At 44.5% G+C, this 110,051-nt stretch overlaps 1 protein-coding gene and 1 non-coding gene across 5 annotated transcripts; one reads left to right on the top strand and one right to left on the bottom strand.

Moving 5' to 3' along the window:
• Positions 1 to 8,636: 8,636 nt before the first annotated feature.
• Positions 8,637 to 90,849, bottom strand: APLP2 (amyloid beta precursor like protein 2). 4 transcript variants are annotated; one of them, XM_072822715.1, is made up of 18 exons: positions 90,643 to 90,849; positions 46,803 to 46,976; positions 45,658 to 45,781; positions 32,413 to 32,525; positions 31,478 to 31,674; positions 30,961 to 31,169; positions 29,769 to 29,936; positions 26,750 to 26,880; positions 25,686 to 25,760; positions 24,106 to 24,264; positions 23,096 to 23,224; positions 18,882 to 18,981; positions 17,255 to 17,407; positions 15,693 to 15,728; positions 12,707 to 12,792; positions 11,929 to 12,003; positions 11,407 to 11,562; positions 8,637 to 10,125 (listed from the first exon to the last, which is right to left on the bottom strand). In XM_072822715.1, exons 1-18 carry the CDS (start codon positions 90,745 to 90,747, stop codon positions 10,024 to 10,026), a joined length of 2,292 nt encoding a protein of 763 aa, XP_072678816.1. In that variant the 5' UTR covers positions 90,748 to 90,849; the 3' UTR covers positions 8,637 to 10,023. The 4 variants fall into 4 exon arrangements, with proteins under 4 accessions (XP_072678816.1, XP_072678819.1, XP_072678820.1 ...); XM_072822718.1 differs by lacking the exon at positions 15,693 to 15,728; XM_072822719.1 differs by lacking the exon at positions 29,769 to 29,936.
• On the top strand, positions 75,482 to 75,583 carry LOC140631365 (U6 spliceosomal RNA). The gene has a single exon (XR_012028990.1). It is a non-coding gene; the product is annotated as a U6 spliceosomal RNA (small nuclear RNA).
• Positions 90,850 to 110,051: the final 19,202 nt, after the last annotated feature.

The following is a 110,051-nucleotide window of genomic DNA, read 5'->3' as shown; positions in this document are numbered from 1 at the left end:
ATTAATCTTATGAAGTTCCTAGAGCCTCTGGGAGGGCTAGAGAGGCAAGAGGGGAGGAGACGCAATAGGGAACCAGACCAGCCCAGGCCCAGGGCCACCCAGGCCGCCCCTGCCACCTGGTCCAGGGCGACACCACTACAGTTCATCCCAGCGAGACTCACCCTGTGCGCAGGTAATGCTACCCCTGCTGCGCCCAAGCCGCCTGCCTCTACTGTTACTCTAACCAGAGAGTGACCTGTGTCCTTTCTTTGTTCACTCTTGAATAAGTCCCTGTGAGTGCATCTCACTGGCGATCCTAAGTTCGCTCTGTGCCCTACCTACCAGCCAGCGGAGAAGTCGAGCTCTGCGTCCCGGCCTGGGGAGCCAGGACTGTTTACATGGAAACCCTCCACATATAGGAGGGCTGCTCAAAAGAGCCCCTGGTGTCTATACGCAATTGCAGGTGCTCTGAGCTGCTAGTCTGGAATGTGCCCTCCGAGACTTTCTGAAAGGCGTTTTATTTACCTCTGGCTACTACTGATTTGATGCTCTGTCTAGATAGCATCCTTGAGCACTTCCCTCTGTGCTTCCCCGGCCCTATGCCCATCACCCACACATCCAAGGTCACCCCTTCTTCCATCTGATATGTGTAGCTGTGCCCCAGCCATCTACTCCCTGACCCACGGTGCTGCGTGGGGCCGATATGGGCTTTTTGAAAATATCAAAGTGCCCTGACTCATTTGCTTATGCTCTGAGTTCTGTGCTCATGGGCCTAACTATAAAGGAACTTAAGTTTTTTTTGTTGTTGCTTGTTTTTTTTTTAATTTTTATTTATTTATGATAGTCACAGAGAGAGAGGGAGAGAGAGAGGCAGAGACATACGCAGAGGAAGAAGCAGGCTCCATGCACCAGGAGCCCGACGTGGGATTCGATCCCGGGTCTCCAGGATCGCGCCCTGGGCTAAGGGCAGGTGCTAAACCGCTGCGCCACCCAGGGATCCCGGAACTTAAGTTTTAATCAAATAATGTAAACACCTGTGTGTGTGGCATGAAAAGATTCTTGCATCTTCATTGCAATTAAATGATATCAGTACTTCAAGCAGAGAACAAGAACAGGTCCACATGGACATTTCTACTCTTAGTACAGACTCTTCGGTGGCCACAACCATGGCCTGATGGTTACAGCAATTATCATCTGATTAAGAAGTTGGTTAAAATGTTCTAAATCATCGAGACCGTGGGTTTACATTTACTATTAATAATGATGTTCCTTAGGGCACCCGGGTGGCTCAGTTGGTTAAGTGTCTGCCTTTGGCTCGGGTCATGATCCCCGGGTCCTGGGACTGAGCCCCTTGAGCAGGGAGCCTGCTTCTCCCTCCCACACTCCCCCTACACGTGCTCTCTCTCTGTCAAATGAATAAATAAAATCTTAAATTTTTTTTAAATTTTTATTTATTTATGATAGTCACACACACAGAGAGAGAGAGAGAGAGAGAGAGGCAGAGACATAGGCAGAGGGAGAAGCAGGCTCCATGCACTGGGAGCCCGACATGGGATTCGATCCCGGGTCTCCAGGATCGTGCCCTGGGCCAAAGGCAGGCGCTAAACCACGGCGCCACCCAGGGATCCCCCCTCAAAAAATTTAAGATATATTTTTTGCAAGAGAGAGAGCAAACAAGGGGCAGAGGGAGAGGGAAAAGCAGACTCCCCACTGCGCAGGGAGCTGACATGGGACTCGATCTCAGGACCCTGAGATCATGACCTGAGTAGAAAGCAGATGCTTAACCAACTGAACCACCCAGGCACCCTGAATAAAATCTAAAAAAAAAAAAAAAAAAAAAAAGAAATTAAATATCCAGGGGCACTTAGGTGGCTCAGTTGGTTGCACAATGTAACTCTTGACCTCAGCTCAGATCTTGATCTCAGAGATGGTCATGGGTTCAGGTCCCATGTTGGGCTCCACACTGGGCGTGGAGCCGACTTTACAGAAACAAACAAACAAACAGACAAACACACAAATATCTAGTACATAAGACAAGCCACTGCATTTTTTTTAGTGCTTAAAGTCATGCAATACTCAAATAAGTAATTTACAAAATTTTATTGAGGAATGATAAATGTAGCTTGAGGTACTTTTTTTTTTTTTTAAAGATTTTGTTTATTTATTCATGAGAGACACACAGAGAGGTAGAGACACAGGCAGAGGGAGAAGCAGGCTCCCTGCGGGGACCTTGATCCTGGGACTCCAGGACCACGCCCTGGGCCAAAGGCAGACGCTCAACCACTGAGCCACCCAGGCGTCCCGCTTGAGGTTCTTGAGGTTCTTAATTACAAACCAAAGACACTGTAGAATCACTTTTCCTGCCATGGTAAGAATGGCTGAAACAATACAAAAACCAAAAACAAAACCAAAAAAAAACCAAAAAAAACAAAACACAAACAAAAACACAAACCAAAAAACCACAGGCAGCACCATCATCCATTCTTATGTCAGTAAACGCTGTTGGAAGAGTCACAGGCTTGAAGGAACAAGCAAAAAAACAATGTTAGTGTGTGGAAGGTGTGATGGAGGCACAGATGTTTCTGTCACAGCCCAGCACGTGGTCTGGTATTTGCCAATTTCTTTACTCGTGACGTACACAAGTACTGTCTCTTCAGCGAGCCCTAGGTCCCAGAGATGATGTTTTCAACCATTTCAAACAATATGTCAGGCTCCTGGCACGTTTCTCTTCATCTCAGGGTCATGAGTTCAAGTCCCACATTGGGTATAGAAATTACTTTAAAAATAACTTTAAAAGATAGCTCTGGGGGCGCCTCGGTAGCTCTGTCGCTTAGGCGTCCAACTCTTGATTTTGGCTCAGGTCATGATGTCTGGGTCGTGAGACTGAGCCCTGCATTGGGCTCTGAGCTGAGCGCAGAGCCTGCTTAAGATTCACTCTCTCCCTCTCCCCCTCCATCCTGCTCTCTAATAATGATAATAATAAAGCTAGGTCTTACACTTTTAAAAAAAGATTTTATTTATTTATTCTGAGAGACACACGGAGAGAGGCAGAGATACAGGCAGAGGGAGAAGCAGGCTCCATGCGGGGAGCCCGATGTGGGACTCGATCCTGGGACCCCAGGGTCACACCCTGAGCCAAAAGCAGATGCTCAACCGCTGAGCCACTAATAACCGCCGAGCAAATAATACTTGCTCTACACTGAGTACCCATCCATGTGGCAGTCACTCACTCCTAACCCAGTGGGGTCAGTGTTGTCACCACCCCCCATTTTTTAAGGCACAGAGCAGTGATAACTTTCTCAAGGTCCATTAGCTAGCAAGTGGCCAAATTAGGGAAAAAAAAGCCAGGCAGTTTGGTTTCAAAATTCCTACACGTAGCATTATAGCTCCCTCTTAGATTGTGTCTGTATTTTATGGAAAAGGATGGATTATGAAAAAAAAATCTCAGAAAATGTGATGGTATTGGATTGGCTGCTTTGGGTAGAATAAAGAAATATCTCCAGATAAAGTTCTGGTGCTAGCCCACATGGAAACCTGAAATGCACAATATGTTACAAAATGTCTTCAGTGTAGTTATTTTGATGAAAATCAGGAACATGTAAAATATGGTGGAATTATCTTTGCAATATTTTAAAATAAGATTGAAAGTGACCAAGAAAACATTTGGTCCCACGCGGAGATCCATCTTGTGACAAAGTCTTTAAAAAACTGAACCTAAAGATGTTGCACTGTTGGTTGGTAAAGTTTCTAAGCTAAAAAACGCCTGTTCCAATGGTCTTGTGTCTTTTTTTTTTTTCTCTTAAGTAAGCTCTTGGCCCAACGTGGGGCTCGAACTCACGCCCCTGACACCAAGCTCCACCGACGGTGCCGGCTGGGCACTGCCCTGCCCACCCTGGACTTTCTTTTTCTTTTTCTTTCTTTCTTTCTTTCTTTCTTTCTTTCTTTCTTTCTTTCTTTCTTTCTTTCTTTCTTTCTTTCTTTCTTTTCTTTCTTTCTTTCTTTTCTTTCTTTCTTTCTTTTTTGGAAATATCTTATTTATTCATGAGAGAGAGGGAGAGAGCGAGCGAGAGAGAAGCAGAGACACAGAGGGAGAAGCAGGCTCCGTGCAGGGAGTCCGACGTGGGACTCGATCCCGGGTCTCCAGGATCACGCCCTGGGCCAAAGGCGGTGCTGAACCGCCGAGCCACCCGGGCTGCCCATGACTTGCTTTTTCTTTCTTTCTTTCTTTTTTTTTTTTAATTTTATTTATTTATTCATGAGAGACAGAGAGAGAGGCAGAGACACAGGCAGAGGGAGAAGCAGGCTCCATGCAGGGAGCCCGACGTGGGACTCGATCCGGGGACCATGGGATCATGCCCTGAGCCGAAGGCAGATGCTCAACCGCCGAGCCACCCCGGTGTCCCTGACTTGCTTTTTCTAAAGAAGCTCGTGGTATAAATTTGAAAGCAAACGTCCAGAGAGGTTTCAGTCGGTTGGAGGTTTCCATCGGTCCGTCGTCTGGTTGTGGGCAGGCTCCCCGGCGAGGCCCATCTGGGCACCCGAACCCCGAGGCAGAAGCGGCAGGTAGGAGGCGCTGTACCAGCCCGCGGCCCGCTTCTTCCAGCTGTTAGGACCGGGGTCTCGGGGCCCTTCTTGAACAGCTTTACTGAGGTCGGCTGACACGGCTGACGGCCGCCTGCACCTCTTCCAGTGCCCACGCCTGCACCCCGCGCGCCTGCCACCCGCACGGCCACCGCTACGCTCAAGAACCCTTGCAGCTTGGATACCGTGAAATGCAACAAATAGGCCTCGAGCCAGACTTTTAATTGCTCTAAGTGTTAAAACACGACTTAAAAATAAATATGGAGAAGGCTCCCCTCCTTCCAAGGGGGGGCACGTGGTGGGGGTACAGGGGAGAGCCTGCCTCCGCCGGGTGACGGGGCCCCAACAGTGAGGGGTCACGGGGACAGGGTTACCCCATGTGCTGAGCGGGGCCCTCGGCCTCCTCCCCCCTACCCAGCACCCCGGGGCCTCGCCAAACCCCGACAGAGGGCGGCCGGGCCCGCAGAACTGTCCGCGTCACCGAAAACAAGGCCAGTCTGCGAAGCGACGCGGTCAAGAGGGGCTTAAAAAGACACAACTCGATAGAACGCAGTATCCCGAGGGAGGGAGGACACTGATAAAAACTAAGTAAAGAAAAAACAAAAACTAGGGAAACCGGAGTCAACCCTGGGCCACGGCTGTGAGAGCGCCAGCGACCGCTTTGCCTGCACGGAGGCCGCTCGTATTTTACTGGCCCCGAAAGGCTTTGTTAAATAACATTTGGAAAAAATAATTTCATCTTTTTTCTTATGCTTTCCAAGTTTCTATTTATGATTTTATATAGATCGAATTTTAAAATAACTGTACATATAGGGCACATATTTAAAACGTTTTCTTGATGGATGTTGCTGCTCTCACCGGAAAAAGCCGCTGGCTGCAGTATCTTAAGTCCAAATGGACCTGGGTCAACTTGGCCAAAGGATTTCTTGGGCAAAGATTCTCCGAGTCGTGCCCCATCCGTTTCAAGGATGAAACAAGTATTCGTGAATTCGTTACGTCTCTTGTCCCGTCCCCTGGACGCCTGGGCTTCTCGGCAGCGGCTTCGCACTAACAGTCTGCAATTGTTAGGGACGCTAGACCTGAGAATCCCGACAGAAGCACCCCATTTCCCAGTAGCTAGCACGGCAAGGTCTTCTCTTAGAAGAACCGCTTTACCATTTGTCCCAGAAAAAAGAACCTGTTGCACATACCAGATTTTGGTTCTGCACTGAAGAGCATCGTGACCGTGTGGTCATGTTTCAACGGTGAAATGAGAGATGCCAGCAGGGCCCTTCTAGTTCCTTCTATCCATTTCCCATTTTTTCCATTGCCCACCACTTCTAACGAGTGAGGTAAGACAGTAGATCCCTTTAGAGTGAGGCCCTGGGCTTCCCCCAAACCTGAGGGACTCATGGCTTCCCAATCTGTGTCTCCTAGTGTAAGAGTATCGGTGTGACAGCGAGTGAAACCAGAGATTGCCAGGACACCTGGCCCGGCTCAGACCTCAGCCGCTGGGTTCCGATTTGTAACAGGGCAGACGGGGAAGTAGGAGGAACTCGCACCGAACTCAGCTGGGAGCTGCTTGGCACCTGCGGTTGACGGCAAGGTGGGCAGGGCCGCATTCCTCAGAAGGCAAAGCTGAGTCACCAAGGCAGAAACCGGGAGGTAAGTTTCTCTCAGTCCCCAAAGAGGACACGGTGCCACCAGGGAGCAGAGTGGAGCTGGCCTAGGGTGAGGCCTGCTGGGCCGTCCGCGCCGGACACACACCTCATCGCTGTGGGCGTTTCCTTTCAAAATGAAAAAACTACTCTTTATAGCTGCCGTATCTGCAGATCCCTATCAGTCCGGACGAGGGAGGTACGCGAGCCTCGTTGCCAGCACATTCGAGTCTAACCCCAGCTGCCCCGGTACTGACCCTGTTTCGGTAACGGATGTGAAAATGCAATTTCCCCAGCCCCAAACTCCCCCCGGGGCCCACCATCGACAGGAGTGCTGGGAATGGATAGAAGTCCTAATGGTTGACCAGTTGGATGGGTCCTGGTGGACTGGCCCCAGCCTGCGGGTTGTCCCCAGGGCCGACGTACAGCGAACACGGGGACTACTGGGCGCGGAGCTTGGATCTCCGCTCCATCCCTTACCAGTGGAAAGACCTCAGCTTTCTCTAAGATAAGAATACCCACGCTATAAAGGTTAAGACAATTAAAGGAGGCACTGCATGTAGCTAGCAGCTAGCAGATGGCAGGCACTAAAATAAATGAAGCTGGTCTGTTAGATTTGGAATCAGATAAGGAATGCTCCATCTACACGTTCCAGCTGATACTGCAGAAGGTCAAGTGACAACACTTTTGAGATCACTCTGGCAGAAACTGGCTTTGAAAATTAAAAGTTTCTTTTTTTTTTTTTTTCAGGACTTTCCTGGCAGTAATCTGAGAGGCCACAGAGGAGGAAGAGGCAGATAGGGGAAGTGCTGATGGTTACAAAGAACCGGCCTGTTCTACTGGTTCGTCCCACGGTGCTTCCTGGCCCTAGGTTCCTCAGATGCACATTCATTATATTCTAGAACTCTAAGCCAAGTACAGGCGTCATAGAGGTACACACGGATGTTTGCAGACCTGCACGCAAGGTTAGCTTGACTGCACCATGTATGTAAGCTGGCGCTCCACTCCACCGGGGTGAGGACTCTAGGGTTGGCCCGAGTTTACTCTTACACACGTAGCCAGACACTAACAACACTAAATCACTAGTGAAAACCACCCCAGGCACAAAGTGCTAGAAGCTGAGGTCAGGTAAACAAACCTCCTTCAATGAGAAAACAGCACCTCCTGGTGGCAGGTCATTAAAGAAACACATCAAGGCTGGAAATACTTCCCTGGAAATCCGGCCAAAGCTGTGCTCACGGCTTCCAGGATCAAAAATAAAAGTCTCATATAAATATCGGTAGCCTGGATCATCTGGGTGGCTCAGCGGTTGAGCATCTGCCATGGGCTCAGGTCGTGATCCTGGGGTCCTGGGATCGAGTCCTGCATTGGGCCCTCCGCAGGGAGCCTGCTTCTCTCTCTGCCTCTCATGAATAAATAAACTTTAAAAATCTTTTAAACAAGTATCAGTAGCCCAAATTCAAGTTTGCGGAGTTTTACAAAACTCTCGACTGTCTGTCCCTCTTATTTCTTTAACCATGATTAAATAAAAAAAAAAAAAAAAACCATGATTAAATAAATGATTGCTACATCATTTACAGGAAATCAACAGCCAAAAGGACATGTAACTTAAAGAACGTTTAAAAATCTCATGTATAAACTCAGATTTGCCATCATGAAAGGGGATGTTAAAAGGAATAGTAAAAAAAAAAAAAAAAAAAAAAAAGGAATAGTCAAGGGGACGCCTGGGTGGCTCAGTTGGTTAAGCATCTGCGTTCAGCTCAGGTCATGATCCCGGGGTCCTGGGATCGAGCCCCTGCATTGGGCTCCCTGCTTGGTGGGGAGTCTGCTTCTCCTACTCCCTCTGTTAAATAAATGAATAAAATCTAAAAAAAAAAAGTAAAATAAGATCTTCTGAAATTTCAAACTTACAAAATTCACAAAAATGGCTGCAAGATAAAGGCAAAGCAGTCACTCAGATTATAAAACCCAAACAACATATCAAAGAAATTTAAACAAATTTTAAGGACAAAGAAGCAATCTGGGAAGTCTGAGGTTTAACCAAATTAGCATTTTAGAAAACATAAAATATGGTGGAGGAAGTCATTAAAGGACACAATGAAATTTCCCTTAGACAAATATTGCCCTTAGACAAAGAATAGATACTGGCATTTTAAGTCATCTCGACAGTCAGCTCGGGGCTCGAACTCACAACCCCAGATCAAGAGTCACATGCTCCAGTGGCTGAGCCGGCCGGCCGGGTATCCTTCCCTTAGTTCTTCCCATGAAAAAATGGAATTCAAGTCCAAGAGCCCAACTTGCTTGAGTGGTTGGATTCCTGCCCCTGAAGGGTGCAGCTGGTGGCCCTGGAGGGAAGGGCGGGCCCCGGAGCGCGGAAGGCAGGACAGTGAAATCCATCCCTGCAGATTAACACCAGGCCAATGACACAAGGAGTCTTGGTGGAAGTTAAAGTATTTATTGATGTGTTTAAACTGTACATTCTCCACAGATCAGATTAAGGAGTTTGTAGGTGAAGTTTATCTGTGCATAGTGGGAAGACACATGGATAAGGTGAAGGGGAGGAAGAAGAAGAAAAAAAAAAAGTTACAGGGAAATAGGAAAAAATACACCACAGGTTACCAGAACCTTCAGACTAAAATAAAATAAAATAAAAATAAAAGAAAGAAAAAGAATGAAAGGAAAAAAGAACAGAAGAAAAAGAAAAAAAAACCCAAACAAACCGTGAGCATCCTCAACTATACAAGCATCACAAAGACTCGGGGGAAGGAAACAATCTCCAAAGCTTTCCACGGTGTCTACAGAGCATTTCGTGTACAACGTGGAGGGTCCTCCTCGCGCACACAAGCCAGCCCCCCCGCTGGCCTCCTGCCGTCCTCCCTGAACAGCTGGGGGGCTGGTGCTGGGAGGGGGCCGCAGAGGGGTCAGGGTCCGACGGGGAGGGCCGAGGGCCAGTGCCTTCGGGGGGCAAAGTGTCCAAAGAGGGGAAGACAGCACGTCCGGACATCACTTGGAGGGCGGTGAGCAGGAACAGGCTACGGCAGGTCAATGGCAGACAGCGGGAGAGCGTCACACATAGACTAGAGGCTAACTTCTGTGGAAGAGCTGGATTTAGAAGGAAAGCAGTGCGGGTGCCCTCAGCGGTCTACCTCGGGCTCGCCAAAGGACGCCGGACTCACGCCTGTGACCTCCGTGCTGACACCAGGGTACCCAGTGCTGGGAACGCGACTTCTGAGAGAACTTTGCGAGGGTCTCATGATGAGCTTGAACAGCCGTCGATTACGGTTCCCTATCACACTTGGTTTCTGGGCAACTTCCCCAGAGCTAGCTCATTTAACAAGGGAATAATGCCTTAACTGCTGCTGCTGCTGCTTTTTTTTTTTTTTTTCCCTAAGAAAAACCAGGACAGTGAATGAGCCTTAAAGAGTGATTTATACAATGCGGCTGGAGCGGCCTGCGTATACAGTCTATCACCGAAAACCAACATTTCCATTTAGAGAGCATATGTGAGACAATACAATAGAAGTGGGATTTCTGATTAATTTAAAAAAAGAAACTACATCAGTCAAATATCTGCAATAGATCATTTTTTTTCATTTAAGGTTTATATATCATATATTGTTATATTAACATTTTTCACCCATTTAAAAGAATGGAAATTGTGATTCTACAGTAGTACTTTATAGTCTTAATGATCCAGGAGGTCTGAACGGAAGGTGAAATCCTCTGGAAGCAACTGCTGGTCAGTAGTTGATCCCAAACACCGGACCTCTCCTGGCCCACCTGCACCACCCCACGCCAACCGGTGGTGCTGCGTGCTTTCTCCTGCTTAAATCTGCATCTGCTCCAGGTATTTGTACGTGGGGTTTTCATAACCATGGTTCTGCATCTTGTTCAGGTGACGCTCTTCTGGGGTGAGCATTGGGTCAACCTGGAGGGACGAGGATGGGAGATCACTGCACTGGACCGAAAGAGAATCGCAAAGCAGGCCGCCTGGGTGGCTCAGTCAGTCGGGCATCTGTGCTCCCCTTGGATCATGGTCCCCGGGTCCTGGGATCAGCCTCGAGGCGGGCTCCCCGCTCAGCAGGGAGTCCACTTCTCCCTCTGCCCCTCCCCCCCCCATGCTCACTCACTCTCTCTAATAAATAAAATGTTTAAAAAACAAGAATTGCCCCGGAGACCAGAAGACTGGGCCGCTTGCTGCACAATCTCCTGGGAATGAAAATCATCCCAGTGTCCGATTGCTGCTGGGCAGACCAACAAGAGCTGGTGGTGAGGACAGAGGAGGAGGAGAAAGAAAAGAAGGGGGTCACAGAGGCTTCTGAAAACTGGAGTCCTAAAAGCTGAGTCCGAGCTCAAGAAAAGAACGAACTGAATTTCCTCGCACCACAGCAGAACCCGGTCTCAGTTCTGCTACTCGCTATTCGGGACGGCCCAGGCGAGCCATCCCTGTGAAATCAGAAATGGGACCGGACCATCTGTGGGGTCTTTCCCAGCTCAGGAATTCTACTACGAGGCCAGTGCGCCATGGGAGGTGAAACCATGTCACTAAGACACACATCCGAAGCACCTCACGTTCCTTATTGTTTTTGTTTTCTGGAACCGAGAACCTCTGGATGTTCCCATCACCCACCTCAAAATGAGTCGTAAGCAGTTCTAATTATGAATCGGCGGAAGACGGAACAGAAACAGTCTGCTCTGGGCTCTAAGTTTCCTGTTGCTTTTTCCCCCCATTAAAAAAAGACTATTACTTCTATTTCATACTTTTAACATGTAGTTCACTCATGATTGCCATTGTCACCTGATCTGTCACATACCCGGTTTGCTCCTCAAAAGAAGAAAGAAAAAAAAAAAAAAAAAAGATCAACAACAAAAACCAAAAGAAAGAAGGGTAATCGACAGTCCTCATTCTCAACTACCTAAACATACCGGAAAGAAGAGAACACTAAAGAAATCATCTGAGAAAAGCTTTCACCCTCTGCGGCAGAAGACGCTCTTGCGGTTTTCTCAGGTTCACAGCCAGAGCCCAAACTAACTAACGTTAAGATGTGAGAGGGCCAACTTAGTTCAGTGGGGACGGGCTTCCAAAACACGACCTAAGGACGCGGTGGGGAATTTACCTGGAGCACGGCACCCACGCGCGGAGGCGTCGGAATTCCATGAACCGCCCCGACAGCACCGGGCAAACCGTCACCAGCTCGGGGCCACTCACCTCCACGATCCCGTGGCTGATGGTGCCGTACTGTCTCTTCCTCAGCATCACCAGGCTGATGACTATGACCGTGGCGATGGCCACGGCGATGACCAACAGCCCGATGAGCGCGCTGCTGCTGAGACTGAAGTCCTCCCGCAGCGGCCCCACGGATTCCTAGAGTAACAAAGCACGAGTGGGACAAGGTCTTGGTGACCCTGCACGCGAGACCCAGCGAGCAGGGGGCGGACATGCGTGCTCCACGAGGGCCACGCTTCCGGAGTCGTGACTCTGAAACCCGAGGGACCTCTAGGAGCCCGCTTCCCGGTTAACCAGCCCCATTGGGAGAACTCCCACTCTTCCAGTCTCCATGGAGATTCTAGGTTCAGCTCTCTTATCCAAAAGTACAGAAAAATGGGGATGGGGCCCCCGATCACTTGGGACACCTGGCATCTCTCCGTTTCCCACATGAAACGAAGAGGGAGAGAAGGAGCCAAGAGCCACGAGAAACCTGGCAGTTAGGTTTTGGAGCTGAGCACGTACCGGCTCTGCCTCCAGGCCGCCGACCCTCTCGGCATTGAAGATCATTTCCTTAACATCCAGAGTCTCGTCGATGACCTGAAACAGCATGAAAATATCAGCAGCTGGGTGGAAGGGGAGACATTTAGTACAAGTGGAACCGCTTCTTTTCTACTCCATTCACTACCTGGTACCCGAGGACACCCACGACCCAAGCCGTTCCATCCCATTCCTCTACATCGAGTCACCAAACCCCCAGAGGGGGAGGCTAGTGTGGACACAGGCCAGTGTGTCACGGCTGGCTCCCCGCGGCTTTCACCCGCATCCTCCCTGAGGTAACGGTCATGGGGAGACACTGCAGGACAGAGTGCCAAGGAGTCACTCAGGTGAGGATGACCCAGAAATACCAGTGACAGAAAATGCTAGAAGAATAATTAATAGTGGGGTATAAACCTAAGACGATAGAACCAACGTCAACTCTATTCCATTTTCAAGTTATTAAATCTCTGTACTCGCTTGGAAATGGCCTCTCATATTTTATTCATATCTGTAGTTGCAAATGTGTCTCCCCCGCTGTAGAGCAAGGGATGAGTTACTGCTGAGAATTAATTCTTTATTCCTTCTCACGCCCAGATGCTAAACAATACGACAAACTCGTGGGAGCAGTTGGAGCCCACCCATCTCCCAGCATACGGAGAGCGAACACATGGAGGTTCATCTGGAGAGCGTCTAAAACGGTGCCACTCACTCTAATGAGTCTCAAAATTCAGCGAGGGCAGGGCAGGAGGGAGAAGCGGCTCACCATGTTCTCATCCACTTTATTCTTGCTGTTGATCACTTTCTCCTCGGCACCGATCAGCCCTCCGTCCTGCTCTCCCGCTCCAGAGCCTGTGGAGAGAGGTCACGGCTGAGCGCTCCCCGGCCTGGCCCACGCCGCCCTCACAGCAAGCTCGGTCCTGGGGGCCGGGGAGCCCTCCTGGTCACCTCCCCGCCCCACAGCCCCGCCCGGCTACATGACGCGCGACTTCGTTCCCGTGCCAAGGATGCCCCGTGTGCTCTAGAAGGATGAAGGGTGCAGGCAGTTTGCAGAGGACCGATGGGTACAATGGACGAGGACAGGGTGCTCAACGGATGTCCAACTTGGAAAAATGGAATGCCAGCCTTCAGAAGACCATGTTTACTGTGAGACAAACACTAGTGGAGCCCAGAGGCTTTCCAGCACAGAAAGATATGTGACGCTGCCGCCGCGCCCCATCGCCCCACAAGCCGGCCCTTCGACAGCCTGGGCTCCCTCGGGACGGAGGACCCAGCACGGCGGCAGGGAATCTGCAGGTCTGCCTCGAGCATCGGGTTTTATCCCACAGGCGGTTCTTTCTGCCTGACACCCCCCCCCCCCCGACCTCCAACACGTCCCGCTTGTCCCCTGAGCCGCAGCCCCTCGTGGGAGACGCTCCCCGCCCTCAGCACTCCAGCGCCTGTTTCTCCTCACGCAGCTTCCTCTGTGTGTCCCCCTGGCCTGTAACCCTCTGAGGGCGTGGATCGCAGAGGTCACATCTTTGACGGTGACCAGAGAATGAACAGGAAGGAAGCATTCCACAGACAGGGAGAAGCTGAACGCGAGGTGGACGGTCCCGTCTACAAATGGAGCAGGACTCACCGCTCCTCTTGTCAAGGTGGGACATCGCCGGGGCCAACATCCCCTGTGCGCCGCGCCCCAAATGACAGTATCCAAAGATGTGACGTGGCGGAAGCCAGTGCTAGCCCGGGTGGAGAAGTGACGAGCCACCCTCATTTTTAGCTTCAAAAATCATGTGACGTCTAGCTATCCTATGAGTTTTTTAATAATAAGATATACGGTTCTGTACAAAGGTCTGGGTTTTGAACCTTCCATAAACAGATCAACCTGCCGGCCCGCTCGGCATTCTAAGGGGACCACCAACGTGTGAGGGAGGCTCCCACACGAGGATACGGCCCGCACTGCCGCCGCTGGGCTGGCCGGGCGCAGACGGTGACACTTGGGCCCGGCCCCAGCGGAGCCTTCCAGCTCGCAGCCACCCTCGCCCTTGACCAGGGCCAGGAGTCGCAGGCGCCGGGCGTGCAGCCCGACATAAGGCTGGTCTTTCCTAAGCTTTCACTGTAAAGAGGAATTTCACAACTTGATTCTAGGGTAAGTTAGATCAGGGCTGGCTCTGTAGCCTCTAAGTGCCATTGGAGCAGGGACGCTGTACCCCGACCATGTGAGCAAGAGGCACCTGGAGAGCTGCTGCCTCAGCAAGGATGCGGATGAGCAAGCCTAGGAAATCTCTAATCCTCCCATCCTTCTCCCTCTCCTCCTCCAGACTTTACAGGTCATAGGGCAGGATCCTATTTGAAAAATAACATGGCACTGAACCAACTAACGTAAAGTCCTACTAGTAGCCCCGGCTGCTCTGACGCGCCTTTGGTGGGAACAAGCCACATGTTTTCTTAAACGCTGACCAAAACCATTTGGCCTCAGAGAAGGCATAAACAAGTGACATCGGGAGAAGAAAATTTAACGCTTAAATTATTCCAACTAGTAACTGAAGCATGAGGGCGAAAGCCAGGTAAGCTTCTAGGAAACTCACCTCTACCCCTAAGAATCCGAGAGGGACTGATGAGAGGAAAGGGAACACCGGCATCGCCAGGAGGAGGCTTATCCAAGCAGAAGAAAATCAAGCATTTACCCCTAAGTGATTTTTAGATTCAAATTGCACTCCTCTGCATCAAATTCTGAGAGAACACCGCGAGGTCCGTCCCTGGTCCTCCGGAGCTGGCGGGGGGTGGTTGTGGGGGGGGCCTCATAAAACATACACTAAGCACTGAAACGTATGCACTTCTCACAGCGACCCCAGGACTGCAGACTAAGGAGCAAGCCAGAGAAATTCGCAGCATTTTACAGGACAGAAGCAGCAGGGCCTTTGAAGACAAAGGAGCTGGGGTTCAAATTCGAATTCCTCTGCTCCTCAAAGTCGTGACTCCGAGCAAATAATTCGGTCTGAGGCTTCTTGGACCACCCAATCTGTCAGAGCTGAAAACCAGGCCATCGGCGTGCCCGGTGCATCCGGTGAGACCAAGTACAAGAGGAGCTCAGCAAGGTTCTTGCAGGGTCCAGCCTGTTGTGGAGCTCGGACGCTCACGACCGCGGAGCGCGAGCTCACCTGTCGCAACCTGCGCCGTCCAGCAGCTTCTGAGGAGCCACAACTCAGGACAGGAGACAGGTGGCAACAGGCAGGTGGGCACCACAAAGGGCCAGGCACAGCTAAGAGGAACGGAAGGATGTAGCGGGAGGGAGCAGCGGATGGGAAATACAAAGAGGTAGAAGAAAGCGACTCTCCACCTGCCCCTAAAGTAAGCATTTTTTTTTTTTTAAGACTTTAAGTAAACTTTACACTCCCATGTGGGGTTCGAACTCCCAACCCCAACGCCTGACCTAAGCCAGCCAGGCGTCCCCGCGTAGGTTTAGATATATTAGTAACTCCAGCCAACCTAAGTTGCATATACATTTGAAAATCTACCCAGATGAAAATGTTTCATGAGAATATCTGGTTTTGGTTACTCTGTATTGTCCGGCCATGCAGAAGGAAGGTGTGGGGTGGCCACCTTATAACCCTGCACCCGGGGCTACTCTGGCTCCGCTCACAGCCACGTCTGAGGAAATGAGGTGGAAAAATCTCAGGTGATGGTATGACACAGAAAATGAAACTCCTGACACACGGGGGAAGTGAAGAGGAATGAGGTCTTAAAGGGAACATCTTTGACAGACCAACCTTTTTTCATTGGGTGGTACAACTCCCGCTGAGTGTCTAGCAGAAAGGAAAACAAACAAAAAATAGTACAAAAAAGGAGATTAAGAAAGAAAATGGCGTCTTTCAAAATTCCGATCTTAGAATTTCTCTATAACGTGAAGAGGTATTGTATCCTTCCTTAAAAACATGCCTGAAATATCCCATTAAACCAACCAGCAGTTAAGGTCCGCAGCATAGGGACTGGAAGGCAGGAGAGAAAGAAAAAGGTCTGCCTTGGGTCGTTTGGGGGGGGGGGAGGGGGGGGGAGGGTGGTTGGGGGAGATTTCCAAGCTCTTCAGAGCTGAACCCACAAAGTTATTTTTCTTTTTCTTTTTCTTTTTCCCCAAAGTTATTTTTCTTAGGGAAGAGCAAAAATATAGTCAGTATGGACTGTGGTTTTCTGACAAGGAGACAAGACTCCAGTTTGGATCTGTCCGAGGTGCCCTGACCCCAAATGAGGTACATCAGCGTGGCCGCCCTACAGGCCCGGGAAGTCCGGGATTTTTAAGTGCAGGGCTTAGGAACGAAGTGGTATCTCTTTATTTATCTGGCTCCCTTCTCAGATTCTGATTACTGCAGGGCCAGCCGTACAGAGCTGGTACTTCTGGGGTGTCCAGTTCAGAAGGCGTGTCAGGGTCTGAAGGCTATGCTGGATGTCCCCGTCACCCGCATTTGGCACCTTCCTCAGGCTTCTGTTCCACCAAGGCTGCATCTGATCAAGGGAGGTGACCATGCCCAGGATTGCAGGGGTTCAAATCCTTACTCTCCACCTGGGCAGAGACTCCACCTCTATCTGCCTACACCCAGGACCCATGAGGACACTCCAGGACCTAGCCAAGAGGGCTCCCTTTGAGGACTCAAGGAGAGCACCTGGGCTCCAGCTTAGCCAGAGCGGCATCCGATGAGGACTCTATCCACTACTCTCCCCATCACCGCCGTCAGCAGTAAGAGTAGCAAACTGCTGCTTCCACACCCTGGTCTCAGGGCACCGGGCTCGGCAGTTTATTTCTGGTGCAGACCCACGGCTTTTAAAGATCCTTTTAGACACCGAGAACCAGCAGCGGAACAGAAGCAAGCATGCCAGAGAGGGAGTCAGAGGGACACGGCCTCTGGTCACCCCCCAACCCCACCCCCCGTACCAGAGGTGTCACCTTGAGCATGTCAGGCCACCTCCATGGCCTCTCCACTGCCTGCCCCCCCCCACCCCGTGTTATGAAAAGCTAATGACCTCATATAACATGACAGTGCTATTTAAGGGACTTCCACGTGCAAGGCGTCACACACCCTGGAGGCAGCTGACAGGACCAGGAAAAAGAGAGGGTTTCACACAAACCACCCACAGAGGGGGGGAAGGTTACTCACCTCACGGGGATACTGAGCCCAGCAACATGCGGGCGCCCAGCATGGTGCCTGCAGTCGGGGCTCAGCGGATCTGGCTGTCAGCAGGGGCACCGCCTCCCTGGCACACCCAAGTTCAAACATCCACCTGCCGCGTCCTAACCCCCACCCCCCAGCCAGGTAGGCACACTGTCGATCATACGCACCTTCGTTCTCAGGTAAGGATGGGAAGGGATGGAAAGGGTGGAACGGCGGGATCTCATCACTCTCTTCGGAGCTCACCCGGACGTCCACGGGGGTCTCGGAGATGGAGGCGGTGAACTGGTCCATGTCTGCGCGCTGCTCCTGAAGTAGCTCGTCTGACAAAGACAGACACAGCAGGGCCCGGCTTTCAGAAGGCCACGGGTGCGATGGAGGCTGACGCGGGTCATCACAGAACGCGCGATCTGCTGCGGGGCCACCGCCAGCTGCCCTTGCCGTGGACAACCCCTCCTACCTACACCCCGACCGCACAGCACCGCAGACCCGCACGGGGGCCCATGTGGGCCCGCCTCTCTTCCTTAGGGACCCACTCCGGTTGGGTGGTTTCACCCCCGGCGCTGTCCTAAGCACCATCCACAGCCCGTGACCCCCAAACCTGTACCTCCTCCCTGCTGCCCTGACCTCTGGCTCCTCGAACGCCCTCCCCACCTCACACACCCTCTCCTTAAGCTCCAGCAACTTCGACTTCATCATGCACGAAGAGACTGCTCCCCTCAGTGCAGTGCAGCCCCACCGCCCACTCCGCGGCTGATGGAAGCCCTCACTGCCCGCACGCCCCGCTCACCCTTCCTCTGCAACATGCCCCAAAGCCCCCCACATCTCTCTTTCCTCCATTACCGTCAAACGCCCACTACCAGCATTTTTTACCCGATTTTTACAATTGCTTCCTGGCAGGTTTCTAATTTTAATAGCACACAGCAGCCAAGTAATTCTTTTTAAATTCACATCCTTTTTTAAAGCAAAGTACAGATCTAGTCACTCCCTAGTTTAAAACCCTCTATCGGTTTTCCATTATCCTAGGATAAAACCCAAACTCCTGGATTTTGCTAAAATCTCTGAACAAATTGGCCTCTGCCAACTTCTTTGGCCCCATTTCTCCGTGTGTTCTGGCCACACTGACTTAAAGCTCAGGCGTGTGCAGTCGTCATGCCCTCTAACAATGTCTTTCCCCTCGTGATCTTTGTGTGGGTGGCTCCTCCTCCTCATGTGGCTCTCGGGTTCCTGTGCCCAAGACAGCCTCCCTGCCCCCCCAGCCATGCTCCACCATCCACCAACTATTTTGTCCCCCACGTGGCACTCCGTCTTGTTTTCCTGTTTCCCCTGTATTAACATCATCTCCAGGATACACTGTCTCCTCGTGCACCATTTTACTCTGTGACAACATGGTGGACAGTGGACACGTAACTATTTGCCAAATACATGAAGATGAAGAGCACAAGAGGGAGGGGAAGTGAGAATGTGTATAAAACAGGTGCCTTGAAATGCACCAGCAATTAAGGGGGAAAGGGCAACAGGAAGTTCCCCCGGTCCCTTGCAATTTCACACCCTCGACTTTTTTTTCCCTTCCGGTAACAGAGTAAAGGTCAAGAAACTCAAAGCCCTGTGGCTCACAGCCCGCCCACCTGCCTTGACCTTGCCACATAAGCTCCAGCGCATTCCAGGCTTAAACCCCAGCGTGCTAATGCCCGGCTTCCTGGCCTGGCTGTCCCGGTTTCTCTAATCTTGCTCTGCTGCCACCCCAGAGCCTCGGCCAGAAGTCCCACTGGACCTCGATACAAACACAGCACCCACCAATTTCCCCCTGGATCTCTTGGGCTACGTAAGGTACTTTGTAGAGCAGTGAGAGGCTTTGGTTCCTTCTTTCTTCAATCACATGGAGATGCGTCATCACCTGGGGGAAGAGCATGGTGGAGAGGCCCTGTTACCAACAGAGCCGGGCCCGGAGGCGGCTTGCAGACACACGCTTCCACAAAGATCAGCTGCAAAAGTATATGCTCTGCAGAGCCCAGCAAAGCAGGTGGTCAGGGAAAATATATTAATCCCCACCCTACTTGCTGGCCCCTGCAGTACAATAGGCCGCCCTCATCCGTGAGGCATACGTTCAGAGACCTCCACCCGACACCTGGAACTGCAGGTAATACTGAGCCCCGCATATACGAGGTTTCTTTCCTGTGTGGACATACCTAAAATAAAGTTCAATTTAGAAACCAAGCAATTTTAACAATAAGTAATAATAAGAGACTAATAGTAAGTAATAACAAACAGGAACAATTATACTATAATGAAAGTTGCTTAACGTGGTGTCTCTCTCAATACCTTCTTGTGCTGTACTCACCCTTCTTGTGATGACGTGAGGAGATCACGTGAGGGGAATGACGTAGGCACTGAGACATGAGGTTAGGCTACTGAGCCCCTGACGATACCTCAGGGGAAGGGTCACTTGTTTCCAGGCCATAGGAAGCGAACCCTCAGGTAAGGAGTGTGCCCAGACTGTGTGATACCCCTTGGTGATCTGAGCACTTATCCAGAGACCACTCCAAGTTAAAAGAAACTTTAAAAACTTTCACCAGGCAGTTACTTTTTTTTTTTTTTTTTAAAGATTTCATTTATTTATTCATGAGAGGCAGAGAGAGAGAGAGGCAGAGACACAGGCAGAGGGAGAAGCAGGCTCCACGCAGGAAGACCGACGTGGGACTCGATCCCGGGACTCCAGGATCACGCTCTGGGCTGAAGGCAGACGCCCAACTGCTGAGCCACCAAGGCATCCCTGATTTTGATTTTTATATAAGGCACTTCCTAATTTACTTGTTGGGTGTAAAAGAGTAATTCATACTATGGCAGATACTCGGTAAGGTTCTGCTGAGTGAAAGATGGAAACAGTCCATTTTTACCACTGGTCAGATTAGATGGGGTAAAATAAGAATGAAATCACTGGCTAAAAAGTGGATTTGCAGGGAGAAGGGGCCATTCATGGATTTGCTTAGTGAAGTAATTGCTTGAAATGATTATCATGGTAAATAATAGAGCTGGTTTATTCATATTTAACTGAATTACTTTTTCCTTCAAAAATTTACACTGAGATAGAAGTGAACCTGATTTTAGGGGGGTGATAAAGGAACTTACCTACCACCTGTCTTACACAGTTTACTACCTTTTCTGAATGAAACAGTTCCAGGTTGTTGGTATTTTTTAAAAAGGGGGAAAAAAAAGCCATCACAACTGGTCATTTACTTTTAAAGCTTTTTTGGGGTAGAAACGAAAGGTGATGGGATCCCTGGGTGGCTCAGCGGTTTAACACCTGCCTTTGGCCCAGGGCATGATCTTGGAGACCTGGGATCAAGTCCCATATCAGGCTCCCAGCATGGAGCCTGGTTCTCCCTCTGTGTCTCTGCCTCTCTCTCTCTGTGTGTCTTTCATGAATGAATGAATAAATAAAATCTTTTAAAAAAAACAAACATTGCATCAATGTAAAATTCAAGAAAGAAAGAAAGAAAGAAAGAAAGAAAGAAAGAAAGAAAGAAAGAAAGAAAGAAAGAAAGAAAGAAAGAAAGAAAAAAGAAGGAAAGGGAAAGGGAAGAAAAGAAAGAGAAGAGAAGAGAAGAGAAAGAAAAAAAGAAAAGAAAAGAAAAAAAGAAAGAAAAGAAAAGAAAAGAAAAGAAAAGAAAAGAAAAGAAAAGAAAAGAAAAGAAAAGAAAAGAAAAGGTGATGTGGGCTAACATAACACCCTCCCCAAGGCCACAATCAGCCTGTTGCTGTAGCTCAACGACAGCTACTTCAGGACCTGCAGTTACCAGGTTCATCCTAAAGAGGGTGCTTTAAGTCCAGGGATTAATTACGTGGGCTTGAAGCCATTAGCATGGTCAAAATGGAAAAAAAAAAATTAAATGGAAAAATGCTTTTATTGTAGATTGATGTCTCTCTGACCTTTAAAAGCAGGGATGAAAGCAATTTAATTTTATATTTGCCATTCTTTCAATCAAGTAAATTGATGGGAAAGCACAAGACTAAGTGCCTTAGATAGAAAATGCAAATGGAGAGAGACTGAAAAGGCACCACCGGCAGTCTTCGTGAGTGTTGATGTTGTTATACTTCAGATGAATTAAGGAGCCATTTGATTGAGGACGGTTCATATGCCCCCAGGAGAAACAAGAACCACAGGGTGGGATACTGGACGTAGCATCTTCACGGCGAGCCCCTGGGCTGCAGCACGAGGGGTCAGGGCACCATACCACTCACCCCAGACCCAACACACACGCTCTAATAGGCTGAGCATATTCAGCATTCTCTAAAGTGTAGATAATACAACAAGGGAACATGCAAAAGTTCATGTAATTCAGCAGCCAAGAATCACTAGAATTAAGGGCTTAGAGCACAGAGCAAATATCACAGAGGAGAGCTGGGTGTTTCCCCGAGATCTGCTAAGAAGGGAGAGAGTTCCACTTCCCGTGCCATCTGGTGTGGCGCTGTGATCTTGCTGGCAGACGACTCATTCCCTAGCTGTTAATTTAATACACTGATCGAGGGCTCTCCTTTCCTTCTGTTCTCAGACCATATAAAAATGGCTCTTCTTCTGTAAAGTATTATATGATAATCTAGTTTTTCCACAAAAAAATCTAAAAAAATGTCATGTTTTTGGGTTTTGTTTTCAAAAAACCAAGTAGACCTGAAAAATCTACCCCCTGTCAAGATGGATGCATTGTTCCATCTACACTTCCTGGAAGCTCCTCTAGGATTTGGCCTTTTGCCTTCTCTTCTACTCCAACCAGCTTAAAGCAAAGCCCTGAGCTGCAGGCCCATACCAGGTGCCTCCTGGGGTCCCCAGAGCCATCCCTGTCCATATTCTCCCATTCTTCTCATTCCCCTGATTACCCAGCATCTGACTGTTGAAGCCGACTTTGCATGTTTAAGGATAGTTATTCTTCATCTTTACAGCTACTATAATTAATACTATGCTGATGGTGAGTTGCTCCAGGGTTCAACTTTGCAAGGTCAGATGTGAGTGCAGAGTCTGGCATGTGGACAGTAGGCACACAAACTCCTGAACCAAGGGAGTAGCCCACCTACCTCAGTTGCCAGACTCCCAGGACTTTGGGCAGATGGCCTCACAATCCTAATAACACACACAGCATGAGGCTGGGAGGGGGAGTTGCTGGGGAGGTGGGCAAGTGTGCACACGGGTGAGCGCATCCCATGGACACTGGGCAAGCTGCAAAACACTCACCTAAGAATGTAAAGCCCAGCCGGGCACAAGGATGAAAGCTGTGCTTTTTAAAGCTTTGAAGTTCACCAAGTAGTAAGAAACTACCTTTCTTCGTAAAGTACCATATTTAAATTAAATTATGGGAGGAAATTAAGTCAGATCTGTTATGTCATTACAAGGCCCAATAGGCTAAGCTACTAGACTTGCTGGTTTACAAGGAAGCCAACAGTCTTGCAGGCAGGCTTCTTTTCTACGAATACAAGAGAGTAAAACACGACTTAACACACAGACAATACTGAAATGCGAAAGAGGGTCCAGAAACAGACCTCTCCGGACGACTATAAAGGAAAGCTGGATCCCACACGGAACAAAACCCAAGAACGTACCAGTGTGTGTCCCAACTAAAACTAATGTACAAAACAAAAAAGACCAATTTTTAAGAACTGCTTGGTATAGTTGCCTAGAAAAAGACTTCAAATATTAATTCTGGCAGTACCCCAAATCAGAAGTAAACAGATATAAAAAAAGATTGAGAAATTGCCTTATCTCTTCAATTCAATTGTGCATTCTTAAGCTTCCAGAAAGGCTTTAAGTAGAAATGACTTAATAGAAGAAAATATGGAAAACATATTTTTAAAACTAGGATCTCTGCAAAATCAACTCTTGTAACCTAATAATGTCTTTGGAAATAAACCATTTATCATTTTCTAAGCACAACTATCAGGGCTGCCCGACCACTGGACAAAGCTAGAGTGCCCCCGCTAGAGACCTTCTCCCGCCGCGATTTCTACTTTGTCTGGTGTACCTGGGATTTCATTTGGGCTGCCTTTTCTGGGTCAACAGCCAACACATGCTGGTAATGACGGATGGTATGCAGGCGATCTTTGTTCTCAGCGCGGACGTAACGCCGCAAGGCCTGGAGAATGCGATGAGGCTGCAAGAGAGAACAGTAGTTTTAAGATCCAGAGACCACAGAATGAAAACAGGCAGGAAAGCAAAGCTGCAAAACACTCACCTAGGAATGTAAAGCCCAGCCGGGCACAAGGATAAAAGCTGTGCTTTTTAAAGCTTTTAAGTTCACCAAGTAGTAAGAAACTACCTTTCTACGTAAAAACTACGTGCCAAAAACTACATACAGTTCCAAGCTTATGTTGGCTCCTTAACCAGCAGTATCTTCCAGAGTCTGTAGCCCACTCTCCTACTCAATCTGTCCTCTCTCCTGAGCTCAGTGCCTGACACCTTGATTACAAGGCAGGCAATCTCTGCGTCATCCAGGAAAGCCTTTACTTGCTCACTTAAGAATAACACCAATATCCTACTTTCCAGTACTCTGCATTCCCCCAAAGTAAAGTAGGTTAGAGTTAAGGGATAAACAAGTGTGAGACCACGCTTCCACACAGGGCTTCGACGTAAATTCCTTTACCTCTTTTTTCCTAATCTTATTTAGAACAGAGCAAGTTCAAAAGCTTTGAAAGGCATGTTTTTTTATTCTCTAAAAGTAAAGCTACTATAAAAAAAATTCAGTAATTGAGTAACTACCAACCAGTAGTACCCTGAGGTTATGCTTTTCCAGTGTAAGACACTTCCATCTCCAGGTGGCACATGCAAGCAGCAGGTGTAAGGCCAAGGTGACATAATAGTTTCCTCCCCATTCTTCTTCCTTTCTCTCCTTCAGCCTCACCAGAATTTGTCTTAAAAGTGTCATGTGTTTGCTGACCTGCGTGTCATCACGCGTAGGCTCGACTCATGCCCTACGTTACAGCAGGAACACTGAGGCTAGCATTCATCAGAGACGGGGCTCCACACACCACTCACCCGCGGGGGGTCGGACTGCAAGGCGGCCAGATAATTCTCCAGAGCCATTCGGCGGCGGTCATTCAGCATAGCTTCCACTCGAGCCAGGTGGGTCTCCACCAGCTGCTGCTTCTCGCTGGCTGCCTCCTTCTCTAAGGCTTTAACCATAGCTTGGAAGTGCTAAACCAAGAAAGCAGGAACAGACACGTAAGTCATGGCACCTAGAAGACGTCTAAGCCAACAGCCAGAGCCCCCGATGCTGCCTCTCCTTGCCCAGAGCCTGTGCCAGTCGATAACAGAGTCAGAGAGGGGAGCAAGGGTGAGATCCAAGTATACTTTATCTGATTGCTGTCAGAAAAACGACTTCCTTATCTAATGAGCGTGTGTTAAATTAGAGTGTCAGGGTGCACCTTGGCACTGCTGGCACGGAAATCACCAGCGCCAAGAGCCCAATTGTGGGCTTCCTCAACGTGCCCTGCGAGGGAAGCGATGCTGTCCTTTCCACACCACAGCAGAGGCACCCACTTCCAAATCCCGAGACACAGACCAACAGGAGCCATATCTTGAAACATATCCCAGTAATGGGGTGGGTTATGCAGAGTCATCCACACTGAAGTTCCGAAGGCCAAGTATCTGGCCCGCTGGAAGGGTAAAGTTGAAGGCCCTGAAACTACCTCTCCCTGCACAGGATGCACCGGCCGCATAGAAATTAACATTCAGATTTCCTAGGTGACTGACACAAAAGGAAAGGTGCTCCAATTAAGTGTTAACATCACAAGAAGACAGAGTTCAGTGAATCATAAACACGAACTGATTTAAAATGCAATCAGGTTTATGAAACCTAAATTGCTCTCCCTGGGACTACCACACTCTCATCTATTCAACGGGGACCCAGCTGCTGCTGGGACTCTAATGTTACAGGCTTGCAAAGTTACAGATGAACGGGGATCAGAGGGTCTTATTGTCTGCCTTTTGACTTTTGAAGACGTCCGCAAAAAAAAGAATTCAGGGGATGCCTGGGTGGCTCGGCCGACTCAGTGTCAGACTCTTGGTTTTGGCTCAGGCCATGATCTCATGGGTCTTGAGATCAAGCCCCATGCCCCCCTCGGGCTCTGCGCTAAGGGGGAGTCTGCTTGAAGACTGTCTCCCTCTGCCCCCTCCCCGCACTCACATGAGATACCCACGCGCTCGCACACTCTCTCAAATAAATAAATAAAATTTTTTATATATAAATAAAAGGAGGGGAGGGAACTCAGTACTGCTGAAAACTGAGTCACAGCCCCAGAATGAAGATGACTGAGGACTTTTGTCAGGAGAGCACAACTGACAGACACAGCCAGCTAAGGTTGCTTCCTGGCACGAGTTAGGTGCGCTCTGGTCGGTCTGCTTTCCTTCTACTGTGGGTGATCGACTCTAGAGAATGCCAGTTTGCAGATGAGAAGGGTTAAAAAAAAAAAAAAAAAAAAAAGGCCAGTCAAAACTTCCCTGTAACATAAGCTCTCAACTGAAAGAAGGTGTCTAACTTTAATTTCCTGGGAGTTTGGCTTTGGCTGGGTTTCGGAGGGCCAGGCTGGAGGCTATCTCTGGAGAACGCATCTCACCTGAATGAGAGTCTGCCTCTCTGCTTTCGGGAGGTTCTTGGCCTGAAGCTCAGCCTCTTCCCACTCCTTCTTTACCTGGAACAAAGGTCAAGGTCAGTATCACCAGAGAATCCTCTATGAAACAATCCCCGCCCCCCCCCCGTTTCCTAATAATAGCACCAGGCCCTGGAATCTAACATGAAAAACTGCAAATGGAAATCGCCATCATATGACCCCTCACGAGCTCAGCGCTCGTTAAGCTGGTTCACAGAATTACTGCTCACAAGGTCCTGGACCACTACCATCCCTAACAGAGCCTCAATGCCATGACCTCCTGGTTTTATAACCTCAGGCAAGTTATTCAGAAGTCTTTGTGCCTTAGTCTCCTTGCACTAATAAAACGCGGGGTGGAGGCGGGTTTCATACCTACTTCTCAGAACTGTTGTGGATAAAACAGATTTAACACACATTTCCAAAAGTGTAATCCCGGGACCGGTGACAAGTGAGGTTTTAGGTGGGATTCAGACCTAAAACTCTTTTCAATTTTCTTTCAATCTTTCTGAGTAACTCCAGGAGGAAGCTGCACTAGGATGCTCATGCTGCTCCGACACTTATGACTCTTCTGAGAAAGCAGCGGAGACTGAGAACCTTCCGCAGGCAACAGAATCTCGCTAGAATAGGTTAATATAGGTTTGCTCCTATCTAATACGTTTTTAGTTACCTGTCCTAATGGCAAACGATACCAGCTTTCTATCTACAACAGTGATATAAAGTTTCCCTCCTTAAAATACAAAAATATTTTAAAAGCTAGTTAATAGCGAACAAAAACAAGGATGTAATGGTTACAGGAAGTGCTCTGAGTGCTCTGCAGAGTCTGAGCACTGAGAAGCACTCGGAGTAATTACATTATCATGAGGGAGTGGGAGGTGGGGAGGGGGTTAGGCTGGCCCAGAGGTGGCCCTGTTGAACTCTCACATGCAACACTGCCTGACGATCCAGGGGGACGGGGTCCCTTTTCTTCAACCATGGAAACCCTATTACTCGATGCCACACCTCAGGGGCGTAAGGGGAGCGCCGAGGTTTACCCTGTCCATTCGGTTGCGGTGCCGTATTTCCAGCTGCTCCTTTGCCTTCTGGAAGCGAGCGTGCTCGTTGTCATCTGCAGAGGTCTCAAAATACACATCGACATCATTGGTTGGCAGAGGAGTTGGGGGAACTGAAACGAAAGACAGAAGGGGTTCCCTCTGGGGGTCAGGCCCAACGTGGGAAGTGGGCTGCGCGCTCGGAAGAGGCTCGAACTCAGGCCTGCAGAATGCACCCGTCTGCCCAGCACCACGCTCTCAGTACAAGGTGCTCCTGTCTGCCGAGACCCCACGGCAGCCCCGCTTCCTGACGGGACACTGGACCTCCAGGCCCATCCAGGCCCGTCCACGCCCCCCGGCATCTTTGTACCAGCGAGGCACCTCCCTGGGACTTCAGGGGAAGAAAAAGGAACCTACCATACCTTCCCTCGGTTCCTCCAATCTTAAAACCTAAAAACTAAGGATTTCTGTCCCTGATCGCTTCTGGCCGGAGCCAAGGGCGGCCATCAGACCTGCGAAGGCACCTCCCCAGACGCTCCATTCTGAAAGGAACTGTGGTGCCCAACGGCCTCTGCATACAGGCTGCGTAGGGCCCGTCCAAGCTGCTCTAGCTATCTTTTTATAGTTTTCAACAAGACTGAAGAAGTCGTAGCCCCACCCCCAACACCAGGGAGAAGAGGGATCGACACCCAGCTGCGGAATCTGACAAGGACTCAGCACAGTGTGGAGATGCTTTGGGTGTTTGGATCCACGATGCTCCCTGGCCTCACCAGCCCATCACCCAGACACACCCCTCACTGCTAGTCGGCACCCGGGCTCACGGGCCCCAGCAGGTGAACACTGCGCAGTGGAGCTTAACCTCGTGGGCAGGTTTGAGATGACAAGCTTACCTCCTCAACCCCGTGGGAAATACCCAAGAAAAACTCTTACTGGCCCAGTTCACTCCCAATCTCCCAAGCCAGGGAGGACACTTGCTCGTACAACCTGCTGTGTCATGACGTCAGCGCTAAGAGAGGAAGTACCGAAACCTGGTGAGTGGCCTTCAACTCAGAAATAAAGTTACCTAATGCCACGTGGCGTAGCTGTAACACACCACCAAAACAGCCGTACGAGCGACATGCGCACCTACACGCCAGCCACTCCAAAGCTCTTCCATCAAAGCATATTTCACTTAGGTTCAAACCTACACGCTACAACGAAAACCCCGTCAGGAACGTTTGGCTCCTACGTATGCTTCCACAGGATCACCACGGCCAGTTTTCACATTAACTAGAGTCTACAGCTTCGCAAACCCCATTCCCCATGACACTCGCAAGTTGTCGGGAGGACGTCAAAGCACGGAAGCCGTCGGTGCCAATACGCACGTTGCCATCGTCTGCAGCTTAAAGGCTTATGTGCTGCAGACAGTCTTTGGTTCCTATCACTGGGCTGGATAAAGATCATACAAACCACAAGCTGCCTCCACCCCCGGGAACAAAAGGTAAAGGCAGAGTGGGCCTGGAGACCTGGTCCGGAAAACCCGAGGGGACGCACACCAGAACCACACCCCCTGGTCCGTGGGAAAACCGCCGGCTCCAGAAACCAGCACATCGTCCCTCCTCGGATCCCTGCAGGGAGGGGCACAAACCCCACCAGTGGCCAGTGATGCTTCTAGGCAGTCAAAGCCCTGGGGCCGGGGACCCACCAGGACATGAGCGCAGGGCTTCTCTGTGGCCCGTCTTCCTACCACAGGCATCAGAACGACAGCTGCGCACACCGCAGAACCGCGATGCCTCGAGAACCTAGGTCCCCGTACAGCACCGCCTGCGTGATCCTCCAGGAAGCAACCGCCTCTCCCTATTCTGGGAGCTCCTCCATGACCCCGCATTCCTCGGGCTTCACCTCCAGATTATGACTCCTCGCCCCTTGGTTTAAGCAACCTCGCAAAGCAGGAAACATCACAGTAGGCTCTGCCTCCAGCTTTCCTGAATAAAAAAGTTTCTGGGTAGCCCGGGTGGCTCAGCAGTTCAGCGCTGCCTTCGGCCCAGGGCCTGATCCTAGAGACCCGGGATCGAGTCCCACGTCAGGCTCCCTGCATGGAGCCTGCTTCTCCCTCTGCCTGTGTCTCTGCCTCTCTCTGTGTCTCTCATGAATAAATAAATAAAATCTTTAAAAAAATGAAAACATAAAAGTTTCTGCCACCAAAGTTCCCTAAGGACTCCTACTGTTTCCACACTTTCAATTACTTCCCCTAAGAACAGCTTCTCCACAGAGCAGCAGCTGGGGTGGTGGTGCTAAAAGCCTACTGTGTTCTGTTGGGATTCGAACATCTTGGGGGGGGGGGGTGGCGAGGGGGGCACACGAAGGTATGTAAGGGAACACCCGGCGGAAGCTACAGCCGAGGACTCCTGAGAGCAGCGACCAGGAGCGAGCAGGAGCTCGCTGCTCCGGCGAGATCCAGAAGCAGAGCCAGGGAATGAGCGCGGAGCCCAAGGACTAGCGCGACAGTGGGGAAAGCCGAGCCCTCCTGCCGCGGCCGCGGGAACCCCGCTCGGTGGAACCGCTGCACTTCCTCTGGGACCAAAGGACACGTGGACGAAAATTCCTTCACTTCCTAAAGCTCCGCGGTCCAGCGTTGCCAAAACACGGGAGCACCAGCTACCGCCCCGCAGCCGCCGGGCCGCTCCCTAGAGCAGTGCGTTCCCACCTGCGGACCCCGGAGGGGACGAGGACAGGGGGGACAAGGACAGGGCAGCTCGAAGACGAGACGGGGAGCGCAGCGTGTGCGCCCCGCAAGGACGGACAGCCGAGGGCGAGGCGGCCGCCGCGACCCCGCCGCCACCAGCCCCACGGGGAGCACGGGACACAGAGCCGGGCTGGCGACGGCCCACAGGAAAGCAAGGCCTAGATCTAGGAAGCACAGAGGGGAGACGACAGCAAACACCTGCGTCGGCAGGGAGCACCACACAGACGCGGCCACGGGGACGCCGGGAGACACGGCCGACAGGACAGCGCTGCCGCGCGGGCCGGCGCCGGGACTTACTCATCGTCTTACACACAGCCATACAATAGTCCTCAGACTCAAAATTGTTCCTGTTGCCTCCGCAGCCGCCATATATAAAGCGCACGCACTTCCCCTTGGAGAGGTCGAAGTACCACCGGGGCATCACGGCCCGGCAGGGCCCCGTCATCGCCTCCTGGGAGCAGACAGCTGTGTGGAAACGGTCAGAGCGTGAGCAGGACGGGCAGTGGCTTCGCGGGCCTCGCGAGGCTACGGGGGGGCGGGGGGGGGGGGGGACGCAGCCCCTCAGTGGAGGCCGACACAGCCCGGCTGCCGCCCGCCCGCCAACACGCGTGTCTCACACGCTGGCGTCTAGCCCGACGTCGAGTTCTGGGCCTCCCGATCCCTGTCTCGGAGGTGGGGGCAGGGGCCTGACGCGCCCACCAGCTGCTGCCAGGGGCCGAAGGAGCGCGGCGTGGGCGCGAGGGCTGTTTTAGTGGCCGCGACCCCAGGAAGTGCCACTCAGGCCCTGGCAAGCCTGCGTGTACATGTTTACTTTTTATGTTTTCTGAGGTGAATCGTAAAGTCTGGACTCGTCAAGTGTTTGGCCTCGTGGAGCCCGAAATCATTCTTCAGGTCTCCAACGCTTCGGAGACGCACCAGCAGGAGGCTGCCTGGCAGCGGGCCAGCGTGCTCACCACCGTCCTTCCCCTTCTTTGAGGAACTGGCAGAATGAAGAAGCGGCCGGCCCGGCTCCTTCGCCGGCGGTCATTCCGTGCCACCCGCCCGGGGCACAGACAGGGCGGCCTAGAGATGGGAGCACACCCAGGAAAAGAACCAAGCTAGTCTCTTCCGTTCTAGAAGGTCAGGGCTTGAGAAGCACTGAGGAGGGGGCTCCCCTCGGGGACAGAACCCCTCGGGCTGCACGTGGAAGCGTCCTGCCCACGCGCACACCACGCTCTCTCCCTGATGCTCTGGTCCGGTCCCTGTCCTCCAGTCAAGTCCTTACAATGCAAACGAGACTTTCTGATTCACTCTGGGTCCCTCCTGAGTGGGCCAGCTCGGGACCCCCAGCCTGGCCGCCAGCATGAATAGGGCACGACCAGCGTGCTGCAGGCCGCCCTCACGTCGGCGCCCAGGAGCGCCAGCTCTCCTGGGACTTACCTGGGAAATCCAAAATTGTAAGCAAACACCACCAAACAGATTCTAATGCCACGGCTTTACGTCGGGTTACCTTTAACGTCGTGAGTAATTTCCTTTTCTGAAATCGTCCCGTCGCTGCTGGGCTCAGTTGGGTTCTCGTCATTGTAGTCGTCTCCTTTAAAGGTGTCGTAGTAGTAATCACGGTCTTCCACCACTTCCTCCCCTTCCTCCTCGTCCTCGTCGTCCTCGTCCACAGCTGCCTCTGTGAAGTCCTCCAAATCCGCTTCGGTAGGAAATTCACTAGAGGTCACAGCAGAAAAGGGAGGTTAATACGGATTCCTATGTGCAGCGCACAACAATGATTCTCTTCCCTATTCTGAAACGCAAAAACAGAGACAGGAAACCAGCTCAACTCACGGTGAGCTCTGCGGCCACAGGCCAGAGAGCCGAGAGCCACCGGCAGTCTTGCCACCAGCTGTGGCCAGAAGGAAATGCCAGCTGGCCCCACTCCCGCGGCCTCGGGGGAAGCCCACTGCGCCCGGAGGGAGGGACTGGCAGGCCACGGCCAACAGCAGAACCATTTCAGGTTCGTCTTCTCTGAGGTTTACCTTTTGTAAATATCGTAGTCTTCCTCTTCATCCTCCTCCTCCTCCTCATCTTCATCTTCCTCCTCCTCCTTTGACACAGTAGATTCAACAGTCTTTGTCTGGGGGCAGCACACATATTCAGTGCCGTGGAACCGGTCTACCCCACAGGGCAGCAGCATGCCGTAGCGATACAAGGTCATTCCCTGAGCCAGGCAGGCCTAAAAGAAACCCGTGAGTCCGCATCAGAACGTTGACGAATGCGGTCAAATCGTCCCCAAAAGAAATGCCTATCTACATCACTACGTAATACCTTCTTCTCAGGGACACAGAAATTTTCTGTCAACAAGCTGCCATGCTGTAATTTTAAGATTCACTAATTTTGCTTAACTTGTGATGAGGAAACATCAGTTGGGTCAGAAACAAAGGAAAGCCCAAAGTTAGAAAAACAAGGAAAAAGGAGTTGTAGTCATCAATGCTGGCTAGCTAAAGGTGGTCAGAGATAATTCACACTCCTCACCGCAAGGGCGTGATGTCAGAATTTGACCAAAGAAACTGACTGGAGATCCAGCTTAACTACAGAAGGCAAGTGTAAGAAAGGCTATTTCTCCTCCCAGAAGAATGAAATGGCATCTAATGCCAACAGCATGTTCATCAAGACACAGATTTTCTATAATTGGCTATTTCTGCTCTAAGGCGCTAGGGTTTGGGACAGCCTCCTTGGGAACCCAAGGGACAGCATTCTTCCTTTTCAACATCCTTAACTATAGGGGCTGGGTTGTCAACACTGTATTTCCCTATAAAAATGCCCTCCCAAATATTTTTAATTTATAAGATACAAGTACTCATAAACTTTGAAAAGATAATGGGAAAATTAAATCAAGTTGAAATCAGGAAGTTTCAAAGAAAATGCTACTTTGTCTTTTAAAGGGAAAACAATACACGATCTGTTCTTTTACCTCTTTGACCACAGTGTGCCAGTGCTGGTGGTTCTCGCACACTTCCATCTGCTCTTTGTGGGAAAACTGGCACTTTTCTGGAACTAGTAGAACATCACTTACAAATTCACCCACTGGAAAGGAGAAAGCTTTGTTACAAGCAAATCTGATGGTGGTTGGAGGTGGTAAGATCCTGAAGATTATACAGTCAGGTGTAAACAGGAGCAAGCTCAGATACACATAAGCTGATGTGCCTCCGTCCTCTTCCAAGGTCAATGGGACGTTACGGCTCCAGGCAAAGGGCCACAACAGCTTGACATTCCCTTACAGTCCTGATGCCTGGGACTCTGCTCACTCTCCCCAGACTCCAATCCTTACAGTCTGTGTGGCTATCACAACACACGAATAGAGACGCCTTCCATTCCATGATGTCAAACACACACAGATACTCCCGACTGCCTCTGAGTTCACAGGAATTCATATTCCTAGCCTCCTACTTCCCTATTTCTGCCCATATTTTTTAACTTATTTACTTATTTTAGAGAGGATGGGATGAGGGGCAGAGGGAGAGAGAATTTCATGCAGACTCTGCACTGAACACAGCCTCGAGATCATGACCTGAGCCAAAACCAAGAGTCCGATGCTTAACCGACTTTGCCACCCAGGCACCCCAGCCCACGTTAGTCCTAATACAAAATGCCAAGAACGTAAGGATGTTCTTCTAACGTATGGGTGAATCTTACTTTGGCCCTCTGTGTACCTAAAAACGCAGCACCATTATAAGTGATTCAGGTAAGACTCCTCGATGGAAGAGAATGGGTGCCTCTGGGATGAAAAACTCTGGCAGACACTACTTTAACCAGGTGACCAGCCTAACATCACCAGTAATGACAAGCTGCCATATGTGATGTGCTAAGAAGAAAATATCACTACACGGTCTTTCCGCCAAAAATATGTCATTTGAATCTAATCGTGATAAAACAATAAGACAAATTCAAATTCAGGGATATATTTAAACAAGTGGCCTAAACTAAAGAAAAAATAACAAGTCATGAAAGATTTTTTTAAAAAGACGGAACTGGGGAATTACTGTGGACCAAATATAATGTTTGATACTTTTTAAAGGAAAGCTAGGAAGGACATTCTGTGGACATTTAGAGAAAAAGTGTCTGAAGTGTGACTACCATAGTTACATAGGAGAACATCCCTGATCCTAAGAGAAATAAGCCGAATATTTAGAAGTGAACTGTCATGACGTCCTAACTTACTTTCAAAGGGTATAATCACAACAACAAAAGGCAAATAAGACACAGCCACAGAATGAGATAAAGAAGGCAAATCCAGAGAACCTCGGGAAAGGGCAGAGAGGTATTTGCTGTCACATTTGTGTTCTCTAGGTCTCTTTTAAAGTTCTCTTTTTAAACATACAAAGCTGGGAGAAAAATGCACATAGCTGTTTAAAAAATAGAATGTGCTCTTTTAGAAATACACACTGAAGTATTTATAGGAAAAAAAAAATACTGTCTGTGATACGTTTCCAAACACTCAGGGAAAGGTGGGGGTGGGTCCACAGACAATGTAAGAGCAGCTCGCAAACTGATGATGGATACATACTGGACCACGGGTACATAAGGGTTAATGGTACTAGTTCTCTCTGTGTTTGGACATGTTTGTAACTTCCGTAAGAAAAAGCTAAAAACTCACCTATCAATGGGGTGGCCTGGCTGGCTCCGCCAGTAGAGCATGATTTCGGGGTCCTGAGTTCAAGGCTCACATTGCGTATAGAGATTACTTAAAAAAACATATTCATATATCACTGGATCATCACCCAGAGATTCTGACTCAGCAGGTCTAGGGTAGCATCAGTACTGTTCACTGAACAAACATTCCAGGAGATTCTGATGATCACCAATAAGCTCCACACAGGGGCTCAGCAGGGGAAAACAAAGAGGGAGAGACATATGTGCTCAGCTCAGGAAGAGATGCAGTAAGTAGGGGCAGGAGAAAGGAAGCAGGCAGGCTCACCTCTGAGGTGTCCTTTTCTTTCTTTCTTTCTTTAGAAATGAAGTGCAAAAGGAAAGTCATCCAATCTGAGAAAGGTCTCAGGGCTGTGAACTAGTGGAAAGTCCACTCAGACCCACCTCCTAAGGTTCATCACCACAGCCTGGTCCTCCAGGACTGCTCAGTCTCTGGGCACTACAGAAGTCAACCCTTCCATGATCCAAGTGCAAGCAGAAGGAGCCCTGTTCAAGGGGGAAGATGTGCTCTGACATCACAAGCTGGAACTGTAAACACAGCTTCCCCACATCAAAACAGTCTCACACCCGGTAATGATGCTGTACACCACTGTCAGAACAAGGGAATGTGAGGGCCAAATAGCTCCATTTGACACCAAACGCAGGAACAAAGTAGTAAGTTAGATGTACGACACCCTAAAGGCTCTAACGTGGTAGACCATATACATAAACTTTTTTAATCAACTAGACACAATCAATGCTCAACAAACCCCAAATCCCTGTCGGTAAATGAGGATTTGCCTCTATTAGGAAAAAATATCCTGATACTCAACAAAGTTAGAAATCACTTGAACTAGGACATCCAACCACTAACTCATATTGTCTTAATGGGATTATCCTGTATTGACTGGGCAATTTTTATATTTATGACAAAACCATCAAAAGAGTATATTAAAAGGCAGTGTGCACAGGGTTAAACGCCAGGGTTCAATTTTAGCACTGTCATTATAAGCGGAGTGGTCTTAGGCAGCTTGTTTAACCTTTCTGTGCCTGGATTTCCTTATCTTGTTGTGAGAATTAAATGACATAATATTTGGAACACACAGAAAGCTTAGAGCAGGGGCAGCTGGTTGGCTCAGTTGGTTAAACGTCTGCCTTTGGCTTAGGTTGTGATCTTGGTCATCGAGCCCCACTGAGCCCCGTGTCAGGCTCCCTGCTCAGCGAAGAGTCTGCTTCTCCCTGTCCCTCTGTTCCTCCCCCTACATGTGATCCCTCACGCACACTCTCTCTCTCTCAAATAAAATCTTAAAAAAAAAAAAAAAGAAAAAGAAAAAAGGCTTAGAGCAGAACCTGGTACACTGTAAGCACTCAGCAGCACATAAGTGTGCTAGTTCTAATTACTGATGCTAATGTTGCTGAAGTGTTAAGCTGACAGCTTCATACAAAGGAAACTACATATACAATTACAGTTATCATACAGAAATCTGTAATTTGTAAAACCTTGATTTTATATGTACAATTGTGACATCAGAAAAAAATTTAGAACAGCAATTTTATTACTAGATATATAATCTATCGACACAAGAAACTGAGTTTTAAAATAATACAATGGAATACTATATATCAGGTTAAAACTGAATGAAATCTACTTACATCACACTTTAGTCATACCCCCAAAATGATGTAAAACAAAATCAAGTTGTAAAAGGTCAACTACAGGGCAACCCTGGTGGCTCAGTGGTTTAGTGCAGCCTGCAGCCTGGGGTGTGATCCTGAAGACCCGGCATCAAGTCCCACGTCAGGCTCCCTGTATGGAGTCTGCTTCTCCCTCTGCCTGTGTCTCTGCCTCTCTCTCTCTCTGTGTCTCTCATGAATAAATAAAAATCTTTAAAAAATAAAAATAAAAGGTCAACTACAGAATGATACCATTCATGTAAGCTTCCAAACTGAAAAAGAAATGGTTTATAGGTACATATGCATATAGCACAAGTATAAAAACATGCATGAGGCAGAGGTGGGGTGGGGGAACAGGGGATGGGGTTGAAGGAGTACAGTTGTCCTCAGTGCTGAGTAACGTAGAGAACTGTTGAATCACTAATATTATACACCTGAAACTAACAAAAGACTGCATGTTAACTACACTGGAATTAAAATTTAAAAATTATTTAAAAATGAAGCCACTAAAATTCTGGTTCTTTCCCCTCAAAACCAAAAAATATGCATGAGAATAACATGCCATCAAGATTGGCACTGGTTACCTTGAGAGCAAGAGAGAGAAGAAGGGAGGAAAAGGGAAGGAAGGATGAGGCTTTGGAATATTCAATACAACTATGAAAAAATAAGATGGAGATGAAGCAAACCTGGCAAAATGTTGAAGAACTTGAATCAGTATGATGAGTACCAAGCGGCCAGCATATTGTGTTAGCTTCTCAGTATGCTTCAAATACTGTATGTCAGAATGAAGTTTAAAACCAAAACCTCTAAAGTGCCAATGATTTAAAAATTAACTCCATGCTACACTGTAATATTAAGTGCCACCCATCCTTAGCTATTCCATGCCTGAATCAATCTATCTGACCTCTGAAAACCGGAAGAGAATTATAAACACCACTCAATTTGACAAGAAACTAAAATGTAAAAGAAAAAAAAAGAGGGAACCCTGGGTGGCGCAGCGGTTTGGCGCCTGCCTTTGGCCCGGGGCGCGATCCTGGAGACCCGGGATCGAATCCCACGTCGGGCCCCCGGTGCATGGAGCCTGCTTCTCCCTCTGCATGTGTCTCTGCCTCTCTCTCTCTCTCTGTGACTATCATGAATAAATAAATAAAATCTTAAAAAAAAAGAAAAAAAAGAAAAAAAAGAATACTCTTTGAGTCAATTGTAATTCTAACATTCTAACAACATAATCTAAGGAAATAATTAAGCAAATAAAGATAATTTTTTAAAAAATTTTTAAAGATTTTATTTATTTATTCATGATAGTCACAGAGAGAGAGAGAGACACAGGCAGAGGGAGAAGCAGGCTCCATGCAGGAAGCCCGATGCAGGACTGAATGCTTGGACCCTGGGATCACACCCTGAGCAGGAGGCAGACACTCAACCGCTGAGCCACCCAGGCATCCCAATAAAGATATTTATTGTGGTGTTAATATCAAAAATTGGAACGGACCTAAATGCCCATCAATAGATAGGGGATTAAATGATGGTAGCTACATACATGGAATACCATGGGGTCACAGGAAATATGGTTTGTGTCTATATTTAACATGGAAAAACTTCCATAGTGATTAAATAATTTTAAAAATAATTAAACAATTAGGGGTGCCAATGTGGTTCAGTGGGTTAAGAAGAATCTGACTCTTGAGACGCCTGGGGGGCTCAGTGGTTGAGCATCTGCCTTCTCTCGTGGGGTTCTCTGCATGGAGCCTGCTTTTCCCCCTGCTTGTACACTCTCTCTGTTTCTCATGAATAAAGAAATGAAATCTAAAAAAAAAAAAGAAGAAGAAGAAGATGAAGAAGAAGAATCGGACTCTTGAGCTCAACTCAATCTCAGGCTTGTGAGTTCAAGCCCTATGTTGAGCTCCACACTGGGGATGGAGCCTACTTAAAAAGAAAAAGAAAAATTAAGTAAACAAAGCAAGAAACACATCTTATATCCTCAACCCTCCTCCTTCAACCAGTTGGTTAACTCCTTAAGGCCAAGTTTGTCTTTTATTCAAAGATATATATCTCCAAAGAGTAGTACAGAATAGATGTTCAAATATGAACTTTAAAAGAACAAAAAAGCAGGACGCCTGGGTGGCTCAGTGGTTGAGGGTTTGCCTTTGGCTCAGGTCGTGATCCCGGGGATCGAGTCCTGCATCAGGCTCCCTGCTCAGGGAGGAGTCTGCTTCTCCCTCTGCCCCTCCCCTCCACTTGTGCTCCCTCTCAAATAAATAAATAAAATCTTTTAAAAAGAGGAAGGAAGGGAGGATGGGAGGGAGGGAAAAGAAAACGAGTTTTTTAAACAAGTAAACTAAAGAGGAACACATTTCAATCCCAATATTGGTTCTGTCATTTCACTGTTACTTTTTGGCATTTGCTACATTTATCAGAAGCTTCTAAGAAAAAAAAGGGGAGGGGGTTCAGCAGATTAGTATTACTCTGTGTTTTTTTTTTTTTAGATTTTATTTATTCATGAGAGACGGGGGGTGGGGGGCGGACACAAGCAGAGGGAGAAGCAGGCTCCATGCAGGGGGCCTGACATGGGACTCGATCCTGGGTCTCTGGGATCAGGCCCTTGGCTGAAGGTGGCGCTAAACCGCTGAGGCCCCTGGGCTGCCCCAGTATTACTCTGTTTTATAGAAGAACACTGAAAATGGCTTGGTCTCAGTTTAGAATTTTATCCAAGTCTGTAACAATCCTCAATTTAATCGGTTGGGCTGTAAAAGATAATGGCCACAATTTCCCAAGTCACTGCACATAGAAGGTTATATTGTTTTCACCCTTTAAGAAGCTGATCAGTGAGTATAGCAATTCAACAAAACCTAATAAACCGATGACGTCCATGTCCCTATGATTCTCTTTCTCGTCATACCCTTTCCTCTAAGCAGGGCCATGACAGCCATCAGGTTTGAGAGATTTTCCAGAGTTGCTAAAATTCCTTTTAAAAATAACAAGGGTTTGTACCCACTTGGGACCGCCCTCTACAACAACACTCACAGATATTTTTTTAAAAACCTCCTGCAAAAGTACTCTCCAGCCATGTCGGTTACGGGGTTCTGGAAGCTGTAACCAGGTGGGAGAAGAAAGCCTTCCATAATGAGAGCACCAAGAGAATCGACCTGACCACCAATGCAAATTTCTGTGAGGTCTAGTAGCCGTTTCGAGCACATGTCTCAGAGGCAAACAGGGCTCTGAAGCTACAGACTCAGGATAATCTCACGAGCAGAAATACTCAAGGGTCCACGCTGGGGACAGGGTGAACTGCTGACAGGCTGTCATGAATTCAAAGGTAGCCGATGAGCAGCAAACAGATGCCTGCAGTGGATAGTGAGACAGCGAGGCGCATCTGCTGAAGGCACCATCCCAAAGCCTCTGAGATGAGAACTGTCTTTGGTAGGCTTCACATCACAGTAACACTGTCTGTCCAGATCGCCATCCAAAAATAACCCAAAACAAAAACAGTCACAGGCTTACAAAGCTCTCTTCTTTTAGTCCAGGAGCCAGCCTGCACAGAAATGTCAGAGATGACTAACTCCTTCCCCCAAAATACCAGCAGTTTTGCTCCTTCACACATCACCAACTCTGTCCTACTTGGATCATCCTATCTACCTACCTACCTATCTGTCGTCCGCATAAACTTTTAGAGATAAATAGGAGTCAATCCACAGTAACCTAAGATATGAGGTCATTTTGAGAAGGAAGAGACAACTGAAACAGCAGGTTAGAAGTCACATTGATGGGCAGCTAAGCATCAGAAGAGGGCAGAGCTGAGTGACATGAACACAGATGTCCACAGTGTGACACAGACTTGATGCAAGCACTACTAGCAACCTAAATTCATTCTCAAACTGCTTTCTAAGCAGGCTAATCTCTCCCCTCAACCTAGCAAAAACGACAACAAATAAAACTAATGCCTGAGGACACAGGTAAGGACCCTGGGACACCCAAACCAATTAATAGAGGCGACCCAACCCATATAGACAGGTCCTGGTTTCCCCAGTTTCCATCTCCTCACCTCCTCACTTTCTGGCCTGCCTACCAACCTATGCTTTGGGTTTGCTGGGCATTAATTATCTCTATTATTTTTTAATGTAATCTCTATGCCCAACACGGGGATCAAACTCACAATCTCGAGATTAAGAGTTGCGTGCTCCACTGCCTGAGCCAGCCAGGCACCCCATTAGCTAGTGACAGAGTCCTAGGGCTACAGCTAACCATATTTCTACCATCACTGTATTCCAACATGCGGTATTCATCTTAGTATGTCCAAAAAGACTTACTGTGGTTACTTCTGGTGAATACAACATACAGGACTCTTTTTACTGCATCCATTTTTAGGACAGTTTGTATGTTAAAAGAACGGTGTGTGGCTGTCTAACTCACTGAATATACTATAAACTATTAAACTATATCCTTCAAAATGGGTGAATTATATAGAATATGAATTATGTCAACAAATTTTGTTTTTGTTTTAAAGCAGAGACTGGTTGGGGCGGCTGGCTGGCTCAGTCGGTTCAGTGTACAACTCTTGATTTCAGCTCAGGTCATGATCTCAGGATTGTGGTTCTGTACTGGGCATGGAGCCTGCTCCTAAGGATTCCCTCTCTCTCTCTGTCTCTCGCCCTCCCCATCCTCACTTACTTGCACTCTCTCAAAAAAAAAAAAAAAAAAAGAAAAGAAAAGAAGAAAAGAAAAAAGAAAAAAAAAGACTGATCATTTATAGGAGATACTGAGCAAACAATAGTTATACTGAGGATAATGGCACTGGAGGCACCAATACGAGCTACTGCCACTAATATACACGTGTAGCTACAGAAATACAGATTTATGTGTATGTGCATATGTGTATATACATGTATTTCTTAACTCTGTCTGCTGAGCAGGCCTAGAAGCAACATCCTAGTATAATAAGTACACACAATGCCCAGACTTGGTTTCTCAATACCATTCTCCACTGACAGAAACCAGGGCTTCCTGGAGAAATGTCAGACTCCTGATGTAGAGTTGGGAAAATACAGCATCAGCCTGGATCATCTTTTTCACAAATCTGGACAATGAGCCCAGAAGGAAATAAGTGAATGCAGACACCATCTCAGCCAAGTAATAAAAGCTACCACGGGTAATGAAGCAAACCGACATCTGCAACTCCTAATTCTATGCAGCAAGAACACATCTATGGGTAGCCTCCTCAAAAAGGCGTATATCAAAGGAGTCCTAAGGGCCCCCTGCATGGCTCAGTCAGTTCAGCGTCCGACTCTTGATCTCAGGGACAGGAGTTCTAGCCCTGTGTTGGGCATGGAGCCTACTTTAAAAAAGAAAAAAGGATCACAAGACAAACCCAAACTGCAAGGCATTTTCACAAAGCAATTCCTACTCTCTAAAAATGTCAGGGTCATGAAAAACCAGGTGAGAGACTAAATACTATGTGTGATCTTTAATTAAATCCTGACATTATAGAAAAAAGGTGAAACATGAATATGTCTGCAGATTAGATTGGATCAATGCTAATTTCTTGATTTTGATGATGTGGTTATATAGGAGAATGTCTTTGTTTCTAGAAAATCTACACTAAAGCCCTACGGGATAAAAAGATAGCAACTTAAATGACTCAAACACAAAAACGCAGCAATGGCAAGGGTTGGGGGTGTTGGGGGGGAGCGAATGGTAACAGTTGGAAAATCTGAAGAAAGAGTATATGGGAACTCTGTACAATTTTTCTAACCATTCCATAAACTTGAAATTATTTTTAAAATATTCTTATCCTTAAAAGGCAAGAATAACTCTAAAGCACTACCACCAAAATGCTTTCTAGAGCATGGAAGAGAGTGGTACTAATTACTACCCAACGTCAGCTCTACCTGGGTGCTCTAAGGGGAGATGGGCTGGGGGCAGCAGAGAGACATTAAAATCTACTTCTTCAATGATGCCAAGTTAGAACTGGTCCCTTCCTAGCTCAGCCGCAGGCAACTGTATGCGTTTTAGGATACAGTGGATGGCTCTACTTATTGGCTAAGAAGTAGTTCAAATGGATACTGGTGTAAACACAAAAAAACACTTTCCACTAAGGAACATCAAAGACCATATAATACTTTATTCAGTGACCACGATGCAAAGAAAGTATTGAGTAATTTATGGTCAAATAGTTTTTTTTTTTTTTTAATTTTTATTTATTTATGATAATCACAGAGAGAGAGAGAGAGAGGCAGAGACACAGGCAGAGGGAGAAGCAGGCTCCATGCACCGGGAGCCCAACGTGGGATTCGATCTCGGGTCTCCAGGATTGCGCCCTGGGTCAAAGGCAGGCGCTAAACCGCTGCGCCACCCAGGGATCCCGTCAAATAGTTTTTTATGCACTTAGTTAACAGTATCATTTCACTATTTCATTTTATCAACACAGAAAAATTCGAAGTACATGTAACATATGGGAAAACAAAGCAGTAGAATAAAATTTCTGTCGTGTGCCAGCTACAGTATGCAGTCTTGTCTTACAATTGTCATTAAAAAGTGTATCCTGTGTTGCAGACACTGTCATGGTACTAGAGGTCCAAGAGGACTAAAACAGGGGCCCTCGGGGCGCGATCCTGGAGTCCCGGGATCGAGTCCCACATCGGGCTCCCGGCATGGAGCCTGCTTCTCCCTCTGCCTGTGTCTCTGCCTCTATCATAAATAAATAAATAAATAAATAAATAAATAAATAAATAAATAAATAAATATAAATAAATAAATAAATAAATAAATAAATAAATCCTTAAAAATAAATAGATAAATAAATAAATCCTTAAAAATAAATAGATAAATAAATAAATGAATGAATGAATGAATGAATGAATAAAACAGGGGCCCTGGTTTCACAGTGTTTACAGCAAAGTTGGAGAAAGGTACAGAAACAGATAATCACTGTACAGGGTGACAGGTGCAAGGGCAACAATGGGAGTATTCCAGAAATCTACATATCTGGATAGGAAATATAACTAGGAGGAGAAGTTTTCTTTAAAGGAGGCAGCCCCTAAAAAAAAAAAAAAAAAGGAGGCAGCCCCTCATCTGGGTGGCTCAGTTGGTTGAAATCTGACTCGATTTTGGCTCAGGCTATAATCTTGGGTTCATGAGAATGAGTCCCTGCCCCCCACCCCTGCTGGGCTCTGTGTTGGGGATGGAGGGGGGAGTCTCCTTGAGATGCTCTCCCTTCCTCTGCCCCCCCCCCCCACCGCCCCACTCCACCCGTGCTGGTTCATGCTTCTCTCTCTCAAATAAATCAATCTTTAAAAACAAAATAAATAAAATTTAAATAAAATAAAGCAGGCAGCCCCTGAAGTAAGCTTTGAAAGGAGAACTCAGCAAGCAAAGGAAGTAGAGGAAAGGCATCCCAAAGATGAGAATGGGAGGGTGTGTGGCCAGGAGCCACAGAGGCCCAGGCTGACAGGGGGTGGTACACAGAGCAGGGGTGGCAGACATCTGGAAGGCCATGAAGAGAGCCACAGTATGGAGTTTTTGACCTAAGGCAAGGAGCTTAATTAAACCTACTTTTTAGGTGAAGAAGAGCTACTAAGGGCTTCTACGTGTGGGAAAAACAATTCAATTCTCATTTGAGGCCCGAGGGCAACAGACTAGACAACAGAATGGAGAAGCACACAAGGAGGCTGTTGTCACTGTCTGGGCAGGAAAGGACAAACGGCCGCCCAGAGCAGCAGGATTAGGAATATAATAAGGGATATAAGCCAGACGTTCCCAACTTTCGGGTCACAGCACCTTGAGTGTCTCAGTAAGATTTTCATAACACTTCCAGGCCTACCCTAAAGAATACCCAAAAGCTAGTGTGTGCTGAGCACCACACAACGCCTCCAAGGGTGCGACTGACTGACCACTGTCACCCTTCCTTCTCCTTCTCTAGTTATTTTATGTGATGCTGGCTCTTTAGCCCGGGAACCACTAATGTTCAGGTCCAGGAGATAGGAGGTCGCTGAGAGGATGCTGAAACCATGAACACCTCCAGCTAGCAGTTCATGGGATGTCTGAGAGATGTTTCCTTTGAAAATCCAACTATCCCACAAGGCCTCCCGCCACAAGTTTGCACCAATGCCCTGGGGTGCCTCAGTGCACAGTTTGGGAACTGTGGATAGAAGCCTTATTGAAGACATACGAACCAGGCTTGAAAACTGACTGGGCGTCGGGGAGATAAAGGTCTCCCAGATCTCGAGCTCAGAGTTCTGAGTGAGGGGTGGAGCCATGACAAAGAACATGTAGGAGGGACCAGACCAGGCTGCAAAGTCTTCCAGGGTAACAATGTAAAGGGAAGAAACGACTGCAAGTACTGTCTACCCACTGTCTACAAATATTCAAAATTACACTCTTGTTTCTTTAATCCAAGAATTTTATATAGAGGGGCGCCTGGGTGGCTCACTCGGTTAAGCGTCTGCCTCCGGCTTGGGTTGTAGTCTTGGGGTCCTGGGATCGAGCCCTGTGTTGCACTTAATGCTAGGTGGGGCATCTGCTTCTCTCTCTCTCCTTCCCTCTGTCCCTCCCCCTGCTCATGCTCACTCTCTCATGCTCTTCCTTAAATAAATAAAATCTTAAAAAGAATTTTATGGAGAGTGTATGAAACCTCATACCAGAGATTTCTTAGAGCCAAATGGAATGGGAGACCATCCTTAGACCACACCACACGGAAGGTCTCCAGGTCTCACACGACTACCACATGATGCTCCACTTTATTTTTTTTTTTTATTTTTTTTTTTTTTACACATTTGTATGCTCCACTTTAAAGTAAGTGGTGGTAAGCATCTGCAATGTCTCGCTTTCCCCCCACTGAATACTTTAATAAAACAGTAATTGCTACATGGTTTAAACACTGTTATTCAGGTGCTGACTCTTCCTGTTATTTTGATACATGTGAGAATGAGGAAAGGCATACATTCCATTTTAGGAAGGGTTTTAAACGAAGGGAGGAAGTAGGACCTGTTAAATTAATGGCTAAAATTAAATATACCACCAACTACCCAGAATGTCGATGTTAATGCTATATCTCTGTTAATCCCATCATGGATCATCAAAAAAATCAGTTGTTTTGACCTTTTACGCTTCAATGACCACATCTGCTCCTGAATCGCCCAGCATAGCTACAGGTGCATGAGTGCATCTGGATACCTCTGTGACGAGCGGTTGGGATGAATACATTGACTAGGTAAGTAATGGAAGCAACAACTCTTTCTGGGTAATAAAAATTTCTTACTCAGTTTTACTCAGGTTAGCTCTACTAACACTGACCACAGGGTCAGAAGCACCTGTGGCCGCTGTGGGCCCTTCAGAATGGCAGGGAGCACGGGGCCTTGGCCTGGCCTCCCTGACAGTGCACAGGCAGCTCACTATGAGTCACTCCTCCTGAAAACTACCAGTCTGGTCTGGCTAGCAGTGTAGGATTTCAGCACCTTGTAAAGTATGCTTTGGATGAAGTAAAAGGAACGGGGGACTCCATTCCTTGGGCTGTTCAGTATAACGCACTACTATGGCCGTGAAACAGGAATTTCAAACATCAATGTGACGCAAAGTTGGACTGCTCTGAGGGTAGCACTTTGACTCTGTGCCGTGCAAAAAAGCTCACCCTTAAAACACAGAGGATGCCCACGATGGGAGAGGTCATGACCATCAAAGGCAAGTAAACCACAGACACTAGAAAGTGGTGAATATTACAAAAGGAAGTCCCATAATACCTTCTTGTAGCCCTCAGCTTCTTAACAAAGGGAGGCATTGCACTATGGGGCAAAAGAAGATTTATTTGAAAATGAGCAACCTCTACTTCTGGAGAAGTCACCAAGAATATCTAAAGGTCACTCACCAAGACACTTAAAAGGTACCACGACGTGAGTCTTGCACTGCTTTTTGTCCCTCCGGCACCAATTGTCAACACTGACTGGCTCATTTGCTTCCATCACATTTGTGATCTGTAGCTCTGGATACATCTGCAAAGAAAAGAAAACGCGCTCACAATAAACTGACTTTATCCATAATAAATGCATGTTCATTTCCAAGTAAGGATGGGTGTCTGCTTCCTCAGCGTCATCATTATCCTCCATAAATCTAAACTTCACTCTGCTACTCCTGGTTCTAACTGAAGTCATCAAGTAAAAAGATATTGTAACTATTAGTTCTCTTTTGTCTGGGAGATTTCTGACCACTTCTAATGCATTCTCTTAAAACAAACAAAAAAGGAATCTTTACTTAAGGATATACAAAAGTAGCAGGCTCTCGAGTCCACAATAAATCTATTAGGTACAAGTCCACTTGCAGGGTGCATGTAAATAGCTGAGAAGAAAAAGATATTAAAAGGCAAGTCCATGGAAACATCTGCTGATGAAATTAGAGAATAAAACTCTAACCCTGGCCTTCGATGCTAATCTTGGTGAGAAGTTAAAACATCTCATATCCCTTTCTCGGTCAAGTTCTGACTCCAAAGGTAAGCAGAATCAGACCTGAGACAATCATTTATAATACAGGTGGCTTTCTAGCAGCAAGTGGAAAGTGCAAGTGTCCACCTGACAGGTTTGGCTTTATATCCTCCCATAGTAAGTGGGAAGTCAAGAGAAGCAGGCTTGACTCGTATGGTACCTGCCGAGCTTCTGTGCGGATGGCCAAAACCTCTGACAAGTCTCAGCCATGTCATATATATTGAGACATAAAAGGCCCGGTGCTCCATCATTAGCAACTTGGGCTTCTAAGGTGAAGAGGTTCAAGCCTGGGATGCCTGGGTGGCTCAGTGACTGAGCGTCTGCCTTCAGCTCAAGTCAAGATTCCAGGATCCAGAGATCGAGTCCTACATAGGGCTCCTCACAGGGAGCCTGCTTTTCCCTCTGCCTGTGTCTCTGCCCCTCTCTCTGCATCTCTCATGAATAAATAAATAAAATCTTAATAAATAACATAAAATAAAGAGGTTTAAGCTTGACCCAGGAAAAAGTCGTTTTCATGTTCCAGCAACAGTCTTACCTCCTGACAGTACTGAAGAACTTCTTCTTTTGTTCCGAAGCATTTCTTAGTGCCTGTTGGGTCTGGTTCCCATTTCCCAGTCTGAATGTTCACATGCATATTTAACTTCCCACAAAATACTGCAATTTGAGGCTCGGCGACAGCAAATCCTGTTCCAGCATTGGCCGCGAGAGCCTACCAAAGGGGGAAAAAAATCCAGGTTTACTCCCAAAAGGCTGGCACAAAGGCACAGTCATCTACTGGTTGTGACAGTAGAACTGATCTCTTAAAACTTGTTTATTAGTTTTATCTTTATCTTCATAAACAAATCCTTTTCCCAGGAGTTAGGCCAGAAAAAACAATGAGCGTTGGACTTACATGATCAAAGCGAAAGGTCAATGGAAAAAATCTACCCCCCACTCCCCACCTGGATACTTCTGACTTGGGAACCTATAATCCAACTGTGGTCTGCTCTACTACGAGTGTATCTACTTCCCGGTCCTTCATATATTAAACCACAGAAGTACAGAACGGCAAAAGTGCTAGGAATTCACTCGCACAACAAAATCTTGTTGAGCAGCTACTATTTTGCAAAGTAATGTGCTAAATGCCTATGACACAGAGTGAACAAAAAGTCATGGTCCCTGCTCTCGTGGGGCTTTCGGCCTACTGCCGGACTCCATACTCGCACATCAGGTGTGATCACATTCCTAGATATCCCACAAAGGAAAAGAACCCAGGGATCCCTGGGTGGCGCAGCGGTTTGGCACCTGCCTTTGGCCCAGGGCGTGATCCTGGAGACCCGGGATCGAATCCCACATCGGGCTCCCGGTGCATGGGGCCTGCTTCTCCCTCTGCCTATGTCTCTGCCTCTCTCTCTCTCTGTGACTATCATAAATAAATAAATTTTAAAAAATTAAAAAAAATAAATAGATACGTGTTGAGCTACATGTATCAATACATGTATTGTATCAAACATGTATCATGTAAAAAAAAAAAAAAAAAAAGGAAAAGAACCCAGTGCTGAAGCAGCATATAGGAAGGGAATTTAACCTAGACTGGGATACGGAGGTGGTCAGCGAAGCTTCCTGACGTGGAGCTCCCACGTGGAGGAAACATACACAGAGAGGCAGACAGCAGCGGCAGAAGGGTGAGAGGCAGGGAGGTGCAAGTCTAGACAACCGTGCGGGCCAAGAAAGGACTTTGTCACTGAGGTGCTAAGAGGTTTTAAGCACAAAGTTAGTATTTTCAAAATGCACCTGTGATATTTTCTGGTTGCACGATGGCAAAGAGACTGCAAGGGAACAAGTGTATGCCGGGGATGGCTCAGGAAGCTGGTGCCATGGACTCAGGGAGATGGAGAGAAGGGGAGCGAGGGAGGGTGTCACCTGAGACAAAGGCAGTACAGCGGAGAAACAGATGCAAGAGACTGGACAGTACAACTGGTGAGCGTTGGCGACAGATTAACTAAGGGGCGCAGAAGCAGATGTCAAGCATGGCTTGCATTACTCAACGAGGGATGCATCATTCACGGAAATGGGACACTAAAAGGGATTTCATGAACAATTTTATCTTGTATCAGATAAACATAATGGTTCCACTGTCTTTCTCTGGCTGGTATCCTCTTCTTTGTGAAAAGATCATAGCCACTAACAGATCACAAATTACAGGTGACAAAAAACATTTAGGCATCGTGACAGGTAAGGCTCCTACAAAGTCTCATGTTCCAGAAAAAACACAGGCATCCCAGCACCTAGAAATAGGCCAATATTGATGGATGCATCCACAGTGGAGTTTTGTGGTTTCCTCTAATGTAAAAGTTCTTTCAAAATAAAAACTGAAGTTTTTTAATGTTAAAACTTGGCGGATAGGGTTAAAGATTGTATGGTCTATCATAGTGCTCTTTTTTAAAAGAGCAATTAATATAAAATGGCTTTCCTATTAACAGAAAGGGTAGCTTTGACTTCTGTAATATATGGAAATTATGTGCTTTCTAAGCAACTCTCATTTACTTGTGCTGATGGACGACAAAGATATTAATGGTCCTTCCAATCAGGAGACTACATTTGATTTTGAAAGGCATTATGACCTTTCTCCAGGAAAAATTTGCCATCGTCCACCTATTTTGCTCAGGAGCTTATTAAAATAAGCCTGCTTCCTACCACTACAAGAGAAGGAAACACAGACACTTGTTGGATAGCTGGGAGAAAGCTAATTTGGGATGAAAATATTGCCAAGATCAATCAGGGTTGAAAAAACACCTCAATTAAATCCAACAAAGAGAACAATTAGCAACTTTATTAACTAGAATTGATTGCAGCCCTACTGTGATGATTAATCATTTACTAAAGCAGAAGGCAGATCCTATGTCTTCCATATAACTGCGTACAAAGCTACAGGCTGATGAGAAAAAGAACAGGGGTCCCTGGCTGGCTCAGTGGAGCCTGTGACTCGATCTCCAGGTTGTAAGTTCAGGCCTCATGTTAGATGTGGAGATTACTTAAAAATAAAATCTTCAAAAAAAAAAAAAAAGAAAGAAAAGAAAAGAAAGAAAATTGAAGGATAAGTACACACATTTATTTATAGGCAATACTCTAATGGTATTTAATTCAAAGCAATCATTAAAAGGTGTAAGGATGCCCAAGACAGATGTGCTTAATATTCACATTGAGTTCAACATGTGGACCAAAATGTCTCTTCTGCTGGCCATTCTTCTTTTGAAAAAGCCACATGTTAAGGATGGGCTAGCGTTCAGGTATGACATGGAGGAAAATGGGTTAATATCGAGACGAAGGCAAAGGAAACCCAGGGACAATTTTGTCTATTGAAACCAGTGTTTCCCTAAAGTTCTTTCCTTCCTACTTCAAAAGCCCAGATAGAAATAAAGAAAATTAAGAAAGATATAAAAAATATATAAGAAAGCTCAATCAGGGATCCCTGGGTGGCGCAGCGGTTTGGCGCCTGCCTTTGGCCCAGGGCGCGATCCTGGAGACCCAGGATCGAATCCCACGTCGGGCTCCCGGAGCATGGAGCCTGCTTCTCCCTCTGCCTGTGTCTCTGCCTCATTCTCTCTCTCTCTGACTATCACAAATAAATAAAAATTTAAAAAAAAAAAAAAAAAAAAAAGAAAGCTCAATCAATAGGTCAAAAGGAAAGGGTTTCCTAAACCTTCTGTAATTGAACCACCACAGTTAAATCTAAAAGATGTAAAGCAATTAATTCCTAAATCCTCTTTATGGCTTTGTAGATTTTATTCTTAAGATGTTTGTTTGTTTGTTTACACAGGGGGTGGGGGAGAGGCAGAGGGAGAGAGAGAATCCCAAGCAGCCTCCATGCCCAGTGCAGGGTCTGACTCAGGGCTTGAGCCAATGACCCTGAGATCATGACCTGAGCTGCAATCAAGAGTCCGAGGCTCAACCTATTGAGCCACCCAGTGGCCCCCTTAAGATTTTATTTTTAGGTAATCTCTACCCCCAACGTGGAGCTTGAGCCCATAACCCCGAGATCAAGAGTCGAACGCCCCACTGACACAGTCAGCGAGGAGCCCCTGGCCTTGTATAGCTCGACATTAAAAGCAGCTATTAAATAAATAGGATGCCGGGTACAGTAAAAGTCCGGGGGGGGGGGGGGGACGGGACGGACGGGACATTAACCGCTCAAATTCCAGACATGAATTCAGGTAGGAACTAGTGTCAGTTATGTGAGCTCACCCAAGCCACAGCCGTGCAGTGGGCGAAAGCGTGCAGGCAGCCACTTATCAGCACCAAAGATCATGTTGCACAAGTTACTCATTATGGTCGTTGGCTACAAGACCACAAGAGTTCCAACTGGATAAATGTTCAGTTTATGGGTCAACCACTAAGGTCAATACATCAGTGATGAGTGCATTTGATCTTTGTGCTGAGATGGTCAGCATCGCCTTCCCTAAAGAGAATCTAAAATACCAGAGGTTAAAGCAACAGGAAGAGGCAGCTAGGCAGCAGCAGCTCCTCGCATCAGTTACCACCAAGAAAAGGGAGAGTAACTGGAAGCCTTCCAGACAGCTAATATGCTGCAGTGATTCACTCTTGAGTTCAGAAAGATTAATCCTTGTGGTCATAAGAGACTCTCAAGAAGGTATCATCTGAAATATAAAAAGCCTCTGTGGACCATGTCTAGGAATCAACTAATCAAACACATCCCGACCTTACCTAGGGTATAATAGGATCGGTTTTGTTCTGGGATGTTTGTACTTCTTTCCTTTGAAAATGCTCTTATTTCATGTGCGTCCATTTTCTGAAGCACACACTGTGCCTGGATCCATTACATCAATGTATAAATCAATCTGTTTCCTAATCTAACATGTTACAAATGGGATTTCACTGCCAAGTCAGCACTTCTGATGTCCTGTGAACCTGGAATCCTCTACGAAAAGAAAATTAATGCCCCAAGCTTTGGCACTTAAGCCGGTCCTTGTGATCTATGCACATTGCAGCACTTTTAAGGCTTTGAAAACAAATTGCATCAATTGCTTCCCAGCCCAGTGCTTCCATTTTACTTAATAATTCATTCTTAATAAGAAATTCCATCTTATTAATTTGGCTCAGGGAAGAGAGTTTAGCCTTACAAGGACAGAAATTCAACTTGGTAAAAAGTGCTTCGAGTAACTTGGTTGAAAACCTGACATGGCTTAAAACAATAAATAAATCTAAGTAAATCTAAATCTGAACCTAACTTAACTGAGGGCCTTTCATCACCATCTCAAGAGGTGCGGCTCCTCGGCCCATCTCGGCCCCACCGCCCTTCACCTACAGCAGCGCTCCCAGTCCAGGGCGAGACCTAAGCCCAGGATCTCCTTCCTCCCTGAAACTATCATCCCAGAATCCAAGTTGGCTCGGGGTTTGGGAAAGTGCCTGCCGTGGAGGGAGCATCTTCTAAGGAGGATTGTTTTATCCCCTTACTGAGTGAATCATGTTTCCTTGGATAGGAAGATGCTACATTACAGCCAGGCAAGCATTCCAGCTTCGGCCCAGGAGGGCAAGTTCACACAGTCCCAGTACGAATAAATACGGAACGAAACACGCCTTTGGAGCATCCAGTTACACCTGTGTGGCAGTGACAGCAAGAGGCACAGCACCCGTAATCAAAGGCCTTCCATTTGCAGAGAAAAAGTCAGAAAAATGACAATGTATTAATGGATGCCAAGATCCTGTGTAGTAGATTCATTCCTGTTTGTTCAGGTCCTGCCTGGCATTTGCACGATTTGTCAATTGAAAGGACTTAGGTCTGTGTCCACAAACCTGCACCTAAGATTTACTCAATTGAGCAGGGTTTTTTGTAAATTATTTATTTATTCATGAGAGACACACACAGAGAGAGAGAGAGAGAGAGAGGAAAGAGAGAGAGAGAGAGAGAGGCAGAGACACAGGCAGAGGGAGAAGCAGGCTCCATGCAGGGAGCCCGACGTGGGACTCAATCCCGGGTCTCCAGGATCACGCCCTAGGCCGAAGGTGGCACCAAAACCCTGCGCCACCCGGGCTGCCCTCAATTGAGCAGTTTTATAAAGCCATAGATTCAAGGTGTCTCGCCAATGTAGTTACTACTACAAAAGGGAAGAAAACTGTGGACATGGTGGACATGGTGACACTGCCCTCAGCAGCAGTAACCACGAAAGGGCATTGATGAGCAAAGACTGAGGGACTCTTAGATTTCAGGAGACCAAGAAGAAATGACAAGCAAATGCAACATGGGACCCAGGACAGGGTCCTGGGACAGGAAAAGGATGCCAGGGAAAAAGTGAGCGATCGTTTGAATCAGGTCTGAGTCAGTTAATAACTGTGTACTAATGTCATTTGCCTGGTTTTGACCATCGCACCATGGTCGTGTCAGATGTGAAGATCAGGGGAAGCCCAGAAAGGGTACAGGGAAACTCTAGTATTTCTGCAACTTTAAAAAAAAAAAAATCTAAAGTTAGGTCAAAATAAAGTGCTTTGGGCTTTTTAAGTCCTGTTCATCACCCGCCTGGATTTTGATTGTGACTGCCTGTTTTCAATCTGTCACGAAGAGAAGACACACTTCTAGGCAGGGCCACGAGTAAGCACTGAGTAGATCCAATACCTGAAAAATAAACTATTAATTCTCAACACACGAGCACGCAACCTACGGTAGTAAAACCCCATGTGTACAGATAATAAATTCTCTCCAATGGGAGGACTATTATGATTCTACCCAGAGCCTAACATATAAGAAAGTCCACTTTTGTTACTATCAAAAGGATGATGGGGGTTTGGAGCCTTTAGCCCATCTTCATCAGCGGTAAAGAAGTGAAGCTTTCAATTAAAAAAACAAAAACAAACAAACAAAAAACTCCAAGATTCAAGTGTTTCAACTATTTAATAATAGCAGGATTCTTATTAAGCATTTTCTAGTTTTAGCAGCAAACTGAGAAAACCTGACCATAAAAATGACAGTTTGCACTACACCAATTGAAAATCCTTGTTTTTGTTTTTTTGTTTTTTTTTAATGTTTGAACTTAATTCTAGTTAGAAACTGGTGAATTAGGTTTAGGGAGAAAACTCTGAATGCAAAAAGCCATTATTCTTCCACCGACATATAACAGCTGTTAGGTATTATTTTCATAGGCAAGGATTTATACAAATAATCTCTGCTTTATTACAGGTCTAAATATTAAGGTATAAATAAGGTATCATTTCCAAGATTAAAAACCATTTAGACTGTCTCCAAGGCTTTTTATAGGAACACAGGAATTTGTTCATCTGGATTACACTGGTGGGGATCCAAGCCCTAAGGTCTAAGAGAGGCCTGTCCTGTGTCCCCAAGATGAGAGCGAAGAGTCTTCTATAATGGAAGTTATTGAAAAATACATAAAATACGTTTATGTTAAAAAAAAAGTGTTTATGGATGTAAAATTCTCAAGGGGACAGGTTCTCTACTGGCTCCTGTGTTTCTTTCCAACTGCCCATAATAGGAACTCTAAGAAGCTGATTTCAGAGGGTATGGAAACATTAGTCCTCTGCTCAGGAGGAGTGCCTGACCTCAGAGGAAGTGCCGGAGGCGGTAGCCCAGAGCAAGGGCTTTAAGAGGAAGACAGACCTTGAAAGACATCCAGCCTCATACTGACTAGCTGTGCTCCTTTGGCAGGTCACCTGACCTCTCTGGGCTTCAGCTTCTTCATCTCTCAAATGCTGACAACAGTGACTGCACAGCACGGTCTTGAGATTTAAATGAGCTGGTGCATGTAAAGCGCTTGAAACCATGCTTGTTCTATAGAAAAGAGAGCTTCAAATGTTGGTGGCCATGTCTTTATTCGTCAAACGAGGCTCCTAGCATACCTATATCTCTCAGGCTTGTTGTGTGGATTAAATTAAGACGCTCACTAAAGCCTGATGCCTGCCACAGAGCAAGCACTCAAATGTTAACATCATTAGCGTCGGGCTGGCTCCGGGACCTTCAGTTCTGTCCGGCTACAATTACAGAAGGGCCCTAAGTTATGAGTGTGCAGGGAAGAACCCATTAAGTCCCCATGGGACTAGTCATCCTCCCCAAAGCCAGGATGGCATGAAATGGGCTTAAAAGACTGCACATTCCCTCTTTACCTATTAAATCCGGACATACTCCAAGCGGGCTGCATTAATAGTCTGCATTTTCTTCTGTGGGAATTCAGCTTTACATGAACAATTTAATACCGCCCTACCATTTAAAAGAAAATCACCGGGAGTATCTGGCTTCCTGGCCCTGGTCCAGCTTCCGGCTGGCACGGAAGCCAGGTCAAGATGAATCTGCAGTTACTACTGAGACACTGCTGTGATCAAAAGAGCACTATGTGAGTTATTTCTCTAGATTTGTACTCTTGAGGCGGGGGTAGTCCCTCAACTTACTAGCTATGCAACGTCACCGAATAATCCGGCTCTCTTGGTATTCGTTTTAGCCTCCGTGCAACATAAATACGGTGCTACCCAAATTTTAGGTATTATAACAAATGATGCCCACAATACGAACTTCGGACTTTGGGTCACAGTTCGACACTACAATGGACAGAACTCTACTTTCCTGCCGCTTCCGATGCTAAGAACACGGCTTGGCAACAAAGGCAGCTAAAGGCAGCTTCCTCGCTGAACAGGAATCTGCAGGATTCCAAAGCCAGGCAGTAATCTTGTCATATGTGGAAGGCACGCTAACTGCAGAGGCCAGAAAGCCAGGAGGCTTGAGTATTAATATAAGATGATCTAAATGGTGTGAACTTGGACTTAACCTTTGAACTCACTGGCCAGTAGTACTTAGTTGTTTATTCAAGGGGGCTAAGGAGTGTGTGCAGGGTTAGGGGGAATGTATAAGGGATATGGTTCTTAAACCTTAAAGGAGGGAAATGATTCTAAGTAACAAACGCCCAGAAGTATTACTGATTAAATATTAATGATTAATTAATAATTAATGTTCATTCTAAAGCATTCTTACTAATTCACAGATGATAGACATAATACCAAAAAAGAACCAAACAAACAAAAGAAATAATACAAACGGTTAGGGGTAGGGGAGTGTGGGATATTCAAGCACAAAGCTGGCAATAGTCTCAGAAGTTATAAGCATGCTTCTTACTTCTGGCTAATCAAATGCTCTTATGTTTATTTCAAATGCATTAAGTCATAATCATTAAAAATTAGGCACTCAGCATTTTTCAGTTACCTCATGTACTTTAATAAATTACACCTCCTTAAAAATATTCTATTTCTATTTCACTAAAATATATACCAGACTTAGTGATTTTACCAAGGTTAAGTTGGGAAGAAGCTGTTCACATGTCAGCTTTGGCTAAAACTGCTGACTTCTGGGTATTAAAACCACAAACACGAATAGCTAATGTCAGAGATCTGAAACTGATACCCACTAAGTCTCCTTTCCTTTAATATACCCAGGAAAAGATAAGAAAACAAATCAAGGTGCCTGGGTGGCTCAGTCTGCTAAGCATCTGACTTCGGCTAGGGTCATGATACCGAGGTCCTGGCATCGAACGTCCCCCCTTCAAGTGTCCCCCCCCTCCCCGTAATGGGCTGCCCACTCAGCGGGGAGTCTGCTTGTCCCTCTGCCCCTCCCCCTGCTCATGGTCTCTCTCTAATAAATTAAAATCTTTAACAAATCCATGCAACTGAAAACATTCATGTTTTAATATATAGGATGGTTTGCATTAGAATTTTAAAGTGGGGGCTCCCTACCACTCATTAGAGGGCTAATAAGGTCTATGACAAGTGTTCAATGGCCTGAGAAATGAGAAACATAAGAAGGGTGTGGTGTGCGTGTGTGTGCACCTGGATGTACAAGGACATGGGACTGCTAACTGTCTTCTCTTGAGGAAAGAGTGCTCTGAATTCTATGATCATCTTTTTAGCTTTCATTTTAAAATGTTTTTCATAAAATGACAGCAATAGTAAATTGACTGTAAAGTGACAAACAGTAAACTGACAGTGAATAGTATAATTGACAATCATTAAGAATTAGTGACCTAAAAAAAAAAAAAATTAGTGACCTTATCTAAAAATTTCTTAATTTTTCACTTTTCCATGAAAACCAAAGGCTTTATTTCTGAGATTCTGCGATGTTGAAAGTCAAGAAAAGGCAGAAATTCTTACGTGAACAGCCCTTATCTGTTTGTAACTAGAAAATAAGACAATTTGCCAAAATGACTTTTACAGGGCAGAGAGAGAGGAAATTACATTTCAAATAACAAATGGCACTTTCTATGTGCTAGTATGCTAACCATTTTACTACGTTTACTAGGTGTAAACAATATTCAGATACCAATCATGATGTAGCAAATTATTTTAACTTCTCGTGTCCACTAAAACTGTGAAAATAACAAAAATATGAAAGAGCTCCACCCTCCCCCAAGTTCAAAGCAAGTCAAAAAGGCATCTTTCCTATGATTTATGTAGCATCTAAATTTAAAAGTAAATACAGACGGTATTATCAGCTCACACCAGATCTGCTTGCAGACAATGATTCTTCCTGTCTGGGCCCCGTGCCCATGTGCATTATTGTAATTATCAGCAATTTTAAAAAATAAAGTAATACAGCCAGTACGAGCTGCTGGTCGCAGCTCGGTATGCTTATTGCTTGCTGCCTCAACTGTTAATTAAGCTTCCTGGGCTCAAGCCACTGGAACTATAAAATAAATGCATAAAGGAGAAAGGGAAACATTTCTGTGCAAGTTAAAAAGAATGAATAAAAAAGGATGTAAGCGTGGGTGTGAACGCACCCCACAGTGCAAGTGCAACAACACCTTGTGCTACTTGTCAGGTGGGCCTCTGGGGAGCTGTGTCCACTCTTTCCCACCTGGTCGTTCTTCCCCCAACATTGTGAATCATCGCAGGTCGGAAGGCATCAACCACTTCCCTGTTCCAAGAGATTCCGACTCTTTTGCACAACCTCTACCTCACTCCATCACCCAGCCCTGGTGCAGCACCACCCTTCCCGTCCTGTGCCTGGACCCCGGCCAGGGTCTTTCCTGCCCATGGCTCTCTGCTTCGCACACCCTCCCCCTTGTTCCTCTCTGATCTGGCTCCTTCTTGATGGGCAGGACTCCCCTCCACTGTGCAACCTCTGCAGGCCCTTCCTGAGGACAGTCCCCAGCCCGCCAGTTCCTCGATCTTTCCCTCAAGCAATCTGGAACTACCTTGCTCGCTCAGCTCCCTCCCTGGAAGGGGAATTCCTCAACGGGAGAGGCCTCCTATGGTTTTCTAATCACTGCATCTGGATACAGTAACTAGTCACTGACAACCACTAAGGGACCGACTCCAAAGCCTGCACTTTTGCTTTACTTCCAAGACATTTAGCTAAACTAATTAATTAGCAGACATCACGCAATTTAAAGATTTATTTATTTTAGAGAGAGTGCACACGAGAGTGGGGGACGGAGACAGAATATCTCAAGCAGACTCCCTGTTCAGCAGGTAGCCCGACGTAGGGCTCAATCTCACAACCCTGAGATCATGACCTGAACAGAAACCAAGAGTAAGATGGATGCTTAATCAACTGAGCCATTCACATGCCCCATCATTCAGCAATTTCTAAATGATTAACACTGTACAAGTTTCAATAAAGTAGATCCATAATAAATGACAAATTAAATGAAAAAAAGAAACTTATGTGGTATAACAAGTTTCCATTATTTTTCTAAGTAAGCTTCATGCCCAACGTGGGGCCTGAACTCATGACCCTGAGATTGGGAGTCACATGCTCTACGGACTGAGCCAGGTGGGTGCTCCAACAAGTTCCAGTTTTTTAAAAATTTTTGCCGAGTGCATCTAACTAAGTACACGGCCTGAAAAGCCCGTAACACAGGCTTGTACTAGGACTAGCAGTCCTCCAGCTCAACGGGCACACTCCTGACGGCAGCACTTCCAGCCTTCCTCCACTATTTACCTCCACATTGCTGAACAGCATGCTTTATTTCTGTACCCTTGTCAGTCCAGACATTATCCTCACTCCTGGGCACCTGGGTGGCTCCGTCGGTTAAGCATCAGATGCTTGATTTGAGTTCAGGTCACGATCTCAGGGTCATAGGATGGAGCCCTACATCGGGCTCCATGAGCAGTACGGAGTCAGCTTGGGATTTCTCTCTCCCTCCGCCTCTCTGCACCCCCTCTCCTTCCTCTCTCTCTTTAAAAAAAAAAGTTTCACTCAGAAACCACCATACCCTATGTTCATGCACTCACTTCCCCCGGTCCTGTTGGTCAAATCAATACTCCTATTTACATTATTATATCATAAAAGTGTACTCTGATTACACTTCCTTTCTCTGCCGTCTCTCTTCCCCCCGAGAGCTCCCAACTGCACCTTTTCTTTTACCTGATGGTTTCACATGCACTGATCACTCAAGCTCTGAGATTGTCAAAAAGGTCTACAAGGCTCCCTCAGTGTGGTCTGATGCAAGAGGTGATCCAAGTTTCGATTCTTTTTTTCTTGAAGACAGGCCTCCCTCAGGCCTGTCATTTTCCTACTTCATCTACACTGATGGTCTCTTGACTGCACACAGCTGCCACTCCTCGGGCTTTGATCACAAATTCCTTCCACCTTCCTCCTCTCCCCTGACTCAGTACTTTTCTCTGTGTTGACTTACTGCCTATTTTCATGGCTCACACCTTCTGACAGCTTCCCGAGAGAGGGTGTGAGAATGCTAAGTTTCAGACACAACGGGTCTGAAAAGAAGTTTTTATTTTACGCACATGCTTTATTGCTCATTTGGACGAGAATGAAATTGTAAGCTCGACCCAATTTTCCCTCGGAATTTAAGGCATGGAGCTACGGTCTTCCAGCTTCCAGCACCACTGCTGGCAAATCTTAAGGAAATCTGATTCCTAATCTTTTGTGCAGGTCTGTTCTTTCTATATGAAAGTAAATTCTAAGATTCTTCCCCTCCTCGGGTGATGTTTCACCGTCCGGGCCTCAGTGTGAGGTTCTGGCCCTGACCTGAGCCCTGGGTGGGCCAAGTCAACCTGGACACACTCAGTCCCACGTCTCCTCTGTTCTCTTTCTGAAATTCTTATTACTTGCTTCTTGGACCTTTTAGATTAATCCCCTGGTTTTCTTAGGTTTCCTTTCTAGTTCCTTATTCTCCCTGTAAGATTGCTACTCTATTTTTTAAACTCCTGGTATGTTTCTCAACTTCAAGAACTCTTCCTTGTTTTCTGCCTTATTTTACTGTGAACTATTATGTCACAGATGTAATGCCCTCCCCTCTTTGAAGTAAATATCAAGAACTTATCTAATCTAAAGGTATTTGTTCCCTGCATTGTCTTCAAGCTGCTTTTTCCCCCTTATCTGTTTTTGCTCTGGATCATGTTCACGGCATTCCTGAAATCTTTGGTGCTCCCAAGCCATCTGATTCAATATTTAAGAAGGGGGCACTAAAAAGCTGGTTAGAGGGGTGCCTGGGTGGCTCAATCGGTTAAGCATCTGCCTGCAGCTCAGGTCATGATCCCAGGGTCCTGGGATTGAGCCCCACGTCGGGCTCCCTGCTTGGTGGGGAGTCTGCTTCTCCTCTCTCCTCCCCCTTCTCCCTCGTGTTTTCTCACTCTACTCTAATAAATAAATAAAATATTTTTTAAATTTTTTTTTAAGATTTTATTTATTCATGAGAGAGAGAGAGAAAGAGAGAGAGAGAGATGTGCAGAGACACAGGCAGAGGGGGAAGCAGGGTCCATGCAGGGAGCCCGACGTGGGACTCGATCCCGGGTCTCCAGGATCACACCCTGGGCTGAAGGCGGCGCTAAACCACTGAGCCACCCAGGCTGCCCTAAAATCTTTTTTTTTTTAAAGCTGGTTGGAAGTTTTTTTTTTAAGATTTTATTTATTTGAGAGAGAGTGTGAAAGAGAGTACGAGGGAGGAAGAGCAGAGAGAGAAGCAGACTCCCCACCAAACACAGAACCCAACTCGGGGCTCGATCCCAGGACCATGACTGGAGCCGAAGGCAGACCCTTAACTGACTGAGTCACCCAGGCGCCCCTGCTTGGAAGTTCTCTGTACATGGATAGAACCAGTCAATGATGACCTATGCAGAGAGGAAGACAACAAGCCCCCTGCCCGGGGCCCACCAGACTGGCTGTCAGGGGGCTGGTGGCCAGCTCTCAACCCCTCATCTTCTTGCTGGGCCTGTTGTCCCCAGGTAAACCAGGAAAAGTGTTTTCTCAGGCTGTACAGTGGGAGGAGCACATTCCTGGGCTGATTCCTCACATTCAGGCTCACCCTCCTTCGTTACAGGCCTCACCCATTCAGAAGCCCTGACGCTTCCCCTTCCTCAGTCAAGTCCTGCCCTGCAAATCAGTTTGCTTTTAATTGGCTTCTCCCCCTGCATTTGTTTCAGTTCCTTCTGACGGGCTAATAACTCTGCTACTCGGGGTCCATCTGCTTTCTATCTTCAAGATTCTGTGGACATCTCTCTTTCTCTCTAGTTCTTTGTCCTTGTTGCTTATTCGTATATTACATATATCAAAAGTCAAGCTGCATTCTCCCTCTCATCATGACAGAGTCAGGACAACTAGAATCATCCACCTGCATCTTTTAAGGTGCAACAATTCAAAAGCCGCTAAATATGAATATATTCGAAAGCTAGAGATAGTAAAGTATGAGCAAAACCACAAGCTTTTATTTTTGATTATGTAAACATAATGCCCATTAAGAAAATAAGTCTGATCCTTTACTCAGAGAGGATTTCATTGGATCACTTTACAATTAGGTTACAGTCAACATACTATTGGTTGAATGGCATCCCTGCCAAAACACATTTGAAGTCCTAACCCCCATTGGGCACCTGGGTGGCTCAGTCGGTTAAGCGTCTGCCTTCAGCTCTGGTCATGATCTCAGGGCCCTGGGATCGAGCCCCAAGCCTGAGTTAGGCTCCCAGTTCAGCAGGGACTCTGCTTCTCCCTCTGCCTCTGCCCTCAACTGGTACACTCTCTCTCTCAAGTAAAAAAATAAGATTGTTTAAAAAAAAAAAAAAAAGAAGTCCTAACCCCACTACCTCCAAATGTGATATTCTTTGGAAATCAGGTCATTGCAGATGTAATTAAGATGAGGTCATAGTGGAGGCGGGTGGACCCCTAATCCAATACACCTGATGCCCTTTTAAGACGGGAAATGTACACACACACACACACACACACACACAGGCCATATAGACTAGAGCTGTGCTGCCGAAAGCCAAGGAACTGCCAGAAGCTAGGAGAGAGGCCTGGAACAGACCCTTCCAATAGCACTTTCACAGGGAGCACCACCCCAACCTCCCGACAACTTGGTCTTAGACTTCTACCCTCCTGAACAGTGAAACAATACATTTCTCTAGTCTGTGGTACTTTGTCACAGCAGCCCTAGCAAATGAATACACTGGGTAAACAAGCGAGACTCAAGATCCATATTTGGGGAGCTAATAGAGTCTTCAAGACAGGATCCAGGCATAGAGAAACCCAGAACTACAGCGTAAGACATGCATTGTGAATGAGAGGTGAGGAAGTGGAAAGGGAGTGCCGTGTAATCTGAGAAGAGCTACAGCAGAGACAGGCACAGGGCAGAGAAGAGGAACTGGGGGTGAGGGGATGGGAGGGCCCAGTCCTCAGAACCTCTCCCAAAAGACTGAGCTCCGGCTCTCCTCCAGCTCCAGTAGGACTTGCTAGGCTCTCCTCCAGCTCCAGTAGGACTTGCTAGGCGTATTTTAGAAGGTGGATCTGGGAAGATTAGGTAGAGACAAGGAGGTCAGTTAGGGAGCCACTGTGTTCACCCAGGAGAAAGACTGATGAACTAACGCTGGAGCCGCGTGAGCAGGAAGGGTCAGCCCAGAGAAAAGTTGGAGGATTTGGACAAGAGATATGAAAGAAGTATCAAAATGATTCCAATTTTCTAATTCTGGCAACGAAGGAGCAATGGAGCTCCTCACCAAAGGAACTGAAGAGGGCTGGAAGGAGGGGATCAGAGATGGACAGACCTGGTTTGGATGCGCGGTATTCAAAATACTCCAAGGTCACCTGAATGGCAAGAGTGGAGATGTTTACCAGACAAAAATGCAGGTCAGGACCTCCAGAGGGTAATCATGAATTTGTAATTTAATAAGGTGGAAAGAATTTTAAGCCCAGAGAACAGGAGGGATCATCTGGGGAGACTGCATATTAAAAGGAGAAAGACGGCACCATAAGAAATACCAACGTTTGATGCACAGGAGAGTCAGTGACTGGCTGCAAGAAGCAAGAAAGGGTGTCAAAGCCCCCCATCGAGAGAGATGAAGCAGCAGATTCGAACGTTCGCGTGAAATCTCAGTGGTCATGAGATCACCCGTCGCTTCAATGCAGTGGCAGTGCTAGACACAAGTCCACATGAACCCAAGTGACAAAGGAGAGGCGAGGAACTAGCCTATGGGTACAGACTAGGGATGGCCAGGTTGGGCGTGCCAGGCCACCCCTACTAGAGACCACAACTTGTGTGGAACTCCTACTGCACGCTGCCAGACCTGGGGACAGGACAGTGCTTACAATACTGGAAGCGGGACGGGCAGTCACCAGGGCAATCTGCCGTGCCACAGAGAAGTGCAGCTCTTGGTCACCTCATGGTGAAGCACTTATGAGAGACGTCAAATTGAAAAATAAGCCAAGGGGCGCCTGGGTGGCTCAGCTGGTTAAGTGTCTGACTCTCGATTTCAACTCTGGTCATGATCTCAGGGTCCTGGGATCAAGCCCCACGTCGGGCTCCCTGCTCAGCGGGGAGTTTGCTTCTCCCTCTCCCTTTGCCCGGCCCCCCGCTCATGCACGTGTTCTTATAAATAAAATCTTTAAAAATTACAAAGAAAAGAGGAAGACACACTAGAGATCAATCTCTGTCCTTCCTGCAAACAGAGGGAAAAGCCCATAAGAGGACCCAGAGAGAAGCCAGCCACCTACCAGACAAGGAGGGGACTCACCAGAAACCAACCCCACTGGCACCTCAATCTTAGCCTTACAGCCCCTGGAAAAGTGAGAGATTAGATTTCTTTGTTTAAAGCACTCGGTCTGAGGTTGTTATGGGGGCCCCAGCAAACCTAATACAATCACACCCTATCACACTGCATATGAATTTAATGTTCAAAGGCAAGGAACGTTTTTGGCCTTAGCTACATAGGTACAAAAAGTTTTATGTAAAAAAAAAACAAACAAACAAAAAAACACAAAATGATTTTACGTTACAAAATAATAATTAACTCATTCATAACACAAATATACAGAACAGTTTAATTAAAAAGCATAGTGTAATGTGAACTGGCTACAAAAGCTACCAGAAAAATCTGAAGAATGCTTGTTGATATTTATTAAATTGAGGCTTGTTTTTCAGTTTTTGCAACACCCTGTGAATTGATATTAATAGTACTGAGTGGATACAAGAGTTAGTGGATTTACTTAAATGATAGTTCTAAACTGAGATACTTGTTTCAAGGTAAAATTGATTCTAAGGGTGCCTGGGTGGATCAGTCAGTTAAGTGTCCAACTCTTGATTTCAGCCCAGGTCATTATCTCAAGGTCATGGGTTTGACCCCAAGTTGGGCTCCCTGCTCAGCACAGAGTCTGCTTCTCCCCCTCCCTCTGCTCCTCCCCTCACCCCTGCTCAGGCTCTCTCTCAAATTTTTAAAAATAAAGAACATGAACCAGCTTTGTCAACATGGACACAAACATCAAAAGAACATGTTTTAAAAACTCCACTCAGTTACTAGAAAGTGTTGAATCCTGTTTGGAATAACTTGAGAATGTTAATCTACTCTGCCAACTATATATTTCACAAAATCTACATAAAGATCAAGTATTTCTAATAAAGATTAACATCCAAGTTGAGATCAATGTATAATATATGCAGAACTTCAAAGACTTAGTATGTAAAATTTTTAAATGCAAAATATCTCAATTTTATTACATGTTGATTTTATTTATTTTTTAAAGATTTATTTATTTGTTTATGATGGGGGGGGGCAGAGACACAGGAGGACGGAGAAGCAGGCCCCATGCCGGGAGCCTGATGTGGGACTCGATCCCGTGACTCCAGGATCGTGCCCTGGGCCAAAGGCAGGTGCTAAACCGCTCAGCCACCCAGGAATCCCTACATGTTGATTTTATAACACAATCATACATATTGAAATGATTATATCTCTGATATACTACTGAGTTGAATAAAATAGAATGGTCAAGCTAATTTTACCTATTTTTGCTTTTTTTTTTTTTTTTAAGAAGGCTTCACATTCAACATGGAGCTTGAACTCACAACCCCGAGGTTCAGAGTTGCATACTCTATGGACTAAGCCAGGCTGGCACCACTTTTTTTTTTTTTTTTTTTTTTGGTTTAAAAAAAAAATGTCAACTACAAAAATTGCAATTACATATACATGTGGCTTGCATTGATTTCTGTAGGACAGTTCTGTGTTCAATGTTAACACTGTGCTAGAAGCATGATTTGGATGACTTTTTTCATTCACCTTGACATTCTGTAGAAATGCATTTTCTGGGGCACCTGGGTGGCTCAGTGGTTGAGCATCTGCCTCTGGCTCAGGTTGGTCCCAGGATCAAGTCCCACATTGGGCTCCCTGTGAGGAGCCTGCTTCTCCTTCTGCCTATGTCTCTGCCTCTGTCTCTCATGGATAAATAAATAAAATCTTTTTAAAAAAAAAATCCAGGGATCCCTGGGTGGCGCAGCAGTTTGGCGCCTGCCTTTGGCCCAGGGCGTGATCCTGGAGACCCGGGATCGAATCCCACGTCAGGCTCCCGGTGCATGGAGCCTGCTTCTCCCTCTGCCTGTGTCTCTGCCTCTCCCTCTCTCTCTCTGTATGACTATCATAAATAAATTTAAAAAAAAAATTTTTTTTTTTAAATTAAAAAAAAATCCATTTTCCTTTCTTTTCATCACCTATGGCTAGCAAGTTTCTGGCGATCAGACGGGTAAGGTAGGTACTCAGAGGGTTCCTTGAGAATCTTCAAATTGCTAAGAATTAAAGGCCATTAAGAAAGCTTCCCTGATGAGGTGAGGGTAGTTCAAAAGAGACAAGTGGTTACAAGAATAGGAATTAGGAAAAAGGACTAGAGACATTTCTTCTTTTTGTAAGATTTATTTTTTTTTATTTCAGAGAGAGTGCGTGCACATAGGTGTGCAAGAGCAGGAAGAGGAGTAGAGGGAGAGGGAGACAGAGAATCTCAAGCAGACTCCCTGCCAAACTTGGAGCCCTACACAGAACTCAATCCCAACCCTGAGATCATGACCAGAGCCGAAGAAAAGTCAGATGCTTAACCAACTGAGCCACTCAGGTGCCCCTGAGACAATTCTTCTCATAAGAGATTGGTTATTGGGGGGAAGGGGTTCAGTAGTGGTTTTTAAGTGGGTTAAATGCCAAGAGCCAAAGTTCTTATTTTATCCAATTGCTGGAGAGGGATGTAGACACTCTCCTCCATCCCTCAGACTTCTTAGATCCACAAATAAGAGAGGAATCCTCACTCACACATAAACAAACAAATCCCTCTTCTTCCAGGCTTCTGACAACCACAGAACAAAATCCAAGGGTCATCCAAAAACAATAAAAATAACCAGAACAGAAAGATCATATATATGATGTTCACATCACACAGGAATTGCTGATTCAATTATTTTTAAGTCAGTAAACATTTTAAGGACCTTACTTACAAGAGTAGGCTCTAAAGACAACAAAATGAATGAGTTACATGTCCTCACATGCACGGAGGCTTGGCTTGGTAGGGGAGACAATTCTATAAACAAAACAAGCCTGATAAAGAAGGAAAGCTTCTTCAACTCTGTTATATAGGAGGGTCCCCAACTTCTATCTGACTGCCTCCTAAAAGACAGTTAAAAGTTAAGCACCCCCCCCCAAAAAAAGTTAAGCCCAAATAAAAGGTGCAGTGATGGTGGTACCCCTGGTATCTACAGGTGTCATATTATAAATTGGGAGTCTATTCCTGAACAAATTTGAAGAGCAGACACAAATGTTGTTATAAACTTAAGTATTTCGATCATAGAGAAGTTCTTTTGGAGTGTTTCCCTTCATGGGCTAGAGTGGCTGAGGCTTCTTAAAAATCTTTAAGTCTAATCAAGTATAGAGAGATGACATCTTTTCCTGGAAAACTTCCCCGGAACAAGTGTGAGTATCCTTTATGGCTCGAAGAACCTTATTATTACCTTCAAGGTTACCCACCTGGATGATTCCCCATCACCAAATCATTATCATGAATGCATCAATCACGTCAAGGAAGCAGTCCGGCATTTTTCCAAAGACACATTACTCCTCAATTCAGCTAACTTTTCTGGAAAACCCTGTGCTATTTCCATACCAGTGCTTGTAGCCTTCTCCTGAATGCTGATTTTCTTAAAAATCCACTTAATCATGTTTGTTCCTGGAGCAATCAAATCAACCTTCCCTTGGACTAGAAACCCCCTTCCAATGATGATTTACAGACATGGCCCAGACCAAATTTAATCACTTACTCTTCATAATAACATGCCATTTTAATTTGAATTCAAACACATCATAAAAGCAAATCAATAAAAGGCAGACGACAGCTTGGCAACCATCAGCAAATTCCAAACAATTGTATTTTGGATGAAAAACTGACAACCACCTTGCTAAACTGATCTTATGTATTCCTAAATAAAAAGTCCCAAATAGTAAAAAGCCCTTATTCTTTAATATAGCACTACAATCCACAACCATATATGTGTATGGGTGTTGTATATACAGACACAAACGATATGTTGTATGTATACAACAAATTCAACAAAATCTTAAAAATTTGCCCAGTGAAAATTGAATATGGTTTGAGAGCATCAACAACCACACCAGTTTATGAAACATTAGCTCTACTACAAGTATTTATATGTCCTTAGTAGATAAGCCTCTAAATGGTGTCAACACAAACACTGCAAAAAAATTATTTCTACCAACACAGTACCCTTTCCGCAACCCCCCTCCGCAGTCTCCTCAGCAGTGCCTACACAAAGGCAATTTTCAGCACATATGAGAACTTGTGTAGCATACACACGGTCTACAAAAATCTCTCAGTTTTTTTCTAAACAGTCTTATAGGGCACCTGGGTGGCTCAGTGGTTGAGCATCTGCTCAGGTCGTGATCCTGAAGACCCAGGATCAAGTCCCACATCACTGGGTTCCCTGCAGGGAGCCTGCTTCTCCCTCTGCCTGTCTCTGCCTATCTGTGTGTCTCTCATGAATAAAGGAATAAAATATTAAAAAATAAAAAATAAAAAAAATAAACAAAAAATAAAAATAAAAAAAATAAAAAATAAAGTCTTACAAAGTCATCAGAACTAGTTCACCTTTAACCCTTCAAAGACTGGCAAGTCAAGCAGCTATTTATGTATAGTACTATGTGTGAGTACCTCAGCCAAATTTGAGCAATCCAGGTTGGCTTGTATTAGAATAACTCTCCTTTCACTCTCCTTGTCTCTTGGGAACAGCTATTAAGTAGCTGAAAGAATTTTTGAATTCTTTTGAATTTTTGAAAGAATTTTTGCATCTTATCTCTAATACTTAATGCCAGGATGGAAGCAAGTGTTCATATTAGGTTAAAGCCACTTCTTTGGCCCTATGAAAAAACTGGTTTCAAACATTTCCATAAGTATGTAAGACTAATAGCTGCCTACATTAACATCACAGAAGCCCTATGTTAATCTCAATAATATTTAACATAGTATTTTACTTGGCCAACAATGAACTCTACCTATGGTGGTATAAAATAACATAAACTTATCTGTATTTGTAGGGGACACTCCTGATCCGTCTCTTTGCTTTCTTCCAAATATCTGTTCCCATTAAACCCACAGATATACCAAATACTGGATATGGCACTGAGGTGATATCCCAAAGAAATCCATCTTCACAAATTACCAAGTAAAAAGACGCTAAAAATGCTATACCTATAATACTATCTTCTTAATAATATGTATTGAAGGGGCACCTGGGTGGCTCAGTTGGTTGATCATCTGACTCAGTTTCGGCTCAGGTCAGGTCAGGATCTCGGGGTCATGAGATCGAACCCTGCACTGGGCTGAGCTCAGCATGCATCTGCTTGGGATTCTTTCCCTTTCCCTCCACCTGCTTGCTTGCTTATTTTCTCTCTCTCGCTCAAATAAATAAATAAAATATTTAATGAAAATAAAAATAATAATGTGTACTGAAGTAACCATCATTACCTCAAATGGGACTTGAAGTTTATGTTCTGTTCTATTTCCTATAGCTTCTCGCAGACAGACATAAATGCTGCTCTCATAATATCAGATTACCGTGGGGATATTTTAATGAAATCCATTCATCCACTAGATCTACAATATGCCTCCACTTTCATTGTTCTGTAACAAGTTCAACTTCTTTATTCACTACATATACACATAAAACCACATGTAATGGCTCAATTTGGCCGGGAGCTTATCAGGTTTTGCATCTTTTAAAATCAATATTTAAAGCATTTTAATCTGATTTTAATCGCTGATTACTATTTCCATTGTTTAAAAACAACACTAACCAATCTGCAGTCTCAATGACTTGTATCAATTCACAAGATTAATCTTTTATAATGATAGCTCAGCAGGATATTTTATTAACGTCGATTCTGAGGAATCTAATCAAGCCTCATTTTCCTTAAGAGTTGCTAGAGGGGGTGCCTGGCTTGCCCAGTAGGTATAGCATGTGACCTTTGATCTCTGGGTCTGACTTTGATCCCCACGTTGTGTAGAGACATTTAAAATAAATAAATAAAAAGGAGCTGCTACAAGGAAAGACGTTTACAGAGCAGTAAGCAGCAATCATCTTCAAAAGGGAGTGGGGGCAGGGCAGAGGTCAATCAGATAATCCAAGAAGATTCTGTTATGAAAGGTGGTTCTCAGGTCACTTGAAATCTGCCGTAATAAACATTTATTCCAAGAGACAATTTCAATCCAACTTTCTCTTTCTCCTCTTTTCAACAGGGTTGGAAACTCTCTGCCTACGGATAAGAGAAAGGTGATCGCAGCAGAAAGGAGTCTAAGGCAAAAATGCACCCACATTCAACCTCCCCCAGGAAAAGTGGAGACTCCTTCCATCTAAAGGGGGCCGGTGCTACCAGAGCATGGCTGTCAGGTCTTCAAATTTTTTAAACCTGGAAACAAATTTTTTTTTTTTTGGAAACAAATTTTAATATAAAAATCCTTATTATTTGGAAATGGTCATTTTTTTTTTTAAGATTTTATTTCTAAATGACCGCTACACCCAATTTCTAAATGACCGCTACACCCGCTCAAACTCATGACCCTGAGATCAAGAGTCATATGCTCCATCAACTGAGCCAGCCAGGTGCCCTGGAAATGGTGATGTTCAATTTGAATTTAAAATACAATAAAGCCCAACGTGGTGGGAGCCAAATAAAACAGAAGCCCAGGGCACCTTCTGTCTGCAGGATACAGGCTTTCCATCACCACTTGGCGGTTATATACTGGGAATCACAGTTAGTAGAGATGGTGATTAATTTCAGAAGCTAATGGTCGTCAAACACCTAACACCCAGGGGCACCTGGGTGGCTCAGTTGGCTAGGTGTCTGCCATTGGCTCAGGTCATGACCCCAGGATCCTGGAATCGAGCCCCGCATCGGGCTCCCTGCTCAACGGAGAATCCTCTTCTCTCCCTCTCCTTCCTGGTTGTGTTCTCTCATTATCTCTGTTGCTATCTCTGTCTCTCAAATAAATAAATAAAATCTTTAAAAAAAAACACACACACACACACAACCTAACACCTGGAAGTTATAGTATAAACTAAAAACTAATCACAGTATATCAATTATAAACAATTTGATTACAAAAATTTATGTGAAAGACCTAAAGATTTAATACTGAGATGACGGGATCCCTGGGTGGCGCAGCGGTTTAGCGCCTGCCTTTGGCCCAGGGCGCGATCCTGGAGACCCGGGATCGAATCCCACGTCGGGCTCCCGGTGCATGGAGCCTGCTTCTCCCTCTGCCTGTGTCTCTGCCTCTCTCTCTCTCTGTGACTATCATAAATAAATAAAAATTAAAAAAAAAATTAAAAAAAAAATACTGAGATGACAATACTACTCAAAGCAGTCTACTAATTCAGTGCAATCACCATCAAAATCCCAAGTGTTTTCTGCAGAAATTTTTTTAGAAATCTTAAAATTCATATGGAATCTCACAGTCTTGAAAAAAAGATCAAAGTTGGAAGACTTATGCTTCCTGGTTTCAAAACTTACCACAGAGCTACCCATAGTAATGAAAACAGTGTAGTACTAGCATAAAGATAAACACACAGAATGGAGAGCTCATAAATAAACACCTGCACATATAATCAAATGATTTTTGACAGGGGTGCCAAGAGCATTCAACAGGGAAAAGACAGGCTTTTCAAGAAATATTGATGGGAACACTGGACAGTCACCTGCAAAAGAATGAAGTTAGAACCTTACTTTAGGGATCCCTGGGTGGCGCAGCGGTTTGGCGCCTGCCTTTGGCCCAGGGCGCGATCCTGGAGACCCAGGATCGAATCCCACGTCGGGCTCCCGGTGCATGGAGCCTGCTTCTCCCTCTGCCTGTGTCTCTGCCTCTCTCTCTCTCTCTCTCTCTCTGTGACTATCATAAATAAATAAAAATTAAAAAAAAAAAAAAAAAAGAACCTTACTTTAAACCATAAACAAAATTTAACTAAAAATGGATCAAAAACCTAAACACAACAGCTAAAAAGATAAAACTCTGGGAGTAGAGCCTGACATGGGGCTCGATCCCAGAACCCTGAGATCATGACCTGAGCCAAAGTCAGGTGTTTAACTAACTGAGCTACCCAGGCACCCCAAAATGTAAAAGTCTTAAAAGAAAACACAATGGCAAAACAAAAAAACACAAAGGCAAATCTTCACATTTTATTTGGCAATGATTCCTTAGATAATAACACCAAAAGCACAGACACAAAATAGCTGAATTGGACTTTATCAAAATTAAAAACTTCTGTACAAAGGGCACTATCAGGAGAGGGAAGACAACCTACAGAATGGGAGAAAATATTTGCAAGGGATATTTGATAAGGGATGAATATTCAGAACATATAAAGAACTCCTACAACTCAACAACAAAGACCCAGTTCAAAAACGGGCAAAAGACTTGAATAGACATCTCTCCAAAGATACACAAACTGCCAACATGAAAAGATGCTCCGCGTCACTAATCATTAGGGAAATGAAACCCACAATGAGATATGATTTCACACCTGTTAGGATGGCTATTACCCAAAAAAACAAATAACTGTTGGCAAGAATGTGGAGAAATTAGAAAGCTCACACACTGATGGTGGGAATGTAAAATTGTGCAGCCACTATGGAGAACAATTTGGCAGTTCCCAAAAAGTTCCACAGAGAATTTCCATATGATCCAGGAATTACACTTTTCAGTACATACCCAAAAGAATTGAAAGAGGAACTCAGATACAAATAAACCAATGTTTACCACAGCAGTATTCACAATAAGCAAAAAGTGGAAACATCCCAAATGTCCATCAAAGGATGAAAGGATGAATGAATAAACAGAATGTGGCATATATACACACAATGGAATATTATTCAGCTTTAAAAAAAGAATGCCATTCTGATACATTTTCTTTGAAAACAGTATGTTTTATAAGAACATTTATAAGAACAGGCAAATTAATAAGAAAGGAAAACAAAAATTTTTTTTAAATCGTTAAGAGAGGTTTCCAGGGGTTTGGGGTGGGGGAAGAGACAGGGCCTTAATGGGTAATGGGCACAGAGTTTCTGTTTGATGAAAAGTTCTGGAAATGGATAGTGCTGATGGTTGCAGGGCACTGTGAATGGAATTAATGCCACTAAACTATACACTTAAAATTTACCATTTTAACCATTCAATGTTATACATATTTTATAAAAAAAAAAATTATGGGGCACCTGGGTGGCTCAGTTGGTTAAGCCTCTGATTTCGGATCAGGTCATGATCTCAAAGTCGTGAGACTGAGCCCTGCATTGGGCTCCATGCGGGACATGACACGTGCTTAAGATACTCCCTCTCCCTCTGCCCCTCCCCTCCCCCTCCCCACACATGCAGGTGCAATGGCTCTCTAAAAAGAAAGGGAGGCGGAGAGAAGAAAAGGAAGAAAGGAGGAAGGAAGGAAGAAGGAAGGAAGGAAAAGTTTCAGTTGTATAATTCAGAAAAATATTTCATCTTAGGCTGGCATATATAAAATATTTGGAGATAAACCCTAGAAATAAGTTTTTTTTAAAAAAGATAAACTGGGTTAAAACCACCTATTTTAAAAGACTGGAGGGATGCCTGGGTGGCTCAGTGGTTGAGCATCTGCCTCCAGCTCAGGGTGTGATCCCAGGGTCCTGGGATCGAGTCCCACATCGGGCTCCCGCACAGGGAGCCTGCTTCTCCCTCTGCTTGTGTCTCTGCCTCGCTCTCTCTCTGTCTCTCATGAATAAATAAAATCCTTAAAAAAATAAGACTGGAGAAGTGTTGACTATCACTTTTCCAACAACATTAAAGGTTTCTTTCATTTATCATCTTGGTAACTCATGCGTTGCTTGCAGCTAGTGTTATTTCTGCTGTCACAGTGCCCTGCATACAGCAATTTAATAAATATGGGCTAATAATGAGGACTATGAAGAATTTCAAATGAACCAATTACCATGGTTTTAAAGTCCTCAACTTTAAAACAAGTTATATCCAAAGGTTCTTTTAAATGTCAATTTGAGATACAGCTAAAATGATAAAACAAAAAAGAGGCACTATCCATCATATACGGTTTACATTAGAGAAAAAAACAGAAATATGAATATCCAATTACAGAGGAATGAATTAAATAAATTACAGCATGGGAAGATCCTTGCTTTTATATATAATATATTCTTGAAAAAATGAGCAAGTTCAAAGATATGCATGTTATTTGGGGATTTTGCTACAAGAAAGGTAATGATTTCTACAAATCTCAATTACTCCCAGTGTTTCAGGACAAAAAAATATCCTTGAAAACTTAATTCCAGCATCTGAACACACTCCTTCCTGGGGCGACTGGCTGGCTCAGTCAGAAAAGCATGCAACGCTTGATCTCAGGGTCATGAGTTCAAGCCCCAGGTTGGGCCTGGAGGCTACTTACACAGGGGCCCCTGGGTGGCTCAGGCAGCAGACTCTTGATTTCAGGTCAGGTCATGATCTCAGGGTTTTGAGACTGACCTCTGCATGGGCATCAGGCTCAGGTCATGACCTGGGATGGAGGTCCACCTCAAGCCCCACTGGGCCTCCCTGCTCAGGGGGAAGTGTGCTTCTCCCTCTACATTCCCCCCACCCCCGACCCCCACCCCCACATGGTTGCTCACTCTCTCACTCAGAATCTTTTCAAAGAACAGTGATAATAAAATACATAAAAACATTCCCTCACTTTCCTACATCATGGAGCCCACTGAGTGGTCCCCTAACTTCAAAGACTCCAGAAAGCACCACATAAGAACCAACACTTAAGCCACATACTTTTTATCAATACAATAAGCACTTTGCTTCCCATTTTCTCACTTATTCTTATAAGAGCAAAATGCATTCATATATTCAAATTGTAATTCCAATACTGCAAATACCCAACCACTGATGGTCAACAGCATTCTTCTGCAGTAACTGGAAACGTCTGCATCATTTTAAGTTCTCCATATTCAGGGTATGGAAGCGACTTGGGGTGTATAAACATTGTACGTTTAAAAATGCAGGGAGGAAAAAAATAAAAATAAAATAAAATAAAAATGCAGGGAGGGCCACTGCTGGATCACTCCTCTCTAAGCTTCACCCACACTATGGCTGGGCCCCTGCGCACCCTGCCAGCCACCCTGACCCTGGCCCTGTCCCTAGCCCTGGCATGAACAGGAGCCGGTCTCCAATGGTGGGCACCCCATGGGCAGCTGACCATGTCAATGAGGAGGATGTGCGGCAGGTGTCAAACTTTGCCCTAACCAAGTCCAACAAGGCGAGCGAGGGCACTGCAGGTGGCGCTCAGGGGGTGGGCCTCCACGAGCAAGTTGTGGCTGGGATGAACTACTTCTTGGGCGCCGAGACTGGCCGAACCAGATGTACCAAGTCCCAGCCCAACCTGGACAGCTGTCCCTTTCGTGACCAGCCACACCTAATGAAGAAAATGCTCTGCTCTTACCACACATACACTGTCCCCTGCTTGGGGAAGACCTCCACGGAGAAGTTCAGTGGCCAGAATGCAGAGGACCCTGTGACAGGCTGGTCTACTCTGGCACCCCTCTCCTAAGCCTTCCTAAGCCTTGGAAGGGCAGTCCTGCAGACTTCCTAAGCCTTGGAAGGGCAGTCCTGCCCAGGTGGCTATCCCCTCAGAGAGCTGACCCCAGGATGCAAGTAGAGAAGGGTTCTGGGGCATTTTTCCAAATGCACCAACATGTAGTATGTGTGTTCTGCTCCATCTTAATCATGTTACTTTTTAGTAACATCGGCTAAAAAGAATACTACTAAATTTTTTTTTAAATGCAGGGAGTTCAAAAACCCCAAACCACAAAGAGTGATTCAACCAAAAGCAGTGTATAATATTTAAGACCCTGGAAAGTTATTCAATATGTCAGATGGGAGGGAAATGGGTAATATCCATTGTTTTTAAGTAAGATGTATAAAAAGAGTGGGAAAATAAATTATTTATCCAAATGGTAAATACTTTAATTCTTTAATCAGTTAATTTTTTGGTTTTGTTTTGCTTTGCTTTACCTGTAACAGTCTAAATTTTTCTCAATGATTTTGTATTTCTTCTTTAACACATGATACATTCTAAAGCTCGCCTTTAATTATCATCTGTAAGGAGTCAATTTAGAATCTCAAGTCACTTTTTAAAAATAGTTGTTTTAAGTAATCTCCACACCCAATGTGGACCTTGATTGAACTCACAACCCCAAGATCAAGAGTCACATGTTCTTCCAACTGAGCCAGCCAGGTGCCCAAAAATCTCAGTCATTTTTAATAAAAGATTTTAAGAAGTGGCAAATAGGTCCCTGAGATAGATCATACACATCTGAGTCATAAAGGACAATTACTGATAGTGGTTCGATAGCTGAGAAACTGAGGGCCTTAGAAGAGTTTTTCCTTGGCTTTCTGATTACTAAGAACCACTTACTGCAATGTTTTACCTCCATGTTGATTGTCGGGAGCTTGCTTCAGAGCACATATACTAAAGTTGGGATGATATAGAGAAGATTAGCATGGCCTCTACACAAGGATGACAAATTCACAAAGCATTCCATATTTTTTTTTTAAGATTTTATTTATTTGACAGCAAGAGAGAGAGCAAGCAAGACAGCATGCACAAGCAGGGGGAACAGCAGGGGTAGAGGGTGAACCAGGCTCTCAGCTGAGTAAGGAGCCTGATGCGGGGCTCGATCCCAGGACTGTGAGGTCATGACTTGAGCCAAAGGCAGACATCCAACCCACTGAGCCACCCAGGCACCCCAAGCATGCCACATTTTTACTAAAACTAATATTATATAGTATGATAATTGGAGTAACAGCCAAACCTCAAAAAAAAACTTTTTTTAATGTTTTTAAAATTTTAATTGTAAAACTGAAACCACAGGGGCATCTGGGCAACTCAGTCAGGCATCTGCCTTTGGCTCGGGTCATGATCCCAAGGTCCTAGGATCGAGCCCCAAATTGGGGTCTCTGCTCAGTGAGGGAGTCGACGCTGCCTCTCTTCCCCTGGCTTGTGCGATCTCTCTCAAATATAGGAGTAAAATCTTTAAATAAAAGTTAAAAAAAAAAAAAAACCTGAAACTATATTAACTATAAATAAGAACTCAATGGATGGACTTCAAGGCAGATCAAATACAGTTGAAATAATTATTAGTAAACAGAAAGATGGGCCAGAAAAAAGACTATCGAATGAGGCCTGGAGAGACACAGAAGACACAGTGGCAACGTCTAAGATGTTTGTTTTTGGAGTCCAATGGGAAAGGAGAAAATTAGGTGGAAGCAATATTTAAATACTTAAAAAGAGGGATGCTCAGGTGGCTCAGAGGTTGAGCTTCTGCCTTTGACTCAGGTCGTGATCCCAGGGTCCCGGGATCAAGTTCCGCATCAGGTTCCCTGCAGGGAACATGCTTCTCCCTCTGCCTGTGTCTCTGACTCTCTGTGTGTCTCTCATGAATAAATAAATAAAAATTTTTTTCAACGATACTTAAAAAGAAAACAGCTGGGAATGTTCTAAAACTGATTAAAGTCATCAAACCACAGACTCAAGCAGGTCTACAAGAATACATTTTTTTTTTAATTTAATTCTTTTTTTAGAGAGAGAGAGCACGCAAATAGGGAGGGACAGAGGGAGAGGAAGAGAGAATAGTAAGTAGGGTCCACACCCAGCAGATACCTCGACCCCAAGATCATGACTGAGCTGAAATCAAGAATCAGACCTTTAACCAACTGAGCCACTCAGAAACCCCAAAGAGAACCTATTTTTTAAAAAACTACGTCTAAGTATATAATAGCATAATTGTTGAAAACCAGATTCAAAGAGAAAAGCTTGAAAGTAGACTTAGGAACACATTATTTTCGAAGGAGTATAATTATGCTGACAACAAATTCAAGTTGTTGATAACATTCAATATTAGGATATTGGTAACAAAATATCAGGAATGGAGTAAACGCTGTAAGATGAGGAAAGAAAATTCTGTTCTCAATGAGCCTATCTCTGTCAAGAAAGACAATGGAAAAGATATCTGGTGAAAGAATACATCACTAGCCAACCTACCCTTAGAATTCTAAAGTGTTTTGGAGTCCAAAAATTATCCTGGAAAGGTCAGAGATGCATAAAAAATTAGAATAAATATGTAAATCTATATCAGAGCCTCTCAATTTTACTACAAGTGTGAATTACGTGAGGGGTTTTTAGGAAATACTAATGCTTGACCCTCTGTCAGGAGATCCTGATGTCATTTGTCCAAATTGGAGCCAGCTATCTCTATTTTGCAAAAGTTTCCCAGATGATACTCATAATGCCTCCAGTCAATCGCCACCGACCTAAATTCACTTGACTGTATAAAAGGCTTGTGTAACGTCCTCCGGGGTTTAAAATGAAATGAACATACGTGATAACCATGGCAAGAGATGAGAAGGGGTTAAATGGAATTAAAGTCTTCTAAGGTCTTCTATTGTCCAGGAAGAGGAGAAAAATACCAATTAATGTAAGACACTGGTAAGTGACAGATACTGAAATTTCTCAAGTAGCCACTAAGTAATAATAAAAGATATATAAATACGTTCCAAAGTAATAAGAGAGAGAAGTTAAACAGTAACAAGTTCCAAAGGGATTAACTAAGAAAACAGACACAGAACTGGCAAAACAAACAAAAAGCATTAAATATGATGGTAGATGAGAACCCAAGCATATCAGCAGCCCCATTAAATGTAAATGTACTAAATATTCCAGGAAAACACAAGTGCTAGGTTAACAAAAGAGAAAACCACAGCATATGTAAAACATATAGAAATATTATTAGACAAAGTATTAATAAAGGCAAAAAATATTACTGGAAACTATGGGAGATTCCATTCTTCAGGAAGAGATAGTAATTCTAAATCTGGGGGAACTTGGGTGGCTCAGTCAGTTAAGCTCAGGTCATGATCCCAGGCTTGAGCCCCATGTCAGGCTCCCTGCTTCTCCCTCCACCCCTTGCCTGGCTTGTGCTCTTTCTCACTCTCAAATAAAAATCTTTAAAAATAGTAATAATAATTCTAAATCTGTACACACCTAAAAACAGCTTCAAAATAAAACATTGTCAAAACTACAAGGAGAAAAAAAATTATCCAAAAAAATCATTAAGGATAAAAACCTGAACATAAAAACATGACCAGCACATACATACAAAACATCAGAAGTTTAAAAAAACAAAACACAACAAAAAACATCAGAAGTTAAAACTGAAGAATAGACATTTTCTTCATGAGCAGGATGAAAATTTCACCATAAATCAGTCATAAAACAAGTCTCAACAAATTCCAAATGACTGAAATCATACAGACTAGTTCTCTGACCACAATGCAGTTAAGCTGGATTAAATAACAAAAAGACAATCAGAAATATCCCCCATATTTAGAAATTAACAAATGTACTTTTTGCTTTTAAGTAGGCTCCATGCCCACTGAGGAGCCCATCCAGGAGCGAGGAGTGGGGCCTGAACTCATGCCCTGGAGGTTAAGACCTGAGATGAGGTCAAGAAACAGACTAACCGACTGAGCCACCCAGGTGCCCCAGCAAATGTACTTCTAAATAGCCCATGGAGAAAAAAATAGAATTATAATGGAAAACCAATTTTTTTACTGAATGATAATAAAAATAGTCTTATCAAAATTTATATGGTGGGGGCATCTGGGTGGCTCAGTCAGTTAAGTGTATGACTTTGGCTCAGGTCGTAATCTTAGGGTCCTGGGATCAAGCCCCAAGGCAGACTCCAGGTGGCTCAGCGGTTTAGCACCACCTTCAGCCCAGGGCGTGATCCTGGAGACCTGGGATCGAGTTCCCCACCAGGCTCCCTGGGTGAGGCCTGCTTCTCCTTCTGCCTGTTTCTCTGCCCCTCTCTCTCTCTGTGTCTGACATGAATAAATAAATAAAATCTTTAAAAATAAAAAAATAAAATGCTTGTTTAAGGGTACAAACTTAACTAGTAAATAAGTTTTGGAGATCAATGCACAGCACAGTGATTATAATCAATAGTACTATATTACAAATTTCAAACCTACTAAGAGACTAGATCTTAATTGTTCTTACTACAAAAAAGATAATTACATTATGTGATAGTGGTTATTAGCTAACATGACAGTGGTAATCATATTGCAATATATAAACCAACACACTGTACACCTTAAATTTGCACAATGTTATAGGTCAGTTGCATCTCAACTTTTAAAAAATTAAATAAATAAATAAATAAATAAATAAATTTTTAAAAATCCCTTGTGAACAGCAGCTAAAGCCCTGTTCAGAGGGAAATTTATAGCTTTAAATTAATATGAAAGCAGAAAGGCTGAAAGAAATTTTTCAGCAGTCATATCAAATTGTTTGAAAAAGAATAAATTAAGCCCCTGGAAAGTAGAAAGAAGAAAATAATAATCAGCAGAAATAAGTAAAATGAAGGCTGACTCAGTCTGTAAAGCACACGACTCTTGAGCTCAAGGCTGTTAGTTTGATTTGGGTGTAGAGATTACTTAAAAATAAACTCTAAAAAAAAAAAAAATAGAAGAAAATGCAAAATAAACATACAACAGAGAGGATCAACAAAGCCCAAAGTTGATTATTTAAAAAGACTTAACACTTGTAGGAGTGACTAAATAAAGCAAAACAAATACACAAAAATAACCAAAGTGAGGAATGAAAAAAGAGGGCATCACTGCAGATTCTACCCATATTACAAAGACTACTAAGAGTGTATTATAAACAAGTTTGATCAAACAATATCAATTTAAAAAGTCCAATGTCATAGATTACTAGAGAAACTTAACCAAACTCACACAAGATAGGTCTAATCCTATTTATATATATATATATATTTATATATATATAATTTGTAAATGAATTAAATCCATACTTGGAAACCTTACCAAAAATAAAAGTCCAGATGGCTTCACTGGTAAATTTTTTCCAAACATTAAAAGAAAAAATAATGCCAATAAAAAAAAGAGGCAATAACCTCTCTCTCCAAGTCTTTCTGAGGCCATAGAACTTTGAAACCAAAACCTGATATGTTATAAAAGAGAAAAACAGGATAAACCTTTTTTTTTTTTTTTTTTTTTTTTGAGTAGGGGTTTGAACTCATGACCCTGAGATCAAGACCTGGGCTGAGATCAAGAGTCAGACATTTAACTAAGCTACTGAGGCATCCTTTTCACAACTTGAAAAAAAAAAAAAAAAAAAAAAATCAAATCCACTTTTTTAAATGATTTTTTTTTTTTTTTTTAAGATTTATGCAAGAGAGAGTGTGTGGGACAGAGTGACTGAGCCACCTTGGGTACCCCCAAACACACTATTGAACACAGAGGCAAAAATCCTGAATATTATTTTAGCAAACCAAATCCAGAAAATAAATAAGTTTGGCTCATTTCAGGAATGCATAAGATGCTTACATATTTAAAAGATTAATCAAGGGATCCCTGGGTGGCGCAGTGGTTTAGCGCCTGCCTTTGGCCCAGGGCGCAATCCTGGAGACCCGGGATCGAATCCCACGTCAGGCTCCCGGTGCATGGAGCCTGCTTCTCCCTCTGCCTGTGTCTCTGCCTCTCTCTCTCTCTCTCTCTGTGACTATCATAAATAAATAAAAATTTAAAAAAAATAAAAATAAAAAAAATAAAAGATTAATCAATATATTTCACACTATCAAAAAATATATGTATATATTTCACACTATCAAAATTAAAGAGAAAAATCATATGACCATCTAATCATTTGGAGAAAAAAGTGAAAAATAATCAATATTCATTCCTGACAAGAATCTTGAGCAATTAGAGAATAAAAGAGCTCCTCCCCAATCTAATAAAGGACATGGTATCTACAAAGAAATCCGTAAGTATCATAAATGGTGAAATGTAGTTTCCCTCTTGAGATCAGGAAAAATAAAAAGATACCAGCTATTACTACCACTTTTCTGAACATTTTACAAGTCATAGCCAGTGCAGTAAAGCAAGAAAAAGAAATTAAAGCTCTAAGAACTGGAAGGGAAGAAATTAAAAACTGTCAAAATCCACAGAACATATTCAGAAATTTTCAAAATTACTAATAAATTTTTAGAATCAGTGCACAAATTTAACAGGTCTCCTGGATACAGAGTCAATTTGGAAATATCAACTGCATTTCCACAACCACAACAAAAGGACAACAAAAAATTTACAACAGCATTAAAAATAACCAAATACCTACAAATAAATCTAATACAAGATGGTACAAGAGCTCTATGCAGAAAGCTATAAAAAGATTGAGAGTAATGAGAGAAGACCTAAATAAAGGTATGTGCCATGTTTCTAGATTAGTAGACACATTTTCTCTCTCTTTATATATATGTATAAATATATATATCTTACATAGGCTCCACGCCCAGTGCAGAGCCCAGTGCAGGACTCAAACTCACAACCTTGAGATCAAGACCTGAGCTGACATCAAGACTCAGACGCTCAACCAACGGAGCCATCCAGGTGCCCCTGGAAGACTCAACATTAAAAACAATCAACTTTTCTCCAATTAACTAGACTCAGTGCAATCTCAATCAAAATTCTGACAAGTGACTGTTTTCAGCCATATGCAGCAAATATATATATATCAGAAAAAAATTATGAAATAGTCCAAACAATATTAAAAGACAACCTAGGTAAAAGGGCATGCTCTAGCAGATATAGAATCTCATTATAAAGCACAGTTATTAGGAGAGTATAGACTCGATGCAAAGATACACACAGACATCAATGATTAAGAGAGCCGAGAAACAGACTCACCCATACAGAGATATTAATTAACAATGAAGGCGCCATGGGAGAACAGAAGGGAAAGGATGACCTTGACAATAAATGGTGCAAGCTGGATAGCCATATGGTATGGGCCACATACCCATATGGAAAAGATAAAAATAAAAAGACCTGTGCTTCTCATTACACAAAAATCAGACCCAGGTAAACTGTAGCTCTAAGTGTGGCAGGCAAAATAAAAAGCTCCAAATAGACAATCTAGGAGAATAATTTTATGTCCTCAGGGTAGGAAAAGACTTCTCAAATAGTACTCACACAAAGAAAAACACCTATCACAATAATAATAATAAAGAGATATGTTAGACATCAAAATTAAGAACTTCCTCCAAAGGGATCATTAGGAGAGTAAAAAGGCAAATCAAAAAGCAGAGCAGTATCCCAATAATATCAAACTGGAAACATCCCAAACGTCCATTAGCAAAACACATCATGGTTTCTTCATATACTGGAACACTACACAGCTACACTCAACAATACCGATGACTCTCAAAACCATGTTTAGTGAAAGAAAGGCACCTAACTACATCGGTCAGAAGAGCATGTGGCTCTTGATCTCAGAGCCGTGAGTCTGAGCCCCACACTGGGTATAGAGATTACTTGGGGGAAAAAAATTAACAAAAACAAGCTTAGTGAAAGAGCCCAGATACTTAAGAATACATACGGAAGGATTCTATTTATATAAATCTAGAAAGCAGGATAAAGTACAGTGAATAAGGACAAATGGTTGGATGGTAAAACTATAAAGAATAAATAATTACCAGAAAGGTCAGTGTAATAATTACTAGAGGGGGCGGTTAGGGTGGGAGTGTTCTATTTTTTACCTTGGCAGTAGTTACATCAGTATGTGTTTTATGAAAATACACTGAGTTATAAATTTTAAAAAGCTCAAAAATACTCCAGGGCAGTGCTCGCTTCGGCAGCACATATACTAAAAAATACTCAAGGGCTTTTGATGTAGGGAGGGTTGCAATGGTGCCATGTATGCCTGGCACCTTCAGGAGGACGGGGCTACCTTCACTTCCACTTCAAGTATCTTAGCTTTTAAATCATAATTATGTTCAAACAATTAATTCGCTGCATTGATAAACATTTATTACAACTCTAAGAACCTGAACAAACTTCTTTGGAATCCAAAAAGAAGAAAGGGACGTCTCTCAGCATGAAAACATGAACGGGAATGCTAAACTCCCAACTCAAGATAAGAGTTACTTCTGGAAAGAAAGGTTAATGGGATTGGTAAACGTTCAAAGGAGGCCTTTCTACTGTAATGTTTTATTTATCTATGTTTTAGTACTCAAAAAAAAAAAAAAGGCTAAAGCAAATATGGGAAGTGTTAAAATTTAACAAAATTGGGTGGTGTATATAGGAGTATCTTTGTATTTCTACCATAATATGTTGGAAATATTCATAAGGGAGTAAAATAAAACCATGTCCTACAGTCTTTTCATCTCATTTCTCCACGGAAAAACTCTGCTTCAGTTTCCTACTTAGCCTTCCAGAAACAAACTATAAAATATTCTAAAAGGCTTATGTTCTTCTTCACCACCACCACTAAATCCCACACTTTCTTCTTCTCCCAAGCTAAATATCTCCCTTACAGTTTCTCCATGTTTCATGTCAAATTCTTCATATTCCTTATCATTCCAGCCATTCTGTTCTAGACAGCAACAGCCCTCAAAATGAAGGGCCAAGATCCTAATCAATACCCTGCATGAGGGCAGCCTGGGTGGCTCAGCGGTTTAGTGCCACCTTCAGCCCAGGGCGTGATCCTGGAGACCCGGGATCGAGTCCCACATCGGGCTCCCTGCATGGAGCCTGCTTCTCCCTCTGCCTATGTCTCTGCCTCTCTCTTTCTCTCTGTGTGTCTCTCTCTCATGAATAAATAAATAAAATCTTTTAAAAACAAAACAAAAAACCTTTATGAGGTTCCTCCAATTTCTCAGTTTTGCCAGCAAACATTTAACCCACAGATAATTTAGGTAAGAATTAGTTCTTTTTCCTTCCAGCCAGCCCACCTGTTCTACAAGCAACCAGAGAATGCCCTTGCTGCACACATGCGGTCATCTACCCAACTCCTGTAGCACTTTTCCAACAGAACCCAACCCGCTCGCAGTACTGCTCCCCTGCCAACATCTCGTTTGGCTAGGAGCATCTGGTGCAATTCTGTCCAGTAAGATTTGAGGGGAATTGTGCTGGTGGGCTTTGAGAAAGATTTCTTCACCCTTTAGGGGAGATACACAGGAAGAGGTCGTCCCCTCCTCCCCTGGGCATTATCATACCACAGCATGTCCTCTGGAACCACATCCGATCTGTAACCATCAGAGGTGTTTGGCTGCGAAAGGGAGAATGGAAAGGTTGCCCAGAGCTACTCAGTTAACTGATCTCACAGGTGTCCCACTCCAAATGCTGATTAACTTTTTTCTGGACCACAATCTTATCCCAGTCAGTGATAACCATCAACCTCCTCCTATGGTTTGTCTATCAACTAGCTAGGCTAGTGACTGTAAATCTCTTCCAAATAATCCCATCCCCTGACTTTTATAAGACTCCCCCTCCTCCACCACACACACACACAAATGGGGGGGGGGGGGCTTTTAAATTTCCTTTCCTTAAATTTTGCAGAATACGAAGATGAAACAAAATTATTATTTAGAGAGAGAGCGAGAGAGAGCCCAAGCATGATGGCACATTATATAAAAAGGCATTAGAAGTTTTTGGAAAATCCATGGAAAATGTAAAAAGACAAAGTCTCCTGTAATTATATCCTTCAAAGATAACCACTTTGGTATATAGTTTGGCATATACTGGTTCATGATATATCTAACTTCTATGAAATTAATTTCTTTTAAAGCAAATACTTACATCAGATTTTTTGGTAGTGGGGAAGACAGAAAAGGAGATCTGCAACCACAAGAGAGACCTTATGAAACACCCTGACGCAGATGAAAGAGCAACAGACTTAGAAGAGGACAGATGGATTTGTACCTGGGCCCTGCTGATTGGCCTTAGGCCCCTGACCTCTACTGACTCCCTTTTTAAGTGGGGATAACAATACTGACTTCAGTAAGCTGCCCACAGAGACTAAGAAGATAATGTGCCCAAAAGAGTTCTGTTAGGGTTTTTTGTATGCTGCTGTTTTGTTTTTCTGTACTTGCACACAAGAATCACCTGGGGAGCATTTAAAACTGAGACTCCCAGATGTACTCAATGAGATTCTCTGAGGGTGCGGCCGTGAAATCACAGGCAAGTGCATCCTGTAGAGTAAAAAGCACTATGCATATTTGTTTTTTACTACTGTAGCATTTAGCATCTACAACAGAACCTCAGGGCACCTGGGTGGCTCAGTGGTTGAGCATTTGCCTTTGGCTCAGGGTGTGATCCCGGGGTTCCGGGATCGAGTCCCACGTTTCCCGGCAGGGAGCATGCTTCTCCCTCTGCCTATGTCTCTGCCTCTCTGTGTCTCTCTCATCAATAAATAAATATTTTTAAAATAAAATAAAAATAAGTAAAACAGAACCTAACAACAGTGATTCAACAAACACTCGTAGGCTAAATAACAAATGAAAAGCCTATTTTAAAAAAAGATTATAGTTGGGGAGCCTGGGTGGCTCAATCGGTTAAGCAGCCAACTCTGATTTCAGCTCATGTCTTGATCTCAGGGTCATGAGACTGAGCTCCATGTTGGGTTCTGTGCTGGGCATGGAGCCTGCTTAAGATCCTCTCTCCCCCTCTGTCCCTCCCCACTCCCTTTCTCTCTTAAAAAAATTTTTTTAATAAATAATAAAATGAATTGAAAAATAAAAAGATTATAAAGGCATTTCATTTAAAAAAAACAACTTCAGGGCAGCCTGGGTGGCTCAGCAGTTTAAGCGCCTGCCTTCTGCCCAGGGTGTGATCCTGGAGTCCCAGGATCGAGTCCCACGTCAGACTCCCTGCATGGAGCCTGCTCCTCCCTCTGCCTGTGTCTCTGCCTCTCTCTTTGTGTGTGTCTATCATGAATACATACATAAAATCTTTAAAAAAAAAAAAAAAAAAAAAACTTCATGAGCTTATGTAAAAAAAAATTGAGCAAAAATAATTAGTTGTACAAAGGACTAGAACCTATTTCTTTTTTTTTTTAATTTATTTTTATTTTTTTAGAACCTATTTCTATTTGAATGGGCCGATATGGTCCACTTTCCATCTTAGGCCATAGATCAAGGTATACAATACTAAATTTAATTAAGCATCAAGGTAATCTACTTTATCTCACTAAAAAACAACTCTTGAAAATTGGAATAGAGACAATTTCAAATTCTCTCTCAAATGACCCCCAGAAACTACAATTACTGTACAAAGATTTATCCCTACCTTTTATCAGACAGAAAACTTGATTTTCTTACAGTAATTCATTTTAGGACAATTCAAAGTAATAACTGCTAGGTACCAACTCCAATATGCAATATATGCCAGTTTTACGAAATATATGTACTTGATCTACTAAGGTATACATCATGTTTACAGTGAGGTTTCCCTGGAAGATACGTTTTGAGATTATTTTTCCCTTTTTATTCATCTGTATTTTTTAAATTTTACAATGAATGTGTACTACCTATAAAATTTTTCTTCTGTTATGTCAAAAAGAACATGCAGGGACCCCTGGGTGGCTCAGCAGTTGAGCACCTGCCTTCAGCTCGGGGCGTGATTCTGAGCTGCAGGGATCGAGTCCTGCATCGGGCTCCCTGCATAGAGACTGCTTCTCCCTCTGCCTGTGTCTCTGCCTCTCTCATGAATAAATAAATAAAATTTTTAAAGAAAGAAAGAAAGAAAAAGTGCAGAATGGGGAGCCTGGATGGCTCAGTCAACAGACCATGTGACTCTTGATCTTAGGGTTCTAAGTTCAAGCCCCACACTGGAGGTAGAGATTACTTAAAAATAAAATCTTACCAAAAAAAAAAAAAAAAAAAAAGTACAGAAGCCCAAGAATTCAGAAAGGGTGAAAAACATAATTAAAGATCTTGAAAGGCTTAAGCTTTGATTTTCCAAAGTCAAAACATCAGATAAGTTAAACATATCTGATTCTTAGGGGCACCTGGTCAGTCAGGTAAGCAACCGAGTCTTGATTTAGGGCTCAGGTCATGATCTCAGGGTCATGAGACTGAGCCCCCAAACAGGCTCCCCACTCCGTGGGGAGTCTGCTGGAGATGATCTCCCTTATCCTGCCTCTCCCTCTGCCCCCTCTAAAATAATAAATAAATAAATCCTTTTTAAAAATCTGTTTTTTATATTTGGAAAACATGAATAACCCTTCACATTTTACTGCCAAGACTTCTAAGCTCTTCAGCTTTAAAAATAACTATGTTTTTGAATGCTATAAAAAACATTATTGGGTCAACTGACAACTGGAAATATGGACAGATTTGATTTTAAGATCATATCAATGTCAAATTTCCTTAAATCGATAACTGTACTAACACGTAAGACAATTTCCTTGGTTCTCAGGAAATATAAAGTGAAGGAATTAAGGGGCAGGATGAATGGAACTCATAAATACTTCAAAAAATACATAAGAATAGAATAAAAAAATAAAGCAAATGCTGAATAGGAAAAACATTAACTGGTGATTCCGGGTATGAGAGTTATTTGTACCATTTTCGCTATTTTTGTAAGTTTGAACTTCTTTTTAAATAACATTTTTAATTGAAAAAAGTAACCAAAAAAATGACTTAAAATTGTCCTAAAAAACATTTAAAAGCATGCTCGATCAATTTCAGGCAAGACATTAAATTAGCATCGTCTAGAAGAAGTATAATATGAGCTATATATGTTGTATTTTCAGGTGGCCGCATTAAGATTAAAAGAAACAGGTGAAACTAAGTTTAACATATTTTAGTTAGCCACGGTTTCAAATTTCATCATTTCGATGTCATCATCAATACAAAAATTACTGAGATATTTCACAATTTTTTTCATTGTAAATCTTCAAAATCTGGTGTGCATGTTACAGTACAATGCATTTCAGATGCTAAATTTGCATAGGAAATACTTGATCTGCATTTAGATTTCATTAAATGTACAGTTCAAAAAGTAGATCCACATAACCAAATTCTATCAAAAACAGCTAAAAGTTTTCCAGTCCCTGAACTATCAGTTTTAAATGTCAACTTAAATTAATTAAAATTAAATAAAGTGGAAAACTCCTTCCCGCAATCATACTGCAAGCTCAGTAGCCACATGCCTTTAAACTGTCATATAGCCCAATTTTAGATAATGAAACAAAATCCCTCTATGACAGAAGGACCTGATTGCTAAGACTTAATTTATCATATTTATCAAAAGATTTTTAGTAGTCATGATAAAATGATGACTGCTAATCCTATCAGAAGCCTTGGCATCTCCCCAAATCATAATCAGACATTCCCTATACCACTCAGAATACCAACACAAAGCCTTCTTTATCTTCTAAGTCAGTTGTCATACCTTGTTATCTGAGGTTCCTGAAAATTGTCTGTCAAACGGCCCTCTTTTAAATGTAGCAGAATGAACCCGAGTTCTGGCTCTCGGAAGCATCAATGTCCATTGTTACAGAGTGCAGAGTTTCAGCACAAATACCGTCGGAGAATCCCGAATGGGAACATGCACACAACAGAACATATCCCGGATTTAAAAGAGATGACCTCGGTACAGAGGCAGGTTTTTCTTTTTAAACAGGTGTAAGAGATTAATTCAGTCCACACCAAGCAACACTAAAGATTCGCCAATCAATAATTCTGCGCCAAGCAACTTGATCAGGGATTTGGCTAGAATCCCTTTGGCTAATCTCAATAAAGACCTTCCCAAAGACATCCCGATTTAGGCCATTCTCATCTAAATCAAGGTTTAGGCAGCAGTCCTTTGCCTGACAGCAAATAAATGAAATGAAACGAAACATGCACAAGTAAAATTTTGCCCACTTGACGAAAGGAAAAATTATCTGAAAGATCATTTAGTGAGGTCAAAAATACAGTTCCAAAGAACAGAAGTCAGCCTAAAACAGCACTTATAAACCATTTTAGGGAAATGTCTAATTCCTACCTTCTAACTAGCCAGCCTTTTCAATGGAACAACGTTGTGGGTAACAACTGAATTTAATCCACAACTGGTTTTTCCTTCTCTGCAGGCACACATACAGGTGTTAATATTCTGCTTAAACTTGAAAGGACGTTAGTCTTTAAAACCTACCAATCCTTTACTGTGCATCTACTGGCGCCTTAAACTACGAATCCCCTGGGGAAGTGAGGGAAAAGAGGGAGCAGGATGGTTTTTGACACCATGACTAAAAATTCTACGTTCCAGACAAAAATCCTTTTTTTTTTTTTCCTTCCTTTCGCATCCTGCTGACCTAGCTTGCAACATCCCATCGGGGGATCACAGATAGAAATCTAACCATTGTGTGGAAACAAAAATAATGGTCTACAAACATGTGTATATAAACATTAACTCTACTTACAATACGACTTCCCTTCCCCCTTCCTGCAAAGAATCATAAAGCTTTAAGCAGGATGAATACAAACGTTTTAAGCCGCCGCAGCGGAGGTGTGTTCTTGATTAGACGTATCTGACCCTGCAGATGTCTGAACATTCTGTAGAACACATTCTAACTTGGGGTTGTTACTGGAAACTTCTCGGCCGATGCCTAGGTCATGCAATCCCTTCTCTCTGAAATTAGCCAAACGTGCAGAAATCCATTGTAATTTTAGAAATAGTGAAGAGTGGAGAAAAAGGAGAAAAAAAGAGAAAAAAAAAGCTACATCAGAGACCCATTCGGGTCCAACAGTTCAAGCACTATTTCGAGAAGGCAAGGAAGAATAAAAGCTGCACGTCTCGCTCAGGAACACACAGGGTTTCACGAAGCCGCAGGGTCCGGGCCAGGCCGTGGGCCCCTCCCCGACCCCGGCGACCCCGGCCCCGCCGCGCATCCCGGCTCCTGAGCCACCGCGGAGCACGAAGGTTTCTGGGCTTGTCCGATGCATCGCAGCTGCTGCTTAACTCCGAACACCCCCCACCCCACCCCCCCAAAAAAAAAGAAAAAAAAAAAAGTAGGATGAAACCAGAGTTTTTACGGCGTATTCGTCGGTTCCTCTCGTCGTCGCTGGAACCCACTGAAAAGGGGGGGCAAGGCCGGCGCGGGAGAGGCCCTTCCCGGGTCCGCGAGGCCGAAGCCGCCCGAGGCCTGGTGCCCGCGCGGCGGGTCCTCCCGAGGGGGGCGCGGGGGGCGCGGGAGGCGCACCCGCCGCCCGGTGCCGGCGCTGCTCCCGGGGCGGCCCGAGCGTCCCCAGGGCCCCGCGGCCGTGCAGGGGCAGCCCGCCAACAAAGGCGGCGTCCGCGGCGTGCAGGGTGCAGGGGCCCCCGCATCGGGCCCGGGGCCGCAGGGCGCAGAGGTCCCCCGGGGAGGCGGCGGCGCGGCGGGCGGGATGGCGATGGGGATGGGGCTGGGGGCGGGGATGGGGCTGGGGATGGGGCTGGGGATGGGGCTGGAGATGGGGCTGGGGATGGGGCTGGGGATGGGGGCGGCCCGCGCCCTCCGCGCGCCCCCCCGCACGCACTGCGCCCCCTGAGCCCCCGCGCGCACCCCGAGCCCCGGAGCTCCCCCCGCGCGCCCCCCTGCGCCCCGATGCCTTTCATTTGGCCTCTGCGGCGGCGGAGGCGGCTCGACCTCCAGCGCCAAGCGCCGCGCCAAGCCGGGCGGGCGGGGCAGGCGCGCTCAGCCCGCCGCAGCGCCGACCACCCCCGCGCCCCCGGCCCCCGGGGCCCGCCCGCAGGCCGCGCTCCGCGCCCGCCCGGTCCCCACCTCGATGTAGCCGGCCAGCGCCGCGGCAGGCGCCGTGAGCCCGAGCAGCAGCAGCACCAGGAGCTTGCCGGTGGCCGAGGCGGCCGCGGTCCCGGGGGCCGCCATCCCTCGCCGGGTCGCTCTAGCGCTCGACTCCCAGGCGCGCACGCGAGCTCTCGGGACGTCTCCCCGCCGCGACCCAGAAGCATCTGAAGCCCGGGCGCCGCCGCCCCGGGGGTTTTACACCAACCGGAACTGACTTCACCGGACCACGCCCCCTCTGCCCGGCGCCCAATGCCGGCCCGCAGAGCCGCCCCAAGGCGCCGCCCCTTGCCCAGCCCAGGCCCAATCAGGAGACTGAACAGCCTGCGCCTCCCGCCCGCCGCGACCGCGAGCCCCGCCAGGCCCCGCCCCCGCCGCTGCCGGCCCCGCCCCCGCCCGGGACCCCGCGGCCGCGCGGCGAGGGGGTGTGCGCCAGGGGCCGGGGGCCGCGGCTGCGGGAGGCGGGGAGGCGGGGAGGCGGGGAGCCCGGGAGGCCGGGAGCCCGGGAGGCCGGGAGGCCGGGAGGCTCGGCCCCCGCCCGGGGAGAGCTCCTCGGGCCGCGCTGCGCCGCTGCGGCCGCCTGCAGCCTCCCGACTCGGGGCACGCCCCGCTCCCCTGCCCCGCGGGGTATTTTTCAGATTCCTTTGGGCACTACCGTCCGAGGTTCTGGAAATGGTTGTATTAAAAACATAATTTCAACAATTTTGATGTTGTTGTGCGGAGCCCAGGCAGGCTCACGCTGCACGAGCGAGGCCTCCTCCTCCCCAGACCCTGCGCGGGGCTGAGCATCGGCGCTCCCGTCCCCGTCCCCGTCCCCGTCCCCGTCCCCGACCCCGAGCTGGGCGCTGTCTCCACGCCTTTGACCTCTGGTCCTTAGGCCTTCTCCCGACCGCCCGAGCCCAGGGGTGCAAGGACCACGATGACCCTAAAGCCCAGGTCCCCTTCCTCCCGTGTTTTAGGCAAAGATCGTCTTTCCTCCTTATTTAGTTTAAGATCCCTGCAGGAGACCTGCTTCCCTGCTTTCTTGCCCCACTGCATTTCCACTTCGACTGGGAAAACGTTCTGCTGCCCCATTTCACAACTGGCACGGCCTCGCCACTGCGAGGGCACTGCTGGCTTTGTTTCCTTTCAACAGCCGTGTGATTTATACACCACCCTTTGCAGAGCCCTTGCTAGTCCCTTTAGGTTCAACCAAATAAGTAGGGAACAGGGTCTCTACTCTAGGAAACAGACAGTGAAAAGAAAGAGACAGTGTCCACAGAGTAAACAGTGGGGTAGTGAGAAGAACCCTGGATTTTCCAGCCTTGTTGCCTGATGTGCCCAGTTCTTGGTGGTTAAATAGGCTCTGTCCCTGTTTCCCAAAGACAACCCACACCTTTCCATTTTAGAGCCCTTTCTGTGCCTGCAATGTCCTCTCTCCAATACCTACCTGTTGAAAACATTGTCACTCTTCCTGAGTCCACTGGATGTAATGTCATCCCTGGCTGAGTGCTGTTTCCCAACAAGGCACCTGCTCCCTTGGTTTTTGCATACCTCTGTTATGCCACTGATAAGAACTGAGCTATGTCATGTTTCTGCAGTGACACTGAAACCAATGATGCTGGGTTCTGGTCTTTGTTCTGGAACACTTGCTGTGACTATTTGTGTCCTTCCCAAAGTTCATTCAGGTTGAAGCCCTAACCCCCAAAGTGATGGTGTTAGGAGGTGGGGCCCTCCGGAGGTAATGAGGATTGGATGGGGTCATGAGGGTGTGGCCCTTGTGATGGGATTAGTGCCCTTAGAAGTAGGCCCCAGAGAGCTACCCATACGAGGACACAGCAGGAGGAGAGGAGAGAGCAAGCATCCAGGAGAGAAATCAGCAGACACCATGATCTCAGACTTCCCAGCCTCCCAAAAAGAAATTTCTGTTGTTTCAGCCACCCGGTGATTCCGTTTTCTTCTCCATCATGTGTGGATATTACAAACCTGTCTCACTTTCACCAATTTACGTGATTCAATGAAAAGTGAATGTACAATAGTGAAAAAGCAGGAAGAGACTTAAAAGGTGAAAGCTGTGTGAAGCAACAGGTTACCAAGTGCATACTTTCTGTCCAAGTACATATGGAAACAGTATCAAGTGACTGTGTAAGTTCCAGTTCTGCAGAGCAAGCTCCCTGAGTCATTTAGTCCTTGCTCACAAAAGGATGTCGAAATTTCTATGAATTTAAATGTTGAGAGAAAAGCAAGGGAAATTACCGGAATTCAGAACAGTGGGCTTGACATTCATGTTCTTGGGGCTGTATATTCGAGATTGAGCTCTAATAGCATAGGATGGGACAAGGAAATAAAGAATAATGCTTTAGGAGTTTTCAATCCAAAATTAGATCCTGGAAGAAGTTTATTTGCATTTTCAGGTCACTGAAGGATCATTAATAAGAGTTTATTGCCCCGTTCATCATTGTTTTTGACTTTAAAATGTTACCCTCTTTTTATTAGATGACACTGATAGGAGCATATCTAGTCCTGCAATTCTCAAGCAATAATTTTTCATCCTAAATCTGCTCATGTCAGTGACCAAGTCATTTGAAGAGTGCTATGTTATCATTTTATTTCCCTTAGTGCACAAAAGTAAAAGGCCCTAAAATCACCTCCTATTTCGTCTCCCTTCTCAAGAATCAGACATCCTCAGGGTAGCTGTCTGGCTCAGTCAGTGGAGCATGTGACTCTTGATCTTGGGGCTGTGAGTTCAAGCCCCACCTTGGGTGTAGAGATAACTTTAAAAATAAAATCTTCAAAAAGATTTCTCCTAAAAGAAGTATCTTCCATGTACACTGAAGATGTGTGCATTTCACTGTTGGGGGAAAAAGTGAAGTTTATGTCCCTATGTGTATATACTTACATGGGTAGCATGCACGCATTCATTTGACACTTATTTATCCAACACCTGTTCAGGATAAGGTGAGCCAGGCTAGAACAGTTGCTCCCACATCAGGATGCTTTCCAAATCATCTAAGAAGATTTATAAAAAGGCAAATTCCTAAGCTACTTCAGAAATTCTGAATCACTAAGCCTAAGTGACATAAGGAAATCAGTCTTTTTTTTTTTTTTTTTTTTTTACTTAAAGCTTTCCAGGGAATTCTAATCCACTAGTACTTTTGAGAGCTTCACTCTTGAATATCATAGGGACTAGTTAAAAAATAAATGAATCATGTGTAGTAGCTAATTTAAAATGACCAGTGTTTTGGTTTTCCAAATAAAACACTAAATTAAGATAAAACTATATTATCTATAAACACGAATTTAAAAAGATGTGAATCCCTATGTTTATTGCAGCATTATTTATGATAGCAAAAATATGGAAGCAGCCCAAGTGTTCATCTATAGATGAAATGGATATAGGTGTGGTATATATGCATACACACGCACAATGGAATATTAGTCATAAGAAATATTGAAATCCTGCCATTTGCAACAACATGGATGGATCTAGAAGGTACTATGCTAAGTGAAATAAGTCAAAGAAAGACAAATATCATACAATTTCACTCATGTGTGGAATTTAAGAAACAAAGCCAAAAAAAACAAAACAGAGACAAACAAAAAACCAGACTTTTGAATATAGAGAATAAACTGGTGGTTACCAGAGAGGAGATGGGTAGGGAATGGGTGAAATAGATAAAGCAGATTAAGAATACATTTACGGGCACCTGGGTGACTCAGTCAGTTAAGCATCTGCCTTCTGTTCAGGTCATGACCCCAGAGCACTGAATTGGGCTCCCTGCTCAATGGGGAATCTGCTTCTCTCTCTCCCTCTGGCCTTCCGCCACCCCCCACTTGTGCGCGCGCTCTCTCTCTCTCTCTCTCTCAAATAAATAAATAAAATCCTTTAAAAAGGGATACACTTATGATGAGCACTGAGTAATGTATAGAATTCTTGATTCACTATATGGTACACCTGAAACTAATATAACAATCTATGTTAATTATACTGGAATTAAAAAACTAAATACATGAATTTTAAAAAACATATGGGATGCCTAGCTGGCTCAATTGGGAGAGCATGTGACTCTTGATACTGGGGTTATGAGTTGTAACCCCACCATTGGCATAAAGATTACTTAACAAAATAAAAATTTGAGAGACGCCTGGGTGGCTTAGTGGTTGAGCATCTGCCTTTGGCTCAGGGTGTGATCCTGGGATCTGGGATCCAAGTCCCACATCAGGCTCCTTGCATGGAGCCTACTTCTCCCTCTGCCTGTGTCTCTGCCTCTCTCTGTGTGTCTCTCATGAATGAATAAATAAAATATTTTTAAAAATTAAATAAAATAAAATTTGAAATAAATAAATAATAAAAAACTTAAAAACAGATATAAGAACAGTTTTTAAAAAAACATTTTATTAATTAAGCTATTTGAGAGAGAGAGAGAGAGAGAGCACGAGAGCAGGGAGGGCAGAGGGGAAAGGAGGAGGAGAGGAAGAAAGAATCTGAGCAGACTCCATACTGAGCATGGAGCCCAAAGAGGGCTGGATCCCATGACCACAAGATCATGACCTATGCCGAAACCAAGAGTCGGACACTTAACCAGCTAGGACACCCAGACGCCCCCACAAAAGAACATTTAACAACAACAACAAAAAAACTAAAAATTATTTTGATTTTAAAATTTTGAAGTTGGCTGCAATGTAACTTTGAGACAACTCACTACATTGTCTTTGATTTTCTCACTAACACCAGAATGATGAATGAACATTTTATAATCAAACAGCCCTGGTCTAACACAGGTTGGGACGTTGCAGTACTGGAAGTAAATATGACCAGTTATATGCCTTGTCCTTGGCCTATAACTGATAGCCTTTAAATCTGCCACACCCAGAATGTGCCTCCCCCGCCCCCACAAACCGCCGCCCCACCCATGACTGACTCAATATTTAAAACTTGGCTCAAGCTGAGTGAAGTAAGTCAGTCGGAGAAGGACAAACATTATATGTTCTCATTCATTTGGGGAATATAAATAATAGTGAAAGGGAATAGAAGGGAAGGGAGAAGAAATGTGGGAAATATCAGAAAGGGAGACAGAACGTAAAGACTGCTAACTCTGGGAAACGAACTAGGGGTGGTGGAAGGGGAGGAGGGCGGGGGGTGGGAGTGAATGGGTGACGGGCACTGGGGGTTATTCTGTATGTTAGTAAATTGAACACCAATAAAAAATTTAAAAAAATAAAAAATAAAAAAAAAAGTAAAACTTGGCTCAAGTATCACCTGCTCATGGAAGTTTTCAGCTCTTCCACTTCTGACTTCCTGCACCTCCTTTAGGCTCCCCAGAACATTCTATACACACCTCTGACATACTACTTGTAAACCAAACATTAATCATTTATATTCTTTACTGATGTCTTGATTACATCACGAGACCTTAGAGGGAAGAAACCATGTTTTCCTCATTCCTGTACTTCCATAATTTAACATAGTGCTTGAACTTCTATTAATAGGTATTCAACAAATATTTGCAGAATGGATGCATCACTAAATGAGCTTTACAATCTAGCAGAGAGGATAAAACATGTGCATGCACAAGTATAGCACTAAATGGAAACTCATACATGATCTAAGAGGAGAAAAGCCTGTCTCTCTCTTTTTTTTTAAGATTTTTATTTTTTAAAGGTTTTATTTATTTATTTATTCATGAGAGACACAGAGAGAGAGAGGCAGAGACACAGGCAGAGGGAGAAGCAGGCTCCATGCAGGAAGCCGGATGTGGGACTCGATCCCGGGACTCCAGGATCACACCCTGGGCCAAAGGCAGATGCTAAACCGCTGAGCCACCCAGGGATCCCCAAGCCTGTCTCTCTTATGGAATGAAGAGAAGTAATAAGTTGACTATATCTCACTAAGGGCATCAGATGAGGATCACAGAGGAGATCATATCTGAGATTTCCTGAAAATATACACAGGACATGCACATACAGGGTCAGGAGAGAACAAGAAGCACAGAAGGAACCATGTGAGCAAAGGCATGGCACTAGAAAAAGATGAGACATATAAGAGAATATATGAGTATTTCACTTAACTAGAGAGCAGACTTTGTAGTAAATAGCAAAGGTAGGATGGGTTTATCTCAATGAGAAGCCATAGAAACCTTTGGATCAAGATATAAGTACTGTTGGCTCTTAGGCAAACTGAGTACCATGGCCACAGAAGGAATAAGCTAGGGCCTAGAGGCAAGGAGTCCAAGTAGGAGCCTATTGTGATATTGGGGAAAGAGTAAATATGGGTAGAACTAAAAGAAATGCAGCAAGATTGGAAAGGAGGCAGGTGCAAAACGTAAGTCATTGGCCCCAAGAGTCAGCCGAGGAGGAGGAGAGGAGGAATAGAAAGAAATTCAAGTGTCCAAACATGGTGCCTGCGAGAAGATGATGTTGATGACAACGCCATTGGGAGAAATAGGGAAAAATGAGAAGATCATGAGGATGGGAGGAGGGAGCAGATGATAAACGTCAGCAAAATCTCCAGCATGCGAGGCATAGTAATTATTAGAAAGTAAACTTGGAGATGAGTTGGAATTAGAATTGGGGAAGTCACCTACCCAGAAATGTGTTGGTGAAACCCACGAGACAGCCAGTGGGGACAGCAGCAAGAAAGGCAGAAAAAGAAACCCAGAAGGATATATTATTTTTCTACTCAACCGGTGTTTATCATCACAGTATAGAGTCCCACACTAGGTGGAGGGCTAAGAAAGGACCACCCAACTGGGAGATGTTGAACTTGGTCATTGGTCATTTCTTTTAAAATAAAAGCCACTTGCAGGAAGTAAAGGTTTAAGGGGCTTGTGAAGGAGACTAACAAGTACAGGTGTCTCTTCCAAGATGTTACCTGCTGAAAGAGTGAGCCAGTGGAGTAACTCGCTCCGGGTCTGAGTGGAGACTTATATCATCATTGCTGTGTGTCATTGACGGGAGTACTGGGGGAAGGAGAGAAACTGAAAATGCTTGAGAGACCACTGAGATTTGTAACACGAGCGTGGGGCTTATATTACAGATGAGGAAATGGAAGCTCCACAAGGTGAAATGACTTGTCCACAGGCGAACCCCAGTCACTAGCAGAGGAGGAAATTGAACGTTGGTCTGGGTGACTCAAAGACCTAAGGTCTGGGGTGTCTGGCTGGCTCAGTTGGTAGAGCATGCGACTCTGGATCTTGGGGTTTTAAGTTTGAACCCCATGTTGGGCAGAGAGATTACTAAAAAAAAAGTAGGGGGGATGCCTGGGTGGCTCAGTGGTTGAGCATCTGCCTCCAGCTCAGGGCGTTACCCCGGGGTCCTGGGTTCGAGTCCCGCATCAGGCTCCTTGCAGGGAGCCTGCTTCTCCCTCTGCCTGTGTCTCTGCCTCTGTGTGTGTGTGTGTTTCATGAATAAATAAATAAAACCTTTAAAAAAAAAGATTTAAGGTCTTCTGCTCATATCATACTAACCAACTCCCTATCAAATACCAGAAAATATTGGCTTAATAAATCTTTCAGTGGATACGTGGAAGATGTATCAATGGCGAGCCATTCTGTCTGCTTGTATTTTACCCTAGCTTCGTGATGTGTTCTAAAACCACACTTCTGTTCATAAAGTTGCTATAAAAATGTGACTTGGGAGGAGTTAGAAAGCCACCCAGCTGAGTCCTAAATCTCTCCTGCTCGGGAGGCCTTCGTGTTCCCTCTGCCACTTGAACAGGTGGAGTCGCTTCTCAGAGGGACGGTCGGCTTGAAGCAGAACAGGTTTAACCGTACGGGATTGTGCCTCTACTACACAACTAGATCATTAAGATTTAAATATTTTAATTCCTGAAGCCTTTCTTCTACTTCCTGGTCTAGACTAAAAGAAGAATCCGGTTTGCAAACATTCAAGCAGACAGAACGACCGAGTCCTTAGAACCGATACCGAGCACCCATGTTCTGGAATGCCAGAGCGGGGTCCAGCCATGGAAAGGAATCCGGCCCTGGAGTATACACAGCCATATCTTTTGTTATCAAAGATAATATTGACACAATCTGGGTACGTAGGTGAGTGTAAAATAAAATGCCTGAAAAACAACTGTAGACACACCACACATGGAAGCTTTGTTTTGCTGGGAAACTGGCCTCCAGGCTTGAGGCAAACAAGTTTTGTAAGGCCCCAAATATATACAGTCCTGGGTGCCCTTGGAAAGACAAGTGGTGTAAGATCAGTAGGGTCCCTGCCAGGACCTTGGGGGATACTGGGTGTCCATAAAGCTCATTCTGTGTTAGCTCTGCAGAAAAGCTGCCTCTGGTTGCAGATCATTTTTAGAGGCAATGCTACTGCGTGTGGTCCTGCCTTGTTTACCATCCTTCATTTGTTGTTGTCCCAAATATTGATTTGCAAGAAGCCATCACATTTGTTGTACTTAGTCTGTCCTTCCTCCGTGTTATGGCTCTTTTCTCAACTGCCTATAATGATGCCACAATTTTTTAGGGCTCCTTCTTGGTGCTTCGTTGAATGATTTCTTCTGACTTCAGTGCAGAAAATATAAAATGATGATTAAAAAAAACAAAAAACCTAGTGTTGGGAACTGTTGGCACTAAAAGTCCTTATTGTTGGTGATTTCTACATGGCATGTCCTTTTTCAGAAAAGCTGATGTGAAACTACTCTGCTTGAGAATTCCCCAAAGATTTAGCAGATATGTGGGTGATCTTTCTACCCTGAGCAGATGTCCTTTCTATCCACAAGGGAAGGGTGGAGAAACTCACAGCTCCGTGGTCGGAAATTCTGTATTTTCATTGAGCTAATCTTCGTCACATATTTAAAGATGACTGTCATATCCCATTCTGCCCTCCCCATTCTCAAGATTTTTCTTTAATGTAAAACAGGCTCATTTCTAAAACCATTATATTTGTGACTGTTTGCAGACCTTTATACCATGTATTATACACCACTATATACGTTCCAATATACCAACCAGCTTCTTAAAATGTGATCTCCAAAACTGAGCTCAGTATTTCACATGCCATATGGTGTACAATGGCCTTCTTCTGGACAATGTGTATTTTACTAACACGGCCTAACATTTCCTGATGAGACATCAATACCAAAGTCACATAATAATTCATTCAACAGATATTTATTTAATACCTACAGTGTGCCATGCACTTTACTTGGGATATAAAGTGAAATATGATATGTCCCTTATTCCTGTTTTGCTTAATCAATAAAGACAATTTGCTCAATGTTCCCACGTGTGATGATAACAGGAAAAACTTCCCAGTGGAGAAATACTTTAACTGAGTTTGAAAAGATGGGAGTCACCAGGACAAAGATGGGTCTGGGCAGCAGGCGTCAATCAAGCAGGCGTGAGCCAAGCCGAGGCAACAGTCTAGGCATGGACAGGGCAGCGTGACGTGGCACGACATCATATGGGGACGACAGAGCAAAAAGAGATCATGATGCATAAGAGTGCTCAGCTAAAGATTTTGAACTCTGTCTTGATAGCCACTGGGAAAAACTAACTGATGGTCACATTTGCCTTTTAGGGAAATCCCCCTGCCAGCCCGATGACAGACTGGGGATAGGCCCAGCCAGGAGACAATTGAAATAATCCAGGAAGATGCAATGAGAGCCTGAACCAGAGCAAAGAAGGTAGAAATGTAGAGGAGGGTTAGCAGAGGGATGAGAAACTGCCCGACCTGATGACTTGAGAAATACAGTGGGGAAGCGCAGAGCGCTGTAGCAGATAACACGGTGGCTAAAGCAGGGCCTTCAGATTGAGATGAATTCCAGGGTCTGAATCCTTGCTCTCCAATTTCTGATTGTGTGACCTTAAATGACTCAATTTCATCAAAGTTCAGTAGTCTCTTTGTGAAAGTAGATAATATCACCTTTTTTAGCAGGGATCCTATAGAGACTGAATGGAATAATGGATAAAGTGTTTTGCCCAGTCCATAGCATGTAAGTGCTTCATACAGGACAGCAGGTAATTGGAACTGGTTGTTTATGGGGTACTGATCATGTGGGTGCCGCTCAGCAAGATAGAAAATGCAGGGGGAGGAGCAAGTTTGGGGAAGAGATAATGATATTAAGATAGTAGCTCGTATTTGTATAGTGCTTTTCAATTTCAGATTTCTTTTGTAGCCCGTATCTCATTTCATCTTCAAAAGAACCTTGTAGGGATCCCTGGGTGGCGCAGCGGTTTAGCGCCTGCCTTTGGCCCAGGGCGTGATCCTGGGGACCCGGGATCGAATCCCACGTCGGGCTCCCAGTGCATGGAGCCTGCTTCTCCCTCTGCCTATGTCTCTGCCTCTCTCTCTCTCTCTCTGTGTGACTATCATAAATAAAAAAAAAAAAAAAAAAAAAAAGAGTCTCTAAAAGAGTCTCTTCTGGTTTAAAAAAAAAAAAAAAAAGAACCTTGTAAGGCTTACTATTTCATTCATAGGACTCCATCCTGGGAAAATTATTCAAAATGAGAATAAATCCTGGAAAAATCCTTATGACATATGGTAAATTTTTAAAAAGCAAAATGCAAAATTGTATATGCAGAATAATTCCAATTACACATTTAAAGTAGACTAGAAGAAAATAAACCAACATATTAGTTTTTTTTTCCTGGATGGTGGAATTATAAAGGATTGTTCTATTCTTTTTTTTTTTAATTTTTTATTTATTTATGACAGTCACACACAGAGAGAGAGAGAGAGAGAGAGGCAGAGACACAGGCAGAGGGAGAAGCAGGCTCCATGCACTGGGAGCCCGACGTGGGATTCGATCCTGGGTCTCCAGGATCGTGCCCTGGGCCAAAGGCAGGCGCCAAACCGCTGCGCCACCCAGGGATCCCAAGGATTGTTCTATTCTTAATGTATTTCTTCATTTTTCAAATTTTTTATAATGCATATGTATTGCTTAGGTAACAGAAGAAGTGATTCACTTCTCTTTTTTTTTTTCTTATTAACAATGGCCTGTTAAGAAGATTGGTTTGCCATTATTATTATCTGTACATTATAATACTAATATTTCTATTGATAACAACTATAACTAACACAAAACAGCACTTACTACATGCCAGGCATTGTCTTAATCATCTTAATAGATACTAAATTCAGATAGGAGTTTAGAATTTATTAGAATTTATATCGAATTTTATGTTTGGGGCCATAAATAGAAATGTCTATTCAAACTGGCTTAAACAAAAATAATATTTGTTGGCTTATATAATTGGAAAACTCTAGAGGTAAATGGGTAGAGGTCAGGCATGGTTCCAATCAAGACTTCAGCTCACATCTCCATGATTTTCCTGGTCTTTCCTCCAGAGGCCACTTCATCCACAGGCTAACACTGAGTCATTTGCAAAAACTTTCAGATCCTATGTTACACCAGTACAAGACATTGTACAGAAGAAAAGACAGCTTCTGCCCTTGCCTTCTAAACAAGGGCCCTGAGATTCTCAGGCTGAACAACTTAGGTCACATACCCCCTCCTGAATCAATAACCAGGGGGTGGGGTGGGCGTAGAAGCAAAAAGAAAATGTGCTGAATGTCTCAAATCTACAGGGACCTCCAGGATCTGGAGGTGGGGGCAGCATGGGAGAACGGTGATAATGAATGAAAATCAAATAGGAAGAGAGAATTGGGAAAAGGATACCAGGTAGGAAATAGACAATGGGAATTATCATAGTTCTCAGCAATCTAGTTTGGATCTCACTGCTAGCTAAAGCACTAATCTCATCTTTCTTCCTTCTCCAACGTCCTTCCAAGGATGGTTATTTTCATTCTCTATTTGTTATTCTGTGCATCATTGAATATATGTTTAGCGTCAATGAAACTGCTCATCTTTAAAATTATTTGAAAACCTTTGAGTTAAAGATAAGATGAAGGACAAGCTAATATAACATAGTCTTCCTTGACTTATATTGTTTGTTGTTTCAATTAGGAAATGTCAAGAAGGAGAAGGAGGAGGAGGAAAAGAAGAAGGAGGAGGAGGAGGAGGAAGGGAAGGTGAAGAAAGGGAAGAAGAAGAAGAGAAAAAGAAGAAGAAGGAAAGAAAAGAAATATCAGAGAGAGAGAACACAGCTTATCTTGTTTTTTTTTTTGTTTGTTTGTTTGTTGTTTTGGTCTGTTTTCTATAAGCCAGATTTACTGAGATGTAATTCACAAACCATACAATTCACCCATTTAAAGTGTATAATTCAATGGTTTTTAGTATACTCACAGATTTGTGCAGCTATTACCACAATCAGTTTTATTTTATTTTTTAAGATTTTATTTATTTGTTCATGAGACACAGAGAGAGAGAGAGGCAGAGACACAGGCAGAGGGAGAAGCAGGCTCCATGCAGGGAGCACGATGCAGGACTTGATCCTGGGTCTGCGAGATCATGCCCTGAACGGAAGGAAGAGGCTCAACCGCTGAGCCACCCAGGCATCCCTCCACAATCAATTTTAGAACATTTTTATTATACCAAAAAGAAATACTGAACCCATTACTTGTCACTCCCGATTCCCTCAGCCCCCCTCCCCCTATCCTTAGACAACTGCTAATCTACTTTCCATATCTATAGATTTGCATTTTCTAGGCATTTCATCTTAAAATACTTGTTCTTTTTATCTTCTTTAAAGATTCTATTTATTTATTTGAGTGAGAGAGAGCACAAGCAGGGGGAGCAGCAGAGGGAGAGGGAGAAGCAGGCTCCTCGCTGAGCAGGGGGCACGTTGTGGGACTTGATCCCAGGAGCCTGGAATTGTGACCTGAGCTGAAGGCAGACGTTTAACGGAGCCACCCAGGTGCCCCAATACTTGGTCTTTAAAAAAATATATAGAGAGAGTGTTTTGTGTCTGGCTTCAAGGTCAGCCATGTTGCAGAATTTATTAGTACTTCATCCCCCCCCTTTTTTTAAGATTTTATTTATTTATTTATTTGAGAGATAGAGAAAGAGAGTGTGAGCAAGGGGGAGGAGCAGAGGGACAAGCAGACTCCCCGCTGAGTGCGGAACCTCACACAGGGCTTGACCCCAGGACCCTGAGATCATGACCTGAGCCACCCAGGTGCCCCAGTACCTCATTCCTTTGTATTGCTAAATAACATTCCATTGTATGTATATACCATTTATCCATTCATCAGTTGATGGATATTAAGTTGTTTCCACTTTTCGGCCATCATGAATAATGCTTTTATGGACATTTGTGTATAAGTTTTTGTGTGAACATATGTTTTTCTCTTGATCATATACCAAAAAGTAGAATTTCTAGGTCATATGGTAGTCTTCTGTTGTGTTGATCAGAAATTTGATCCTGGGGCCTCTGGGTGGCTCAATCACTTAAGTGTCAGACTCTTTTTTTTTTTTTTTAAGATTTTATTTATTTATTTGAGAGAGTGTGCAAGAGAGCACATGAGCAGGGGCAGAGGGAGAGGGAGAAGCAGACCCCCCTACTGAGCAGGGATCCCAAAGTGGGGCTTGATCCCAGAACCCTGGAATCATGACCCAAACCGAAGGCAGATGCTTAACCAACTGAGCCACCCAGGTGCCCCAAGTGTCTGGCTCTTATCTCAGCTCAGGTCTTCATCTCAGAGTCAGGAGCTCAAGCCCCATGTTGGGCTTCATGCTAGGTGTGGAGCCTACTTGAAAGAAAGAGAGAGAGAGAAAGGAAGGAAGGAAGGGAGGGAGGGAGGGAGGGAGGGAGGGAGGAAGGAAGGAAGGAAGGAAGGAAGGAAGGAAGGAAGGAAGGAAGGAAGGGAGACAAAGAGAAATTTGATCTTATTCGAACCCTTAAACTTCTATCTTAAGGTGACCAGATTCAAGAGAGATTGCTTTTGGAGATCTAAAAGATAATACATTGATTGACAATTAGGTCAAATTTCAGAAGACTAGAATATTTAATATTATTTGGGAAAATCCTATCCATCATCAAGATATGAGATATTGAATATTATTTCATTTAATTTTTAATTTATTTTTAAAAAATATTTTATTTACTTATTTGAGAAACAGAGCAGGAGCTGGGGGAGGGAGAGGGAGAAGATTCCCTGCTGATCAGAGAGCCTGACCTGGGGCTTGATCCCAGGACCTTGAGTGCTTAACGTCTGAGCCACCCAGGGGCCCCACATTTTTAATTTAATGCAGCAACTCTCTGTGGCTCTGAGTGACTAGAAAAACTGTTCCAAGTCACATAAGAAAAATAGAAACAACACAATTTGAAGCCAGGTCTACCTCTTTCCAGAACTGTCTCTGAAGTACTAGACAAGACACATACTGCTTAAATGCCACCGATTATTTTACTGTCCATTTGTTGGAAATGGGTGTTTCCCCTATTTTCACCCACAAGACTATTCCAAGCGGACGGCAGCTTATTAAGTCCATGCTAGGGACGCCTAGGTGGCTCAGCAGTCGAGTGTCTGCCTTTGGCCCAGGTCGTGACCCCAGGGTCATGAGATCGAGTTCTGCATCAGGCTCCCTGCAGGAAGCCAGCTTCTCCCTCTGCCTGTGTCTCTGCCTCTCTCTCTCTGTGTCTCTCATGAATAAATAAATAAAAATCTTAAAAAAAAAAAAAAGGCCATGCCAACAATGGGTAGCTTTCCTCACCAAAGGTACTGGGGCATCCAGGTTCTAGAGGCACCTTAGTGCGGCTCTCTACTGACTTCGTATGAGAAGCTCCTTCGCATCACAGCTGCTGGCGCACCTTCTAAAAAGCCCAGTCAGCAGCATTCAAAGCAGCTCCTGGAGGCCTGCCCTACCGGGACTTTGGGTGATGTGTGTACTATTTTGAGATAAAAAGGGTCCTGCCTCCAGCGGCCCAGAAGAGTGTTCTAAATCAGCTTCTAAATCCCTCCTCATCTTTTACATGGTAAAGCTTGCTGGGGACTCAGCTGTTTCGGGACATGCCCGAGTAACTGGGGTCCACCCCTTTCTGGGATGGGTTGCAGACCAGACAAGGAGGGTGTCACCAGGTAGTGACTCGGGCCCCTGCCCGGCCTTCAGGTATTGCTCATCCTGGAACGATCAGATTGGCTCCAGATCTTTGCAGAACATTGGGGCTGTACCACCTGTACTCTGTTGGTCTTCACACGCCAATTTACAGAGCCGCGATAAACTATTCTAAAATGAAGATTCATCTTGAGGAGTCTTGTTAAATTTGTTAGATGTAAAAAATAGTATCGTGACTTTGGGAGAAAAATGCTTTTTTTTTTCCTTTGTGACACATACTAAAGAGTCTCTAGGAGTGAAACTGAGAAGTAAGAGGTTGCCCCTAATTGAAAAGCAGACAGGAAAAAAAAAGAAAGGAAGAAAGAAAGAAAGGAAGGAAGGAAGGAAGGAAGGAAGGAAGGAAGGAAGGAAGGAAGGAAGAAAGAAAGAAAGAAAAGCAGACAGGATGAAATATTTGATACAAATAATTTACCAGGGAATCCCTGGGTGGCGCAGCGGTTTGGCGCCTGCCTTTGGCCCAGGGCGCTATCCTGGAGACCAGGGATGGAATCCCACGTCGGGCTCCCGGTGCTTGGAGCCTGCTTCTCCCTCTGCCTGTGTCTCTGCCTCTCTCTCTCTCTCTCTCTGTGTGTGTGACTATCATAAATAAATAAAAAATTAAAAAAAATAATTTCAAATGCGTACCTGTTGCTTGAAACATTGAGATTTGACTATGTGTGTGATCTTTCAGATCTCATAGAAATGATTTGTACCGAAGCACATAGAGGGATAAAGTATACAGCAAATGTATCAACTGAGGTATCTGGTGAGGATAAGTGATGCTTGGATACCCCAAGATCAAGTTAACATCACCAAATAAAAAGATTGCAACCGTTTCAAGTTGTAAAGACTGATGTATGTGGCAATAACCCATCCTTGCGAGAGAAGTTATTCTTGGAGTGGCTGTTTTTTAATCTTTTGCTCTTGGCTGCTGCCCTGGACAGATGAAGGTTGAAGTTTTCCAGAGCTATGAGGTTGAATTTACAGTAACAAAGGGTACGAATAGGTCTAAGGATCTTCATCATGTCGTTTGCTTAGTTCTTTGCAAAAAATTTCTTGGGTGTCTAATCCTGAATTCTGTTGTTTTCTATCATTCAGCTATGTTATAAATCAATTCACATTTGAGTTCAGAGGTGTCTGATGAAAGCCAAAGTCAGTCCTCAACCATTCATCTATTTTGTATGTTATTAATGCTATTCATGACCTCTTAGTTCTGCAAACCACTCTCTTTTTTAGCCATTGCCTTATAGCTTTAGAAAAAATAAATAAATAAATAGCTTTAGAAAAAAATAAATAAATATAAAAAATATATATATTTATATATAATATATATATATTTTTAGTAAACTATAAGCAAATGTGGACTTGAATACACAACCTTGAGATCAAGAATCACATGCTCTACCAACTGAACCAGCCAGGTACCTCAAGGATGGATGGATGGATAGATGGATATAGATAGATGACAGATAGATGATAGATAGATAGGTAGATAGATAGATAGATAGATAGATAGATAATAGATAGATTTTTTAAAAGATTTTTATCTTTAAGTAATCTCTATACCCAGTGTAGGGTCTGAAATTACAACCCTGTGATTAAGAGTCTCATGCTTGGAGAACCTGAGTGGCTCAGTTGGTTAAGCGTCTACCTTCAGCTCAGATCATGATCCCAGGGTTCTTTTTTTTTTTTTTTTTTTTAAGTCAATGTTAGTCCGGCTTGATAAATCCTGGCAAAAGGAGATTTGGGAGTGAGGAAGAGAAAGAAAGGAACAGATAGATAAGCCAGAGAAAATGAAGGTGAGGCAATTAGTCAAAGTAAATGTTGGGGATTGCTTGTGGCTTTCCACTATTTAAACAACAAAAACTGATGCAATGTCATTTGCCTGCTGCATGCTTCCTAAGCACCTCAAAATTTCCTGAGCTGGTAGCTATTTTTTCTGCCACTAAGTCACTTTGAATCATTGGGTATTAATCAACATTAAGGAAAACTGGAAATTCTCAAGCAATTGCTGGCACTTTAAACAACAACGGGCTATAGCTACCAAATCCCTGGGCTGAAGATATTCCATATTTCTGTGGTGGTTATATTTTCTAAAAATAAAATTGAGATGTAGGATCAGATAATGAGATGAAATATTTTAAATCAGGACATTTAACCACCACACCTACGTGACAGTTAAAGTAATAGTTTCCCATCCTACTCTCTGTTCATAATTGCATTCATTGTTATATATTGGACACCCTTGACCTTAATCAAGCCAGTAAAATAACTGGAAATCATGTTGCCTAGGTATTTAATATTCTTCTGCAATGTTAGGTCATTATTTTTAATAAACTTTAGGTTTTGGAACAGTTGTTGGGTCATTTTAAAAAATGGGTTTAGGGGCACCTGGGTGGCTCAGCGGTTAAGCATCTGCCTTCCGCCCAGGGCATGACCCCAGGGTCCTGGGATCCGGTCCCACGTCAGGCTCCCCTCAGGGAGTCTGCTTCTCCCTCTGCCTGTGTCTCTGCCTTTCTTTCTGTGTCTCTCATGAATAAATAAATAAAATCTTTTAAAAAATAAATAATAAAATAAAAATAAAATTAAAAATGGGTTTACAGGGGCTCCCGGGTGGCTCAGTCAGCTAAGCATCTGATTCAATTTTGAGTGAGGTTGTGATCTCAGGGTCATGAGATCAAACCCTGTGTCTGGCTCTGCACTCAGTGGGGAGTATGCCTGAGATTCTCTCTCTCTCTCCCTCTTTCCCCCGCCCCTGTTCATGCTCACTCTCTCTCTAAATAACCAAATAAAACAAACAAAATAAAGCAAACAAAACAAATAAAATCTTTAAAATAAAATGGTTTTACAATTCGGATAGATCTGATTTGCAAAACCAAAAGAGAGAAAAGCAATCCTGCTTAGGAAGATTATTCCTAGAGTATTGTGTACAATTTTGTTTTCCTTAATTGAAGAAAGATGTGCACAACTTGGGAATGGTCCCAAAAAAAATCAAGCAAAACATTCATAGGCTAGAAAATAAGCCATATGGAATTTGTCATCAGATATACTCACACAAATGTGAAATAGTGAATGTTCAAGTTTATTCACGACAGTACTGTTTATAATGTCAAAAAATTGGAATCCATCTAAAAGTTCATCAATATGAGATTAGTTAAGGGCACCTGGGTGGCTCAGCTGGTTGAGCATCTGCCTTGGGCTCAGGTCATGATCCCAGGGTCCTGGGATCGAATGCCGCATTGGGCTCTTTGCTCAGTGGGGAGTCTGCTTTTCCTTCTCCCCCTCCCTCTGCCTCTCTCCCCCACTTGTTGTCTCTCTCTCTCAAATAAATAAATGAAATCTTAAAAAATATATATATGAGACTGATACGATGAATTATACTGCAACTCTACAATGGTATTTATTGTAGCTGTAAGAAAGATTGAGGGAACGCTTTATATTGTGTTATGGAAAGAACTATACACTGTTAAGTGAAAGAAGCAAGTGCAGAACAGTGTATGGATTATGCTGTCATCCTGTTAAAAAGTAAAAGGAGATGGAGAGCCTGGCTGGCTTAGTTGGTGGAGCATGCGACTCTTGATCTTGGGGTTGCGAGTTCAAGCCCTATGTTGGGGGTAGAGATTACTCAAAAATGAAATCTTTTTTTAAAAGAGGAAAAGGAAAAAAATAAAATAAAATAAAAATAAATAAATAAAATAAAAATAAATAAATAAATTAATTAATTAATTAAAAGAGGAAAAGGAGGGGATCCCTGGGTGGCTCAGTGGTTTGGCGCCTGTTTTCGGCCCAGGGCATGATCCTGGAGACCCGGGATCGAGTCCCACATCGGGCTCCCTGCATGGAGTCTGCTTCTCCCTCTGCCTGTGTCTCTGCCTCTCTCTGTGTGTCTCTCATGAATAAATAAATAAATAAAATCTTAAAAAAAAAAAAGGAAAAGGAAGAATGATGTATTTATATCATATATATATGACAGATATATTTAAATCTCTGTATGCATAAATACATCTCTGCAAGTATACACAAGAAATCAGTGATAGTGGTTATTCACAAAAGGTAGGTGGGGATTAGATGAGTAGGAGATGGAGAAGTAAAGAGACTTTGCATATTATAACTTTTTTTATACTTTTTGATTTTTATTCTTGACAAACGTGGTACCTATTTAAAAGCCAAATAGATCATTTAAGTGGACAGCGGAATAAAAAACAATATGAAGAATGGTAAGGGGGATGAAGACTTAAATTGTGTCTACATCTGTGAAGAGCCCCAAGTAACACATCTTCTCTGAGTATCTCCATCATCAGTGTAAATGACCACATGGTTAACTTAATTGCAAGCACAAACAATGAATGAATTGATTGTGCCATAATATAGTTCACCCATGATTCAAAGACACGGCCCTAGTTCTCAGAAGAGAATATTGAATTAGTAACTGATTTTTCCAAAATGACAAGGGGTTGGTCAA

Source organism: Canis lupus, chromosome 3, assembly GCF_048164855.1.
Source record: "Canis lupus baileyi chromosome 3, mCanLup2.hap1, whole genome shotgun sequence".
Classification (NCBI taxonomy): Eukaryota; Metazoa; Chordata; class Mammalia; order Carnivora; family Canidae; genus Canis; species Canis lupus.
Note: the sequence above shows the minus strand (reverse complement) of the source record. Positions and strands in the feature narration are given on the sequence as shown.

What these genes read in the sequence shown, in the direction of transcription:
- APLP2 (XM_072822715.1), bottom strand. Translation starts at nt 90,747, where the DNA reads ATGGCGGCCCCCGGGACCGCGGCCGCCTCGGCCACCGGCAAGCTCCTG. An exon ending in ACCGCAACCGAATGGACAGG is followed by an intron (nt 25,761 to 26,749) that starts GTAAACCTCGGC and finishes CCTTTGTTCCAG; the next exon opens with GTAAAGAAGGAGTGGGAAGA. An exon ending in GTACCACCCAATGAAAAAAG is followed by an intron (nt 12,793 to 15,692) that starts GTTGGTCTGTCA and finishes CTCTCTCCACAG; the next exon opens with GCTCTGGAGCGGGAGAGCAG.